This window comes from Oncorhynchus mykiss, chromosome 20 (assembly GCF_057628025.1).
Source record: "Oncorhynchus mykiss isolate SJ-2025 chromosome 20, ASM5762802v1, whole genome shotgun sequence".
NCBI lineage: Eukaryota > Metazoa > Chordata > Actinopteri > Salmoniformes > Salmonidae > Oncorhynchus > Oncorhynchus mykiss.
This window is the reverse complement of record NC_143041.1, coordinates 19,606,657-19,737,446: the sequence shown is the minus strand read 5'-3', so window position 1 is coordinate 19,737,446 and position 130,790 is coordinate 19,606,657. Positions and strand designations below refer to the sequence as shown.

General features: G+C 43.6%; 2 protein-coding genes, 1 long non-coding RNA gene and 1 pseudogene across 9 annotated transcripts; 3 read left to right on the top strand and 1 right to left on the bottom strand.

Annotated features, from left to right (window-relative positions):
• The first annotated feature begins 76,388 nt into the window (after nucleotides 1-76,388).
• Nucleotides 76,389-80,606, top strand: LOC110499043 (uncharacterized; annotated as a pseudogene).
• A 2,622-nt stretch (nucleotides 80,607-83,228) lies between these two features.
• Nucleotides 83,229-95,679, bottom strand: LOC110499042 (uncharacterized). Its single transcript, XM_021575873.3, has 3 exons — nucleotides 95,385-95,679; nucleotides 95,232-95,284; nucleotides 83,229-90,884 (listed from the first exon to the last, which is right to left on the bottom strand). The coding sequence occupies exon 3, from the start codon at nucleotides 90,787-90,789 to the stop codon at nucleotides 84,001-84,003; it is 6,789 nt and encodes a 2,262-aa protein (XP_021431548.3). The 5' UTR covers nucleotides 90,790-90,884; nucleotides 95,232-95,284; nucleotides 95,385-95,679; the 3' UTR covers nucleotides 83,229-84,000.
• A 14,539-nt stretch (nucleotides 95,680-110,218) lies between these two features.
• On the top strand, nucleotides 110,219-115,833 carry LOC149974426 (uncharacterized). Its single transcript, XR_016489236.1, has 5 exons — nucleotides 110,219-110,512; nucleotides 112,538-112,591; nucleotides 113,151-113,261; nucleotides 113,377-113,404; nucleotides 113,543-115,833. It is a non-coding gene; the product is annotated as an uncharacterized LOC149974426 (long non-coding RNA).
• Nucleotides 115,834-117,774: 1,941 nt separating this feature from the next.
• vstm4b (V-set and transmembrane domain containing 4b) lies at nucleotides 117,775-130,257 on the top strand. 7 transcript variants are annotated; one of them, XM_090212503.1, is made up of 9 exons: nucleotides 117,775-118,380; nucleotides 119,395-119,799; nucleotides 125,292-125,345; nucleotides 125,543-125,647; nucleotides 125,800-125,833; nucleotides 125,945-126,066; nucleotides 126,783-126,847; nucleotides 127,088-127,209; nucleotides 129,996-130,257. In XM_090212503.1, the coding sequence occupies exons 1-9, from the start codon at nucleotides 118,329-118,331 to the stop codon at nucleotides 130,138-130,140; spliced, it is 1,104 nt and encodes a 367-aa protein (XP_090068629.1). In that variant the 5' UTR covers nucleotides 117,775-118,328; the 3' UTR covers nucleotides 130,141-130,257. The 7 variants fall into 7 exon arrangements, with proteins under 7 accessions (XP_090068629.1, XP_090068627.1, XP_036811778.2 ...); XM_090212501.1 differs by lacking the exon at nucleotides 129,996-130,257 and adding an exon at nucleotides 128,586-128,671 and having other exon boundaries at nucleotides 127,088-127,203; XM_090212499.1 differs by lacking the exon at nucleotides 129,996-130,257 and adding an exon at nucleotides 128,586-128,671 and having other exon boundaries at nucleotides 118,203-118,380; nucleotides 119,398-119,799; nucleotides 125,752-125,833; nucleotides 127,088-127,203.
• Nucleotides 130,258-130,790: the final 533 nt, after the last annotated feature.

Genomic DNA, 130,790 nt, shown 5'->3' with positions numbered 1-130,790 from the left:
TGGATATCGCATTCAACCTATAATTTCTAATTTATTGAAGATTCAAATAAATTAAAACATACCATTTTTTATTTGAATATTCAATTAAATTTACATTGAATTTCAAAACGGAATGCAACATTCATTCAATTTAGTTTTAAATCAAGTTCAATTTATGAATTCAATGATCACATTTTTGCATTCAAATTCAACATCCTAATGCCAATTTAAAATGATGGAATTGAAATCATTTCTGATGGCACTGAAATCTCTCCGTAGAAAATATGTGTTTCTCTGTTTTGTATTTCTCTTTATCTGCTTTTATACAAACTGACTGACCAATGGGTAAAAATCACACAGCAATAAGTGAATGCACCAAACCCCCGTCTGCATATCTGGGTAGCCCCCAGTAACCAGGTCCCCGACCACACACACACACGCACGCACGCACACACACACACACACACACACACTACCCCCACTGACCTCCGGGTTCACCTGCAGAAAAACAGGCCTGGCTTTCCTCTTTCACACCTTAAACATTGACAACAGCCAATAATAAGGATCTAATTGCCAACCTGTGTTGGTGTAGGCCAATTTGCACTCGCATTAATTGAAATAGTTCCCATCAACAGTTGGTATAGAAGTTTATGATGTCACTCAGTTGCTACCGGATACCGGTCCAATTAGTTAAAATAATGTTTTTGCTATTTTGTTTTTTTGTTAACCCTCCTGTTGTGTTAGCTTCATGTTAATTAATTCTGTGTTCCCTGTCCAACATGACCGCCCCATTATAGCTGATTATAAATCCATATTAATCCATATTATCACCTAATGTTGTGTTAGATCTTTTTATCAACTTAAGTTCTGGTGAACATTACAAGTTTGGATTTCTATTTGCTATGTACAGGCCTCATTGACCTGAGCTCATACAACTCATTTTTTAGTAAAAGAAAAGCATAATGTATGGATCATTTTGACTTAAACAAATACTCAGACGAGACATATTGTGCAATTTATCAAAGACTACTTAACTGTCAGTTTCCTGGCCTCTCTCCTCCTCACCAGTGTCATGATCAAAGATATGATCAAGAGACTCACATACAGTATATTGTTTGGTCAATTTGCTGCCACAGAATGAGTTGTGAGCAAGATCTCAAATAAGCTTTATATACCAGAGTTGCGAAAAAAGCTCTATATATTATTGAAACAATGTTGCGATTGTTTGTGAGAATGCCAACAGGTGGGGTTCCCGTGGGGGAAAGGTTCTATTGGGGAAAGGTTCCCGTGGGGGATGCCATGGAAGCCAAGAAGGGGAGTGAGGTGTGTGTGTGCTTCAACACACATGCATGTGGGGGTCTGGAAGAGGAAGTGTGTCCATCTGATGAATGGGCATGTGCCTGAACTCAATTTGATACACTGATTGTAGTCTCACCCGTTCATTTCTAATGACTGGTCATTTTTGACCGGGAACACCACAGGTGTACAAAAGTTAAAGAAAAGACCCAAAATTGTATGAAAATCCTCTAAATGTATTTTGTGTGTTCAGATTCCTTGTGTGGACAAAGTCATGGAACCTTATGACAATCAGATTAAATGAACCTCATTTTTCAGAGAGAAAACTTGTAAATCGGTCCAATTCGACCGGAACACAACAGGAGGGTTAAGGCCCCAAATGTGGAATTTTTTGCCCTTCTATTTGGTTACTCTTGTTTCCGAGTTCCAAGTTCTTAGAGCAGTGGTGTCAAACTCATTTCGCCCCGGGGGTCGCATTCGGTCTTCAATGAGGTCCGGAGTGCCGCACTGAAAATGGGTTATATTACCTCTGCATCAAAATGTGCAAAACATTTGACTCTTTTCATGGTTTTGGGAAATATCTATGGTCCCTGACTTAAAGCTGGACAAAGTCAAGAAACATATGAATGTCTATTATTATTTCTATACAGTATACGATTTGGTGTTAGTCATCTTAATGTACAGTACATTGAATTTGTCGTCGAGTGTAGCAACGTACCACACTCCCTTCTCAACACCTAGGGTATGTTATGCCCTATTGCTGTATGCGGAACCAGTCAAAAGTTTGGACAAGTTTTTCATGATTTGTACTATTTTCTACATTGTAGAATAATAGTGAAGACATCACAACTATGAAATAACACACATGGAATCATGTAGTAACCAACAAAAATGTTAAACAAATCTAAATATTTTTCAAAGTAGTGAAACTTTTCCTTGATGACAGCTTTGCACACTCTTGGAATTCTCTCAACCAGCTTCATGAGGTAGTCACCTGGAATACATTTCAATGAACAGGTGTGCCTTGTTAAAAGTTATTTTGTGGAATTTCTTTCCTTCTGAATGCGTTTGAGCCAATCAGTTGTGTTGTGAGGTAGAGGTGGTATACTTTGCAAAAGATCAAGTCCATATTATGGCAAGAACAGCTCATATAAGCAAAGAGAAATGACAATATATCATTACTTTAAGACATGAAGGTCACTCATTGCGGAACATTTCAAGAACTTTGAAAGTTTCTTCAAGTGCACTCGCAAAAACCATTAAGCGCTATAATTAAACTGGCTCTCATGAGGACCACCACAGGAAAGGAAGACCCAAGTTACCTCTGCTGCAGAGGATAAGTTCATTAGAGTTACCAGCCTCAGAAATTGCAGCCCAAATAAATGCTTCACAGAGTTCAAGAAAGAGACAACATCAACTATTCAGAGGAGACTGTGTGAATCAGGCCTTCGTGGTTGAATTGCTTCAAAGAAACCACTACCAAAGGACCTCTATAATAAGACAAGACTTGCTTGGGCCAAGAAACATGAGCAATGGACATTAGACCGGCATTTTATTTAGAAATCAAGGAAAACTTAACCAGCATGGCTACCACAGCATTCTGCAGCGATACGCCATCCCATCTGGTTTCCACTTAGTGGGACTATAATTTTTTTTCAACAGGACAATGACCTAACACACCTCCAGGCTGTGTAAGGGCTATTTGACCAAGAAGGAGATTGATGGAGTGTTGCATCAGATGACCTGGCCTCCACAATCATCCCACATCAACCCAAATGAGATGGTTAGGGATGAGTTGGACCGTAGAGTGAAGGAAAGGCAGCCAACAAGTGCTCACCATGTGGGAACTCCTTCAAGACTGTTAGAAAAGCATTCCTCATTAATCTGGTTGAGAGAATGCCAAGAATGTGTAAGGCTGTCATCAAGGAAAAGTTAGGCTACTTTGAAGAATCTAAAATATATTTTGATTTGTTTAACACTTTTTTGGTTACTACATGATTCCATATGTGTTTGTTTCATAGTTTTGATGTCTTCACTATTATTCCACAATTTAGAAAATTTTATTTTTTTAATCAGGAAGTAAAAATACAGAAAAACCCTTGAATGAGTTGGTGTGTCTTAGATGGCTGCGCCACTCTGTGCCACCTGAGGAGATGTATGTGACCCCACTTGAGTCTACACTCATCTGAAGTTACACCATTCCCCTCCACAGTGGCCTCCAGGTTAAAACAGCCAACAGTCAACCATAATGCAATATGGAGAGTATAGTAAAGTGCCTAGGACCACTCACACACGTATTGTTTTAATGTGGACCTCAGGTTCACTGGCAGTTCATGGCCTGCTATCCACAGATCAAGTGTTAAATAAAGTGTTACAATCTCGCACTGGACCGACCGAGAGCTCTTTAATGGCTAGCCCTAGGGGAGGCCAATAAAATTGTGCTCCATTTTGCGCAATCATCAACTGTTTTAATCATGCATATTAGTCCTCCAATAACTTAAATGTCATCTAATCCACTAAAAACTCTGCGAAAGAAAGAACATTTCTCAAACATAATGTTCCCCCTGTGGGTTTAGGAGGGCGCCTGGACAAATTCAAACTTTACATGGCCCTTTACACACATACAAGAACAATATGAAGACCTACGGGGAGCTAGGAAAAGTGACAAATGACTAGCTTTGTAACTGAACAATTATTACAAACCATCAAATCACTAATCCTTAACAGATTTGTCTGGAGAAGTGTGCATGTGTGCATCCAGTCATGGAAGTGTCAATACTCTGGTTAAACCTTTCTTTGCAAGCTCTTTCTCCTCCCTCATTGGATTTGGACAACTCTTGTGCCTGTATGCTGGGTTGGACAATCTACCAGACGTCCTCCATCTCCTATCAATCCCTGCCATCACCATTCCAGGCCCAGAGCCCTCCAGCACGTACAGAGCAGGTCCGGTCAACCGAAGGAGAAATCCATGAAGACGCTCTCTCCGGGAACACACAGCCACACGTCCCTTACCAAACATTCCAGCTTCCTCCATCTTCCCGGGAACGGCACTCTCCATCTCGCCCCTGTGTTTTCCTACGGAAATAATAAAAAAAATGGACAGAGGCGTTCCAACAAAAGCCCTGGTCCAACCCCTGAGGAAATCTCTGAGATATTTCCCCCCTGACTGGGACTGGGGCTCTGGGCTTTGTTTTATGTGCTTGTAAGGCCTCAGCATTAGAGGAAGCGTTTGCCAGGGATATATATCTCGCTGTGCTGTGAGCTCAGGCCCTATGATGAACAGTCTGGGCAGCCATTGTTCAAACAAACACTGTTATTTTTCTGTTTCCTTTAGTGTTCTCTCGCTCTCACAACCCTGATCTGCGGTTGATTGGAAGAGTCCTCCCACTGTCACTTCCTGTTCTCCAAGGCAGAGGCGACCACACAGTCCACGGTATGCTGCTACGCCCAGGCCGGCAGACTCTCCACACAGACGGACGGGGCCTGATGAGCTCATACTCCTAGAGACTGGAGAACTTGAACATCTCCTTATAAACAGATAACTGTGCTCCTGGGGCCAGTGGTCCAGACTCCTACTGCATGCAATGCTGCATGGCCAGCTCTTATTATGATGTAGCTGGTTGGAACCAATTGGAACTATTGGCACCTTCACCTTTCTGCTGTTTTACCCGATATAAATAGAACCCCCATTCCCCATGCATTCTGTGCACAACTGTGTAGCCTATACTGTAAATGTACAGCCAAGCGTAGTCATGATGTGATCGCAACACAAGCTGGACCCCATCAATACCACATTAACTTATTCTGTGGTCCCACGTTAACACACAAGCTCAATGTTCATCGCAATTGACCCATTAGGCCCTAGTGTTTTTACAAACCTTTGAATCCCAGCCAACTCGACTCTGCTGGGACCTTTGCTTGCAGGGTAGTCACGGTTACTGACAACCAGCAGTCTTAATTAAAAGCCTGGGCGTTAAAGTAAAGTCATGACCCTCCAGAGCTCCTCCAGAGCTAGCGATAAACACGCATGAGCAGCAATCCTCGCTACAATCCCCGCTACACCGCTCTGCCCACTGGGAAGCCCACGTCTTTTACTGGCCAGACCCAGGAAGTCTGATTACAGCTAATAAAGCCTGCAGAGCAGTCATATCTCCTGGCCTGAGGCCTCTATGAGGCAGGGTGGAGGGAATGGAGGGAATATAGAAGGTATAGAGGGGTGAAGCCTGACCCCCACCCCACCGCAGAGAAATGATGGAAGATTTATAGAAGCATTGAGTGTGAATCACAGGGAGGTCTTAAATATCAGTTATGCATACACACACGCAGACAGACACAGATGACTTTGACTTTGTTGTCATTTATCCTCTCCAATCACATTGTCCCTTTCGTTAAGATCCTCTCATTCTCGACCTTTCCTCCGCTCTCTCTCTCTCTCTCTCTCTCTGCCGCTCATCTCTCCCTTCTCTCCTGTAGTCAGAGTGAGTGAAGTAATAACCGGCCTGGCCGTGCCCTGCCGAGCCCCGAGCCCAGCATTGTCCTGAGACAGGAAATGAAAGTGAAATACGGAGGCAGGCCTCTCTCTCACACTTCTCCCCGGTCATAAAGCAGCACTAACCCCACTGTCATCTTTACAGCCCTACACGTTCTTTAAGGAGAGTTTTCAACGTCGTCACATAAATCACTGCTCAAATGTTTTCAGGATTTCCCCTAGCAACGGGGAGGGAGAGAAGAAAGAAGGGAATATTAGAGATATGTGAAAGGTTGTGCGTAAGACAACGAGAAAGGGTTAAATGTGAGTTTGACCCGACCTGTGAGTGAGTATAACACCCAGGCCAGCTTGCTGCAAAGTCCTGGATGGCGTAATAGTGTGTGAGGTTTACTTTCAGTGAAGAGACAAGGAATCAGGTGAGAGGTGAGTAGGTTCAACTGCTTGTTTTCATGCAGAGGATTGACTATCCAGAGAGGCAGAAAGGGAGGTAGCGAAACATTTACAGGACATAATATGCAATGCCAAAACGTATGTGTTTACAGCCCTATAGGCCGAACTCCTACAGTATCGAACTATCCTTCTGCTAAGAAATTACAAGTTGCTGTATGGTGGTATTGTTATTGTGATAGAAGTTTTACTGACGGACTCTTTATAGACAGAAATGGGTCAACCCATTTGTGGGTCATTGATGCAATTGACCTCAATTGATCACTTCCCTGATTTCATGTCAGAATAAAACTCCCAACAATGTTACCTCATATCCAACATCCGACACATCCGAGGTGCCTCCTGCTTTGTCTCAGGCTTGGCTGGGTTGTTTTACTGGCTCCTCTTGTGTTTCAGAGTCCTGCACGTGTGAACGTACGGAGAGAGTGGAGAGGATTAAAAAAATAAGCATCATTCTGATCCAGCATTGTCTCGTCGCTCCAACATCATAGAGAGATCTTGTTACAGTTCAACATTGCATCATATGGAAGCATTGATGGGTTTATGTGGAGTTGAGTTAGGTCATCCACATCCAACATGACAGAAGAGATACTTTTATTATTGACGTGATCTGTAGCATGAGTATGAAATTGCAGCTGTGGTTGGTAAATGTACATCCGCTTGACGTTTGTGATGAAGGTATACAGAAAGTCACGTACTGGCTAGCCATAGGGGGGCAAAATAGATCAATTGTATGCCACAACACCAGTCTAATAAAGTAAGTGAACGGTAACAGAACTGTCAGTTGTGTACTTAATCGTGTTTACCTGGTGGAGTTTGGCTGTTGCCATGACAATCGCAAATAGGAGCTAGCTAACGACGTCCGCGGTCCACTTCCTGATTAGAAAATAACCTCATCGGTGCTCCAATCAAGAATCACAGAGAGAGAAATCTATATTTTTAGACTGGCAGTCACTCAAAGTCATCATGGCCAGACAGTACCCATATGAATCCCCCAGTGATTAGGGCAGTCATTGAGTTAGTCTGCTAGTCTACAGCATGGGCGTAGGTCATGGACAGCCCAATGACAAACAACCAATGAGACTGTCTTTATGATACTATCTAAGTATCCGTGTTGCCTTCCTAGTCAGCTCTATGATGCTCTCTCTTTTTTGTCTTTTTGTTTGCACTCAACAAGTTGTTTAGTAAGGCCTCAAGTGAACTTTATTTTTGTGAGAAAAAACTATTGAGAGGATTGCTAGGGACAGGATTTCCGGCACAATCTTACACAATTATCTTACACAATGGGAAAATGAAATATTGACATGAGAAAAAAACGTCAAGTCCTTGTGAATTATGATATAGTAAGTAACGATGCATGCCTTGGATGAGGTCCCAACTCATTTGGGGGCGATTCATATAATTTCCTCTTGTATCTTGGGCATTCACAACCATTAGTGATGGTGTAAAATGTTCTGAAATGTTCTGAACAATGGAGGCTCCTCAGAGGAGGAACGGGAGGACCATCCTTCTCAGGGAATTTCATGAAAATAAAAACAGTGAAACATTAATAAAGTTATATTTTTTTTGATAAAACTATACTAAATATATTCACCTCACCAAATAATTGATTAAAACACACTGTTTTGCAATGAAGGTCTACAGTAACCTCAACAGCTCTCTGTAGGGTAGCACCATGGTGTAGCTGGAGGACAGCTAGTGTCCGTCCTCCTCTGAATACATTGACTTCAATACAAAACCTAGGAGGCTCTTTATTCTCACCCCCTTCCATAGACTTAGACAGTAATTATGACAACTTTTGGAAGACGTCCTCCAACCTATCAGTGCTCTTGCAGCAAGGATCAGATAATGAATCTAGTACTGAAAGCATAAGCATAAAAAATTAAAAAATTAAAAATAAGCTACAGCTAGCTAGCAAGGAAGTGCATTAATTGTGGGGAGTCGTTGACTCAAAGAGAGAGAAAGACGAAAGTTGAACAGTTTGGAACAAATTAATTTTTTCTAAAATGAAGAAGAAGTGAGAGAGAGAGAAAGAGAGTGAGAGAGTGATAGAATATATATATTTTAATTTACTTAGCTGGTGAATGCAGTTATTTAGCCTACTCAAACAGCTGGCTCAAACAGAAAGGGTTGCCATGTTACCTAGTTTTTCTATGGCTATCCAATACTGGAACTCTTCCAAGTCAAGCTTTTGGTGTAATTGCTAAACTGTGCGTAACCAGTACTGCATGATTGTAGCGGGTTTACTAACGTGTTAGTTCTAGTAGCTATTTTCTTAACTTGACATTAGATAATATGGTGACAACTATGTAGGCTGTGTGTAGCGATTAGCGTTTATAATATGAAGGTTCGGCTTCGAAAGTTTTTTTTGCCTGGTCACAGACAGCTGATGTGTTGTGCACTGAAGTCCACAAGTGAAGCGAAAAGGTGAGAGGAGGAGAGCATGAAGATGCGAGCAGGAATTATATAACAATCTGGCTACTATGAAAGGGTGTATTCTTTCCCCCGATTCTGTTGAAAGCATTTCTTAACCAGAAGCAAACAGAATGAAACTGGGATAAACCTACCTGCATTTGTCCAATAGAAATTCTCATTTGCAACTGTTGGACTAATGATTACACCCTAGATCAGGTAAATAGAGGCAAGATTGTGCAAGGCAGTATTGAATGTGTCAATGTCTGTCACCTTGATTACTCAAATTTCACTCGACCTGTGCATCTACATTGTACATTTTCATTCATAGGCTACATTGTAGCAACCTCATGATGGGTATAGGGAAAATTTTAGTTTCATGTAGTAGCCTAAACCTACATTTAGCTGGGTGAACGGAATATGAATGACAGTCATCCAACATGCGGTAATAGAAATAAGGCCATGGTCCTAAAAGTTTTCAGCGTGGAATTTCAACATGGAAAATTGGGTAATATGTAGTTGAGACCTTGATCAATGAGATGACATCCTATGTTCACCCACTCAAAATTACAGCAAAAATATAGTTTCGTTTCCAATGTGTTACCATTATGCTTTCAACCATCTAAGCACAACAACATTCGAATGGAAAAACAACGTCTGAATTTTGGTTTTGTCACCCAAATGTCTGCCACTGCGCTTTCAACCATTTAAAAGCACAGCAATGTTGAAGTGGGAATACAATGTCAGATATTTTGTTTATTTTTTAGAACAGATGAATGCATTATCACTGTGCTTCATCTACACTGAACAAAAATATAAACGCAACATGTACAGTCGCATATCAAGAAGCCGATTAAACAGCATGATCATAACACAGGTGCACCTTGTGCTGGGAACAAGAAAAGGCAAATAATGTGCATATTTTTGTCACACAACACAATGCCACAGATGTCTCAAGTTTTGAGGGAGAGTGCAATTGGCATGCATACTGCAGGAATGTCCACCAGAGCAGTTGCCAGAGAATGTAATGTTAATTTCTGTACCATATGCCACCTCCAACGTCATTTTAGAGAATTTGGCAGTACGTCCAACCGGCCTCAGAACCGAAAACTGTGTAAGCACTCCAGCTCAGGACCTCCATATCCGGCTTCTTCACTTCCGGGATCGTCTGAGACCAGCCACCCGGACAAGTGATGAAACTGTGGATTTGCAAAAATCTAAGAATTTCTACACAAACTGTCAGAAACCATCTCAGGGAAGCTCATCTGCGTGCTCATCGTCCTCGCCAGGGTCTTGATCTGACTGCAGTTCGGCGTCGTAACTGACTTCAGTGGGCAAATGCTCACCATCGATGGCCACTGGCAAGCAGGAGACGTGTGCTCTTCATGGATTAATCCCGGTTTCAACAGTGCTGGGCAGATGGCAGACAGCGTGTATGGCGTCGTGTGGTTGAGCGGTTTGCTGATGTCAACGTTGTGAACAGAGTGCCCCACGGTGGTGCTGGAGTTATGGTATTGGGTAGGCATAAGCTACGGACAACAAACACAATTGCATTTTATCGATGTCAATTGTAATGCATAGATATAACGTGATGAGATCCTGAGGCCCGTTGTTGTGCCGTTAATCTACCTCCATCACCTCATATTTCAGCATGATAATGCACAGCCCCGTGTCACATTGATGTGTAGACAATTCCTGGAAGCTGAAAAGGTCCCAGTTTTTCCATGGCTTCTATACTCCCCAGACCTGTCACCCATTGAGCGTGTTTGGGATGCTCCGGATGGACATGTAATACAGCGTGTTCCAAGTTCCCTCCAATATCCAGCAACTTAAAAGTACACCGTTAAAAGTACATGGTGCAAGTTATCAATTCCATTCTGCACAGATTATTACAGCAATTGTGAAGATCTCCATAGACCTGCGATGACCTGTGCATGCAATCTTGAACATGCACACTCTATTTGATGACATCAAAATAAATGTATAGTTACAGTTAAAGTACCTTAATATGTGGCCTTGGATTTTGTTTTGGGTTGAATGTTACATTCATTTGTAATATAGCCTTAATTTAAAGGTCATTTAACTGTATTTCAAAAGTGATATTGAATTGCGTTTGGTTGACAACGCAACCACTGTTGGAGCTAGGAACACAAGGATTTCACTACACCCGCAATAACATCTGCTAAATAGGTCTATGCTACCGATAAAAATTTGATTTGATTGAAAATGTACACTATCTTCTGATTGCATAGTTCCATCTGTGCCACTGACATAGTCTTTCATTTCAGTTTGTCTACAAATGAATAACTGATATGTTGGATTCACATCTCTATCTCAACCAAAGAGCTAAATAAAAGAATGGGACTAAATCAAACTTTAAATGCCCGTTTTTTTGCTGGAGACGTGAGACGTGAATCCAGCATATAAATGATACATTTGTAGACAAACTGGAACAGTCCTTGGATAGCTGTTCAGAATTCACAGATAAATTGGTCCACATGGAAAACTAATTGCCTAGAAAATATAAATGACTTGGTAACAGGAAATACATTTATTTTCATGACAGAATTGAAAAACAATTTTGGACTGACCAATGCAAATCTTTTCAAATACATGTAAACTTAAAAATTGTATATCATGAAATTTTGATTTGAAATCTTTTGGATATCAGAGAAACCTTAAGGGAATGTTATTTGAGTCAGAAAAGGATGTTCATATGATAGGTAAAATATACAAATCTTGCAGAATCTCTTAGAATTTTTTTTTTTTACCGAGAATTGAATAGAACTGATGTTGGCACTAGATGGAGGCAATATGCTTAATCCAGTATAAACTAATGTATATCATTTATTATAGAAGAGACAAAATTCACAAATTCTCAGCACAACGGCAGAGTCATGTCTTAAGTGTAAAACTAACCAACAATGATTCAATAATCCATGATTTCTGGGAATGCTTTAAAGTCCACAAGTTATGGGCGGAGCTAGAGAGTTGGCTGTCAGTAGTATTACAATGTAAATTACTTTTAATCCATCTGTCTGCATATTTCAAAACATGGCATATGGGGGTGTACTGAGTTTTCCAATGGGCTGGACGATTCTCGGAACTCAATCTATCCCATGTTAATCGAATGGTTTATTATTGAAATAGCAAGGCCAACCGAGAAAAATGAATTGGTACAATGTAAAGCCAAACAATAATTCAGGCACTAGGGATGAAGGTGTGAGCATGTGGGTCTGGGAAGATGAGATGTCGTTTCCATTTGTGCATGTCTGCAAGTTGTTCTTCGTATGTGTATGCTTGTATCTGGTGTGAAAAAATGAAAAAATATTATTTAAAAATTATTACTTCGATTATCTCTCACGAAAGCACATTGGTAATAGTCAGTGACAAATATCATAGCTTAGCAGGGTTGTACTTGGTTTATAACCCTGAATGGGAGACCAAAATGTTCTCCAGTAGGAAGTGCTGCCCCGTCAGTTTATTTTTCTGATTTTGGATATAGCATTGAAGATCTGACATTGTTTTAAAGATACAAATTCAGCATATTTTATACAACATTTGCCTGTTGACATTTGGTTACCATGATGATATAATCCTGTGCTTGATATTTCACCCTCATAACAACATTTTACACACTTAATCTAAATCTAATGCATTTTCCACATAAAACTCCATGTCACAATACATTGACTAATTACGTTGAAACAACTTTGATTCAGCCAGTTTGTTTCCAGTGAGATTTTTCTCCATCTCTTCAAGTAAGTGTCTCGTATTCTCTTTCTCTCCTTTATTTCTCCCTCCCTTCTTAAACAGGCTCCGTGAGTGTTGCTGTTGGCCCACTCTGACAGACACATCCCCTCAGACTCATCTTCCTGGAAAATCCACCACTCCATCACACTATGTTTGGACAAGGCAAATCAGATCTCCTGCTGCTGTCTGTTTTTAAAGCTGTAAGACGTGTGTGTGTGTGTGTGTGTCACCAGAATGAGCCATCCCTTGATTTTACTCTTGTCCGGAGGTATGTCCGGAAGGATGTTGACACTATTATTTTTGTGATATGTGTCTGAAACAAAAAAGAGGCTTTCAGGACTTATTTACTCAGACTTGCTCTGAGGATGTCTGCACCTTTTTGTGGCACCTTTTTTTAACCAAAAAAGGCAGTTTTGCCGAGTTGCTGGTAGGAGAGATTGGGGTAAGTTGAGCCACCCTAGGACACCAAACGCAAAATGAATCATTTGACCAAGTATTTAGGAAGAGGTCATCATTTAATTTAGTCTGTGAACGAATAAACCACATGGAAAAATTGGTAAGAAAAAACAGATTTTCACCAAGTCAAATTAATTTATTGTGTTATAGGTTTCATGATGCTTCAAATCAAATCAAAGTTTATTTGTCACGTGCGCCGAATACAACAGGTATGGACTTTATTGTGAAATGCTTACTTAAAGGCTCTAGCCAATAGTGCAAAAAAAAGTATTAGGTGAACAATAGGTAGGTAAAGAAATAAAACAACAGTAAAAAGACTAAGGCTATATACAGTAGCGAGGCTATAGAAGTAGAGGCTACATACAGGCACCGGTTAGTCAGACTGATTGAGGTAGTATGTACATGTAGATATGGTTAAAGTGACTATGCATATATGATGAACAGAGAGCAGCAGTAGCGTAAAAGAGGGGTTGGCGGGTGGTGGGTGGGACACAATGCAGATAGCCTGGTTAACCAATGTGCGGGAACACTGGTTGGTCGGCCCAATTGAGGTAGTATGTACATGAATGTATAGTTAAAGTGACAATGCATATATGATAAACAGAGAGTAGCAGCAGCGTAAAAAGAGGGGTTGGGGGGGGGGGCCTTGCAAATAGTCTGGGTAGCAATTTGATTACCTGTTCAGGAGTCTTATGGCTTGGGGGTAAAAACTGTTGAGAACACTTTTTGTCCTAGACTTGGCACTCCGGTACCGCTTGCCATGCGGTTGTTAACACATGTTTCCCATGCCAATAAAGCCCTTGAATTGAATTGAATTGAGAACAGTCTATGACTGGGGTGGCTGGGGTCTTTGACCATTTTTAGGGCCTTCCTCTGACACCGCCTGGTATAGAGGTCCTGGATGGCATGCAGCCTATTCCTGAGGGGGAATAGGCTTTGTCGTGCCCTCTTCATTACTGTCTTGGTGGGTTTGGACCATTATAGTTTGTTGTTGATGTGGATACCAAGGAACTTGAAGCTCTCAACCTGCTCCACTACAGCCCCGTCGATGAGAATGGGGACGTGCTTGGGTCCTCCTGTTCCTGTAGTCCACAATCATCTCCTTAGTCTTGGTTACGTTGATGGATAGGTTGTTATTCTGGCACCACCCGGCCGGCCAGGTCTCTGACCTCCTCCCTATAGGCTGTCTCGTCGTTGTCGGTGATCAGGCTGTTGTCTCATCTGTAAACTTAATGATGGTGTTGGAGTCGTGCCTGGCCATGCAGTCGTGGTTGAACAGGGAGTACAGGAGGGGACTGAGCCCACACCCCTGGGGAGCTCCAGTGTTGAGGATCAGCGTGTCAGATGTGTTCCTACCTACCCTCACCACCTGGGGGCGGCCAGTCAGGAAGTCCAGGATCCAGTTGCATAGGGAGGTGTTTAGTCCCAGGATCCTTAGCTTAGTGATGAGCTTTGAGGGTACTATGTTGTTGAACGCTGAGCTGTAGTCAATGAATAGCATTCTCACATAAGTGTTCCTTTTGTCCAGGTGAGAAAGGGCAGTGTGGAGTGCAATAGAGATTGCATCATCTGTGGATCTGTTTGGGCGGTATGCAAATTGGAGTGGGTCTAGGGTTTCTGGGATAATGGGGTTGATGTGAGCAATTACCAACCTTTCAAAGTACTTCATGGCATCGGAAATGAGTGCTACGGGTCTGTAGTCATTTAGGCAGGTTGCCTTTGTGTTCTTGGGCACAGGGACTATGGTGGTCTGCTTGAAACATGTTGGTATTACAGACTCAATCAGGAACATGTTGAAAATGTCAGTGAAGACACCTGCCAGTTGGTCAACACATGCCCGGAGCACACGTCCTGGTAATCCGTCTGGCCCCGCAGCCTTGTGTGTGTTGACCTGTCTAAAGGTCTTACTCATGTCGGCTACGGAGAGCGTAATCACACAGTCGTCTGGAACAGCTGATGCTCTCATGCATGCCTCTGTTGCTTGCCTCGAAGTGAGCATAGAAGTGATTTAGCTTGTCTGGTAGGCTTGTGTCACTGGGCAGCTCGCGGCTGTGCTTCCCTTTGTAGTCTGTAATAGTTTGCAAGCCCTGCCCCATAAGACGAGCGTCAGAGCCGGTGTAGTATGATTAAATCTTAGCCCTGTACTGACACTTTGCCTGTTTGATGGTTCATTGCAGGGCATAGCAGGATTTCTTGTAAGCTTCCGGGTTAGAGTCCCGCACCTTGAAAGCGGCAGCTCTACCCTTTAGCTCAGTACGAATGTTGTCTGTAATCCATGGCTTGTATCTAAACCAAAGTAGATATTTTTAAGAATGTTTTTTTTTAGATCACTTGGGGTCTCTATACACTACAATATGAGATCCTAAACCTAGCATGAAAGTGCATCCTTGTAGCTGTTTGGGCTAATATAGTCATAATGTTTGCCTTTGGGTAAGTTGAGCCAATGGCCACCATACCACATACAAATGATGATTACTTTCAGTCAGTTTTATGCATAATATGCATAGTATTTTTGTAATCTGTCATGCATATTACCTTTGCTGCCATAACAGGCTCCACTCTTCTGGGAAGGCTTTCCACTATACGGAACATTGCTGGAGGGATTTGCTTCCATTCAGCCACAAGAGCATTAGTGAGGTCGGGCACTGATGTTGGGGCGATCAGGCCTGGCTCGCAGTCGGCATTCCAATTCATCCCAAAGGTGTTCGATGGGGTTCAGGTCAGAGCTCTGTGCAGGCAAGTCAAGTTCTTCCACACCGATCTCGACAAACCATTCCTGTATGGACCTCACTTTGTGCACGCGGGTATTGTCACGCTGAAACAGGAAAGGGCCTTCCCCAAACTGTTCCCACAACGTTGGAAGTTTTGTGGGGGGGAGCAGGACTGGCAAAAAAGTTTAAAGACTTATCTAAAAAGTGGAAATCCGAAGAGATGGGAGCAAGAGTGAGCTGGTATTCACTCCCTACAGCCTATTTTGCAAATCTATGTGTATGTAGTAAGCACTTCATTGACGATGACTACGTAAGAGATATACAATCGGAATTTATGGAAACAAAACACAGAAGAAAACTCAAGGACACAACTGCAGCTTCTGTGTTCCGATGGACAGGATCTGGTGCCGTGCCAAAAACGAGGTGATTTTGAGAAAATAAGGCGTCAAAGCGAGCCTGCAGAGGTATGTAGTCTAATCATTGCAGTTCGAGTTGTAGCCTAGGCATTATACAGGTTAGCATATGTTGAGGAGATAATAAACAGTAACTGTGTCACCTTACATTGTAAGAGACAGTCATTGTGTCATTTTACATTTCAGAATAAAAATTAAAGGTGTTGTTGTGTTTTAATTACTTAGGGTCTTCTCACATTTTTCCATTATCATAATCTCCCATGTCTGATGTGATGACTAGCCATGGTTTATTTACATGACAAAATGTCATGCTTTTAACAACTGTATAGCCAAACGTGAAATATGTATGGCTACCTGGGATAGGCCTATTTGGTTGCATGTAATCGGGTCTATTGTGTATTCACAACCCCCAACTCCCCCTGTTGATAGTGGTCTAACAATATAATTACTTTTAAGCCCATGGCCATAAAATAGCTAATCGCATGCTGTTCTGCACATTTTGCAATTAGGCCGAGAGAACTTTGCATTTTTAAGCAAATTTCCTTCTATTCTACAAATTTGACCATGAGGGTGAGAGAAAATGTTTCAGTTTAACAGCAAATTTACTGTAATTCTAAACATTTTTACATGGGTTATGACATGATCATATCTGATCTGGGGGCGAATCTTATTAATTTACTAGAGGGGCTATATCATAAACCCTAAATATTCCAGAATGGGGTAAAAAATAGCAGCCGTATTGGTCAGGGAGAAATCTTAATCAGTCTAATTGGAATGAATGGCAGTAGAGGCATGATCCTGATTTAACTTATGCAGTAAAATAAAACAAAGGCATGTGATATCAAAAATTATGTAATGGAATGATTGTCAATCTAAAATATTGTAAAAAAAATACAGCCCAATTGAGATGGTTTGGGAATAATTGGACCGCAGAGTGAAGGAAAAGCAGGCAACAAGTGCTCAGCATATGTGGGAACTCCTTCAAGACTTTTGGAATAGCATTCCTCATGTAGCTGGTTGAGAGAATGCCAAGAGTGTGCAAAGCTGTCATTAAGGCAAATGGTGGCTACTTTGAAGCATCTCAAATATAAAATACATTTTGATTTGTTTAACACTATTTTGGTTACTACATGATTCCACATGTGTTATTTCATAGTTTTGATGTCTTTACTATTATTCTATAATGTGGGTAATAGTAAAAATAAAGAAAAACCCTTGAACAAGTAGGTGTGTCCAAACTTTTGACTGGTACTGCATATGTAACAATATACCTGTAAAAAACGAAATGTAAAACAAATGTGCTTTTGTCCCCCGGAGAGGGGGGTTGGTGGATGGGCTTTTTACTGGTACTGTCTATGCATATTCGTCTTCGTTTCAGCACCAACTGGTAAATTTGAAAATACTCTGATATTGTAGACTATTTATGCACATTTAGGGTTAGGAAAGTATGTATTAATTAAAAATACAGTGGTTTGATTCATCCTGAAAGTTGCCATTTACAAGTTCAATGCATGACATTTTGGAAGGTGGAAAAAAGTGTACAATAATCCTACAAATCTACCCAAATCCTCACCAATCATGGAATTGCATGAAAACGGTCCTGTCATCGTGAACTGTGTGCCAGGCTCCAGGTTTAAACTGCTACGTGGGGTCTGACTTCCATAATGATTCAAGTAGGCTACATGTTCCAAATGATTGATTCAAATAGGCTACATGTTCCAAATGATTGATTCAAATAGGCTACATGTTCCAAATGATTGATTCAAATAGGCTACATGTTCCAAAATGATTGATTCAAATAGGCTACATGTTCCAAATGATTGATTCAAATAGGCTACATGTTCCAAATTATTGATTCAAATAGGCTACATGTTCCAAATGATTGATTCAAATAGGCAACATGTTCCAAATGATTGATTCAAATAGGCTACATGTTCCAAAATGATTGATTCAAATAGGCTACATGTTCCAAATGATTGATTCAAATAGGCTACATGTTCCAAATGATTGATTCAAATAGGCTACATGTTCCAAAATGATTGATTCAAATAGGCTACATGTTCCAAATGATTGATTCAAATAGGCTACATGTTCCAAATTATTGATTCAAATAGGCTACATGTTCCAAATGATTGATTCAAATAGGCTACATGTTCCAAATTATTGATTCAAATAGGCTACATGTTCCAAATTATTGATTCAAATAGGCTACATGTTCCAAATGATTGCACAACATTAACCTAATATGATCCACAATTTGAATGTATTTATCATCATTGTTAACAACTCAGGAACAACTACACGGACGTGACAGTGTAAAGTGACAGTTATTAATGTATGTGGGTATTACTGACTCTGGCTCCTGATAGTGGCTAATATTTAACATGATACAAAATGATAAGGGCCTACAATTAAAGTTCTGAATAACAGCACGGCAATTTATAGTCTACTTCACTGTGAAAAGGGGGCTGCAATACATGTTGATAAGATTTACAGTTTGTTTCCATGTGACTGGTTTCACATTAGTCTCCAGTGGTCATGTCACGCCCTGGTCATAGAAAGGCTTTTATTCTCTATTTTGGTTAGGCCAGGGTGTGATTAGGGTGGGCATTCTATGTTCTTTTTTTCTATGTTTTTGTATTTCTTTTGTTTTTGGCCGGGTATGGTTCTCAATCAGGGACAGCTGTCTATCATTGTCTCTGATTGGGAACCATACTTAGGTAGCTCTTTCCCACATGGGTTTTGTGGGTAGTTGTTTTCTGTATTGTTTGTATCCTCACAGAACTGTTCGTTTTCCTCTGTTGTTTTTTTTTTGTTCTAGTGTTTTGATTTTAATCAAATATCATGAACACGTCTCACGCTGCGCCTTGGTCCCAGTCATTCACAGGAAGAGGATCGTTACACGTCATAAGAAAAAAATCATTTAAAACAATTGCTATGTGTATTTACAATCCCCTTCCCCAAAGGGATTACTCATTTCCCTAGCTCTTATCAATAGCTAATATCACTTTCTAATATTACAGTGTACGGAGATGATATGGACAAAAATAAATATGCTTTTCCCACTGTGGAATATGCTTTTTCCATGTGGTGCAATTGTTAGGGAATTGAGACGAGGTCAGAATATGGCTCATCTGTAGACACACCTCCGCCACACTTTAATTTCTTAACTCTCCACCTCAAACGAATAGCAGGTGAATCGCATGCTATTCTCATGCTTAAATTCAAGGTCAGGATTCGCATAGAGAGAAAAGGGCATAAAACAAAATTAGGTCAATTCCGTTGATGCTCTCTTTTGTCATGTACTGTCATGTTGTCTTGTCTCTGTCCTTTCCCTTCACCCTGTCTCCCTCTGCTGGTCGTGTTAGGTTACCTTTTCTCCCCCGCTTTCCCCCAGCTGTCCCTTGTCTCCTCTAACTACCCATTCACCCCGTTCCCCACCTGTTCCCTTTTTCCCTCTGATTAGGTCCCTATATCTCTCTCTGTTTCTGCTCCTGTCCTTGTCGGATTCTTGTTTGTTTGTGTCATTCATGCCTGAACCAGACTGCCGTCATGTTTGCTGTAACCTTGTCCTGTCCTGTCGGAATCTGCCGGTCCATCTGAGCCTACCTATGTTTGGTAATTAAAGAAGCTCTGTTTAAGTTGATTCGCTTTTGGGTCCTCATTCACGCACCGTAACAGAAGAATCCGACCAAGAATGGACCCAGCGACTTCGGATCCTCTCCACTCAGCCGTCGAGATCCAGGGAGCGATGCTAGGCAGACACAAGCAGGAATTGTCTGCTGCTCGACATGCCGTTGAGACCCTGGCCACCCAAGTCTCCAACCTCACAGAACAGGTTCACCATCTCCGCCTCGATCCACCGGCCACTTCCAGGGCTTTCGAATCTCCGGAGCCCAGAATCAATAACCCGCCGTGTTACTCTGGGGAGCCCACTGAATGCCGCTCGTTCCTCACCCAGTGTGATATTGTGTTTTCTCTCCAGCCCAACACTTACTCCAGGAGCACTGCTCGTGTCGCCTACGTCATATCTCTCCTTATTGGACGGGCTCGTGAGTGGGGCACGGCAATCTGGGAGGCAAGGGCTGAGTGTACTAACCAGTATCAAGACTTTAAGGAGGAGATGATACGGGTTTTTGATCGATCTGTTTTTGGGGAGGAGGCTTCCAGGGCCCTGTCTTCCCTATGTCAAGGCAATCGATCCATAACAGACTACTCTATTGAGTTTCGCACTCTTGCTGTCTCCAGTGGCTGGAACGAGCCGGCCTTGCTCGCTCGTCTTCTGGAGGGTTTCCGCGCAGAGGTAAAGGATGAGATTCTCTCCCGGGAGGTTCCTTCCAGCGTGGATTCCTTGATTGAACTCGCTATTCGCATTGAGCGACGGGTTGATCTTCGTCACCGAGCTCGTGGAAAGGAGCTCGCGCTCTCCGTCGCCTCCCTCTCCGCATCACTACCATCTTCCTCTGCCGGCTCGGGTGCTGAGCCCATGCAGCTGGGAGGTATCCGCATCTCGACTAAGGAGAGGGAACGGAGAATCACCAACCGCCTCTGTCTCTATTGCGGTTCCGCTGGTCATTTTGTCACTTCATGTCCAGTAAAAGGCCAGAGCTCGTCAGTAAGCGGAGGGCTACTGGTGAGCGCTACTACTCCTGTCTCTCCTTCAAGATCCTGCACTACCTTGTCGGTCCATCTACGCTGGACCAGTTCGTCAGCTTCCTGCAGTGCCTTAATAGACTCTGGGGCGGAGGGCTGTTTTATGGACGAGACCTGGGCTCGGGAACATGACATTCCTCTCAGACAGTTAAAGGAGCCCACGGCCTTGTTCGCCCTGGATGGTAGTCCTCTCCCCAGGATTCAGCGTGAGACGCTACCTTTAACCCTCACTGTTTCTGGTAATCATAGTGAAACCATTTCTTTTTTAATTTTTCGTTCACCTTTTACACCTGTTGTTTTGGGCCATCCCTGGCTAGTTTGTCATAATCCTTCCATTAATTGGTTTAGTAATTCTATCCTCTCCTGGAACGTCTCTTGTCATGTGAAATGTTTAATGTCTGCTATCCCTCCTGTTTCCTCTGTCTCTTCTTCACAGGAGGAGCCTGGTGATTTGACAGGGGTGCCGGAGGAATATCACGATCTGCGCACGGTGTTCAGTCGGTCCAGGGCCACCTCTCTTCCTCCACACCGGTCGTATGATTGTAGTATTAATCTCCTTCCGGGAACCACCCCCCCCCCGGGGTAGACTATACTCTCTGTCGGCTCCCGAACGTAAGGCTCTCGAAGATTATTTGTCTGTAGCTCTTGACGCCGGTACCATAGTCCCCTCCTCCTCTCCCGCCGGAGCGGGGTTTTTTTTTGTCAAGAAGAAGGACGGGTCTCTGCGCCCCTGCATAGATTATCGAGGGCTGAATGACATAACAGTGAAGAATCGTTATCCGCTTCCTCTTATGTCTTCAGCCTTCGAGATCCTGCAGGGAGCCAGGTTTTTCACTAAGTTGGACCTTCGTAACGCTTACCATCTCGTGCGCATCAGGGAGGGGGACGAGTGGAAGACGGCGTTTAACACTCCGTTAGGGCACTTTGAATACCGGGTTCTTCCTTTCGGCCTCGCTAACGCTCCAGCTGTCTTTCAGGCATTAGTCAATGATGTCCTGAGAGACATGCTGAACATCTTTGTTTTCGTTTACCTTGACGATATCCTGATTTTTTCACCGTCACTCCAGATTCATGTTCAGCACGTTCGACGTGTCCTCCAGCGCCTTTTAGAGAATTGTCTTTTTGTGAAGGCTGAGAAGTGCACTTTTCATGCCTCCTCCGTCACATTTCTCGGTTCTGTTATTTCCGCTGAAGGCATTAAGATGGATCCCGCTAAGGTCCAAGCTGTCATTGATTGGCCCGTCCCTAAGTCACGCGTCGAGCTGCAGCGCTTTCTCGGCTTCGCGAACTTCTATCGTCGTTTCATCCGTAATTTCGGTCAGGTGGCAGCTCCTCTCACAGCCCTTACTTCTGTCAAGACGTGCTTTAAGTGGTCCGTTTCCGCCCAGGGAGCTTTTGATCTCCTCAAGAATCGTTTTACATCCGCTCCTATCCTTGTTACACCTGACGTCTCTAGACAGTTCGTTGTCGAGGTTGACGCGTCAGAGGTGGGAGTGGGAGCCATCCTTTCTCAGCGCTCCCTCTCTGACGACAAGGTCCACCCATGCGCGTATTTTTCTCATCGCCTGTCGCCGTCGGAACGTAACTATGATGTGGGTAACCGCGAACTGCTCGCCATCCGGTTAGCCCTAGGCGAATGGCGACAGTGGTTGGAGGGGGCGACCGTTCCTTTTGTCGTTTGGACTGACCATAGGAACCTTGAGTACATCCGTTCTGCCAAACGACTTAATGCGCGTCAGGCGCGTTGGGCGCTGTTTTTCGCTCGTTTCGAGTTCGTGATTTCTTATCGTCCGGGCTCTAAGAACACCAAGCCTGATGCTTTGTCTCGTCTCTTCAGTTCTTCAGTAGCCTCCACTGACCCCGAGGGGATTCTCCCTGAGGGGCGTGTTGTCGGGTTGACTGTCTGGGGAATTGAGAGGCAGGTAAAGCAAGCACTCACTCAAACTCCGTCGCCGCGCGCTTGTCCTAGGAACCTTCTTTTCGTTCCCGTTCCTACTCGTCTGGCCGTTCTTCAGTGGGCTCACTCTGCCAAGTTAGCCGGCCACCCTGGCGTTCGGGGTACGCTTGCTTCCATTCGCCAGCGTTTCTGGTGGCCCACCCGGGAGCATGACACGCGTCGTTTCGTGGCTGCTTGTTCGGTCTGCGCGCAGACTAAGTCCGGTAACTCTCCTCCTGCCGGCCGTCTCAGGCCGCTTCCTATTCCCTCTCGACCGTGGTCTCACATCGCCTTAGATTTTGTCACCGGACTGCCTTCGTCAGCGGGGAAGACTGTCATTCTTACGGTTGTCGATAGGTTCTCTAAGGCGGCTCATTTCATTCCCCTTGCTAAGCTTCCTTCTGCTAAAGAGACGGCACAAATCATCATCGAGAATGTTTTCAGAATTCATGGCCTTCCGTCAGACGTCGTTTCGGACAGAGGTCCGCAATTCACGTCTCAATTTTGGAGGGAGTTTTGCCGTTTGATTGGGGCTTCCGTCAGTCTCTCTTCCGGCTTTCACCCCCAGTCTAACGGTCAAGCAGAACGGGCCAATCAGACTATTGGTCGCATCTTACGCAGTCTTTCTTTTCGCAACCCTGCGTCTTGGTCAGAACAGCTCCCCTGGGCAGAATACGCCCACAACTCGCTTCCTTCGTCTGCGACCGGGCTATCTCCTTTTCAGAGTAGCCTCGGGTACCAGCCTCCGTTGTTCTCATCTCAGTTCGCCGAGTCCAGCGTCCCCTCCGCTCAGGCTTTTGTCCAACGTTGCGAGCGCACCTGGAAGAGGGTCAGGTCTGCACTTTGCCGTTATAGGGCGCAGACTGTGAGAGCTGCTAATAAGCGTAGAACGAAGAGCCCTAGATATTGTCGCGGTCAGAGAGTTTGGCTCTCCACTCAGAACCTTCCCCTTAAGACGGCTTCTCGCAAGTTGACCCCGCGGTTCATTGGTCCATTCCGTATCTCTCAGGTCATTAATCCTGTCGCAGTGCGACTTCTTCTTCCGCGATATCTTCGTCGCGTCCACCCGGTCTTCCATGTCTCCTGTGTTAAGCCCGTTCTTCGCGCCCCCGCTCGTCTTCCCCCCCCCCCCATCCTTGTCGAGGGCGCACCTATCTACAGGGTCCGTAAAATCTTGGACATGCGTCCTCGGGGCCGTGGTCATCAGTACCTAGTTGACTGGGAGGGGTACGGTCCTGAGGAGAGGAGTTGGGTTCCCTCTCGGGACGTGCTGGACCGTGCGCTGATTGATGATTTCCTCCGTTGCCGCCAGGTTTCCTCCTCGAGTGCGCCAGGAGGCGCTCGGTGAGTGGGGGGGTACTGTCATGTACTGTCATGTTGTCTTGTCTCTGTCCTTTCCCTTCACCCTGTCTCCCTCTGCTGGTCGTGTTAGGTTACCTTTTCTCCCCCGCTTTCCCCCAGCTGTCCCTTGTCTCCTCTAACTACCCATTCACCCCGTTCCCCACCTGTTCCCTTTTTCCCTCTGATTAGGTCCCTATATCTCTCTCTGTTTCTGCTCCTGTCCTTGTCGGATTCTTGTTTGTTTGTGTCATTCATGCCTGAACCAGACTGCCGTCATGTTTGCTGTAACCTTGTCCTGTCCTGTCGGAATCTGCCGGTCCATCTGAGCCTACCTATGTTTGGTAATTAAAGAAGCTCTGTTTAAGTTGATTCGCTTTTGGGTCCTCATTCACGCACCGTAACATCTTTACTCTGGTCGGAATTCCACCCTTATGGACTTGGCTCTAGTGATAGCTACATTGTGCTCTTGGCATCTGAATATATTTCTCTAACATTTAGACCTAAAAAATATGTTAGGAGATGGTTGAGGGGGAGTTACCATTGCTCTAAATCAGATATACGAGTGTTTTCATGACATATGTTATTTACAATGGCAACAGAAGCCGTGCTGTTACTGCCTCAAACATCTTATTTCTCGATCTACATGTCTGCCTCTGACTGGGATCGGGACTGGGGTATGCATGGCTGAAACAGGGCTGACCCAAAACAGGCGAAAATTGCACCAAAGCCACCGAGTCTGCCTCGCACCCCAGCTCATGCCCCACTCATTCCACCTACCCCTCCATTCACTCCTCTGTTCACTACCCTTCCTACTGCCACTGAAGCAGCCTGCACTGCACATGTGCATGATAAGGATCATCTAGGGCCGTGACCAACCCCTTGTCTGCTTATGTAAATCCTTAATGTGGCCCATTTAGACAAACTAATTGAGGTAAATTCACAAAGCCATTTTGTATTTATGTGCTATTAGCATAATTCCTTTATAAAAAGGCAAAAAAAAGAAAGTAATGAAATTACTATTTGAATCGAGGTACGATTTAACCAGAGTCATGACGATGTGGTTTAGGTACAGTATTAAGTTTTAGAGTGTTTGATCGTCCTACAGTAGAAGGTTCTTCATTTGAACCAGTTTGCTACAGCAGGAAAATAATGTGAATTATTGTGTGGATTATAATTATTGGGCATTTTTGCAGGGGGTTATACATTTTTCGTATAGGAAAATCAAGTCTGAAATTACAAAGTTCTCCTGCAACAGGGTGATCAAATTAAGATCCTGCATCTGCATAGAACCCGGTCTCAGCCTGCTCGGTCAAACTGGGACAGGCTATCCCAGGTGAGACACATTCCTAGGTGCATGTCATCTCCAGGTGTCAGGTGCACATCAAGGACCACCTTTCTCATTTTTGCTCTTCTTAGATTGACTGGCCCAGAAACAAGTCCAAGTTCTTCTGATGATGCTCGTTTGTGAAGGTGAGGGAAAGCTCCCACTCGCTCAGTCAGTTCCCAGAGAAAGATCCAATATCTCTGGAAAGTCCCCTGTATACCTGACTGACAAGCCCTGTGTTTTTGATCCCTCCGGGGAAAAGTGAATTCCAAGGAGTTGATCCTGTAATTAGTGCAGATAGAGCAGGAAGTTTATTCAGGTGAGGCGGTGCTCTCCAAATTGGGCCTACTTACAAGCAGGGGAGAGTCTGGTTACTATTGGGAGGGCAGGTAAAGTAGTGTAGGTCTGGGCAGAGCATCAGCAGCCAAACACCCTGGGATTGAGAGAGTCAGCGTGTCTGTGAAATCATGACCTCGCAACATTAATTGCGCTGCTTATTTCTTCTCCTGTTTGATCCACAAAACGTTGAAGCTCATGCTTTTTCCTCATGCTGTCACTACATTAAAAAAAAATGCCCCTTAGGGCCACTGTAATGACATCACCTAAATGCGGGATTTGTTTTTCTCCTGCTCCTCCGCACTTCTTTCGGTACATATTCTTGTTCTGTACATGGATGCAATGAGAACTGAGCTGTGAAGTAAATTGCTAGGAACAACCATGTGCTTTTAAACTACTTTTGTAATGCTCTATGTTTTCGCAATAGCTACCAGCTGGCGGCTAATAATAACACCACCCCATAACACCCAAGGTCGTCACTGCAGCATCGAAATGGGCCAAGACGCCGAATACCACTCAGCCCACCAGCCGCCACCTCACAGTCACCACAAACACCCATGAACTCTGATGGACACACACACACACACACACACACTGACACACTCATGTAACTTGTAACCGTTCAAACTTCATTCAACAAACATCTACTTCTCCCCTACTTCTGCAGGAATCAGTTTTTATTTATTTTAAAGTTTGGTTTTAGAGGGTGTAAAGCTAAGCAAAGCCCATCTGCCTTTACCCTTCGCACTGTGAGTAAATCGGTCTCTCCTGGCCTGTGTGTCTGTTGGGTAGAGGAGACTTGAGGCAAGGCAGCTTTATCTTAGTAATTGCCCGTATGTCCTCTCTCCCAACCCCCATACACACCCTCTTCATCACACACACATAGATACCTCACTCACAGACACACATATCTCTGAAAGTCATCATTCCCACCTACCACCCTCACCGCAAACACACACACTCTCTCTCTCTCGCTCTCTCTCATCTACAGAGAGTCTGAGTCTAGGCTGCCGCCGTGGACCAGAGCCAGACTAGGTGAAGAGTCAGCCAATCATCCGTCAGCTCCAGACAACACACACACACACACACACACACACACACACACACACACACACACACACACACACACACACACACACACACATGGCAGGTAAGTAGGCTGAGAGAGGACTTTCTCAGTGAGGAGGGAGAAAGTCCAGATTATTATCAAATCTCCACACCTACCGGGCAGAAACATGGTGTACTTTGGCTGGGCTCTTCTCGTGGCCAACAAAAACAACTGTATGACTAACTACAGGGTCTATACAGCCATAGACGGAGGACAAAATAGAGAGCAAGGGAGAAATAATCTGATAGAAAACGGAGCATTAAAAGAGAGACGGCATTCACTCTACCACATCATCAGACAATACAACCTCTGTCTTTACAGCTGTACGGTAGCGGTTGTGTTGTCCCGGTGCATTCTGTTTTGTTGTGTTGTTTTGTGTCTCCTAGCGATTGCTATGCTGTTTAGCCAGGCCGTGGACACCTGTGCTGCTGAGCGCACCTGTGTGGGGCATGGGGAGGAAGGTCCAGGCAATGGGCTGTCAGACAGTTGAGAGGGGGAGGATTACAGGAGGAGGTGATGACATGGCCAGAAGCTAATTTAAAGGGTCCAGGAAGAGCAGGGTTGTCAGAGAAGCAGCTGATGTCAGAGAGCTAGGCCGATAGGCCGACGTGATACTGCAGCTGCAAGGGTCAGGGCATACACAGACACACAGGCTTACACACACACACACACACACACACGCACGCACGCACGCACGCACACACACGCACACGCACACACACACGGGTCATGCACACACACACAGGTCCTAATCTACCAGTGCTTCTAACCGGGCTCAGAGCAGACCAAGACAGAGAGAGGGAGGGACAGATGGAGATAAATCCTAAGGAGAGCAAGAAGGGCACCTTCACCCCCCCCCCCCCCCCCACACACACACACACAAAAAAAAAAACACCTGGAAAGCTCTGGGAGCAGTGGAGATGTCAGTCACCTGGCCTTATTAGTATTTAGTATTTTTAGCAGCCACCTGGCCTTATGAAGGGTAAATCATGCTGACAAGACATAACTCTATAACAGTTATTCATTCTCTCTGGGGTTCTCCCTTCACTGGGTCACCTACCTAGTACACGGGGAGAAAACACACAGCAAGGTGCTAGGTAGTACTATAAGCACATCACTCTCTTTTGACGTAACAGAGCTTTGAATCCATCACATGTTGGGATAATCTACCCACTCAGGAACTTGCATGAGGCTTTTCTACTGAGAGAGTGGGAGAAACGATGGGATGTGTGAGCATAGTGTGACCATGGTCTTTACCCTCGAATGGTGGGCCATGTTGTAGAGTGTCTGAGTAGATGTTATAGCAGGTGTATAAAGCATGCAAAATGCCATTACTGCAAAACACCAATATCCATACTGCATTTTGATTGTTGCCAGGGTATTTAACTGTGTTTGTTGTAGGTAGACTGAAGATCTTAGGCCTTTAAATGTTGACTAAACATAATACCAGGCATAACCACAGTAACGTTGGAGCTTGTTAGGAGAGGACCATAATAATTGTACTATTGTTGGTGCCACTGTCCTACCCGCCAAGGTCCTTGCAGAGTGTTATATAGCATGGTCACTGGTCAACGCATTTCTGTTTTTGCATTTTTAACATCACCATGGTTTCCTGTTGGGCCCAGTTAAAGTATTATTTATGGGATAGAGTCTGCCTGAGCTATCTAGTTCTGCTTTCTTCTATTTCTCAGTCTACCCACTCATTGGGACCCTCTAGACCCAGACGCCCAATGAGAAGAGGAGAATACTCAACCCTGGCGATTATTTAGTCTGAACTCTATAAACATGCATAATCTCTGTGTATATCTAGCATTTGTGTCTTTCGGACCAAGTGCTTTTAGTATTTAGACTAGATTTTGTTCTGAGCTCCAAGTCTGCCCACCCTACTCTTCCCACCCATACAAACTCTGCCTCCCTGTTCTTCTAAAAGCCAAATCACCATGCAACTCACTGATTGGCTTCCTCCAAAACAGTTTAATCGTGTTTTCTCTGCTGATTCGGAGGAATTACGCAGTATCCCTGTTTATTTAAAGGCTTCGTATCAATGCTCAGCAACCCACTTACTGACCTCACTCTCCCTCAGGGACCCTGGTGACATCATCATCCAGCGCCAACACGTCCTGATAACCCTTAACCCTGTGTCACTGTCAATTACATGCAGGCTGGACCCAGATGTTGTGTGTGTGTGTCAGAGGGTGGAGACGCCAACCGTTTAGACTGATAATCAGGAGACAAAAAATAGGTGGGTTGATATCGTAAACAGGAAATTCGTTTCGAGATACACCTACAAGCCTGCTTTTACTTACACAGCATTCAACTCGCTTAGCAAAGAACCATCCAGCTTTCACATAATATGCTGACCCTTTCAGTTTCCACAAAGTAATTTACACCTGTTTTTCTGGGACAGCAAGGTTTGCGCTTTGTGGGCCTGGAACAGTTCACAACCTCCCTAAAATGCTCTCGCAATGATAGATGAAATATCATGTATCCTCGAGGTCAAAATGTTGTTTTCTCATTCAGACAATTTTGGTAGATTTTATGGCTGCACTATCATTTATATGCTCGTATATTTTCATACATTCATTCACAATATTTCTATCCAGATGTCTATTTTTCATATCTCAAAGAATCCTGTTTTTGTAGGCTTTATTGTGCATTAGGAAGTAACTAATTGCAGCAAAATATCTAAAATTTCTTAGGTCATAATGATACCTAAATGCCATTTGTCAATCCTATTTTGCTAATATATACAGTGCCTTGCGAAAGTATTCGGCCCCCTTGAACTTTGCGACCTTTTGCCACATTTCAGGCTTCAAACATAAAGATATAAAACTGTATTTTTTTGTGAAGAATCAACAACAAGTGGGACACAATCATGAAGTGGAACGACATTTATTGGATATTTCAAACTTTTTTAACAAATCAAAAACGGAAAAATTGGGTGTGCAAAATTATTCAGCCCCTTTACTTTCAGTGCAGTAAACTCTCTCCAGAAGTTCAGTGAGGATCTCTGAATGATCCAATATTGACCTAAATGACTAATGATGATAAATACAATCCACCCGTGTGTAATCAAGTCTCCGTATAAATGCACCTGAACTGTGATAGTCTCAGAGGTCCGTTAAAAGCGCAGAGAGCATCATGAAGAACAAGGAACACACCAGGCAGGTCCGAGATACTGTTGTGAAGAAGTTTAAAGCCAGATTTGGATACAAAAATATTTCCCAAGCTTTAAACATCCCAAGGAGCACTGTGCAAGCGATAATATTGAAATGGAAGGAGTATCAGACCACTGCAAATCTACCAAGACCTGGCCGTCCCTCTAAACTTTCAGCTCATACAAGGAGAAGACTGATCAGAGATGCAGCCAAGAGGCCCATGATCACTCTGGATGAACTGCAGAGATCTACAGCTGAGGTGGGAGACTCTGTCCATAGGACAACAATCAGTCGTATATTGCACAAATCTGGCCTTTATGGAAGAGTGGCAAGAAGAAAGCCATTTCTTAAAGATATCCATAAAAAGTGTTGTTTAAAGTTTGCCACAAGCCACCTGGGAGACACACCAAACATGTGGAAGAAGGTGCTCTGGTCAGATGAAACCAAAATTGAACTTTTTGGCAACAATGCAAAACGTTATGTTCGGCGTAAAAGCAACACAGCTGAACACACCATCCCCACTGTCAAACATGGTGGTGGCAGCATCATGGTTTGGGCCTGCTTTTCTTCAGCAGGGACAGGGAAGATGGTTAAAATTGATGGGAAGATGGATGGAGCCAAATACAGGACCATTCTGGAAGAAAACCTGATGGAGTCTGCAAAAGACCTGAGACTGGGACGGAGATTTGTCTTCCAACAAGACAATGATCCAAAACATAAAGCAAAATCTACAATGGAATGGTTCAAAAATAAACATATCCAGGTGTTAGAATGGCCAAGTCAAAGTCCAGACCTGAATCCAATCGAGAATCTGTGGGAAGAACTGAAAACTGCTGTTCACAAATGCTCTCCATCCAACATCACTCGAGCTGTTTTGCAAGGAGGAATGGGAAAAATTGTCAGTCTCTCGATGTGTAAAACTGATAGAGACATACCCCAAGCGACTTACAGCTGTAATCGCAGCAAAAGGTGGCGCTACAAAGTATTAACTTAAAGGGGCTGAATAATTTTGCACGCCCAATTTTTCAGTTTTTGATTTGTTAAAAAAAGTTTGAAATATCCAATAAATGTCGTTCCACTTCATGATTGTGTCCCACTTGTTGTTGATTCTTCACAAAAAAATACAGTTTTATATCTTTATGTTTGAAGCCTGAAATGTGGCAAAAGGTCGCAAAGTTCAAGGGGGCCGAATACTTTCGCAAGGCACTGTATATATACATATATATATTGTCACGCCCTGGTCTTAGTATTTTGTGTTTTCTTTATTATTTTGGTTAGGCCAGGGTGTGACATGGGTTTATTATGTGGTGTGTTTTGTCTTGGGGCTTTTCGTAGGTTTTGGGATTGTGGCTTAGTGGGGTTTTCTAGCATAGCCTATGGCTGTCTGAATTGGTTCTCAATCAGAGGCAGGTGTTTATCGTTGTCTCTGATTGGGAACCATATTTAGGCAGCCATATTCTTTGAGTGTTTTCGTGGGTGATTGTTCCTGTCTCTGTGTTTGTTTGCACCAGAGAGGCTGTATAGGTTTTCGCGTTACGTTTGTTGTTTTTGTATTGTTTGTTTTTTTCATCATCATTAAACATGTATCAAGAATATCACGCTGCATTTTGGTCTGACTCTCTTTCACCCGAACCGTAACATATATGTATATGGGTACAGTACCAGTCAAAAGTTTGAACACACCTACTCAAGCCAGGGTTTTTCTTTATTTTACCTATTTTCTACATTGTAGAATAATAGCGAAGACATCGAAACTATGAAACAAGACATATGGAATCATTTAGTAACCCCAAAAATTGTTAAACATACTTCTTCAAAGTATACACCTTTTGCCTTGATGACAACTTTGCACACTCTTGGCATTCTCTCAACCAGCTTCACAAGGTTGTCACCTGGAATGCATTTCAATTAACAGGCGTGCCTTGTTAAAAGTTAATTTGTGGAATTTAATGCGTTTGAGACAATCAGTTGTGTTGTGACAAGGTAGTGGTGGTATACAGAAGATAGCCCTATTTGGTGAAAGACCAAGTCCATATTATGGCAAGAACAGCTCAAATAAGCAAAGAGAAACGATAGTACATCATTACTTTAAGACATGAAGGTCAGTCAATCCAGAAAAGTTTCTTCAAGTGAAGTCGCAAAAAACATCAAGCGCTATGATGAAACTGACTCTCATGAGGACCGCCACAGAAAAGGAAGACCCAGAGTTACCTCTGCTGCAGAGGACAAGTTGATCATAGTTACCAGCCTCAGAAATTGCAGTCCAAATAACTGCTTCACAGAGTTCAAGTAACAGGCACATCTCAACATCAACTGTACAGAGGAGACTGCGTGAATCAGGCTTCATGGTCGAATTCCTGCAAAGAAACCACTACTAAAGGACACCAATAATAAGAAGAGATTTGCTTGGGCTAAGTAACACACAAGCAATGGACATTACACTGGTGGAAATCTGTCCTTTGGTCTGATGAGTCCAAATCTGAGATTTTTGGTTCCAACCACTTTGTCTTCGTGAGACACAGAGTAGGTGAACAGATGATCTCCACATGTGTGGTTCCCACTGTGAAGCATGAAGGAGGAGGTGTGATGGTATGGGGGTGTTTGCTGGTGACACTCTCAGTGATTTATTTAGAAATCAAGGCACACTTAACCAGCATGGCTACCAGAGCATTCTGCAGCGATATGCCATCCCATCTGGTTGCGCTTAGTGGGACTATCATTTGTTTTTCAACAGGACAATAACCCAACACACCTCCAGGCTGTGTAAGGACTATTTGACCAAGAAGGAGAGTGATGGAGTGCTGCATCAGATGACCTGGAATCCACAATTACCCCACCTTAACCCAGTTAAGCAGCCAACAAGTGCTCGACATATGTGGGAACTCCTTCAAGTCTGTTGGACAAGCATTCCAAGTGAAGCTGGTTGAGAGAATGCCAAGAGTGTGCAAAGTTGTTATCAAGGCAAATAGTGGATACTTTGAAGAATCTAAAATCTAAAATATATTTTGATTTGTTTAACACTCTTTTGCTTACAACATGATTCGATATGTGTTGTTTTATAGTTTTGATGTCTTCAATAGTATTCGACAATGTAAAAAATAGTAAAAACAAAGAAAAATCCTTGAATGAGTAGGTGTGTCCAAACTTTTGACTTGTACTGTATATACCTTACAGTTCATTCATAAAGTATTCAGACCCCTTGACTTTTTTCCACATTTTGTTATGTTACAGCCTTATTCTAAAGTTGATTAGGTGATTTGGTCCTGCCGTACATACCTACATGTACGCTACGGTCACAAGACACAGGCCTCCTAACTGTCCCTAGAATTTCTAAGCAAACAGCTAGAGGCAGGGCTTTCTTCTGTTGAGCTCCATTTTTATGGAATGGTCTGCCTACCCATGTGAGAGACGCAGACTCGGTCTCAACTTTTAAGTCTTTATTGAAGAGTCATCTCTTCAGTAGGTCCTATGATTGAGTGTAGTCTGGCCCAGGAGTGTGAAGGTGAATGGAAAGGCACTAGAGCAACGAACCGCCCTTGCTGTCTCTGCCTGGCCGGTTCCCCTCTCTCCACTGGGATACTCTGCCTCTAACGCTATTACAGGGGCTGAGTCACTGGCTTACTGGTGCTCTTCCATGCCGTCCCTGGGAGGGGTGCATCACTTGAGTGGGCTGAATCACTGACGTGGTCTTCCTGTCTGGGTTGCCCCCCCCCCCCCCCCCCTTGGGTTGTGCCATGGCGGAGATCTTTGTTGGCTATCCTTGGACTTATCTCAGGATGGTAAGTTGGTGGTTGAAGATATCCCTCTAGTGGTGTGGGGGCTGTGCTTTGGCAAAGTGGGTGAGGTTATATCCTGCCTGTTTGGCCCTGTCCGAGGGTACCGTCGGATGGGGCCACAGTGTCTCCTGACCCCTCCTGTCTCAACCTCAAGTATTTATGCTGCAGTAGTTTATGTGTCGGGGGGCTAGGGTCAGTCTGTTATATCTGGAGTATTTCTCCTGTCTTATCCGGTGTCCTGTGTGAATTTAAGTATGCTGTCTCTAATTCTTTCTTTCTTTCTCTCTCTCGGAGGACCTGAGCCCTAGGACCTGAGCCCTCGGGACTACCTGGCCTGATGACTCCTTGCTGTCCCCAGTCCACCTGGCCATGCTGCTGCTCCAGTTTCAACTGTTCTGCCTGCGGCTATGGAACCCTGACCTGTTCACCGGATGTGCTACCTGTCCCAGACTTGCTGTTTTCAACTCTCTAGAGACAGCAGAAGCGGTAGAGATACTCTGAATGATCGGCTATGAAAAGCCAACTGACATTTACTCCTGAGGTGCTGACCTGTTGCACCCTCGACAACCACTGTGATAATTATTATTTGACCCTGCTGGTCATCTATGAACATTTTAACATCTTGGCCATGTTCTGTAATAATCTCCACCCGGCACAGCCAGAAGAGGATTGGCCACCCCTCATAGCATGGTTCCTTTCTAGGTTTCTTCCTAGGTTCTGGCCTTTCTAGGAAGTGTTTCCTAGCCACCATGCTTCTACACCTGCATTGCTTGCTGTTTGGGGTTTTTGGCTGGGTTTCTGTACAGCACTTTGAGATATCAGCTTATGTAAGAAGGGCTTTATAAATTTGATTTGATTAAATAATTTTAAAAATCCTCAATCTACACCAATACCCCATAATGATGAGGTGAAAACAGGTTTTAGAAATGTTTGCAAATTTATAACAAATAAAAAACGTAAATACCTTATTTACATAAGTATTCATACCCTTTGCTATGAGACTCGAAATTGATCTCAGGTGCATCCTGTTTCCATGTATCATTCTTGACATGTTTCTACAACTTCATTGGAGTCCACATGTGGTAAATTAAATTGATTTGACATGATTTGGAAAGGCACAAAACTATCTATATAAGATCCCACAGTTGACAGTGCATATCAGAGCAAAAACCAGGCTATGAGGTTGAAGGTATTGTCAGTAGAGCTCTTAGACATGATTGTGTCGAAGCACAGTTCTGAGGAAGCAGGATTGAAGGTCCCCAAGAACACAGTGGCCTCCATCATTCTTAAATAGAAGAGGTTTGGAACCACCAAGTCTCTTCTTAGAACGGACCGCCCGGCCAAACTGATCAATCGTGGGTGAAGGGCCTTGGTCAGGGAGAACCCGATGGTCATTCTGACAGAGCTCCAGAGTTCCTCTGTGGACATGTGAGAACCTTCCAGAAGGACAACCATCTCTGCAGAACTCCACAAATCACGCCTTTATGGTTGAGTGGCCAGACGGACGCCACTCCTCAGTAAAAAGCACATGACAGCCCTCTTGGAGTTTGCCAAAAGGCACCTAACGACTCTCAGACTATGAGATTCAAGATTCTCTGGTCTGATGAAACCAAGATGTAATTATTTTGCCTGAATGCTAAGCGTCACGTCTGTAGGAAACCTGGCACCATACTCACGGTGAAGCATGGGGGTGGCAGTTTCATGCTGTGGGGAGATTTTTCAGTGGCAGGGCGGGGAGACTAGTTAGGATCGAGGAAAAGATGAACGGAGCAAAGTACAAAGAGATTCTTGATAGGATCTCCAGAGAAAAATGGGAGAAACTCCCCAAATACAGGTGTGCCAAGCTTGTAGTGTCATTTCTTTGTGTTTATTTATTTAACCCTTATTTAACTAGGCAAGTCAGTTAACCTTGTTCAGAACAAATCCAAAACAAAGGTCATGTGGTTTGGTAAAAAGAATGCCCCTCTTCCCACAGGTGTTATTGCTACCTCTGAGGGTTTAGAGCTTTGGTACTTTGGCTAGATGGTACACTGTCCTTCTCTCAGCACATATCAAAGCTGCAGGCTAAAGTTAAATCTAGACTTGGTTTCCTCTATCATAATCGCTCCTCTTTCACCACAGCTGTCAAACTATCCCTGATTCAGAAGACCATCCTACCCATGCTAAATTACGGAGACATAATTTATACATCGGCAGGTAAGCGTTCTCTCTCAATTCTCCTTAGAGGACACATCACTGCACTCTATACTCCTCTGTAAACTGGTCATCTCTGTATACCTGTCGCAAGACACACTGGTTGATGCGTATTTATAAAAACCCTCTTAGGCCTCACTCCCCACTATCTGAGATAGGTTGCAGTGACACAGCCATTACCTGAGCGGAAACCAGATTGCATACCCGAGAGAATACTATAGACATCAAGAAAGCCAGTCAGTTGATCATTGACAAGTTTTCCTAACACTTTTGATAAACAGGGCAAAATAGAAATAGGCCTATAACAGTTAGGATGAGTTTGATCTCCCCCTTTTAAAAAAGGATGAACTGTGGCTGCCTTCCAAGCAATGGAAACCTCCCCAGAAAGGAGAGACCGGTTAAAAAAGTTGGAGATAGGCTTGGTGATGATAGGGGCAGCAACTTTAATAAAGAAGAAAGGGTCTAAACCATCTGACCCAGATGTTTTTTTGGGGTCAAGTTTAAGGAGCTCCTTTAGCACCTCAGACTCAGTGACTGCCTGCAGGGAGAAACTTTGCAGCGGGGAAGGAGAAAAAGAGGGAGAAGCATCGGAGATAGTCACATTAGAAGGGGTGGGAGACGAGGAAATGTTGGACGAGCAAGGAAGCATGGCTGAGTCAAATAGGAATCCTGACTTAATGAAGTGGTGATTAAAGAGCTCAGCCATGTGCTTCTTGTCAGTATCAACCACATCATCAACATTAAGGGACATGGGCAGCTGTGAGGAGGAGGGTTTATTCTCCAGGTCTTTGACCGTTTTCCAGAACTTATTGGGGTTAGACCCACAGAGAGAGAACTGCTCCTTAAAGTAACTAACTTTGGCCTTCCGATAGCCTGAGTGCACTTATTTCTCATTTGCCTGAACGATAACCAGTCAGCCTGAGTATGTGTGTGCCGAGCCTTTTGCCAAATGCGATTCTTGAGGTGGAGTAACTCTGCAAGATTACGGTCGAACCAGGGGCTGAACCTTTTTTTAATGTATTTTCTTTATTGGGGGGTGTGTTTGTTAACATACCACTGAAAATATCAAAAAAGAAGGTCCAGGTGTCTTTAAACAGCTTGCTCAGTAAAGTTTTTTTGCAAGGGTCTATGACAAATCAGGACAGGTCGTTTCACTGAGCAGCCATTACGAACACAGGCTTTATAACAGCGATCACTAAGGTCATTACAGAAAACACCAGACTGATACCTATCAGGATTATTTGTGAGGGTAACATCGAGGACAATAGCCTTTTCTGGGTGTTTGGAGTCTTACCTTGTGGGATTGGTGATAATCTGAGAAAGATTTAGGGAGTCCCATTGCTTTAGGACTTGGTCAGGTGGTTTAAGCACGTCCAAGTTTAGGTCACCTAGCAGGACAAATTCAGACTTAGTGTAAGGGGCCAGGAGAGAGCTTAGGGCAGGTAGGGTACAGGCCGGTGCTGATGGAGGACGATAGTACCCAGCAACAGTCAATAAAGAGCTATTTGAAAGTTTAATGCTTAAAACCAGCAAATCAAATTGTTTGGGGACAGACTTGATGGAGACAACCAAGCACTGAAGGTGGTCCTTCGTAAAGATTGCCACTCCACCACCTTTGGAAGATCTGTCTTGCCGAAAAAGGTTATAACCAGAAAGGTTAACATCAGTATTCAGAACACTCTTTCTTAATCACGTCTCAGTAATGACCAACACATCTGGATTGAAGCTGTGAACCCAAACTTTCAATTGATCCATTTTAGGTAATAATTGATCCCTTTTAGGCCTCTAGTGTTAACGTGCAGAAAACCCAGGCGTTTACCGAGAGCAGAAATCAGTGAAGCAGATATCAGAGCACAAGTCAGAATTGGGGCTAGCAACAGTAGATGGGTCAGGGTGTACATGCACATTTCCAGATATCGTCAACAGTAATTACAATCAAGGCACGGCATAGCACAGGGAGAGCAGAAATCATGCAGTGCTGATTTATGAATTTATGAATGTGCTTCAGATGGCAACAGGATCATATTGTACAGCAATTTCATCAGGTAACATGAATAGAAAGCATGATACCGCCGTCTTAGCATGCTCTGCTCTACATTTTGGGAGTTGAGACATGAAAAGTTTATCGTTATAAAGATGAAGTTCTCCTCCATTACAGTATAATAATGTCTCAATGTGTTTCGGTGTCCATATGACCGAAGATGTTAGACCAAACCTTGGATGCAAATAGAGAGTTGAAACTGCTTGTTGTCGGGGATGAAGTGGCAGAAGGAGGGGCTTGGTAAGTGGCTGGGGGAGGGGCTTGGTGTCTGTGTGCGAGAGGGAAGGTACACAGTGCACATAGCACAGAAGGAGCGAAGGAGACGAGACCAAAAAGACAAAACACTCATAAAAAACGAAAACAATTCAATAATACTTGACTTTTGCAATACAGGCATTTGGAACATATGCGCATTTGGAACATATGCGCTAAAACATGAATTTGAATTAATTCAATATATTTTGCCCAGCCCTAGTTTCCCTCGTGCCTCTTTGGGGTGATGACAATTCAGTTGTGTCAAGGAGGGCGAATATGGCTCACTGGTTTGAGTCTGTTGTCTCTCTGTTTGACATGCACTGAAGTACAGACCTCAACCCCAGAGTCCAGACACCTTGCCGAGGGTGTGACTGCAGCTGCAGACTCCTCTCCTGCTCCTTCACAAAAGGTGGATGGTCTGTTTGGGGATTTGAAAACCCAAAGTGCACAGAGTGGATGAGAAAGGACTATGTTGATGGAAAGTGACACACATCATGGGAGATGTGCTCCTGTGGGATATCCAAAACAACTCTGCATTCTGGTAGTCCAGGTTTGAGCCAAAGTATGGAGAAAGTCATCCTTACAATGCAATCTTCAGGCATGTCAGTGTGATTCTGTGATAACCACTGTGCTTTCTAATAAACTATGTGCGACAAAAGCGCAACTTGTGTGTTTCTTTTGAAACACTTCTCAGCTCGACAAAGCACAACGTGTGTATACCCAAGAAAACTCAGGGCTGTAATCACTGCCAAAGGTGCTTCAACAAAGTACTGAGTAAAGGGTCTGAATACTCATATCGCTGCCAAAGGTGCTTCAACAAAGTACTGAGTAAAGGGTCTGAATACTCATATCGCTGCCAAAGGTGCTTCAACAAAGTACTGAGTAAAGGGTCTGAATACTCATATCGCTGCCAAAGGTGCTTCAACAAAGTACTGAGTAAAGGGTCTGAATACTCATGTAAATGTGATATTTCAGTTTTAAAAATGTCATACATTTGTTAAAAAACTCTTAAAAGCTGTTTTTGCTTTGTAATTATGGGGTAGTATGGGTAGAATGATGAGGTAAAAAAAAACAATTGAATCAATTTTAGAATAAGGCTGTAAAGTAACAAAATGTGGAAATGGCGAGAGGTCTGAATACTTTCCCGAATGCACTGTGTATTGTAACAATTGTCTCAACTAATGTTTTGAATACTACTATGCAGGTGTGGGCAATTGCAATTATCAGGTGACATCTTTAAAAATATATTTAAAAAAATACATTTTGGATTACATTTTACATTTCCCAATGTTCTTCAACTTGGGATTTCATTTTGTCGTCATTGTCATACATGGCAGAGCACCCAGCTAATAAGGCAAGATAGCGCACCTGTTACCCACTCCAGCAAGGCTTACTACTTCTCTTGAAAGCTAAAATGTTTCAAAATCAGTTGAATGTGTGGGTGCATATGGCAGCAGTGCCCATTCTCTTCAGCAAACTTCACCAAACTTGGCATGTGCTTCAAAACATGCTTCCTACACACGGTCTTGCTCACGCGTGTGGTTACTCTCTCTTGTGGGCAGAGCAGTCTGCTAATCTTTTGATGATTCATTTTCCAGCCCAGCTGTCCATCGCACGAACGTGCGTGCACATTTGTCATAAAATGCATAGATCTATACCTGGATTAGTAGAGCAGCCATAGCTTATTACGATAAACGATGACCCTCACTGAACGAGTGCGGTAGAGTAAATGTCGATAAATATCTGAATAGTTGTGTTGACGCATAAAGAGGAGTAGCAGAGAGATAAAAGGCTGCGCAGGGGATAGGGAAGGGCTGGAGTACGGGAGGAAAAATAAACTACATGCTGAAGGCTGCTGAAGGTAAACATGAACAGAGAAATTGTCCTTGAAATACATTGTGGGCTAATAACGTGTGTTTTTGCGCATGTCTGTGAGTACGTACGCATGCATGCACGTGTCTTTGCGCGCGCGTGTGTTTGCGGTTGGAGTATAATTAGCCAGGAGGCAGTCTGTCTGTAATTAGGAGTAAAACACCTTCACTCACACTCAGAGAGCAGCAGAGAGGGGTGGAGCACATATGTTGTCAATACGTTTTAATTACTTGTTCTAATTCTCCCTTTCCTGTGCTGGACGTGCTAAGACACACTTCCCTCCCGAAGATTTATTGCTGTGGAGTGGAGGTGGTCCTTAAGTGAAGCTATAGTCCCCCCATCAGGCTAGTTATGGAAATGCGCAAATCTCCAATTCTCCTCCATTAGAGGAAATGGCTGTGAGAAGTTGGTAAGTAACACTCGTCCTTAACAACTGAATGTAACCAACAAAGCTAGAAAGAAACTCTTTCTCATCTGTCTAATCTGACTTATTCTACTTTAGAAAATATCCCCCAATTGGTTAGAAAATGTTACATCATCAATACTTGAACAGGCAAACAGAGCAATAATCCCAGAGATCGATTCTAGGTGATAATAATGGAATGAACCGGAAAACCCATTACCTTGGTGAATTTCACAACACCCTCATAGTCTGAAACCCTTTGACCCTCTCGGGTGGCTGTGTTCTGTACATGGAACTCTATGTGAGTTTATTATGTGCTCTGTCTCTATTAAGCCCTATTCGTTTTACTGGGACAGAGGGGCATCATTAGGCCTAATGTCATCCCCTGCTTCCCTCTCCGAGTCCACAGGTCAGCGTGTAAGACGAGAGGGGAGCCTGTAAAAAAAAAGGGGGGTCGACGTGCATTTTAAGAAAAGCCAAAGGACGGCTTTATGTGATCTGTGATCTGGGACAGCTTATTCTCCCTCTCTTTCATGAAGGTAGCCAAGACAAGAGCCGGCAGACTTGGGTCCTTGAGAATTTACAATGGCCACCGGGCCAAGTAAAAAAAGATGAGGGCTGGGAAGTTAGAGGTAAGATTGGTTGGGAGTCAGAAATATCAAAAGAGGAGGGAGGGAGAGAGATGGAGGGAGGGAGAGAGATGGAGGGAGAGAGATGGAGGGAGGGAGGGAGAGAGAGAGATGGAGGGAGGGAGGGAGGGAGGGAGAGAGATGGAGGGAGGGAGGGAGGGAGAGAGATGGAGGGAGGGAGGGAGGGAGGGAGGGAGAGAGATGGAGGGAGGGAGGGAGGGAGGGAGAGAGATGGAGGGAGGGAGGGAGGGAGAGAGATGGAGGGAGATGGAGGGAGAGAGAGAGGGGCCGAGATGGAGAAAGCGAGAGCGATGGGGGCGAGAGAGAGAGAGATGAGGCGCTGGCCGAAACACAGGATTTATATTTAAATCACATCCTCCAGCGTTAACCTGGTGTCTGGGCAGCTGTAGGTTCTCACAGCGTAAAGTATACTGCTCCGGCAGGGCCTATAACCAGCCTTCCTTCTGGCAGATGCACATCATAACGGCAGACGATCACGAAGAGGAGAGGAGGGAGACTTTTCCATAGGCTGCAAGCTGTAGTAGAGAAGACTGGCAGAGGTCAAAAGATGGTGGAGGTGGTCAGGAAATCCTCTATCTTTACACAGATGTACATCACAGTTAGATAGACACTCGTGGCTGGCTTTCCGTAGTGTGTTAGGTGTCATACAAACAAACCTGTTAAATTTACAGTATGTATTAATTTTTCAGGGGATAGATTTTTACAAGAAAAATAAAGACAGTTTGCTGAGATGGGTTTATAATCGAGCTGAATGGGCATTCAGCTGGAGGACACACACACACACACACTATGTACACTATCCTCCTCAGTATGAACTGTGCTCTTCCATATTGGGTTACCCACTACTAATAGTCCATTTGATTGGTAAGCCCCATGCTCCAGGCATACAATATGGTCTTGTCTCATTACGGACAAATTGCTGCAGGGTGCTGTCTTGGGCCGGTCTATGGGGTGCTGCTGGACTCTAATACCAGAGTAATGATGGCTGCGGCCACCAGATTCCCCACTAATTGAGGTGAAGCTGGATTTTTGTGAGCTGGAATGTGGGTGAGTCGGAGTATTGCTACCAAACGAACGTGCACATTGGCTTCTGTTCCAAGGTGAAACGCAGGTCACCTCACAGCACCAGTAAGTCCTTGAGCTCCTTATTGCTGCCATAATTTCATGCAACACCTAAAACACCAGTATTACAGTTTCATTGAATATTCCAGTTGAAGTATGACTTTTTACTGAAATACTACTTTCCAATCAGCATTCAGAAAATAACCGAAGGAATTCCTTTGACCAATGGAATCCATGCAGTCATCTCCTCGCATACAGTATATTGATATGGAACAGGCACTCAAATACACACACACGCAAGCGCACACACAATAGACAGAATTCATCTCACTTCAGTAAACCTCCCTGTCTTTGCCCCTACTGTATGAGTTAGAGGATGTTCCTCCAGCTCAGCCAGTGTCTCTCACAGCAGCAGTGTTGCTTTACTGTACTGTGTTGCCCCGACGAAGCAAGGGTCTGAACAAACCTCAGCCTCGCTGTGACAAATTGAGAAATGATTGCCTCAATGTGATTGTTTTAATAGTTTGGCTGCGATTGGAATAACAGACGGGGAAGAACGCCGTGTTTTAGTAACAGCAGGCAGGGGTGGTGCGTTTCTGTAACAACAGATTTTAAGATGTTTAACGAAGGCGGTACTCTTGAGCTTCCATCCAACTAGTTTTTTTTTGTCTTCCTACTTTTTTATTTGCCAGACTAAGAATGTTATTGTTAGAATGATATGAAGCAAGTAGAAAGTTTATAATGACTATATCAGTAATTGTCGAAAGATTTTAATCTTTTAATAAAACTCAAATGTGTTTGACTGTGCTGTTTCCTTAAGATGGGGAGGAGGTGGGGTTGGGTTATTTTACTCAGGCAGCTATTAGCCGGGTAGACAGTGTCTGTAATATCTTTATTTTATCTCTGAAGAGCTGAACAAAGAAAAAACAATGGTGGAATGTCCAGCCAGCTCTCATTTGCCAAGGAAAACTGAAGCAGATGTCCGAGAAAGGAGGAATTTCACTTGCTCTGCCAGTGCTCTTGGGAATTTCACCAAGTGAAGTAGACGGGTGGATCGGAGTAGAGAGAAAACCCACGCTCAGGACCCTGACCACGTGATGAACGCTCAGTCCACAGATGACAGTATGTCCTAGACGATGCCTTCATCTGATTAGCCCGTTTTTTCTTCGATGCTGTTTTTCAGAAGACAAGCTCTGGAGTAGTCTGGTTAAAACAAACTGAATGTTGCACTCAACAAGTGGAACAATGATGAGCAGAGATTTCAGTCTGGTTTAATAACCAGGCTAGTTCTGGTTATGGAGGTGGTAACATATGGAGGTGGTAACATGGAGGAATGATGGAGGTGGTAACATATGAATTTTCGATGATGTGATGCTAGGCAGTGTGGTGTTGATAGTTTGTGTAGTCTGTTGGTGCTCATCTCGCAATCGGAGCCTCACCCCGTTGCAGACTAAAAAAAGACATTCTTCCAAGATTCGTATAATGCCTCACAAAACAACATCTAAAGTACTGGTATACTGACCCACAGTACTAAATTCACAGGCTCACGTAATACATTCAAATCCTTTCAACTGAGTCTCTACAAGCCACATATGTGATGATAGTGTGTTTAGAGAGAATGTATTGAAAAGATGAATGTATGAAAAATATATCTTGAAACAAAATTATAACACACAACTCTGACCAAATAGTGTTGCAGCTCTGCCACAATTTTCGAAGCTCTCTCCCTCTTTCCCACCCGTGTGATGTAAATGAAACACTATGAAAAATAGCCTAAAACTGCCAACTTAAACAGCTTTCACAGACTTGTGATACTAATGATAAGTGTGTTGGGTTTTGAATAACATTGGTAATGTCTGTGATCTGCTCGTGAAAGTCTTACCGTACACAAACAGTCAAACTAAATACTCTCTCGCAAGATTGGCAGAGAAGGCTGTGAAACATGGCGCCCACCTAAAAAAGAGACCTATATCACCCAATGGCATGATCTGTCGCTGGTCATTGCCAAACCCTCAAAAGGTTAGGATTGGAGGAAAGAGCTCCAATCAAGCATATCTGACCTCAGTGTCCCATGCTGCTATTGAAAACATTCTGTCACTTTCCTATTGGGTTGGGCAACTTGACTACTCTTGAGACAGTGCTGCCAATATGGAAGTGAGGTCACAGGGGGATAATACTGCTACTCCCAACGAAAGCTAACTTCTGGGCCTTGGTTTAGAGTGAGAGATGAGTGAGACGAAAGAGGAGAAATGGGGAGCAGGGGGGGGGGGGGGGGGGGGGAGGAGTCACCGCCCACCTCTTGCTCCAAACCTTCCATCCCTACCAGGAGCTCTCGAGGGCCCATTAAACTCATCCTAAAAGCAACAGCCTCGGTCCCAGATCCCCTGCTGTTCAATGGATTCTCCAATCACTCTAAATCACTCTGTAAACAAAGAGGCGGACAAGGAAAGCACAAAACCATGACCAGAAATTCGAAAAGGTCAACTCAGCGCCGGGGGCCTCATTTTTCTTATTCATTTCTGGATGCATTTTCCTCATCAACTGGCAACATCTCACTGGGCACACACTGTTTGAATCAACATTGTTTCAACAAACGCAATTTGTCAACGTATTGTGATGTGGGATCTACAAGGAAAATACATTGGATTTGCAAAAAGTCAACTGTTGTTTTGAAGGTAACATTTCTTTACGACATGATTATGTCATCATTGTTTACCAATTTTCAACACGGACAAACACGCCTTGTATACAATATGTTGAATTCGTTGCCTTTGAAACTATATCAGATCTTTACATTTATATCCACTATCAGAAGAAAAACAAGCTGAGCAGCAGCTCCTACTGGAGAGTTGATCTATCCATATGGTCTCCCATTTTAACTAAGGCCAGCCCTGCTTAACTTCAATATTTACCACGGAGTATTACCAATGTGCTATTATGAGAAGGGCTATTAAGACACATCTTAATAGCTAAATAGATTCACTGCTATCAAAATCATTCTGAAGGGTATGTTTAACAGAGCAAATTAAATGTAACAATACTTTATAAGTCATGTATTACCAATGAGGCGGCAGGTTAGCCTAGTGGTTAGAGTGTTGGACTAGTAACTGAAAGGTTGCAAGTTCAAATCCCTGAGCTGACAAGGTACAAATCTGTTGTTCTGCCCCTGAACAAGGCAGTTAACCCACTGGCCGTCATTGACAATAAGAAAAATATATAACATTTGCTATATAACAAAATAGACAACACATAGGCCTGGAGTTTCAAGCTTTGGTTGATTTAAAATGGTGTCTTCAAAAATCTAAGTCTAAAGAATCTAAAGAATAGGATCAAATCCAGTTTGATTTTGTTCTAACCTTTTACTGCAGTGGCTAAATCAGGGTCGCACAGAGTTCTTGGTAGTCTTAAACAAATCTACTCTGAAACAAAAGTACAGACCTCACACACATGGTTATGGGTTTACAAAAAAAGAAGACACCTGTACCATGTCAGATATAGAGTTGAAATGTATTTTGCATCACATTATTACACTTTTTATACATCACAGAAGACTGAAGTATAACAAAACCCTCTGACATACTGTAGAAACACCAGATTTTCGGCATTTAAAAAATCGTATTTATTCATGAAATCCCATGAGGCAACTAGGTAATTTGACTGCAGGAAAGGGCTACCTTATATTTTTAGTTGCGACAGAGATGTGAATCCAACATTTCAATTATTCATTTGTAGACAAAATGGATATTGAATTGTTTTTGGTTGTCACGGCAACCGAATATCAACATTTGAAGGAGCACTATCTGCTTGGATAGTGCCAGACTTAGTCTGGCTTTAATTCCAGTTTGTTTACAAATTAATAATTGATATGTTGGATTCACGTCTCCATCTCAATCCAAATTCTAAGTTAAAGAATACGACTAAATTAAATTCAAACTTTAAATGCACTTTAAATAAAGTTTGATTTGATTTAGTCCTATTCTTTAAATGATGATATTTGGTTGCCTTTCATCATTCCAAGATGAAGCAGTAGCAATTGGACGTGTGTTTTGTCTTGTAAATATAGTTTTCCTCGTTTTGTTTTGTATATATTTCGTATACATTTTAATCTCACTTTCCATTTACAGACTGAATATACTCTCCTGCAACCCCTCTCACCCAATGTGGTACGGATCTGCTATTTTTATACTTTAGAACCGGAACCCCCATCAGCAGCTAGCCAGCTAACTAGCTAGTAGTCAGTTAGCCACTGCTAGCGGTCTTCACCTTTAACTCGGCCACCAGCCAGCTTCAGCTCGGTCAATACCTGCCAGTCTGCACAGCACAATATCAACCCAGAGCATATCGGACTGCTTTTTCTCTGGATTCCTATTGCAAAATCTGAACTTTTAAAACGGATCCGAGTGGCTACTCCTAGCAAAAGTCTCTGTCCTGAAGCAAGCACCAGTTAGCTTTGAGCTAACCTCGAGCTAGGACCATCTCCCGGCATGCCAAAGAGGTCCACCAGCTAATTCTTGGGCTACAATACCTATTTTTGTTGACTTTTGCACACTCATTTGTTGACTTCTGTAATCGTAAAAGCCTTGGTTTCATGCATGTTAACATCAGAAGCCTCATCCCTAAGTTTGTTTTATTCACTGCTTTAGCACACTCGGCCAACCCTGATGTCATAGCTGTGTCTAAATCCTGGCTTAGGAAGGCCACCAAAAATCCTGAAATTTCCATCCCCAACTACAATATTTTCTGACCAGATAGAACTGCCAAAGGGGGCAGAGTTGCAATCTACTGCAAAGATAGCCTGCAGAGTTCTGTCATACTATCCAGGTCTGTGCCTAAAAAAATGTAGCTTCTAAAATATCTTAAAATCCACCTTTCCAGATACAAGTCTCTCACCATTGCCACTCGTTATAAATCCCCCTCAGCCCCCAGCTGTGCCCTGGACACCATATGTGAATTGATCGCCCCCCCACCTATCTTCAGAGTTCATACTGTTAGGTGACCTAAACTGGGATATGCTTAACACCCCGGCCGTCCTACAATCTAAGCTAGATGCCCTCAAATCTTACACAAATTATCAAGGAACCTACCAGGTACAACACTAAATCTGTAACCATGGGTATCCCGTTAAATACACCTCTGCCGTCTTCAACCAGGATCACAGCGATCACTGCCTCATTGCCTGCGTCCGTAATGGGTCCGTGGTCAAACGACCACACCTCATCACTGTCAAACGCTCCCTGAAACACTTCAGCGAGCAGGCCTTTCTAATCATCCTGGCACGTGTATCCTAGAATGATATTGACCTCAACCCTGCTCTTTAAAAGTGCTTTCCTCACCATCTTAAATAAGTATGCACCATTCAAAAAATGTAGAACAGCACAAAAACATCCTGTGGTGTTCTGCTTTAGCATCGAATAGCCCCCACAACATGCAACTTTTCGGGGAAGTCAGGAACCAATATACACAGTCAGTTAGGAAAGCTAAGGCTAGCTTTTTCAAACAGAAATTTGCATCCTGAAGCACTGATTTAAACATGTTTTGAGACACTGTAAAGTCCATGGATAATAAGAGGACCTCCTCCCAGCTGCCCACTGCACTGAGGCTAGGAAACACTGTCACTGCCGATAAATCTACGATAATTTCAAGAAGCATTTTTCTACGGCTGGCCATGCTTTCCATCTGGCTTCCCCTATGGCCAACAGCTCTGCATCTCCTGCAGCAACTTGCTGGCTTCCCCACCCACTTCTTCTTCACCCAAATCCAGACAGCTGATGTTCTGAAATATGGATCCCTACAAATCAGCTGGGCTAGACAATCTGGACCTTCTCTTTCTAAAATGTTCCGTCGAAATTGTTGCAACCCCTATTACTAGCCTGTTCAACCTCTCTTTCGTAGAGTCTGAGATCCCTAAAGATTGGAAAGCTACTGCGGTCATCCCTCTCTTCAAAGGGGGAGACACTCTAGACCCAAACTGTTACAGACCTATATCCATCCTGCCCTGTCTTTCTAAAATCTTAGAAATCCAAGTGAACAAACTGGTCACCGACCATTTCGAATCCCACCATGCCTTCTCCACTATGCAATCTGGTTTCTGAGCTGGTCATGGGTGCACCTCAGCCACGCTCAAGGTCCTAAATTATATCATAACCGCCATCGATAAAAGACAGTACTGTGCAGCCGTCTTCATCGACCTGGCCAAGGCTTTCGACTGTCAATCACCGCAATCTTATTGGCAGACTCAACAGCCTTGGTTTCTCAAATGACTGCCTCTCCTGGTTCACCAACTACTTCTCAGATAGAGTTCAGTGTGTCAAATCGGAGGGCCTGTTGTCCGGACCTCTGGCAGTCTCTGTGGGGGTGCCACAGGGTTCAATTCTCGGCCCGACTCTTTTCTCTGTATATATCAATGATGTCGCTCTTGCTGCTGGGGATTCTCTGATCCACCTCTACTTACACGACACTATTCTGTATACATCTGGCTCTTCGTGTTAACAAACCTCCAAACGAGCTTCAATGCCGTACAACACTCCTTCCGTGGCCTCCAACTGCTTTTAAATGCTAGTAAAACTAAATGCATGCTGTTCAACTGATTGCACACACTGTACATAGATTTTTCTATTGTGTTATTGACTGTACGTTTGTTTATATGTTTTTGGCGCACTGCTTTGCTTTATCTTGGCCAGGTCGCAGTTGTAAATGAGAACATGTTCTCAACTGGCCTACCTGGTTAAAAAAAGGTGAAATAATAATATATATATATATATATATATTTTTAAACAGTAAATAGCCTAAAGTTATGGCTGTATTTCAAACTACTGTAACAGTATTATTCAACCTCAACATGAGTAACACATCCATGGCCACATTTTGAGGTTACTGTAACTAAATGTCTTCTTATGTTCAAGAGCATGCAAAGGTCACATGTCTGCTATAATAATCTGTGCAGAATCTTGAACAGCATTGATCACTTGCACTATGTAATTTTAAAGTGAACTCAACTGCAATCCAGGTCATTTGGTTCTGTCACGATCGTTTAGAGATGGATTAGACCAAGGTGCAGCGTGGTAGGCATACATCTATTTTTTTATTTAAATGACACCAAAAAACAACAAAATACAAAATGAACGTAACGCTACATGCAGTGCAGAAAGCAACTACACACAAACAAGATCCCACAAACTAAGGTGAGAAAAAAGGCTGCCTAAGTATGATCCCCAATCAGAGACAACGATAGACAGCTGCCTCTGATTGGGAACCATACCCGGCCAACAAAGAAATAGAAAAACTAGAATGCTCACCCAAATCACACCCCACCCTAACCAAATAGAGAAATAAAAAGGCTCTCTAAGGTCAGGGCATGACAGGTTCTGCTTTTAGATGAAGCACAATGATAACACATTAATTTGTTGTATACATTCAAAATATTTGACATTATATTCACATTTGAACTTTATTGTGCTTTTAGTTCATTGATGTGCAACTGGCAGCCCGCGCCCCCCTTTTGAAGGACCCCAAAAATAAAATAATAATAATAAATTTATTGTTGGGGATGTTACGAGTTAGAATAGTAGGCTACACAAGGGGCAATTTTGATTGATTTTGTTAGTCTCACTCAGATATATTAAAAACTGCATTTCTCTGCATATCTCTTCACCCTAAGGCAAAATTTGTATGGATGTAGGTACGCAGATCCGCGAGCAACTGTGGCCCCTCGTGGTGAATTCTGTTTTTTTTGTGGCCCCCACCTCATCAAAGTTCCCCATTCCTGTTTGAAATGGTTGAAAGCGCTGTAGTAACACATTTACATGACAACTAAAGCAGAAATCTGACATCGTTTTTCATTGGAATTTGGTTGCGCTTTCAGATGGTTGAAAACAGTGATAACAGATTGGGAATACAAAAAAACGTATGTCAGTCTGTGAGTGGGTGGATAAAGGTTGAAATCTCACCGATCGTTGTCTCAACCAAATTCTACCCACATTTCCACGTTTAAATGACTTGGTGTGCCCAGTGGGATTCTCCTCTGATCCTTGGTTGTTTGCATGTATCATCATGGAATCCTTTTACCTCTATCTATTAGTTCTAAGTTGTAATACTGTACCCGTATCGGAGAAGGCTGGTGGGAGGAGCTTTAGGAGGGTGGGCTCATTGTAATGGCTGGATTGGAAAAAATGGAAATGACTCAAACATGTGGTTTCCACATGTTTGATAACATTCCATGTATTCCTTTCCAGCCAATACAATGAGCCCGTCCTCCTATAGCTTCTCCCACCAGCATCCACTGACCCGTGTGGCCAGGTCTGGATGGCATGCTAATGCAGTAGCTAGATGTCATTTGACAGGTATGGACAGCTGGGTTCTTTATAATCTTTGGAGAAGGATCAAATGTCCAGGGGGCCTAGTGTCACTCTCCCTTCAACTCCCAGAAGACCAGTGATGATGACAGCTTGCTGAATTCAGATGTTTCTGCTTCCAAATCTCCAGTGTACATCACGGAAGTACACATCTCTTGGCAGAGCTCACTATGTAGAAATAACTCATGTCGGATCTGTTGGCTATCATATTGGCTATCAGCTTGGAGTTGAGCCCTTGGATGAAGCTCGTCTGGCATCATGGCCATTCTTTTCGGGGGAAATGCGATCAATATGCATCATTTCTTCTGTCTTTGGTGACGCATCAAAAAACGATATGGGTTCAGAAACTGTTTCTCCCTAAATCTCCCCATGTTGTTTTGAAGAACATTACGCTCTGTGGCGAACATCTATGTACGTTTTTCCACTGTAGGCTACTGTTCATATAGAGAACATAGTGCCATTCTTATCCATAAACATGTCACCGCCTCTCACCGTGCTACCGCCATCCCTCCGCTATTCTATGAACGCATGCATAACCACATACCCTAAATACTGCCATAAACACAAGTGAAGTGGACGCTAAAATAACACGCCAGGCGTCTTCTCGCCACGACCGTGCCCGGTGTCAAGCCCCGGACTCCTCTGTTTGTCTTGGATGGTCTACAGGAGCCGCAAAACAAATGGATGACCCCTCTGAACTTACAGAACTTTAAGTCCAATAAGACTTCATCGGACTGCACAGAGGAAGGAAGGAAAGAAGGAGGGAGGGAACTCCTACAACAGGCAATGAGGTGGCCACTGTCATGCCTTACTAACCTTTACAGTTGGGTTTATAGGACTGGTGGAGACAGTGGGAGGGGGACCTGACAGCTAGGCCTCTGGACAGGTATCCCAGGAGCCTTTGCTCTGACTCTGACTGGATGATATTGTTGAGTCAGTTGTTGGTTGGTGGCCACGGAGGACTGCAATGAGAGTTGAAGCATCGTTCGGAACAAGCGTGAAATCCAATCCGCGGGAGCTTGTAGAAGTTTAGGATGTGCTACAGTAAAACTATTCCCCCCCTCACCTCGGTATCGGTTCTCTCTTGTGGCTCTTTACCGACTGCAGGCAAAAACGTTTGCAAGTTCACATGTTTTGGTCTCTATGGAGACACTAACATCTAGAACGTTTACAAGATATTCAGTAGTGTTTTATCAACAAACCTGACCTATAAAGTCTATAATTTACTGTCATTTTGCAGTCCGTTCCAAATATCCCCTCATAACACTACTCTTGGTGGTGTTTCGGTCTCGCCTCCATCCATCTCTCAGTTTTGCAGCTCCCACCCGTGAGTTGTTTTTCTTGTGGGGGTGATCTATCCTTCTATCCCTGTGAGGTCATGCTTTGGATCGGGTAGTTCTGTGGGGGTGTGAATGGGAGGAGCCTGGAATCCACCACAGAAGCCCAGCCTGGTCACTGATTGGTGGTAAAGTACTTTTCCATACCCACTAGTGGTCGTGAGGAGGGTTCTAAAATGCCCTTGGTAGTTCAGTGTGACAATATGTTTGCTATTAAAGAACTAAAAAAATAGTCTCAGTGGATAAAGAGCGATGTATTGTATGGATGCTGAATTAAATCAGATGTATGTCATATCCCACATACACATTCTCTCTTAGGACAGCTCCAGAGTATGAGCCAGTCAGAGACGGAGCTTAGACAATGGTGAAATAATGTCGAGACCCTCTCATACACTGACCTTCCTGTGTACAAAGACACACTGTTGTCCCTGCTGTACTTTTTTTTAAAGGGGTTGCATAAGGGTTTTTGGCTGTCCCCATAGAATAACCATTGTAGGTTGTAGGTGGAACCCTTTTGGGTTTCATGTTGAACCCTCTGTGGAAAGGGTTCTACATAGAATCCAAAAAGGGTTCTACCTGGAACCTACAATGGTTATTCTCCTATTGGGACAGCCGAAGATTCCTTTTTAAGTTCTAGGTAGCACTTTGCTTTCTAAGAGTGTAGAGGAGGGGTTCTTAAACTTTTTCAGCCTGGGACCCAAATAAAAAAATGCTGGGACCAAAGCTTACAAAAACATGCAACTATACGTACATATCGGTACATTTCATTGCCCTTATGCCCATTAACAAATGCAACATAGACAAATAACAATTAAATGAAATACCCATATAAATAGCTATACATGTTTGTTTTTTCCCCCATTTCAAACACTCTTACATATGTGTCTAGGTTGGAACTGTTGCTGTTAAAATACAATAAATAATTTTTATTCTGAACTGGAATAAACTGATTGATCACATCACACAGATGTAGACCAGAAAACACACACACACACACACACAGTCCTAATGATAGGTGTGTGACTGGTTGAAGTTTTCAGCAAGCAGGTCTATTCTGGGCTCAGTTGTTGACAGTTGAGAACCCTGACTTGCGCAGGTATGTGGTGCCAAACTGGATCAGAGTCAGTTTCTCAGCCTCAAAAGGCATCTTGCGTCAATCAGTGTATTCCAGTTCAGAATAAAAAATAAACTATTGCTTGCATTTCAACAGCAACAGTTTCTGTACTGTTACTAGGGTTGCTAGCTAGCTATTGGCTGTGTTCAAGGGGATTGTTTGAAAGAGAAACAAACATATTTTTATTATTTATTTATTTAGCCTTTATTTAACTAGGCAGGTCAGTTAATAAGAACAAATTCTTATTTACAATGACGCCCTAACCCTGCCAAACCCGGACGACACTGGGCCAATTGTGCCCCGCCCTATGGGACTCCCAATCACAGCTGGATGTGACACAGCAACATCCACTACTATGAGAGATGGCACTCCCTCATTTCTGCTTAACATCACCTGTTATAAAATGACAACAATGCCTTGCTAGTGGACTTAACTGTCGAAGCACTGTTTCCTGAAGCTTTCTGCCCTGTTCTGAAAGAACTCTCTGGGTTTACCATCATGCTGTGGATGTTTGGTCAGGACGTGTCGTTTTCATTTGTTCGTTTTGAGAGACCCATTACTAAGCACGTCCCTGCACAAAACACATTGTGGGCACTCCTCGTTATTTCTCAAAGTTAGTATTAAACCAAGAGAGAGAAACTCATCTCTGTATTTGTGTTTCATGACAATTGAACTCAGTCAGAACTTGTGGCTAGCTTGAGTCCATTCGATGACAGCGGTGAGTGATGACAAGTGGGAATGACAAGCCAGTGGCTGACAGTGCATCGTCTACTGCTGAACAACAGCACTGCAGCGTGTGGGTCACGTAGTAATCTTCATGAAAACGAAAAGAAAAAAAGATCTGGTAAACCTTGAAGCACTCTGAGATCTACCACACACTCGCGCCGCTGCCAAACTGAGCAGAGACACCGTTGCTAAGCAGAGAGCGCACTGAACAGAGAGTGCAGTTGCACTTGGCCAAAATCAATTACAGTAATTCATGAAATAATGATAAATGTACTCTGACACCATTAACAGGTCTGCGACCCACTTTGGGTCACAACCCATTCTTTAAGAAAGGCTGGTGTAGAGAAGTGGAAGTGTCATGGGTCTCATTATTGACAGACCTATAGAAACTCCGAATGGACTTGAACTCGACCATCATCTCTAGTGAGATGGCTCCTTGACTCCTTGCATTTCCTCATACCCATTACAAACAGCAAAATACAGCCACCTTGTACAGTAGATATCAACTTCAAACTGGATTTGATGGGACTAACCACAAGAATAGAGCATTGGGGAGCTTCATACAAAGTATGAGCTAGTACGTACCATCATAAACATATGGAATGGTTTAATTATTTGATTGTATCACTTCGCAAAGGACTGCATCATTTTATGGAAGCCCGCACGGCTCGAAGCGATGATGAACTGTCAACAGACCATTTGCAAGTTTCTCTGATTACACAATTGGCCCGCTCCACCAGAGAGAGACTCTTGTTTGATATTTTATGACTATGGTAGGGGCTTTTGGCCACGGGCCCCCTTTTAGTGAGTCTATGAAGAATAGCGTGTCACTGTCCATTCTGAGCGGTTTTATGTTCAGTTTGTCTTGGCCCGAGAGCGCATATCACTCCAATGACATTCTACAGATATTTCCAGATTTTATTTGTGCCACGTTCATCTGTCTCTCTCTTTTTCTGTCCTCTTCTGGCCGCATTCATATCTTCTCACACGGACTTTAAGACTCCTATCCTCGCTTTCTCTCCCTCCCGTCCTGTGACAATGCTCTGCTCTGGCACCTACAGCAATTCAGACCGCTCCTTTGCTACCACATTCCACAGATTTGTGACTTCCAAGAATCTGTTCCTCAAATCCTCCATTGCTTCGCCATCCACCTCTCCCTCCATCGCTGAGAGACTGATAGGGATGGAGGGCTGGAGCAAGTCCTTGTCAAGTCTGGGAGTGTGTCAAACCGTTCCTCACGGTCTGCTTATCCTTACCCCCACTCCTCCCCTCCCCTGTACCCACTTGTAGGTAACCTGCTTGTCAAACATCTCTTTCCAGAATCATGGGTTTACATGGAGTGTCCCGGGTCCTTTCAGTATCACGAGCCGGTCACACTCCCATCCTTTGAAGTGTCGCTGTCGTCTCTTTTGGTAATAGTGTAATAGTGATGGCGTTAGGCTACCATAGGTTGTGTAAGCAGCGGGGTTATTGTTGCTGGTAGCATTATCCATGTGTGTGCTGTCTCTGTCTCTGTGACAGACCCAAGTGCAGCTCAGGCCTGTTTGAGTCAGCATTAAGTGATGCTTTGTTATTTTTCTTGATTTCTGAGTTTGGTACAACATGGCGGAAGATTTTATTCCCCACTGAAGGCCTAGGTCCAAAAGCCACGGTTCGCCACTGGTACCCACGGTCGGTCGGAGCAGTCCAACGAGCCCGTCGGGGCCCGCCGAGGCATGCTAAAGTCATCAGGAGACATGATGTCATTCAGGAGTCAGACCACAACTCTCCCCCCCCTCTCTCCACCCATTCAAAAGGGAAATGAGATACTTATGTTTTTGTTGTTTATTCTTCGTTGAACCTCAGTTTAAAGACCCAAGGAAAAGTGAAAAGAGAAATCTATTCATTTCGATTCATTTTAGATTCCTTTTCAATGTAAAGTGCATGAAATGAGATTTACATCACTCTGTCAGTTGTCAAGTATTCCAGTTTTCGGGACATTTCTCTCTGTACTTTGATTCAGTCTTGGATTATTTCGCTGAAGTGTATCCAATGTTTCAATGTGTCATCTTGAACCATGGAGCCGTTCAGCAATGTTTAAGAGAAGGCTGCACAACGCAAGACAAAGACTTATTTCCTCAGAAAATGAAAGTCTTGGTGAAAACAAAATGATTCATCCCGTTTTGAAATGGTTGCAAAGGCTCACCATGTACTGATCTGTGCATATACATTTTTTTGCTGAGGATATTGAATTTACAGGGAAAGAAACATTCTGCCAGACCTTCCTAAGACACCCATTACACACACACACACACACTGATCTTTGCTCTGTGACCTGACTGACCCAGTGATAGCAGAGTTAGAAGAATATGAGATAGAAGGAGAGGGTGGATGAGGTGCTGGTGGTGGTGGTGGTGGTGGTGGTATACTCACTATGAGGGACAATGTGTTTATTTGCAGAGTCTGATTTACAGGAGTGTTGACAGGTACAGATGGACTTCACGCCTAGTCCCACTACCCTATATCTATCAGCGGCCCTCCCATCATCCATCCTCCCTCCCCACGCCTGTTTATTAGGCCAGCTGGGGGTGTTGGACCGGGACCCCCCCGAACACACACAAAGCAACAGACTAAGGAACTGCGGGAAAAATCCGCTAAAACACTGTCATGGTTTGGTGTTGATAGCTCTATATCCCTTGTTCTCCTTGGAGTGAAACAGAGCAGACAAACCTACACATGGAAGAAGGGAGGGAAAGATAAACAAACCAATGGATTTTTCTCTTTCCTTCTCTCTTTTGCTCTGTCAAACACACTCTTAGATGGCCATTAGACGAGTTTTGATAATACTACAAGTGTTAGGGCTTTACTGACATTGGCATATCTGTCCTGGCAAATGTTCTCATGTGGGAGAAACAGACAGGGAGGACATAAATACAACTGATAAAGAAAGGAGGGAAGACAAACTGAAAGATAAAATGCAAGCCTGTTTCGTGGTTAAAGCCTATTTGTATAACCTCTATGAGAAACAGACTTACCAGATGTAGGATCTTAATTTGATGACTCTTTTGTTGCTGAGAATTCAGGAGATGTAGTGTATTTTAGTTTTTTTTTTAAAAGGCTTCTTATAATTTCCACTGACATTTCAGACTTAATATGACTTAACAAAAAATGTATCAACCCCTATAATTTTTTTTTTTTAAATTATAATACACATAATAATTCACATTTCTTGTTACTGTAGGATTATTTTTCTGCTGTAGCAAACTGACTCAAATGAAGATCCTACATCTGTAGTTTCAGATGATATACAGGTAACTATTGTTTTTATCTTAAATTCTCAAGTACCAGTACAGGTAAATAAATGTAATAGCCACATGATTATCTAGCTCAGTGAGAAAAGGGTGGTCGTGTAGATGGTGGTGGACATGAGCTTGTAACCCAGAGTACATGTATCACTGTCACTTGCTGTACTGTAAGTCATTAGTCCTATCGAGGAGTGATTCCTTAGCATGGTGCATGGCTAGAACCCCTCCCTTTGACCTCTCTGTGGTCTCTCCCCTTACAGGCTCATTGTGAGCTATAAGCTGTGGTAATGTTGTGTTGAGATCAGAATTGTGGGGTTTTCTATTGCTTTTGGCACAACGCTAGCCCTCTATTTCATTGTAAGAAATCAAGCAAAACCTTCCTCATCTGACAAATTACAACTACTGTTTGTTTTCAGGCCAAGTAATCACAGGTATCAGGCTAAACGGCCTCCTCCAAAACGGCCCTGGGGAAAGGCAGGCTACTTCACGGAGAATTTACTCGATATTAGCTTTCACAAAACATTGTGGTGCTCTCAAAGAGGGTTACTATGTAAGCAAATAAACAGGATCATTTTATTATTTTTTTTTAAGGTGGAGTGAAGATAGTCGTGATCCAGCCAGCATCCGTTTTGGCAGCAAGCACGGGTATGTTCTCGGGGGAACTCCGAGAGAGTTCTAGTAAAGCATAATGGCAATGAACCTAGCTGTTATCGGCTTGCGCTTAAACAGGTTCTGCAGTATCAAACTCAAGATGATCTTTTCAATTAGGCCAGCGCTGGTCAGCACACCGTTTACAGTGCCTTCAGAAAGTATTCACTCACACTCATTTACTTTTTCCACATTTTGTTTTTACAGCCTGAATTGAACATGTATTACATTAAGATTTTCTGAAACTGGCCTACACACCATACCCCAAAATGTTGAAGTAGAATTCTGTTTTTACAAATTAATTACACATTAAAATCTGAAATGTCTTGAGTCAAAACATATTCAACCCCTTTGTTGTGGGTTTCCAGGGCTCCCCGCTCTGTGCTCTGTGCTCATGGGTCAGAGCGACCCAGCCAGCCACTACACAGGTCCAGACATGCTCCGCTGTTGTGCTCGAGATTAGCCAAGTGTTATTGTTGTGCTCTGTTATGCTTGCATAAATACATTCGGGAGTAAAGATTTGCTTAACAAATCACATAATAAGTTGCATGGACTCACTGTGTCCAATAATAGTATTTAACATGATTTTTGAAAGACTACCTCATCTCTGTACTCCACACATACAATTATCTGTAAGGTCCCTCAGTCGAGCAGTGAATTTCAAACAGTTTGAATCACAAAGGACCAGGGAGGTTGTCCACTGCCTCGCAAAGAAAAATATAAATAAAAAGCAGACATTGAATTTCCCTTTGAGCATGGTGAAGTTATTAATTACAATTTGTATGGTGAATCAATACACCCAGTCACTACAAAGTTGCAGACATCGTTCCCAACTTAGTTGCCAGAAAGGAAGGAAACCACTTAGGAATTTCACAATGAGGCCAATGGTGACTTAAAAAAAAGTTACAGTTTAATGGCTGCGGATAGGAGAAAACTGAGGATGGATCAACAACATTGGACTTACTCCACAATATTAACCTAAATGACAGAGTGAAAAGAAGGCACTAAAGTAATACTGGAAAAAAAATTGGCAAAGCAATTAACTTTTGTCCTGAATAGAAAGTGTTCTGTTTGGGGCAAATCCAATGCAACACATTATACAGAGCACCACTGTCCATATTTTCAAGCATAGTGGTGGCTGCATCATGTTATGGGTATGCTTGTAATCGTTAAGGACTGGAGTTTTTCAGGGTAAAAAAATAAACAGAATGGAGCTAAGCATAGGCAAAATCCTAGATAAAAACCTGGTTCAGTCTGCTTTCCACCAGACAGGGAGGTGAATTCCCCTTTCAGCAGGACAATATGTAAGCACATGGCAAAATCTACACCGGAGTTGCTCACCAAGAAGACAGTGAATGTGTCCGAGTTACAGTTTTGACTTGAACCTATTTAAAAATGTATGGTAAGACCAGGAAATGGTTGTCTAGCAATGATCAACAATCAATTTGACAAATCTTGAAGAATTTTGAAAAGAATAATTTGGCAAATGTTGCACAATCCAGGTGTGGAAAGCTCTTAGAGACTTACCCAGAAAGACTCACAGCTGTAATCGCTGCCAAAGATGCTTCTACAAACTATTGACTCAGGGGTGTGAATAGTTATGTAAATGAGAGAGTTCTGCATTTCATTTAAAAAAAAAAACATTTCTCAAAACAAGTTTTCACTTTGTCATTATGGGGTATTGTGTGTAGAAGGGTGAGGAAAAAATCAATTGAATCCATTTTGAATTCAGGCTGTAGCACAACAAAATGTGGAAGTCGACGGGAATGAATACTCTCAGAAGGCACTGTATATAAACACTTTATAAATCCTCTGTATGAGGTAGTTGGTAGTGCTAGCCCAGGGACATTCAGGGCCAGTTTCTCTAGCCTGGAGAAACTGTCTCTCTCTCCTCTCTTCTCTCTCTCTCTCCTCTCTCCTCTCTCCTCTCTCTCTCCTCTCTCCTCTCTCTCTCTCTCTGCATGGGCTTATTTAGAAATAGGGGCCTTCTCAGATGTTTCATGGACTTTATAACAAACCACAATCCGCCAGAGCGAAAAGAGAAAAAAAGCTTGGATCATGATCTTTTGATTTGCCTTTTGGAATTATTGCCTTTGTCTGCAGTAAGAAAAATATACATGTTTCATTTGGGGGGGAAATCAGAGACAGAGCCGAGGGGAGGCTGCCAGCAGCGAGAGGAGAGGCGGGGCTACGGAGAATCACGTCTCCGCTTGGCAGGAAATTACAAATCCACCCTTCAGACAACCGTGTCCTACCTGTGTACCTAACTGGGCCCCTCCAAATGGCCCGGCTGCCAGGCAGCATAACTGTAACCACCCCAAACACAACCCCTCTCTGTGTGTGCCACAGGTTACTGGGGAAAAGGCTGGCCCAAGTCCCTCAGCAGGTCTCATCTGTATTTCTCGCTCTTTCTATGTCTGCATCTCTCTCTCTCTCTCTCTCTCTCTCTCTCTCTCTCTCTCTCTCTCTCTCTCTCTCTCTCTGAAAAGAGTGCATCATTTATTCCTGGGAATCGCATTGTGTTGCAAAGTCATCATATGTCTATGAGCAATTTGATTAAATCCCTATGTAACATCGCTCAGAGTTCTGCAAGAGGCACAAACTACAACCTTACAAGATGTTTTACCACCTTCTTGGCATATTCAATTAAAAACCTTCTTCTAACACGGAACCCGAACCGGCTGCGTGCGTCATCTTGCGATCACGACACGCAGGTGAAAATATCAAAACAAACTCTGAACCAATTACATTAATTTAGGGACAGGTCGAAAATAATTAAACATTTATGGCAATTTAGCTAGCTATCTTGTACTTGCTAGCTAATTTTTCCTATTTAGCTAGCTAATTTTCCCTATTTAGCTAGCTTGCTGTTGCTCGCTAATTTGTCCTGGGACATAAACATTGAGTTGTTATTTTACCTGAAATGCACAAGGTCTTCTACTCCAAAAATGTATCCACACATAAAACGGTCAACTGAATCGTTTCTAGTCATCTCTCCTCCTTCCAGGCTTTTTCTCCTTTGAACTCATATGGTGATTGGCATCTAAACTTTCATAGTATTACCACGACGACCAACAACACAGTTTGTCTTTCAATCACCCACGTGGGTATAACCAATGACGAGATGGCACGTGGGTATCTGCTTCTATAAACCAATGAGGAGATGGGAGAGGCAGGACTTGCAGCGCAATCTGCATCGCAAATAGAATTGTCTTCTATTTTAGCGTTTAGTGTGGGTGCAATAAATTAATAATATAGATTTCTACATTTATGTTGCAACGTGAGCGGTGTGGCCGGGGTGTTAGATTCATGGTTACTGAGAAATAAAATTCAAACATTTATCACATGCAAACACACGCTCATGCTCACACACACATACAATGTATGCATTTCATCGCTCAATTCATAATAAACACACTCACACAAAGAATCAGGCCATGGATGTACAGCGATTGACTATCTGTCTCCTCACTCCTCATCCCATCTGAAGGTGGGACATTTTGATGAGGATCCAAGTGAACAGAACACATGGCGTGTAAACTGCTGTCCAAATGACTGGGGCCCCATTAGGAAATCAGCACTACATCAGTGGGAGGAGAGGCTGGGAAGAGATGAGAAATTGAGGTTTATGGTGTACTGTATGTCTTCCATATGCAGGGGCGATTACCACTTGCTACAGGCTGTGAGCGATGAGCCCAGCTGGGGGACACTGAGGGGGATGGTCCAGCGTGGCCATTGGTCAACAGCTGCTGATGTCATTATTGGGGGGGGTCCAATGTCTCTCTCCTATAGCTTGGCCCCTGACTGACGAGGTTATACATGACATTATGTCTTAGGTTATATATTATATCAAGGTTATATATACAGTGCCTTCTGAAACTATTCACACCCTTGATTTTTTTCCACATTTTGTTGTTTTACCGCCTGAATTTAAAATGGATTATTTTGAGAATTGTTGGTCATTGGCCTACACACAATACTCTGTAATGTCAAAGTGGAATAATGTTTTACAAATGTTTTAAATAATTAATTACAAAGTAAAAGCTGAAATGTTTTGAGTCAATAAGTAATCAACCTCTTTGTTATGATAAGCCTAAATAAGTTCAGGAGTAAAATTTCACTCCCCCTCCCTGGCGCTCAAAGATGCCAGGTATCCCAGCATTATGCACTCCTGCCACCACCATTTCACACACCTGCCTTCCCTCCACGCATCAGTAATTATTGGACTCACCTGGACTCAATCACCTCTGTCATTTACCTGTGTGCTGATGCTGTTCCTGTTTTGTTACCCGTCTGTTCCTGAATAAATGTTGACTCTCCGTACCTGCTTCTCATCTCCAGCGTCAGTCCCTACAGAATGCTGAAGCCATCATACGAAGCATTGGGGAGTGCTGGTGTTCCGGTTGGTGGTGACGTCGGATCCGGAGGCCGCCACCGATGGAACTGGGGGTGCCTAAGCCAGCTCGTCAGGCTGTCACGCCCTAGCTGGCTCGAGAGGTTCTTGCCCCGATTGGCTCGGAAGGCGCCCATCCCACGTCAGACCTCAGCCGGATTGTCAGGTTTTTACGCCTGTACCTGCTTCACATCCCTGTACCTGCTTCACATCCCCGTACCTGCTTCACATCTCCAGCATCGGTCTCTACACAACAAGTCACAAAATAAGATGTGTGTACTCACTGTGTGCAATAATAGCAATAACATACAATTATCTGTAAGATCCCTCATTCGAGCAGGGAATTTCAAACACCAATGCCTCAGAAAGAAGGGCAGCTTTTGGTGGATGGGTGTAAAATTTAAAAAAAGCAGACATTGAATATCCCTTTGAGCATGGTGAAGTTATTAATTACACTTTGGATGGTGCATCATTACACCCAGTCACTACAAAGATACAGGCGTCCTTCTTAACTCAGTTGCCAGAGAGGAAGGAAACCACTCAGGGATTTCACCATGAGGCCAATGGTGACTTTAAAATAGTTACAGAGTTTAATGGCTATGATAGCAGAAAACTGAGAATGGATCAACAACATTGCAGTTACTCCACAATACTAACCTAATAGACAGAGTAAAAAGAAGGAGGCCTGTACAGAATACAAATATTCCAAAACATGCATCCTATTTGCAACAATGGACTAAATTAATTCTGCAAAAAATGTGGTAAAGCAATGCAAATGTTGTCCTTAATACAAAGTGTTATGTTAGGGCAAATCCAATACAACACATTATTGAGTACCATTCTCTATATATATCTACATTTGGTGGGTGTGTAATTGTTATGGGTATGCTTGTAATTGTTAAGGACTGGGGAGTTTTTCAGAATAAAAAAGAAACAGAATGTAACTAAACAGTGCCCAAATCCTAGAGGAAAAGCTGGTTCAGTTTGCTTGCCACCAGACACTGTGAGATGATTTAACTGGAAAGTGTTACGGTCGTTTAGAGATGGATACCAAGGCACAGCGTGGTAAGCGTAGATCTTTCTTTTATTGATGACACCATCAAAAAAAAAGATCAACTAACTTAAAGTTCTGTAGTGCTGGAAAGCAACAGTCCAAAAACAAGATCCCACAAACTCAGGTCCCCCCCCCCCCCCCCCCCCCCCCCCCCCGAAGGTGCGGACTCCGGCCGCAAACCTGAACCTATAGGGGAGGGTCCGGGTGGGCATTTCATCTCGGTGGAGGCTCCCGCTCCGCTTGAGGCTCCCCCCACTTCGGTGGCGCCTCTTGTGCGTGGATCGTCGCCTGAGGCTCCGGCCTGGGAACCGTCACTGGAGGCTCCTGACTGGGAGCCATCGCTGGAGGCTCTTGACTGGGGACCGTCGCTGTAGACTGGACTGTGGTTCCTCACTGCAGGCTTCGGGCCATGGATCATCACTGCAGGCTCCGGGCCATGGATCATCACTGCAGGCTCCAGGCCATGGATTATCACTGCAGGCTCCAGGCCATGGATCATCACTGCAGGCTCCGGGCCATGGATCATCACTGCAGGCTCCAGGCCATGGATTATCACTGGAGGCTTCGGGCCATGGATCATCACTGGAGGCTTCGGGCCATGGATCATCACTGGAGGCTTCGAGCCCTGGATCATCACTGGAGGCTTCGAGCCCTGGATCATCACTGGAGGCTTCGGCCATGGATCACCACTGGAGGCTTCGGGCCATGGATCACCACTGGAGGCTTCGGGCCATGGATCATCACTGGAGGCTTCGGGCCATGGATCATCGCTGGAGGCTTCGGGCATCACTACACACCCAGGTTTGATCCCAGGCTGTGTCACAACCCAGGCTGTGTCACAGACCGGCAGTCCCAGCATCGTCCGGGTTAGGGGAGGGTTGTCTGGCGGGGCTTTACTTGGCTCATCGTGCTCTAGCGACTCCTTGTGGCGGGCTGGACACCTACAGGCTGACTCTGGTCGTCAGTTGAACAGTGTTTCCTCCGACACATTTTTGCGGCTGGATTCTGGGTTAAGTGGGTGGGTGTTAAGGAGTGCGGTTTTCGCCTCTCCTGAGCCAGTTGGGGAGTTGCAGCGATGAGACAAGATCTTAACATTACTCTGATGTCCAAAAGTTCTCAGGCTGTGATATAAAACTTTTAAGCATATCCAAATTATTTTCACTCTCTGATTCACCTCCTGCTCTCTCGGTTTTTCCCAGGTCTTTATCACTCCAAGCTCCAAGCTGTTCTTGTATATTGATGTTCTGAATTATGTCATGTTTTACGATTTGTGTGGACCCCATGAAGAGTAGCTCCTGCTTTAGCAACAGCTATTGGGGATCCTAATCAAATTAAACAAAATATACAACAGATGTAGCTGCATTTGTTAACACGTGTAAGAAAGAAAAAGAAAAGACAAATAACGACAAATTAACGGTGAGATTCGGCAAGGTTCCAACTTCTCAACAAAGGGCTCTCTTCGCACCATTTGAACAAAACGTCATTCAAACCTCTGACCAGTTCATGTAAACAACCATTTAAAGTCTCACAAAAGGAGTAAGAGATTTCTTTCAGATAGCTTGTATAGTTGAGGGATCTTTGATCAATGCATCGGGTGCCAGCTGAAGCACACACACACACACACACACACACAAACACAGACAAGTAAGTACTGTGCGCCCAAGCCTATAGTACATAAAAACAAGCAAACAAAACCAGTTAACTACTACACGTGTCTTGGAGGCCTAAAGCCAATGGAGCCACTGGACACACAAAGAATAATGAGGCTCCTTTAGTATATTTGCCCAAGTTCTCCTTAATCCACATCACCGCAGTGCTGCAGACCTAGAGCCACAGTTGCTCTGTGGATGTTGGCACACCAGTCGCCTGTACCCTGACCACCCCACTGCTCCACCCCACGACTCTCCACGTTCACCCCGCCACCCTTCTTCCCCTGCTAAACCCTCTGTTCCAGCACTGGCACCAGTCTGAACCCACTGGCACACAGGCCTATACACACACATACTTTTTCTCAGTCCTCCAGTCAGTGTGCTGGGCATCGGCTGCTGTTGGCTGGCTAGAGTAATTACCAATGTAATTAGAAACAGGAAAATGTAATAACTCCCCTGTTCTGCTGATATTGAAAACATAATAACAGAGCAGAAAATAATAACACTGCACATTTCAGCGATTGGGAAAATATATAAACCACAACAATTTCCCATATGAAGTAGCGTCTAGCCCTTCTAAAATGTTAAAAAGGTGAAGCGGCTACGCCGAAGTTTGAGAAATGAGAACACATAGGAGAACAAAAAGGAAAGCGCAGTCTCTCTCTCTCACACACACACAGCAGGAAAGCGTAATTAAAAAAATCAAAGATTTATCAGTAAACTAGGCGACAAGTTCGGTGCATTCGTTCAGGGGTTCACATCCCTTGGTTCTCATTTCTCACAGAGCACCGGTCAAATACACCTTCCTTGAACAGACTCATCCTGTATTTAGTACCGACGCTAACTAACCCACTTATTGGTTTTCTGCTTAAACAATGACAAATAAAGTGAGATTTCTAAATGGACAATCTGATCATTTTCATTGTGAATAGCCACATGAGGAACCTTCCCTGACATGCAAAGGCCTGGATCAAGATCCAGAGGAGGATCCATACTGAGATATCAGATTATATCTGATATGACGTTTCTGTGTTTATGCAGGAGCTGGGATAGACGAGGGTCTGGAAGCTGTAAGGGGGACCAATCACATGCACACACACGTGCACACACTCATGCCCCTTCAACTTCCCTCCCTCCTTCTCGCCCCAGGTTTAAAATGCCTGTGACGGTCCAAGGGAGTGAGCTCACTAGTCAGTGACCTCTCACTAGCTTCTTTGTCCAATAAGCACAAAAGAGTAATAATATTTTGGTGAGGTAGAGGATGTAAGTTAATGAGGAACATCCAGGACAAAATAAAACACACAAGTTCTAATTTTCTCTCTATTTTCTCTCTCTCTTACAAACTCTTTAGTATTTCTCTCTCACTCTGATCCCCTCTCTTACTGGCTGGCTTCCTTGTTCTAAAACGCCTAATTCTGCATTTATTTCAGTCATGCCAAGGTCAAATGTAACATATGTCCAGACTGACTTTCTTTCTTTTCTCCCAATAATATAACTCATCATATCTATTGAAGCTGATTAGGATTTCCTGTGATATTAATGCTAAGGCTGCAGTGAGTATTACACTAATGCCCCTGTTGGAAGTCTGTCCATGGAGGATAAGGCACTGGGGCTTACATCTCTCCTTTGTCTGAGATGGCTGTCTCGGTCTAGGCATTAGATTAGTATCTATCCACCTGTAACAGAACCAAGCTTAATACTGAACGAGGTAGTGTGGCAGAATAGGATACACAGCCAGACACGTGTTATGACTAACAAGAATCATCCTTACCGCCCAGCATGGGACAGTGTCAGTGGCGACCCGCCATTAAAGGCAGGTGGGGACAGTTCACCACCTGTTTTGCATGTTATTTTGGCATTAATACATGTTAGTTTATTGAAAGATAAAAATGTTTTTTAAAAATCATGGTCTCTTTTTTTGCTTTCTTGAGTAAGGCAGCTCCAAGATGCAGGTGTTTCAGCCTAGCTCAGTGCTTTCTGTGGTGGTGGGGCATCCAGCGGAAAATACAGAGCGTAGGGGTTGGTAATGTTCTCTAGTTGTGCCGTGGTTGGCTCAGTGTTCTGTCACTCATGGGGACACTACGTCACCGCAAACTCTATGGGGAGAATTCGAAAATTGAAGCCCCTTGGGTGCTGCCATAGATTTACATTAGAAGTGTCCATCCAAGAAGGCTCAAAGTCATTGGCCACAGATAAAATGACATCAAATCAAGTTATATCTACCATAGCTTTGATTGGACTGCTCATGTCAACATCATACTTTTAAAAATCTTAGCTAGCAAGCTAGACAAGCATTCATCATCATGAATCATGTTGACAATCTACTAGCAAATCTATTTCAATCCTTGTCATATGAAGAGAAATGATAGATAAAACATATCGGTGCTGATCGGCCATTGAACATAAACATTACACAACAAGATGGAAATCACAAATTCAACAATGAGTGGTTTGGAAGGAATCATTGGCTAACTGCAAGTGTTGCAAAGCAATCAGTAGCCTACTATTCAGTGGAGGGGCTGTGTGGTCCAAGTCTGGTTTTACAGTTTTTTTCTGAAACAGGGATCCTTGAAGCACTTTCTCTGAAACCATTAACACTTGCAGCCATTGCATTTACCAAGTGTGCCAAACTGAATGCACGTGCTCTGCTTTACGCTCAGTTTGTAATTTTATGACACACATTTTGTAAGTGAACTCGTTATCTAAAAGTGTTTTCACATGTGTCAGTGTGGAAAGGCAATTGGTGAAATTGTGTAGCAATGTAGAGACCAATGTTTACAGTTTGCTAGAAGTGTGTTATTAAATTGCAAACTGAGTGTAGAGCAGTGAGTTGTGTTTACAGTTTTGTCAAATCAGAGCTTGAGCACTAAATAGGCCACAGGTAAACGATTTTGACAACAATGAAGGCCAATACTGGACAGAGAGTAAGAGGGGTGAGAACTAGAGTAAGGCGAGGAGGACAAGGATGATGAGGTTAAGAAGTAAGAGGAGCAGCAGGAGGAGGAGAATGAAGAGGTGAAGTAAGACGGGGTTGAAGGAGAGGACGGGAAAGAGGAAGAGGAAGGGGAGTCAGGAACACAATAACTGATGAAATCAGAGTGACTGTGGTTGACCATGTCGTCAACCATGGGATGAGCATGAGGGAGGCTGGGCAATGGGTTCAACCAAATCTGAGCCGCTATACTATTGCAGGTATCTTCCGGATATTTAGAAATGAGAACCGATAAGTAACTATAAGTGCTGCAGTCTTACTGGTACAATAACATGTACTCTACTTTTATAATGAGAAGGATCTATCACTAAAACCATTCAAATGTTTTTGCAGAACTGCAAGAAAACCAGTATCTGGTGGAAGAGGTTGACTGTTCACCCCAGAGCAGGAGACCCACATTGTAAATATGATCATTGCAAATAACTGCATCAGACTCAGAGAACTGCAGGACCACATAATGGTAGATAACACCATATTCCAAAACGTCAACTGAGTGAGTCTTTGCACTGCCTCGTCTACTGAAACACAATATAATTAGGACGAAGCAGCTGAACAGAGTCCCTTTCGAAAAATAAACTCAGTCCGTGTAAAACAACTGAGATATGAATATGTGCAGGTAAGCTATACTATCGTATCATTGGTACTGGATCTGGAAGTGTATGGTGCTACATCAAATTGACTGATCCCTGTCTTTTCCTACTGTGCTACATTGTTTCGTCTTGTCTCTTTCAGAGAGTCATGGAGCTAGAAGCAGATGCAGTGCATCATGAGCTAATATATGTGGACTAGGGAGGTTTCAACCTTGCAAAAACAAGGGGCCGCTGCAGTAATATCATCGGACACCGTGCCATCATCAACGTCCCGGGACAACGTGGTGGCAACATAACAATGTGTGCGGCTATTAGTCAAAACGGCGTCCTTCACCATCATGCAATCCTAGGCCCACAACACTGCACACATTATCACATTTCTGGACACCCTCCATAACAGACTAATGATAACGTACCTGGGCTGCTCTGGCCCCTGGTCATCAGGAATTAGTCTGTTATGGAGGGTGTCCAGATGACCAGGGGCCAGAGCAGCCCAGGTACGTTATCATTTGGGACAATGTTAATTTTCACTGGGCTGCTGTGGTCCGCAATTGGTTCACAGGTCACCCACATTTCATCTCACTCAATCTCACCCCATACTCTCCGTTCTTGAATCCTATTGAAGAATTCTTCTCTGCATGGTGTTGGAAGGTGTATGATCGCCAGCCCCAGCAACGCATACCCCTTACCCCATCTACAGGCAATGGAGGAGGCTTGTGGAGACATGGATCAGGGGTCATGCCAGGCCTGGATACGGCACTCGAGGCGATACTTCCCACCCTGCCTAGCTCAAGACAACATCACATGTGATGTGGGTGAAGTCTTATGGCCAGACCCACAAAGAAGGTGAGATGTAGCCTAATATTTTTAGGTTCTTTTTTTTCTAGCACAAATATTTTGGTTTTCTTCAACTGCGCTCTTGTTGTTTGAGGAGTGTTAGAACATTTTGTGAGAAAAAAAAAAAACTTTTCCCCCTTATTTGTATTGATAGTGTGTTATGTTCGGAATACACATCCATACTTTACACATTTACACGTTTACTACATGTATGACAACACTTTACTGCAAACTGCCATGCCCTGCACACAGAAAAAGCAGAAGCCACAAGTGTTTTTCATTTATACTATCAGTGGGTGCTTCATGTGCTTATTCAAATTATGGTTTGTGTGTACTGTATTGATGCAAAAACAAAAAAAATTAAGAGTTTGAAGAGTTTTCCAATAATTGTTTGCTTTTGCAAGAGATGTATAATGTTTTGCTGGTTTGGTGTAAGGTATTTTGGTTAGTGTGTAGAGTTCTGCAAAACATAGTGCCTAAGCAATCAGAAAAACATGTAATTATAACCTCTTAAGGATCTGCCCCTTTTTTTTCACCAAAAATGACATACCCAAATCTAACTGCCTGTAACTCAGGACCTGAAGCATAAATATGCATATTCTTGATACCATTTGAAAGGAAACACTTGAAAATGTGAAATGTAAAATGTGAAATGTGAAATGAATGTAGGGGAATAACACATTAGATCTGGTAAAAGATAATACAATGAAAAAATCATGCATTTTTTTGTAATTTTTTTTGTACCATCATCTTTGAAATGCAAGAGAAAGGCCATAATATATTATTCCAGCCCAGGCACAATTTAGATTTTGGCCACTAGATGGCAGCAGTGTACGTGCAACGTTTTAGACTGATCCAATGAACCATTGCATTTCTGTTCAAAATGTTGTATCAAGACTGCCCAAATGTGCCTAATTGGTTTATTAATAACTTTTCAAGTTCAAGTGCACTCTCCTCAAACAATAGCATGGTATTATTTCTGTAATAGCTACAGTTAGTGCAGTTAGATTAACAAGAATTGAACCTTTCTGCCAATATCAGATATGTCTTTTTCCTGAGAAATGTTCTTGTTACTTACAACCTCATGCTAATCACATTAGCCTATGTTAACTCAACCATCTCGCAGGAGACCCACCAATCCTGTAGAGGTTTGGTCTCTTTTCCAAGCTTAAAATGATAAACATTCAACTCCATTGGCCAGAAAAGGTTGAATACATTGGCCATGCTGTGAATCCAGCGTAACTTCTGCTGTGCTCAAAACAACTGGAAACTCGGAACTGGGAAACCTCAGACTTCAGTGAGTTCAAGACAACTGGGAACTCTGGAAAAAACAAGCTCAGACTGGGAAAATACATTTTAAACGATCATCCACCTCGGAATTCCAAGTCGGGAACTTGGGCCTCTTTCTAGAGCTCCAACCTGAAGATCACTGACATCATGATTCGGCCTTGTTATTTCCGTGTTCCCAGTTGTCTAGAAAGCAATATAAATCCAGAGAATGACAGACTCTGATGACAAAGTTTGATGACAAAATTTGCACACAAGGACTGCAGCACAACCTTCCTGTTCAAGTAAGCACAGCACAACAAGGTGAGTCCAAAAATATCTTGTATGCTGCTGCATACCGTGCCTTTGGAAACTATTCAGATCCCTTGAATTTGTCCACATTTTGTTTGGTTACAGCCTTATTATAAAATTGATTGAATCGTTTTTCCCTCATCAATCTACACACATAAAAACAGGTTTTCTGAAATGTTTGTTAATTTATAAAATAATATAAACAGAGTATTCAAACCCTTTACTCAGTACTTTGTTGAAGCACCTTTTGCAGCGATTACAGCCTTGAGTCTTCTTGGGTTCTCTGCAGATCCTCTCAAGCTCTGTCAGGTTGGATGGGGAGCATTGCTGCTCAGCTATTTTCAGGTCTCTCCAGATGTTCGATCGGCTTCAAGTCCGGGATCTGGCTGGGCTACTAAAGGACATTCAGAGACTTGTCTCGAAGCCGCTCCTGCGTTGTATTGGCTGTGTGCTAAGGGTCGTTGTCCTGTTGGAAGGCGAACCAGCGCCCCAGTCTGAGGTCCTGAGCGCTCTGAAGCAGGTTTTCATCAAGACTCTCTCTGTACTTTGCTCCGTTCATCTTTCCCTTGATCCTGACTAGTCTCCCAGTCCCTGCCGCTCAAAAACAACCCACAGCATGATGCTGCCACCACCATACTTCACTGTAGGTTTCCTTCAGACGTGATGCTTGGCATTCAGGCCAAATAGTTTAATCATGGTTTCATCAGACCAGAGAATCTTGTTTCTTAGGTCTTTAGGTGCCTTTTGACAAACTCCAAGCATGCTGTCATGTGACTTTTACTGAGTGGCTTCCGTCTGGCCACTCTACCATAAAGGCCTGATTGGTGGAGTGCTACAGAGATGGTTATCCTTCTGGAAGGTTCTCCCATCTCCACAGAAGAACTCTAGAGCTCTGTCAGTGTGACCATCGGGTTCTTGGTCACCTCCCTGACCAAGGCCCTTCTCCCCTGAGTGCTCAGTTTGGCTAGGTATCCAGCTCTAGAAAGAGTCCTGGTGGTTCCAAAACATATTATGTTTAAGAATGATGAAGGCCACTGTGTTCAACCGTGGCACCTTATTTAGACAGGTGTGTGTGCCTTTCCAAATCATGTCCAATCAATTGAATTTACCACAAGTGGACTCCAATCAATTTGTAGAAATATCTCAAGGATGATCAATGGAAACAGGATGCACCTGAACTCAATTTCGAATCTCATGGCAAAGGGTCTGAATACTTATGTAAATAAGGTATTTCTATTTAAAAACCTGTTTTCACTTTGTCATATTGGGTATCCTGTGTAGATTGATGATTTAATTTAATCCATTTTAGAATACGTCTGTAATGTAACAAAATGTGGAAATATTGAAGGGCTCTCAATACTTTGCACTGTAAAATGCACTGTAAAATATGTAATATGCCAGGGGTATATGTATACTGCAGCTAAGAAAGTAACACTAAGTGTATGTTGTGTACTAAACTGTTAGTGGCCCATGTGCCTCACCCTAATCATTTGGTCCCTTTCCCTCTAATAACTTAACTAATAACTAATAACCTACTGTTTTGACTTGGTGGTGCACATGTAGTCTATAGCCTGTTTTAGAGAAATGTAATCATTGAATATTGTAAGAGCTTTCATTGCCTGCTTACATGCCCCTTTATTTATCCTACGGTTCTGACTTGGTGTACAGGGACAACACTGTCAGAACGGCCCATGTTCTGAATTCTGTTGCTGTACATTTCAAACGTGCTTAACAAATAGTTATATTGACTACGCCCATCTTAGCTCGCTCATTAATTTAATCGAAATTTCCTCTTACACACTTATTGTTCCCTTATGCAATAGTTTGTACATCTCAATTGTCAGTAGAAACCACATTTGTTTAAGCAAGTCAGCCATATCAGCTATGTTTTTTAAAAGGCAGTAAATGAGGCTGAATGAACTGTGTCGCTGCCAGACAAGGCTCTGCTGATAGCCAGGTGTAGCAGTGGTAAGGAGTCACTGAAAATAGTTCTGCTGTTGGGAGCTTTATGTAGGTCTTAAAACTTGAACATCCGCTGAATTGCAGAGCGCCAAATTCAAATTAAATTACCAAAAATATTACATTTTCATGAAATCACAAGTACAATATAGCAAAACACAGCTTAGCTTGTTGTTAATCCACCTGGCGTGTCATATTTCATAAAGCTTTTCGGCGAAAGCATACCAAGCGTTTATGTAAGGACATCTCTCTCAGCAGACAAAACATTACAAACAGCTAGCAGCCACGTAGACTGGCCACGAAAGTCAGAAAAGCAATCAAATTAATCGCTTACCTTTGATGATCTTCGGATGTTTGCACTCACGAGACTCACAGTTACACAATAAATGTTCATTTTGTTCCATAAAGATTATTTTTATATCCAAAATACCTCCATTTGGTTGGTGCGTTATGTTCAGAAATCCACAGGCTCAAGCGGTCACGACCAGGCAGACGAAAATTCCAAATACTATCCGTAAAGTTCACAGAAACATGTCAAAAGTTTTTTATAATCAATCCTCAGGTTGTTTTTACAATATGTAATCGATGATATTTCAACCGGACTGTAGCTTCTTCAATAGGAGAGAGAGAGAAAATGTCTGCTCAAAGCTGTTGCGCATGCAAAATGCTGCTGGCACCCAGCCATCCAATGACGAGATGTGATCTTTCTCGCTCATTTTTTTAAAATAAATACCTGAAACTATGTCTAAAGACTGTTCACAACATGTGGAAGCCATAGGAAAAGGAATCTGGTTGATATCCCTTTAAATGGAGCGAAGGCAGGCAATGGAACAGAGAGCTTTCAGGAAAAACAGCACTTCCGGGTGGATTTTCCTCAGGTTTTCGCCTGCAATATCAGTTCTGTTATACTCACAGACAATATTTTGACAGTTTTGGAAACTTTAGAGTGTTTTCATCCTAATCTGACAATTATATGCATATTCTAGATTCTGGGACCTGAGAAATAGGCAGTTTCATTTGGGTACGTTATTCATCCAAACATCAAAATACTGCCCCCTACACTCAACAGGTTAATAGTTTGTGGGCGCTGTTTGTTACCGTTGTAGTGCAATTAATGTATTATTTAGTGTTGTTTTGTACTGTGTACTGGCTTTGCTGGCATGCATGTAAAAAAAAATCAGGGGGAGTTTGCCCCACTAAGATTTACATGCATATGGGGGGGGGGGGGGCTGTTCCTGTGCCAGGTACAAGGTGTTGAAAGGTGGGTCAGACACAGAGATACCAGTGGGTCCACTCTAACCCACTGATGCAGATGGTCTGTCGAAAGCAGAGGAACTATTCAGTGCAGGGAGGTGGAGACGAGACAGCCACAACATTTTTAGAAGACTCTCTGACAGTCCACATTTGTCCCCTTCGATTAGTATAGGTGGGCAAGGGTTAACAGGGTTATAGGGGTTACTCCAGGGCTCTTCTGAAATGGAGATACTAGGTGCATACTGTCGCACTCTTAACCCACCATTCCACAGTCTCCCCTCTTTTCCATTTCCAGGCTGTTTAGACATAATAAATACTCCTAATCTCTATCTCATTAAAGTGTCAGTGGCTGGTCCCAGTCTTAAATATAGCCGTATTAGGTGGCAAGGCTGATCCCCATGGCTGTCCCAGAGTCTGCTGCTAAAGACAGACAGGAGAGAGGAGAGAGTAACTCTGTCTCGGTAGCCCTGTAAAAAAACGACAACCCCTCTCCACTTCTGTCTGCTTTCAGACACACCGTGTTCCTGCCTTTCCCTCCTCAATATAATCAAGATTAATGGGGACTAGACATTTTTTGGGATTAGGGATGATGTCTGGGGTAAGACAGAGATATGCTTTCCCACTCAGTGAAACGAGGTTACCGAATGCCAGAAAGCCCCCACAGTACACCAAAATACAGCAGCACCCCTGCTAGCGCTGATATTTGGGGAATGCAGAGGGGGTTTTGGAGGCATCTCAAGTAGCCTATCATGTTACCATAACAGGGCAATTACATGTGCTTGACTTTGATTAGTCAGAGGTGTGGGGATGAGGTGTAGTACTGAATGTAAATAAATCATAAATCATAGACAATAGAGATGTTTACCTGGGGCTTGGCCACTTTCTGAAATTCAAATGAACTGATTTGGGTGATTGGAGGTGAGAATGCAAGTTGAAGTCTAGTCACTCCACCCCCGTTATGCATTGATCATTGTCGTTTTCCCAAATGCCAGACATTATTTACAGCCCTGTTTCATTTTAAGCTTGCTAACATTGCCAGTTTATTTTGTTGAGCAAACATTTGTTTCTTTTACTATTCTATGTCATTTGAATCTGCCTTTTTGATTATCCGAGTGGATGCGGTGTTTAAAGGCTCAATAACATTCCCAAACACTTAACAGGGAGAGGTTTCCTTTATCTCATGTCATCTCATTACATACTGTATCTGCTGGACCTGTAGGCCTACTCCACCGTGTCTGGAGCGCACGCGGATGCGTGCCAGTATTTGTGGCCAAAACGGGTGCGCGCCCCACTCTGTTTTGTTTGAAATTAAGCCTATGTGAAACTAATTTGTGTGATAAGAGTACTCTAAATGTATGATGAAAATGTGTTTACCCAATGTATGGTCTAGACAATTTATTATGATAATTGTGTATTATGGGATTGTGCTAGTTTGTATATTTTTAAATATGTAATTAGATTGTGGGGCACATTGGTATAATGGCTGGGTCCAAATATATACAGTGGGGCAAAAAACTATTTAGTCAGCCACCAATTGTGCAAGTTCTCCCACTTAAAAAGATGAGAGAGGCCTGTAATTTTCATCATAGGCACACTTCAACTATGACAGACAATATGAGAAAAAAAATCCAGAAAATCACATTGTAGGATTTTTTATGAATTTATTTGCAAATTATGGTGGCAAATAAGTATTCGGTCACCTACAAACAAGCAAGATTTCTGGCTCTCACAGACCTGTAACTTCTTCTTTAAGATTCTCCCCTGTCCTCCACTCGTTACCTGTATTAATGGCACCTGTTTGAACTTGTTATCAGTATAAAAGACACCTGTCCACAACCTCAAACAGTCCCATTCTAAACTCCACTATGGCCAAGACCAAAGAGCTGTCAAAGGACACCAGAAACAAAATTGTAGACCTGCACCAGGCTGGGAAGACTGAATCTGCAATAGGTAAGCAGCTTGGTTTGAAGAAATCAACTGTGGGAGCAATTATTAGGAAATGGAAGACATACAAGACCACTGCTAATCTCCCTCGATCTGGGGCTGAACTACGTTTCTATCCAAGCGTTGATTGACATGGTAATGGCTCTATAGCATTGGAAAAAACGGACCCCTCCGACCCTGTACGTTACATCGTGACGTGCCATGGCATAACGTACAGCACGCATAAAGCAACTAATTCTGTCTTACAGCCTCTCTCCACCAGGTGGAGCACTTCTCTCACCGTTTAAAAACAAGAAATGGACAGGGACAGGGTAAGGGGGGGATACCTAGTCATTTTTTGCATCATCACTGCAAGCTATCATGACTCTCAAAAGCCGCTGTTTACTTCTGAAGATCACTTTAGCACCGCCCTAAAAATCGGATTAAAATTCGACACAAACCTTCAAATAGGTATGTAATGACACATTATATAAACTCTTTATAGTGTTTCATTTACATTTTAAAGGTGATAAGTTGGACAGATCGAGTGAAAAAAGACGTTTCCCCATACAATAACTCTCCTTCTCACTATCACTAGGTTTTGCTTCCCCATCCGCCATTTTTAAAAAGACCCGATGGAGCTTATTGCCTTCAAGAATCATGCAGAGATGGGCATCATGAAGGGTCTCATCATTGATTTTGTTGGAAAGGGGAGAAATTGTGTTTTACAATGGTATTGACATTACAGTTGATCTGGAAGTATTACGTTTTTTGGGTGCTAAAATAAGGTCAATTGTACGGACCAGCACCATGTACAAAAGTGAGTTAGTTCACATTACCCTTTTTACACAGTCACAAATACAGTATGTCTATACTCATAGGAAACACCTTCATAAACATATAAATGACATTTATATGATAAGAGGGAGACTAATCAAAGGAAAGTTGCTCAACTTGACAAACAAAAGGGGAAAACTGTGACTAAGAGCAATGAGGAAAAGGGTCTGTAGCTTCTGTAACCTAATGGGCTTCTCTCGCCGCATTGAACCCCGTTTGACCTCTAGACCCCTGTCCTGCACTTACTTTTAGGTCACAGAGAATGGAGTCACTAAGAACACAAAACACCATGCCGTGAAGGTATGTTTCCACTTTAGCAACGATTGTATTTTCTACTCACATATCTAATAGAACAACATCAGCACTCACATTAGTTTTACAATTATTTCCATGTGTTTTTGGTTGGCCTACAGAAGTGTTTAACATAGAGGGGACAGGGGAGGTCATTAACACATGGGTAGTGCTCTCAGATGTAGCCTCTAGCACCCTGCCCCAGTGCCCCTATTTTGGGGGGTTAGACCTTGCAGCCCTGTGGGAGACTCCTGACTGTTACAGGCCCACACCCTCACCTTGGACCTTGCCATAGGCAGGTCTGTAACTGTTGTACAATTTTCAATCTCATCTCTCCTACAAGCAGGCTATCCAAATGTGCTAAAATATGCTAATTTCCAATAATAAAGTGTTATGTTATTAACATGAATGATCATGAATTGACAGATCGGTTAATGAGGGAAATGTGCAATATTTTTACTAAGTTATTGCCCACTCCGTGACAAGGATCCCCTAATATGATTACGTCAGAGGCTCATGCAAAGTAACAAGCACCAATTTATGCTTTGGCCAATGGCGCCATCTACTGCATACATGAGACTACTGGCAATTCAACCAAGAACCAAGGCAGAGATAAGGTCGCTATTATACGATCCGATGCTAAATAACGTGCTATGAGATGCCATCCACGTCATATGGCTTCTCTTCAAGTTGATCAGTAATAGGCACATGGTCAATTAAAACCTTTCAGGTGTTCCACAAACTCAAGTTTATTGGCCACATAGGAGGGTTCCATGTACCATGCGCTGTCGATTACACACGTGCAGGGTCCCCTGTGCAACTGTCCACTTTCACTGCTGTTTATTAAACGTTTTTATGCCCGTGTTGTGGGTGTCTGGCAAATATGCTTTTCGGCATTACGATCTATATGCATAATGGAAAATATGCATACGGTGAAATGTTTGATACATCCAATTCAATAAATTCGCATAGACATCATCTGCCCATGGACGGTCACGGTGCGGGCCCAAGTGCGTAATAAGGCCCGTGACTGATAATAATTGCCTCCAAATGAGGGGATCATCATTTTGTAGCAGATGACTTTGAATTGATTAAATACATTATAACTGGAAGCCCCATTGATGGGTGAGATGATTTTAAGAATTTGTTTTCTTCATCACCCTTGATTGAAGACAATCCACGAATAATTTAAAATGCGTATACACAGATCATTGGATTTGGTGACACCTCCATTCATTAGTGCGTCATCCTGTGAGTCAATCAACAGACAATACCCAAACGGAGAGTCCGGCGTAGGGACAAGTAAAACCTCCGTTTTCATTTGCGTCATAGGTTTGTGTACTCTCGTTCATTTGAGGGCCAACTGGCCTCATACAGATAACTGAAAACACACTACAGAAATCAGCGAGAACATACTGAGAAAAAAAGCTGTCTTCTAAATTCATGATGCGAGGACTTCATTTCGTCTTTTTGCTAATCGCAGCGTGGATAATCTAAACCATAGAATATCTTAAAATTAAGGTATAATGTGAGAGATCAACCGGCCTAGTTATTTACTTATCACGTCGTGTCTTATCAAGTTTAGTTTTAAATTTCCATTCGATTTCATAACAATTTAATAATGTATCTTTTGTGAAAAGGGAAAGCGGTTGGGTCGGACGAATAGGTCAAATTACCCTCTTATTTGGGCCAACCTGCAATCTGTTGGTCAAATTATTGTCTGTTTGAGGGGGTGCTGCTTCAGTATTTAAATCCGTTATACATTCATTCATAGAGCTCCAATCGTACATCACACTCAGGACAGTGCCTACCAACAGCGGTGATAGCTTAATCACTGACCCATAACCATTCGGGCTCAGTAGGCTATCGCTTGAATGATATTACAAGCTTTATGAGTCTGTCTCGTCCTCATATTACAGCGTAGAACCGTGGCCATGTTTAACTATATCATTAGACGAAGAATCAAGCGAAACTGTTGGGAAAGACAACCGTTTGGATATAATAAAGTCGGCTAATAAGATAGGACGAATTGATAAATCCTTCGGATTTGCCTCAGAGTTCTACAATGCCTCATAAAAAGACACCCCGGATCATGCTGGACTTGTTCAACGCAGTGGAACAGTGGAATGCCGGGAACCAGGAAAAATTAGAGGGCAATGTGGTGCGGAGCTTCGAGGACAGAGGTGCGTCATCAACAAAAGCATACTTACGCACGGCTGATGTTACTTTTGTGCCCAAGCATGTTTGAAAATAAAGAAGAAAAAAATACTTAAATTATCTTAAAGGCGAAAACTTGCAGACTTGTTATTTTAACACAATTCATTATATTTTTATGCATGTTGGTGGAAGGTGTCATTTCTTAAATGTATTCTCATTTGGTAGAGATTAGAGAATGATATATGTATAATTTCACTGGTTCAGGCAAAAACAACGACTTTTCCTTGGGAAGTCATATGGACCCCATTTCTACAAGGTTAGTTGGAAATATAGACTTTTAACCGTGTTGAAAAAACTCGATATAATTAGTGTACTGTTTAGCCGAATGCATGTTTTGCGCACAGGTAGACCTCTATGAGGTGTTAGACAGCAGAGCGAAACTTTGGAGATGGAATCTAATCACGTCAAGACTGTTACCCTTATACACTCAGGGTTGGAAAGTATTCAACGTCACACAAACGGTAAGAATATCGCGTCACGTTTTATCTCAGCAAATCATATTTAAGCTCGACTTTTTCAATATTTTAATCGCATATTTTGTTTCCCCAATGACGGGTGTCCAAGTGGATTTGCAGGATTCGCAACAGCGAGGAGAATAATGGAATTCAGGTTGGTATTACACTGCCATCGGGTAAGTGGATTGAGTCAGTCCTGCCGTCTTCTGAGAGACGGGGAGAATCACCCGAGGAGAATGCCTACCTACAGTAGTTATATTCTCAGGCGATGGAAGATGCTCGACCACTAATCGATCACTAAATCAAGGTAAACTAGCTGGTCAGAATTACATTTTTTATATAAATTCAGACACAGAACAACTGTGGGTTACATAATTATTGACACCCTTGATAAAGATGAGCAACATAATACAAATACTGAGCTATATTGTATGCACCCCCCCCCCCCCCCCCCCCCAAAAGGGGGGAAATTATATTCTTATATACTAATACAATTCCTCAAAGAAAAAATAGGTCAAAGTATTGACACCCCTGTTTCCAATACTCAAGCACCCTCCTTTTGTGAGGATAACAACCCTGATCTTATTTCTAAAATGTTTTATGAGATTGGAGAACACATTGGGAGGGAAATTCCCCCATGCAGATCATTTCCAGATCCTTGATATCCTTAGTCTGCGGGTATGGACGGCCCTTTTTTTATTCAAACCACCGGTTTCCAATGGGGTTCAAGTCCGGAGACTGAGATGGCCATTGTAACGTTTATTTTGTGGTCAATTAACCGTTTATTTGTGTAATTTGATTAATGCTTGGGGTTATTGTGTTGCTGGAAGATCCACTTGCGGACAAGTGTCAGCCTCCTGGCAGAGGCAACCAGGTTTTTGGCTAAAATGTCCTGGTACTTGGTGAAGAGTGGGTGGCAGGTAACCTAGTCATTAAAGCGTTGGGTGGCTAGTTTGAATACCCGAAGTGACAAGGTGAAAAATCTGTCGATGTGCCCTTGAGCAAGGCACTTAACCATACTTTGCTCCAGGGTCACCGTACTACTGTGGCTGACCTTGGAAAACAACACATTTCACTGCATCTATCTAGTGTATGTGACAATAGAGCTTTTTTTTTTGTTGCTATGGAGTATTGAATACAGGAGTGTCAATCATTTTGACCACTATCTTTTTGCAATTTTTAAAATTATTTGTTAAGGTCTTAAATCTCTTTCTCTGAGCAATTGTTTTAGTAGAAAATACTATTTCATGTGTTTTTTAGCATAAAATATAGCTCAGTATTTGTATTATTTATTTATTTCATTATGGACCCCACTATGTGCAAGGCCTACAGACCTTCAACCTCACATCTATATCTATATATATATATATATATATATATATATATATATATATATATATATATAAAATAAAGATTAATAGTCATTATCCCTCCTCGTCCTTAGACGTAGCCTGCTCGGTGTAGCTCATCCAGCTCTCCGTCTGGTAGTACATCTGAGTCGGCGCTTAGTTACAGGGCAGCCGCAGCAATACATAGAATGGTCAGCTGGGCGGGGTGCCGGTTCCACGTACACCAGGGGTCTCAATCACCTCCAGGATCTCTGGAGTGAGCTTCATGTCGTGGACATTTGGAGCTGCGCCAGTTGACAGTGGCCACACCGGAGTCCAGCAGTTCCTTAATTGTCTTCTGGATCTCTTTAGTAAGGCCCTTTGCAAGGGTCTCTGAAGATGCACTGGGTCCACTGCAGGTGGCAGTGTGACCTCGAAGCTCCAATCCTCAGGTCCGGTTCTCTTCTCCAAGTTGATGCAGTGGGTGTCCATGTCTGATGGATTTATGAAGACAATCTGCAATGGCGGACTTTTATAGGTTTTGGAGTCATTTGCACCATAATGGAATGACTTTTTGACCACGTTAACTTTTGTAGCTGTCTTTCATTTTGTTCATTACATGTTTTATAATCTGGTGTGCGGGATGATTAAAGTAATAATGTGCCTATGACTATTTGCAGGTCTGAATGAAACAAACAGGGATAATTACATTTTGAAAATAAATGTTTCTCTGATTCTTTGCTATGAATTGGACTTCGTTCATCATAGAACGTTTAGCCCAGACATTTCTACAACCATATTGCTCGGCTGTCAATTATCAAATTATATTCTGAGAAATGTGGAAGTTTGCTGTTGTAACCGTCAAAGATGATTAAAATACTGATATATTTATTTCTCATTTACATTTTACATTTTGACATTTCAGCCAGGCCACAACACCTGACAGTCCGAAGGTAGCACCAAGTTATCGCCGCAGCCGCCCCATGTCATGCCAGCGGATCCCCCTCTTTGTGGACTTCGAGGTAATCGGCTGGGCTGGCTGGATCGTTTCTCCACGGGGTTACAATGCTTACTACTGCAAGAGCTCCTGTCCGTTTCCACTCGGAAAGAGTTTCCGTGCCACGAATCACGCGACTGTGCAGTCTGTCATGCACGCTCCAAAGCTCTCCAATGAGGAGGAAAACGTGGTTCTGAAACAGTATGACGATATGGTTTCGTTTTGAACAGCTTTCAGAAATCTTGGTTGAATTGAAAATATTAACAGTATGTCCAGTGATTCATGTATAAATGTATGTTTTTGTAAGAAATACAAGTTGGTTGTTGCAATTGAACATGTTTGTATTGATATTTGATAAGGCTTTGAGGCCGTACAATGGCAGTAAGCCTAATGGAAGTCCCCGTGTCACCGACCAAGGTGCTGAAATTAAGCGTCCGGTTGGTTTATAATTGCCCTGAAAGATAAACCTTTTACAATTAGAGGTTATTGCTATATTACGAATGATGGTCTTCTTTTCAAGCACATGCATTATCTACATATTTTTGTGTCATGGTTGTCATAATGAGGGGGCGACCCAATGGGCTCACATTTTTGTTTCTGCCTTAGCACTACCGATGTAGGATTTTCATTTGATCACCCTGTCGCAGAATAACTTTCCTTTAAAATTTATAGATTTTAGAGGTTGACAAATGTATGAACCCCTGCAAAAATGTCCATTGTAATCCACATAATAATTCACATTTCCTGTTGCTGCAGGATTATTTTTCCCGCTGTTGCAAACTGGCTCAAATTAAGATGCTATATTTTTGTACACCCTTGATTCAAATCACAACAACTTGATGATGCGTTAATAATTTGAATCAGCTGTGTAGTGCTAGCCAAAAACACACATGTAAAACAGGATTAAGAAACACTGTTATGGGATGGATATGTAACTATATGAAAGATCATATGAAAGACTGATGTCCTAGTAACTATATCGTGTAGGCCTACAAATGTGGTTTCATCTTGTTGTTTGTTTGCTACTTCATTCACTAGGTTTGCGATTTCCATCTTCAATGTAATGAACAATACACACTAGATGGCGCCAGAGGGCTGAGTTTTACATTTAAAAAGCCAATCTTGCATTCACAGTAAAATATCTCTCACCATAAATTGAGATGAACCAAACAAAATGGAAAAGCATTTACAATGCGGTGTAATAAGTGCAGTGTAGGCCTGATCATCAAGTCTTGCTACCTATGAAAAGGTAAGCCATTTTAAAATGGATAAAAATCACTTTTTGAAATGTAAACTATATATATTTTTACAACATCAAGATTATGAAATTACAACAAAGGATAACCCTAGTTCTTCAGAAGTTTTTTTTTTTATTGGAATGATTTACAAAAACAAAATGCAGCCCTGCTTTATCTAGTCATTAAATCCAAAATACTGCCAAACATATTTCCAAGTATCTCCAAGTATTTCCAATCATGTTACAATGATCAATTATTGCCACTTACAATACATGTAAATACCATACATTTTATGATATAAGTATGAAACAGAATATGCGACTTTCAATATTCAGTTGCATGAAATATTAAAACTCGTGCATGCAAAACACAGTGCATACATTAGAGTGAAAATAACGAAATTGATATTGGTATTGACTACTGAAACGTAGATCAAATCATAATGTGTCCTTTTTGTTTAAATAAAAATGAAAAAATCTGTCAAAATTGTGTTATTTGTGAGGGCAAACAGCTTTGTGGAAAAAAAAAGTCTCAAAAAGCAAAACTTGACATCAATAAAACATTACAACAATGTCATGAAAAGAGGTGAAACACCACTTCAATTATATTCATAGAAATCCTCTCAAGATTTACAACCAAACTTCCTGTCTACGTGTGAAAATACTTATGTACATAGAACATCCATGTCTTTTTCTTTATGCTGTCATTTTCCATCAAAAAACATTTATGAATCATATCTTAATCATACATAAATCCCTGTGGTCAGACACTCCCAAATGCCATTTATATATTAACTCTACAGTAGCTCGTATTAACCACAAATGCAAATTAACACTCCACTTCAACACTGTTAAACTTTTCTCGCGAAGTTGATAAAAGCCCTATCAGTTCACACAGTCATAAAGGTCCTCAGTGCCTAAGAACTCCCCTAGCATGTGGTCTTGTGAGCCATACACTGGCTCTAGGTAGGGATGGCCTTCGCCGTTGTGTTTATATCGCTGCGTTTCCCGCATCCGTTCAAAGTCTTCCTGGTCCAGCTGTGAGGGGTGTACAGTGGACTTCTGTGATGGGATGGATGAGACAGGCACAGGGACAAAGGAACCTTGGTAGAGCACCATTGGTGCGTTCATCACCTCCATGGTGGGGCCTTCTGGAGGTTGAATAGGTAGCTGCACGTAATTCCCAGTTTCTGGATCAAAGAAGGTCTTCGTCTTGACCTGGACGGGCATGTCGACTACGAAGTACTGCCCAGAGTCTGGGTCCTGCAATAACTTCCGTTGGGTCATTGGGAAGGAGGCATAACGGTGCTCGATGCTGGATTGACGGGAGAACTGGCTGGTGTAACTTGACTGGCGGGATAGATTAGGGTGAGGTGATGTCAAGTCTATAACGTCACTGGCATAGGAATCAACACTGTGGTTTCTGTGTTCTAGTTTTTCTCTGTTGGATCTCTCGCGGGCTCGGCCCCTCTGAGACAGCTCATCCCTAATGGACTTCTCAATACGCTGACTCCTCGGCTCCGGTCTTTCCCTAGGAGATGTCTCACTGCTACGAATTCTCTCTTCTGCTTTATTACCAATGTGTCTGTCCATGCTCTGAGCTCTAAGGCGCTGTTGTCTCCCAGTCATGGATCTCTCACCGTTTGGACTTTTATGCTCACTGACAGCTCTGTCACTGCTACGGAATCTCTGTTCTGGCTTGTCGCGGCTGTGTTTCTCACTCCTATGGCACTCTGATTTGCCACAACATTGTTTGTCACGGTTACGGCTTTGACGCTCAGATCCTACATGTCTCTGATTGTCACTGCTGCATTCTTGACGCGTCGATTCCCCATGCCTGTGTTCCTCACTACCACGACTGCTGGGCTCTGTTCTTTCTTGCCAGGACTTCTCACTGCTATGGCTCTGATGTTCGGGTACACCATCGTGGTGCTTCTCACTGTTACGGCCCTGGCTCTCTGATTCATTGTGCCTGTGCTTTTCACGACTATGGCCTTGATGCTCTGATTCACCACGGCTGTGCTTCTCACTGCTACGGCTGCTGTGTTCTGTCCTCTCCTGATGTTGCTTCCCTCTAGTATGATGTTTCTCACTACTATCACTACTACTACTTTTCTGCTCCGATGATTTATCCCTCTTGTTTTTGTCACTTCTACTACTACAGCTCTTAGTACTGCTCTTTTGCGGTTGACTTTCCTTCTCTTCCTTTTGGATCCTCCTGGTGGTCAGCTTCATGGCTTTGAAGAGGGCCTTCTCGGACTTGGGAGGAACCACGGGGGGTCTGCCGGGGCCTTGGGTGTCGTTGGCGCGGCAGACAGAACCAGACCTCTCGCTGGGCACCTTGTAAACTTCTGGGGTGTCATCAGCTGTATCCATTGTGCTTGTTTCTGATGATGGGCTTAGGCTTGAATGTTTGTTATATTCCTGTGTGACTGTGAGGAAAGACCCGTATTGTTGGCCTCTTTGGCTGTTTTCGGGGGTCAGTTTTGAGGGAGACAGTGGGGTGAGTGGTGAGTGGTGAGATGCAGTCTCTCTTGGTTTGAGGTGTTTGTCTGTTGTGATGGTAGCAGCATGGAGTTCAGGGATTTCAAGATGGTCTTCCTCGCCCCTCTCAGAGCCACTTAAGCTCTCCCTGGGTGACCACGGCGCACGTTGGCCTTTCCGATTGTGCTCGGGGGTTAGTTTTGAGGGAGACAGCAGTGAGTGTGAAGAGTGGGGAGATGCCGTCTCTTTGAGTTTGAAGTGTTTGTCTGGTGTGGTGACGGCATTATCGGGTGACTGCATTTCAATGGATGTTTTTGGATGATCAAGATGCTCTTCCTCGCTTTTCTCAGAGCCACTCAAGCTCTCCCTGGGTGACCAGGGTGCACGCTGCGATGGGTCATGGTTTGTCTTGTCCAGAACCGGTTTCACTGTCTTGGTTACAGGCGAGACATGATCATTTAATATGTTGTCTTTCACTTTGAATAGAGTCGGTTTCCCCAGAACGGGCGAAGAGACGTTGGGCTGAGATGTTGGCATTTGATTGTTTGTGTTGTCCATCGGGCTCTGGAACCATCCTCTTTTGTCCATCTCTCTGGCTCTCGGCCCATTTTCCTCCTTCAGGGATGTTTCTCTGTCTCGCCTGGGACGGACTACTGGCTTGTCTTCAACGTCCTCATTTTCATGATCACTTACAGAGTAATACTCCACTTCTGTCCTCCTCTCCAAATCCCCTCTCACACGTTCTGGACCATCCTTTACTCCTTCCTCAACCTCCTCAAATTTTGCAGTCAAATTCTCCAAAGAATGATAGATGTTTGAGTCAGTTTCAAGGTTTCTTTGCAATGTATTTTCGACAAAGAAATATGATGACTTCGGGGACATACTGGTTTGATTCTGTTGACCTGGATTTATACTACTGCCATTTGACAACGGGGACACTAATGTTTCTCTAATATCTTGGTCAAGTACTTCATCAACATGTACAATATCTTCACAAACCCTAACTGATTTGTCAGACTCATCAGTTGCTTGAATCTTTTTCATGCTATCTTTTTTCATAATTGATTCATCCTCAGTACTGGTGTTTACTTGGTTTGAAGGTTTTGAATGATCCTTGTCTGGTTTTAAAGGGGCCTTCCTTCTCACACACAGTTGTTCCTGTTGTTCAATATTGTGTTGTATTTTCTCTGCTTTGAGTTTCTTCCGAGGAAGTGTGTTAGTTTTCCTTTCATTTAATAGAGCCTTCATTTCTTTTTCCTTCTCTTCACTGGGGGAAAAACAGGTATTTGCCTCATGTGGATATTTTGAGTACTCTCCTGGCAGACCAACGTGGTGTTTATTTTGTACAAAACGCTTCTCTTGCTCAGCTGTCTTCTCCGTTTCAAGTGCATCTGTTTGTTGATCAGCCTTTATCTTTGCATCGAGGGCCTCCTTACTTGAGACCTTGCCCCTTGCGTGTGTGTTCTCTTTTCGTAGAATGTTATCATTTTTATACTCCCTAATTGAAAAGTCCTTGTTCTTTGTGCCCTCCTCAATTATGTCCATTACATTTGCACATTCTTTCTCCTTCTCTGAGCTGTCCTCTTTTTTAATGCTCCCTTTCTTGCTCCTCGGTGGTACCTTTGGTTTGATAACTGGTGCGTCTGGTTGACTCTCCTCTGTGACGACCTCATCGTTTCTAGAGGTGTCGTCTCTTGTTTCAACTGATAGTTGTTTAGCTACGGTTCTATCACTCTCCTCTGCTGGGTATTTGCTGGATCTAATATTGTGTTTTTGTTTGTCACTGACATTATTGATTGTGTTTCCTTGCACTTGCTCCTCCCTGATATATCTTGTTGCCAGTTTATTTTGTTCAGTGTAGATTGTGGCACCAAATCTGTGATTTTCGCCAAGTTTTGTCTCGGTCTGGGAAATAATTCCTTGTATCTGATGATGATCCTTCAGATCCCCTAGCCTCCCTCTGACCTCGTTTTGTTTCCCCTCTGTTGCTTTCCTGATATAATCCTGTCTAGCTGGTCTACTCTTTTGGACTCTAACATTATAACTATCATCAGGGTTCTCATCAGGGACTCTATTGTTTTCACATTCTTTATTACTAAATACTTGATTTTTACGTTTCTCTGCTCTATCCGATATGATTTCCTCGAGTGCCATTTTAGCCTTGTCGTAATTGTCATTGATCAAAGATTTGTTTACAACCACGTTGTTGTCTATCGTTGAGAATACATCACGCCTAGCTTGCTCCTTCTCTTTATTTGCAAATGCCTCTTTTTTAGCTAACGTGTTTCCTCGCATAGAAAGAATACCCCTTTTGATGTTCCTAAGCTCCCTTGAAATTAAATCGTTTTTCGCTTTTGCCTCCCCATCTATCATTGGCTTGGGCTTCAAATTCTCACCGTCCTTGCTATGGCGTCCACCCAATCTGGCCTTCTCCAGCTCTTTAAGTGCATGTAAGTCGCTTATTATATTTTCACCATCTTTCATTTCTTTGTGCACTGACCTCTCTGCATCCTGTACTTCCTTATCCATGTCTTTCTTGTTATTCACCTCCGTTTTAGGTTCTAAATCTTCCTCCTCCTGCTCTTCCTCACCATTCTCCATCAGTGCATATCTTTGGCTTTTAATATAGTTGTTCTGTCTCGCTGAAAATATATGCTTAAACCTTCCTTGCTCTTTAACAGGCTCCTTCTCTTTTTCTACCACCATACGTTCTTTCTCTTTTTCTGAACTTTCTATTAATCCGTTGGCGAGGATGTTATCCATTGGATTAATGTCACCTGTTGCCTGTGGCTCTATCTGTCTGTAGCTTGGCCTTGGCACTGAAAATGAATAAAACAAATGTCTATCCACTACAATTCCCTTTTCATCTTTCACTTGAGGGTCCTCTGTTTTGACAATGTTGGTCTTATTGGTTAACGCTTCAACAGCTTCTGCTCTATTGGGAGAGAATAGTTTGTTTCGGGTGGTAAATATTGCTTCCATACCGGCTCTCATAACCTCTTCAACACTGTCTTTGACATTTAACTCTATCATGTCCTTTGTTGACCTATTGGTGTTGTATGTTCTATTTGAGGGCAGCATTTCGTTTTGAGCTGTTATCAATGTGTCCCTAGTTGCTGTGATGGCTTCTCTTGTACTTGCAGTCTGTTCATCATTATGTTTTTCCTTGAATTCCACTGTGTCTTTTGTTGGCTGTTTCGCATTGTCTGTTCTATTTGGGGATAACACTTTGTTTTGTGCTGTAGGTAATGCTTCCCTATTCGTACTTGTATGTACAGGCTGGCCACCGACACCTTTCTCCTTTTGCTCCGACATCTCTTTCACTGGCTTTTCTGATATATTCAGAGAAATCCCATCCTTTTGTGTAGTAGGATCGTCTTTTGTGTTGTCCGACATATTCGGAGAAAGCCCTTTGTTTGGTGTGGTAATGGACAAAGTAGCCTTATTCATTGACGGTGAGAAGTGTTTCATCTCTGGCTCTACAAGACTATTGTACAAGTTCAGAGTTGGGTACATTTGTTTCTTAGTCCGAGGGCTCTTGTTCACCTTTGGGTGTGAAAAGGGAGACCCGGGGCTCCTGCTAGCCGCAGCCTCTCTTTTGGTTTGCAATAATTTGGATATCAAGTAATCGTCTGATATATCAGAATCTAGATATTTCCTAAGACCAGCATTGCTAGATTCCGAAACATCAGGGCTACAGATAGGCAGTCCATCTAATAGAATGGCAGGTGTACTGAAGCCAGAGGCTAGAATGGCAGGTGTACTGAAGCCAGAAGCTGTAACGTCAGTAGGAGCTTGTGCATATTTGAGTAGTCTCTGTTCCAGCAGCTTTGGAGACAGAGTACGCCGATCCGCCTGTTCGGTTTTGAACTTTGGCGGGCTGTACCTGCTCTTGACCCTCTTCCTGTTATCCTTGAGGTTGAACAACAAACTGGACGCGATGGATTTGTAGCTCTCTCGTTTGATGACCTCTGGGGTCGACCTTGATTTGACTGGCGACACATGCTCTAAGTCTAGGCGGGTGAGATCAAGGAGAGAGGGCGAGAGCACCGCTGACAGGATCTCTGAGGTGTCTGTGGCCTGTCTGGATGGTATTATGGGTGTCATCAGCTGAGAAATGCTGAATGGAGTAGAGGTCAAAGAGCACGGCTCCTCCACTTCTTTCACCTTTATCGACTTTACTTTCTTTTTATAAGGTATGTTACTCTCCTCCACCAGTTTGGGGGTTTCAGTGGGAGTGCAAAGTAGTCCTGATTGGTTGACAGGCACAGCACTCTTGACTCTCACTCTGTTTCTTCTCCAGGGGGTGCTGGTTTCACCCTGGGAAGAGGTGTCTGATGCACACCTCTTCTCAGGGGCAGAGGGTTTTGGCAGAACCTTGGGTGGATGACGAGGAGGAGGAGGGGGTTCAACTGGTTTCTGGCACTGCTGCTCCATCTCCTCTGCACGCAAAGTCTCTATTCTATGTGCCTCAGTCAGCTCTTTGTATAAAGGGGAGTCATACCACTTAGGGAGGTTGTTCACCACATGGGGAATGGAGGTGATGTCTTCCTGGCCGAACGGAGAGTGGTTAAAATCCCTCCACGATTGGAATGGGCTGAACTCGCTGTGGAGGAAACAGTTTTTGATGTGCAGTTTCCGCAGCTTGAAGTTGGATATGCAGTTTTTTGTCTTAGAGAACTTTGCACCCTTGCCTGATTTCTTGGCTATGAGGTTGTTATAATCTGAGGAGAATTCCGATAGTTCCCTTTCGATGCTGAGGAGGGCCGACTTATCCCAAGAGTCTCCGTTAGTGTCCTTAAAATCCCAGTTTTTAATCAGCATGCCCTCACATTTCTCCTCCGTAGCACTGAATGCCTTGAGGAGAGTCAAACTGGACATGCTCTTCTGCTGCTTCCAGGGTTGAGTGCCAATGGTACCATTGATTTGGTGCTTTTTACCAGTGTCTTTAGTCCTTTTCAGGGGCTCCTCCACTAGGGGCTTGTGACAGCTGAAAGGGTATCCGTATGAGAACTCATCGTTGTAGGCGGCCTCGTCTCCGATGCACAGGCTCCGGAAGGCGCGGTCGGTGAGCGTGCTGACCTCTCGGTCCGTCTCGTCCATGAAGATCTCAGTGAAGCCGTTGGGGAAGCGGTGGTGGAGCATGGTGCTCCGGTGGCTCACGTGTTGACACTTCTCCACGCAGGTCATGGTGAAGGCTGATGGTTGACGCCAATCACACCTCTGCAGTAGGTTGTAGATGGTGGAGTCTATATGGTCCCAAGTTTGGTCAGCTCGCCATCTGCCTGGGAAAGAGATACAGTGTCACAATCAAAGAGGAAACCCTGGACCTTCATAACGTCATTGCTTTACGCAGATTGTATAGAGAAGAGTTTACATTTCATCAGCCTAATCATTTGAATACATTACTAGCTAGACATTGTGGTATTTATTTTATGCAATTCTTCCTAACGGCTAGTGTTTGGGGTGTTTGGGGTGTACAAAGACTGTGTCCATTTTGATAGCACTTTAAATGGTTTGTCATACCACATATTTCGCTCTGACCTTTGTGTATATGACATGTGTGAACTCAACTATCTCGTAGCTATGTACACCCCAAACACACACCATACCGCAGGCTATTTTAAGGAAAGGAATATGTTTTTAGGCCCTTTACTAAACATCAGGCATGACAATGGCTATGAACAGCATGAGAATAAATACTGGGATTTTATAGGAGCTAATGCCCATTCTGCCCTGTACTGCCCTGTATCTGACTACCTTCGCCTCTCCCGAGTCCGTACGGGAGTTGCAGCGAAGGGTCAAGACTGTAACTACCAATTGGATACCACGAAATTGGGGAGAAAAGGAATAAAAAAATATATAATATAATTCAAAAACTAAAATACCCCCAAAAAACTGGGACACTCCTTAAAACTAGCTACAGCTGATTGAGATAAATATAAACACAAACAGAGTGAGGGTACTGAATGTATAGAATTAGCCTTAGAGTTGTATTCAATAAAACACCATGAGTAAAACTTGATTCAAAAGCACAGAAGAGACATGATTCAGATTCATGTCCAAGTTCAAAAATCATGCCAAGTTCAATAACAGTTATCCAGCCATTTATAGGCCTCTCTCTGCAGACGGTCATTACATCTACATGCTAGTCTTTATATATATATATATATATATATATATATATATATATATATATATATATATATATATATATATATATGTGTGTATATATATATATATATATATATATATATATATGTGTGTATATATACGTGTTATTATCGGAGAAGGCCATCAATTTGTAGTCACTGTTGTTGTTGTTTGCACCATTCCTATAAATCAGCATTGGTTTGTATACAACCATGTGGGTAGCATGTTGCTTTCGCATTAGTACGTTACATGTGGTGACCTTTACAATGGACATACAGTACTTTACTTATTATATATTTTCATATTGTGATTGATGGTCAAGCATATATAAGGAAATCACACACCACAATGGTCTTTAAACATTTTAAATGGAGACTAAGTCTACATCAGGCACAGACAATGCCCTTAAATCAAGACATCATTCACAGTACACTTTGCAGCAGCTGTTTAGCTTAGTTTAGCTATCTGGGTGTGTGCCTAGAATAGCTCATTAACGCATTTCGATATTCTGACCTGGGAGCTTAACAATTGGCATATTGGTCAACTTCACTGTTAATACAAAACTGGGGGGCCTCCTGAGTGGCGCACTGGTCTAAAGAGAACCTGGTGCCACTAGAGGTCCTGGTTCGACTCCAGGCTCTGTCGAAGTCGGCCGCGACCGGGAGACCCATGGGGTGGCGCACAATTGTCCCAGTGTCATCCGGGTTAGGGGAGGGTTTGGCCGGCCGGGATGTCCTTGTCCCATAGCGCTATAAAGACTTTGGTGGCGGGCCGGGCGCATGCACGATGACATGGTCGCCAGGTGTACGGTGTTTCCTCCGACACATTGGTGCGGCTGGCTTCCAGGTTAAGCAGGAATCAAGAATCAGTGCGGCTTGGCTGGGTCGTGTTTCGGAGGACTCGCGGCTCTCGACCTTTGCCTCTCCCGAGTCCGTACGGGAGTTGCAGTAATGGGAAAAGACTGTAACTACCAATTGGATACCACGAAATTGGGGAGAAAAGGGAGAAAAAATAGATAATATAATTAAAAAACTAAAAGACCCCAAAAAACTGGGACACTCCTTAAAACTAGCTACAGCTGATTGAGATAAATATACACACAAACAGAGTGAGGGTACTGAATGTATAGAATTAGCCTTAGAGTTGTATTCAATAAAACACCCTGAGTAAAACGTCATTCAAAAGCACAGAAGAGACATGATTCAGATTCATGTCCAAGTTCAAAGATCATGCCAAGATCAATAACGGTTATCCAGCCATTTATAGGCCTCTCTCTGCGGACAGTCATTACAACTTAACGAAGGTCACACACATGCATTTTCAGTCCTTTGCCCTCAATATAAAACAATATACTGTATTAAGTCATTGTGACCACTATTCATGAGTTAAGGTGAAAGAATGCATCCACTTTTCAGAAGAATTTGGCTGGCAGGAAGCTATTTTCCAGTGCTTATAATTTGAAACCAGTTAGAGAGACGGTGATTTCCCAGCATCTGGTTGGTTTATTAATAGCAGAGAAGGAACTACAGCACAGAGGCTATCTATCACACCCCAAGGTAAATATTCAGCAATACACAGTCAATGTACAGGAATATGCATTATGCGTACAGTAATAAGCAGTAAATGTAACATTACTGCCAGCAACATAACAAACATTGTCTTAAAAGTTCCGACTCATAGCTCTCATAAAATATCTGGACTTTCATTAAAAAAAAACTTTAGTTGTTTTATTAAATTGATATATCTATTTGGATCACTGACTGTGTGATCCAAATATAAAAATATATACACACACTGTTTTTTTGTCTATTAAACATTGATCAGAAATACAGTGTAGACATTGTTAAAGTTGCAAATGACTATTGTTGCTGGAAACAGCAGATTTTTTATGCAATATCTACATAGGTGTACAGAGGCCCATTATCAGCAATCATCACTCCTGTGTTCCAATGGCATGTTGTGTTAGCTAATCCAAGTTTATCATTTTAAAAGGCTAATTGGTCGTTAGAAAACCCTTTTGCAATTATGTTAGCACAGCTGAAAACTGTTGTGCTGATTAGAGATGTAATAAAACTGGCCTTCTTTAGACTTGTTGAGTATCTGGAGCGTCAGCATTTGTGGGTTCAATTACAGGCTCAAAATGGCCAGAAACAAAGACCTTTCTTCTGAAACTCGTCAGTTTATTCTTGTTCTGAGAAATTAAGGATATTCCATGCGAGATATTGCCAAGAAACTGAAGATCTCGTACAACGCTGTGTACTACTCCCTTCACAGAACAGCGCAAACTGTCTCTAACCAGAATAGAAAAAGAAGTGGGAGGCCCCGGTGCACAACTGGGCAAGAGGAAAAGTACATTAGAGTGTCTAGTTTGAGAAACAGACATCTCACAAGTCCATAAGTCCAAGTCCATTCCATAACAAATCTGCCGTTTCCAGCTACAGTAGTCATTTACAACATAAACAATGTCTATACTGTATTTCTGATCAATTTGATGTAATTTTAATGGACAAGAATTTTTGAAAGGTAGTGTATTTTTATATATATACACACACACACACAATACCAGTTAAAAGTTTGGACACACCTACTCATTACAGTGTTTTTCTTTATTTTTTACTATTTTGTACATTGTAGAATAATAGTGAAGACATCACAACTATGAAATAACACATAAGGACTTATGGACACTTAACCAGCATGGCTACCACAGCATTCTGCTGCGAAATGCCATCCCATCTGATTTGGGCTTAGTGGGACTATGATTTGCTTTTCAACAGGACAATGACTCAACACAACTCTAGGCTGTGAAAGGGCTATTTGACCAAGAAGGAGAGTGATTGAGTGCTGCATCAGATGACCTAGCCTCCACAATCACCCAACCTCAACCCAATTGAGATGGTTTGGGATGGGTTGGACCGCAGAGTGAAGGGAAATCAGCCAACGTGCTCAGCATATTTGGGAACTCCTTCAAGACTGCTGGAAATGCATTCCAGGTGAAGCTGGTTGAGAGAATGCCAAGAGTGTACAAAGCTGTTATCAAGGCAAACGGTGCCTTCTTTTGAAGAATCTAAAATCTAAAATATATTTTGATTTGTTTAACATTTTTTGGTTACTACATGATTCCATATGTGTTATTTCATAGTTGTGACGTCTTCACTATTATTCTACAATATAGAAAATATAAAAAATAAAGAAAAACCCTTGAATGAGTAGGTGTGTCCAAACGTTTTACTGGTACGAAATATGCATATGATATCATAAAAATAAAAAGTATTGAATATTGACAGCAAAGGATGACATTATTTTTGTCATGTACCTGTGACATATGTGATGTTTAGGTATTACTGTAGAAGGTCCACATTGTGAGCTCTTCACCCCAAACATAAAAAAAGGATCCTGACGGTGTGATCCAAATATCCCCTCACATGTCCATGCATTGGACAGTTATTACCACATATGAAGATAAAATGCTGGTTTACCTTTTGATTGTGTATTCCATGTTTGGGGTAGAGAGATGAATCCACGGCCCCTGCTAAAAAAAAAACATAGGCATTGAGTAACAACAACTTTACAAGCAGGAAAAAAGTTTTGTTGTAATAAAGAAATAGCCAAAGAGAAGTCCTTGAACTTACTCAAGCCCTGAGATCCATGTGGTAAATGCAGTGGGGCAAAGGACACTCAAATTTGAGCACAGAAATGTGTCTGTACCGAAATAGACGCAGAAACCGGTGTGGCCAAACTGACCAGTAACACAGGAAGCAGCTAGCTACCCCACATATTGGAGTAACCATGTTGGTGTCGAGTGGCAGCAGGCCCATGAAATGGAAACGCTCATTGGCTAATTTTAGTAACTAGGAGCATGGGCCCATAGCAGCCTGCTAGCTTTGCCTTTAAACATCTTCAAATACTAACAGTGGCTATTCATGTGAGGGGTTGAGTGGTGGAGACAGTCTATAGCTCCTGGTGAACTCATGGGGTTGAGGCTTAGTGCCTGGCTATCTTTTGGCCTGTGACTCACTTGTCTCTCCCATGGTCTCTCCATGCAAAACAAGGTATCAAAAATAGCTAATTGCATCACCAACACAAGTGTCACACTCATTAAAGCGTAGAATGAGAGGCAAATGGCATCTGATTACAATGATGGGTTAGTACTGGTTTTCCAACACACACTGTGCATGATTTGTTTACTGTCTGGGATCAGCTGTGTGGTCTGCCTTTGTCACTGAAGCTGCTGTATAAGCTGAAATCCTGCAGACAGATTTAGATTATAATACTCCAATGAAGATTATTGCGTTTTGTTTCTGTCATTAAGACATTTTTCGAGGTACTATTTACCATATTCTCTTTCGTTGAATTCGCTCCTTACTGTACCAATGTGCTCTATTTAAGCAGGTCTATTTTTGTCACATTGTATTTCATACAGTAAAGGCCTGTCTCTCGTTATGTCACACCTTCCATATCTCAACTAATCAGTCAAATGTCAGGTCAACACCTGTTACTGGCAGCAAGCAAGGTCCAGTGTGATTATAGGGTCTGGAAAAAGAGGCTTCAATCCCTTTGCTGACTTGACAGATACAGAGTAAAGGGTTGTTGCAGAAGTATCGAGACAGGGAAGTATTGTATCTTTGAAAAAGCAGTATGTAAAGGAAAATTGGAGACATGTTTGACTTTGACATTTCTGTTTGCAAGCTAGTGACACAGACTTTTATCTAAATGTTAGACAATAAAATGTGCATTTTAGTTTAACCTAAATGGTTTGAAAGAATATACTGGAAGTCCTTACATTGTTTTGGAGAGATTATTTTACTTCGCCATCAGCACTCATGGAAGGATTTAAAAGTAGAGTGCAATCCGAGTGCATTTCCCAATTACTATCTGTAGCCAGCCACTCAACTCACCCAGAATAAGGTCACATGGTGTCAGCAGGGGGGTCTCTCCACCTAGCAACCCAGCTTCCAACCCAGATCCAAACGGTCTCTTGTGTCAGTTCCTCCCGTCGCCCTTCTCCCTGCAGCCAGCCAACGCTATAATAGGAAATTGGAGTGGCGGGCCGCTTTCCCCTGGAGTGTGGCAGTTAGTCAGGCAGGGAATCATGCAGGGAGGCAGGGCCCATAGCCTATCTGATGGACATCCACACATGGGCCTGTGCTGGGCAGCAGTGGGGGGCTGGCTGGCTGAGTGGCTATTAGTCACAGCCATTGGGGACCATGTAGGCAGGCACATGACTAACTGACAGATTGTCATGGCAGCCCAGTAAATTCTGGCTTTTCTGTGTGGCAGTATGTGGACGAGGTGAAGAGGCTGGTGGAATGACCCTCATTCCTGTCCGCTGATGCTGCTAGCACACCTGGGGTTAGCTAGCCTGTTAGCCTGTTCCTCTCGGATACATCAAGTCGGCACTCATACAGTTGGCCCATGGCTCCCTGGTTCATATACAGTGTTCTGAATCATTACACAGCCCACACATTTAGACCCAACACCTCTGAGGTGAAATACATAGCACCTTTTGTTGTAAGAGTGTATCTAGAACCTAAAATGGTTATTTGGCTGTCCCCATGGTAGAACCCTTTGAAGAACCCTTTTTGGTTCCAGGTAGAACCATTTTTGTTCCATGTAGAACCCTACATGGAACCCAAAAGAGTTCTGCCTGGAACCAAAAAGTGTTCTCCTATGGGAACAGCCGAAGAACCCTTTTGGAACCGTTGCTTATAAGAGTGTATGACAAGCTGGGAATCAGGCCACCATTACTGTATAATGCAAGTTGGATCTGGCCAGTGAAAGTATGAGGATATAACACATTTTTCTTACCTTTATAGAGACACTTTATATCAAAATAGATATGTTTGAATAGGGCAAACAAAACAAACATCTGAATTTCAAACTAACTGCACTATCCATATCACGTTTCAAGGTAACACCCAGATGCAGATAACGTCGAAATTAACAAAAGTTTATTAATCCAACAGGGGCAGGCAAAATACAGGTCAAGGGCAGGGGTCAGTAATCCAGATAAGTGGGGCAAAGGTACAGGACTCAGGGTCAGGCCAGGCAGAAAAGGTAAAAACTAAAAAACAAGAACAATCGAGAGACGGGCAGAAGGAAAAACTCTGGTAGGATTTACAAAACAAAACGAACTGGCAACAGACAAACAGAGAACACAGGTATAAATACACAGGGGATAATGGGGAAGATGGGCGACACCTGGAGGAGGCGGAGACAAAAACAGGAGACAAAGGGCTGTGGGTTTAACTCTGGACACATGAAAGGTGGGGTGTATACAAAGGGTACGGGGCAACAGAAGACAAACAGCAGAGGGGCTAATCATTTTAGAGATGGGAAACGGGCCGAGAAACGATGGGGAGAGTTTGCGGGATTCCACACGGAGGGGCAGATCACAGGTGGATAGCCGTACCTTCTGCTGAGACGATACCGAGGAACCGGGGTCCGATGGTGATCCGCTTGTCGTCAATACCTGGAGGGGGTCTTGAGGAGGGCCGGCCGGGCTCTCCTCCAGGCACGACGACAGTAGGGGACAAACATCTGGGCAGAAGGAATGCAGACCTCTTCTTCCTGCTCAGGGAAGAGTGTGGGTTGATAACCCAGGGAACACTCAAATCGCGATAGACCAGTGGCAGAGCAGGGAAGTGTGTTGCAGGGAAGAGTGTATTCCACCCACACAAGCTGCTGGCTCCAGGTGTGGGTGGTCAACCAGTCAACCACAGTCAGCATGGTAGTGTTGCTCTCAGACAGGGGGAGATCCATGACGAAATCCAGGGATGTGTGGGACCAGGGACGGTGAGGGACAGGCAGTGGTTGCAGAAGAACAGTCGGAGCTTGCCGAAGAATCTTGTTCTGAGCACAGACCATGCAGGCTGCGACAAACGAGGCAGCATCTGGAACCATAGTATGTCACCAAAAGCGTTGTCACGGAAAGGGCAGTGTCTGACGGGAGTCCGGGTGGCAGGCAAGCCTGGAGGAATGGTCCCACTCCACAGGACAGTGGAGCGGACAGAGTCAGGCACAAACATCCGGTTATCTGCTCCCCCCCCCCCCCCCCCCCCCCCCCAAGGTTCGACTGGGAACGCTGCACCTTCCGGACCTGTTTCCCTATACCCCAGCTGAGTGCCGTCACCATACACGAGGTGGGAAGGATGGTCTCGGGCTTCGGGGTAGTGTTGATAATGGGATATGTAGGAGGGTGAGCCGGTCAAGGATCGATTCAGACAAGGTGGTAAATTGTATGACAAGCGACAGTTTAATTATGAGTAAAGATATCTGGTACAACGTATACGGGCCCATTTCATTCAGCTCATAAGGAACCAGCAGAAAAGAAGCAGCGATAACAGAGTGCATGTATGTTATATACAGTACAGAAAGTAGGTTGAGTCTAGAAGTTCTGGTCTTCTAGTTGGTCCGGGTTGGGGTGTTGCCTTCTTGGATTGGTCCTGTTGGGCCGTCCGTCATCCCTCTGAGTCTTGTCGTGCCGTTCTTTGTCACACAATGTTCAGCTAAGAAGGATATTATGTGTGTGTGCTTGTCTGCTCCTGTTTCTCAAGGTTGGGAGTGTACATGCAGCTGGTGTTTGTCATGAGATACTGTTATCAGTGCTCAGCAGTAAGCCAGCTCTGTTCCTTTGTATGTGCATAGTCTAAATGAAAATAGGTTGAGTTATATGTGTTATGGCAGCTACATTATATTAATAAGGTTATTACATTGCTAGGCATACTTTAAGCTAGAAATTCTTATAATTCTTACAGTGGTAACCGTGTGGCTATAGAGGCGAGACAGGGCATCCGGCTTGACGTTCTTGGACCCCGGCCGGTGAAAGAGGAAAAAGTTCAACAGGAAAAACAGCAGGGCCCATCTCGCTTGCCTGGAGTTGAGGCGCATGGTGGTGTGGAGAAACTCCAGGTTTTTGTTCCACCCCTTCCAGCCATTCCTCCAACGCCATCTTCACAGCGAGAAGCTCTCGATTTTCCACATCGTAGTTCCTCTCCGTGGCATTGAGGCGGTGGGAGAAGAAGGCGCAGGGATGCAGCTTAAGGTCCAGGGCAGAATGTTGGGACAGGACAGCCCCCACTCCAACATCCGAAGCATTCGGCCTCCACGTCGAACTGACGGGAAGGGTCGGAGGGAACCAAGATGGGAGGAGTGGTGAAGTGGTGTTTGAGGTCCCGGAATAACCCAGACAGCAGGCAGAGACCCACGTGAACGGAACCTTGGTAGAGGTGAGTGCAGACAGGGGGGAAGCGAGGCACAGGGTCTTGTCCTTTTTCTCAACAAAGAAGAACCATGCGCTGACTTCAGACAATGGGCATGGCAGAGCGGACTCCAGCCCTTGATGGCACCTGTAGACCAATTGATGAGGGGATTGTGTCGCTCGAGCCAGGAGAATCCACGGGAATCTGAGGACACTTGATGAGCAGAAATTGAAAAGTCTCGCTGTGATTCCCTGACACCCGTAGGTTGATGGGGGTGGAGTGACCCAGCCTATAGAGCGCCTGTTCAGCGCTCTACCATCCATGGGAATGGAGAGGGGCTGAGTGGGGATGTTCAGCTCGGAAGCCAGGGTAGCGTCCAAAAAGCTCTCATCGGCCCCAGAGAGATTTAGACTGGTTTCCCCACAGCAGAATGGCATGAAAAGGGGTGCAATCAAGGGAAGCAGAAAAGTTTTCCATATGGCCCACCAGAGTGCTCCTACCGGTGAGCCTGGTCTTTTTAAAGGACAAGAGGACACAAAATGACCAAGAGTCAGCAATAGAGAGTCCGCAATACAACTCTTCTTGTTGATCCTGTATTGCCGTTCCACTGGCGACAACCCAGCTCTGCCTAGTTGCATAGGCTCAGGGAGAGGTAACTCGGCCGTCTTCGGAGACTCTCGGGGAAGATCGGGAAGCATCGGGTTCTCTCGGCAACGGGACTGTCTTGGACTTCCGGGATGACTCGGAGGCCAGGTGGAATCCCTGGACGTGCGAGCAAAATCGAATTTCCTCCCCCTCTGTCGTTCCCGTAATTGCCCATCGATGAGGATGGGAAATGCGATGAGGGAATCAAGATCCGTAGGTAACTCCCGAGCAGCAAGCTCGTCCTTGACCTCCTCTGAGATGCCTTGCAGGAACATATCGAACAGCGCTTCCTGGTTCCAAGCACTCTCCGCTGCCAACGTGCCGAAATCTACCGCATAGTCCGCCACCCTGCGGGAGTTCTGCCGAAGCTGGATTAGCTTCGGGACAGCTTCTCTCCCGGAGAACGGGGCATCAGAAACCTTCTTCACCTCCCCCACGAACCCTTCCAGACTAACGCATATGGCTGGCTGTTGTTCCCATACAGCAGTCGCCCAGGTGAGAGCCCTCCCGGACATCAGAGTGATGAGGTAGGCTATCTTGGAGCAATCTATAGGAAAGGAGGAGGGCTGAAGCTCGAAGACGAGGGCACACTGAGCTATAAACGCCGGACAGGTGCTCGGATCACCATTGAAGCGTTTGGGGGAGGTAAGCGGGGCTCCCTAGAAGGTGGAGTGACCGATGAGATGGCGCTGCTAGCAGCTGAGTTACTGAGGGGCTGTGGGGTTACCACCATGGTAGGCTGCCTCCCAGACAATCCGCGGAATTGTTCCAGCAAATGTCCAACGCCCGGTCATGGTGTTCAGCCAACATGTGGACCCCCACCATGAGGCCACAAAGCAGAAAAGGTAAAAGCCGGGAAAACTAGAAAACAGGAACAATCGAGAGACAGGAACAGAGTGAAAAACGCTGGTAGGCTTAACGAAACAAAACTAACTGGCAACAGACAAACAGAGAACACAGGTATAAATACACAGGGGATAATGGGGGAAATGAGTGACACCTGGGAGGGGTGGAGACAATCACAATGACAGGTGAAACAGATCAGGGTGTGACAATTCATAGAAACCATGATACCTTATTCATTTATTTGTTTCATGAATCAAGGTACTAAAATGCATGCTCAACTCAAACTAATTTATTATACGGTCTCACAAGAGTGTGTAGAGCAGTGGAGACAGTGCTCCAGTGAGACAGGGCTCCAGTGTGATACTGTGGCATGTGTCTCGGTCTCGACTCACACCGGAGACCATCATAATTCCTGGAAGATGCAACAGATACTGTACATACACTATGCCATTGACACAAAGTCATAGTTTGAGGAAGCCCCATTGACCTCCATGGTTTAGGAGGGCCATGGCCTATAAAGTGGCATGTGGACATGGGAGCCAGGATTCACATGGGTAAAATAACATTTAATAGGTATTGACGTAGCCTGTTGCAGTGTCTGCTATCTCAGTGTAATTCATGGATTTATATGAGCAAAATAAAGCCCACATTTTGTATGCTGAAAATTGTGCTCTGTAAGACTCCATCATAGGCTGGGAAACATGATTGTAAACATTACATAATGACTTCTTATGGAATTACTCCCTAGAGCTGTGGTTCCAAATCCTGGTCCTGGGGACCCAAAGAGGTGCACATTTTTGTTTTTGCCCTAGCACTGCACACCTGATCATTTGAATTAGCTGTGTAGTGCTGGGACAAAACCAAAAATGTGCACACGTTGTTCCCTAGGACCAGGATTGAGAACCAGTGCCCTAGAGCGTATGTTTATTCAATGCACGGCACGCCTCTCTGTTTGTTCATTAATCATGGCTTCCAAAATCCCCCCTTGTACCCGCTAACAACCTACAAAGACCGAGATCATGTGTTAACGTTGTCTTCTCTCCTTATTTCCCACACCTCTCCAGTGTTGAGGTTGGTGTGCGTTGCTGGCTGGCTGGCTGGCAGGGGGAGTGGGGGTACACTGAGCCCGTGCCAAGGCATGCTAGGCAGCTGGGTGCACAAAGCGACCACTGCCATTGTACATGTCTGCGGCTCTACAAAATGTACACAGCAGTTCCAAAATAATCATCAGGAGCCTGGTGATATGGGCTAGGCCGAGTGCTTTTAATGAAGCTGTAGATTGTGTTTTTACATGCCAAAGCTGGGGGAGTTTGAACATGGCTGCCAGCTATTAAACCCAACCATAATCTGAGCACTGAGAAGGGCCAAGCTCTCTTTGGAGCACCCTGAAGGGCCCTTGTAATGAACCTGGCACCCCGGCCTCTCCAGTGCCAGACTTCCAAGTCTCACGGAGAAGGGAAGGGAAGGGAAGGGGAGGGTTAAGAGGGAGCCTGGGTAAGGCTGTTATGTTATTGGGTTACTATTGTTGGGTTTTGAGAATATGAAATATACTTATTAATGTCACTGATAGAGTGCTAAGGTTCAGAGGGTCTACACCAGAAGTTAATGGTTATAGGAGGAAGGTATATAGTGTGTGCAACTAAGATTGGTATATGTTGAGTGCAGGGAAGCGATTACATATGGTAGTGATGGAGGGGGGTTGAGGTCAGGTCAGGTCGCCTTAAGGGAGAAATAGAAATGTATGGCCCGTATCACTAGTGTCCTGCCTAGCAGTAAAGAACGATGTTTGTACAGATGGGTACAGTGCCTTGCAAAAGTATTCATCCTCCTTGGCGTTTTTCCTATTTTGTTGCATTACAACCTGTAATTTAAATAGATTTTTATTTGGACTTCATGTAATGAATATACACAAAATAGTCCAAATTGGTGAAGTGAAATGAAAAAAAATACTTGTTTCAAACAATTCTAATAAATAAAAAATGGAAAAGTGGTGCGTGCATATGTATTCTCCCCCTTTGCTAGACCCTAAATAAGATCTGGTGCAACCAATTACCTTCAGAAGTCACATAATTAGTTAAATAAAGTCTACCTGTGTGCAATCTAAGATTCACATGATCTGTCACATGATCTCAGTACATATACACTTGTTCTGACTGGGTTTGCCACACCACTAAGCAAGGGGCACCACCAAGCTAGAGGAACCATGAATACCAAGGAGCTCTCCAAACAGGTCAAGGACAAGGTTGTGGAGGAGTACAGATCAGGGTTAGGTTATAAAAAAATATCAGAAACTTTGAACATCCCACGGAGCACCGTTAAATCCATTATTAAAAAATGGAAAGAAGGGGCCTCCCGGGTGGCGCAGTGGTTAAGGGCGCTGTACTGCAGCGCCAGCCGGGCACAGTGCGCGCTAACCAAGGTTGCCAGGTGCACGGTGTTTCCTCCGACACACGCGGCTGGCTTCCGGGTTGGATGCGCACTGGTTGGGTTGTGTATCGGAGGACGCATGACTTTCAACCTTCGTCTCTCCCGAGCCCGTACGGGAGTTGTAGCGATGAGACAAGATAGTAGCTACTAAACAATTGGATACCACGAAATTGGGGAGAAAAAGGGGTAAAATTCAAAAAGAAAAAAAATATATATATCAAAAATATATATAAAAAAAAACATGTAAAGAATATGGCACCACAACAAAACTCCAATTGAGAATCTGTGGTATAACTTAAAGATTGCTGTACACCAGCGGACGTGAGCTTACAACTCACTTGCAGGGCATTATTCTCTGAACTGTACGTTGTGGCAATTGTCCTTTTCCTTCACCATAAGTGCTCAAAAGGCTTTTGGCATAGAGCATGCAAAACAACTGGCAAGTCCCATGACGGGGCAAGCTGTTAATCGATATATTTAAATATTATTAGAGGGAGGAACAGGTACAGCTTTGACATGACTAACTCATTTCACAACCAAGCTAGCTGTATCCAAAAAGTGACTAGTCTTTAGCAAGCTAGCCACCACCCTAGCTAGCTTCTGTGGTTTAACTTCGAAAATTAACGTTTTTTACTAACTACACAAGCTATCTTTTATAATCTGTCTTTTCTGAAATGGTATCCGGCCATAACACAGATTGCCACCGTCAAGGATAACCCACTAATCGCTAGCTACCTGACTAGTCTACCACACTAGATTTTCTGACAGCTAAAAACATAGCATCCCAGCTATGGCGACAAAAGCATCTCCCACAGTGTCTGACAGTGAGAAGCTGAACACCCTGGATGCTGCAGTAGACCCAAAAGGCCTTTTAGGTCCCACCGTTGAGATGATGCCAAAACAGTGTGGGGAGAAGAAGAGGGAGGGTGAAGCCCTCCAGCTCTTCGCCCAGGCTGCAGCAGGTCGACCCCTCTCAACATTTAAAATGCCCAGGCCCCCAGGCTGCGAGCCCAATGCAGCAGAGAACCTCAGACCCTAAAGGCTCCTGGTCTAAGAAGCCTCCCTTCCCACCCATGGTCCCAAGGAGCCATTTGGCCCCTAACCCCACCCAAGGGGTAAGGAGGAAGAAACTGTTGGCCTAGCAGTGTCCCCATTGCCAGAGAGGCGAGAACGGCCTCCTCCGAGTGCCGTTCTATCTCTTCCGCCAATCCTGTTCCAGGATGCAGGTTCCCAGGCACCTCAGTGTTCTTTTCTGCGTACTGAACCCAAGTCAGTGGTCACAGAGTACAGCCCAAAGAGGAGAAGAGACAATGTCAGTTCACATTAAAAATGATACCACAAGCAAAACCAGGCTACAGGCCAAAGGTGTAGTCAGACATGTTGTTTCTCACAAAATCAAAACAAACAGGGTACCTACCTCCCTATATCTCCACCAGAGGAAGCTACCACTCCTTCTGGTGGTGATAGGCCACATAAGTACTCTTCCGGTGCGGGCCAGCCGCGCATGCGCAGTACATTGTGGATTGTAGTACGAATGTTGACACACACTGCTCTGTTAGGCACCAAGGGGATTGGTTCGTATCCGTCGACCTGAGGAACGCTTACTTTCACATCTCAATATACCCTCCTAACAGGAAATTTCTCAGATTCACTTTTCAAGGCGTTATTTCCCTTTCGGCCTCTCGCTGTCAATCAGGTTTTTACGAAGTGTACCGAGGCAGCCATAGCCCCAGTAATAGACAATTGGCTGCTGCGCGCTCAATTGAGACAGGATGTCTTAGAACAGTCAGCTGCTCTTGGAACACCTGACATTTCTAGGTTTCAGAATGAACACAGTAAAGAGCGTTCTGATTCCCAAGAAGACAATCTCTTTCCTAGGTCTAACCTTAGATTCAGGATCATTCAAAGCTCGCCTCTCAGTAGAACGAATTTAAGAACATTGCAGAATTGGCTAGCACTGTTTTCACAGAGGGAACCTGGTCTCTTTAAAAACATGCCTACGGCTGCTAGGTTTGATGGCACCGGCTTTAGTAGTCATTTCATTAGGACGCTTGAACATGAGGGAGGGTTCCAACACTGGGTCTCTTCTCTAGCTCTGAGCCCAATACGTCACAGACATCATTGTGTACAAATCTCCATAGATTGCATGGTAGCACTTCACTCACAGGGTGTCCAGATGGGCACTGTTTTAGCTAGAAAAGTAGTCACAACGGACGCATCTCTGTGGGAACCCCATCTCCGTTCTACTCACATGAACAGCCGTGAAAGGCTTGCAGTGTCCCTAGCATTAAAGTTGTTTCTCGTCATGTTCTAGTCAGCTTAGACAATACCACTGTTGTGGCTCACATAAACAGATAAGGCGGACTGCGATCCCCTCACTTACACACACTGGCACACAGACTGATTGTGTAGAGCAGTGTTTATCCCCAGTCACTGAGAGCTAGTCATGTACCGGGAGTGCTGAATATGGGGTTAGATTTACTCTTCAGGGGAAACCCTCTATATGGGTAGTGGAAGCTCCACCCAGAGGTACCCAATCAGGTTTGAATGCACGTCGGCATTCCAGCAGTGGATCTTTATGCATCGATGGAGAATTAACTGTGTCCACTGTTTATTTCCCTGAGGGATTGGGATGCAACAATGGGAGTGGGCGTGTTGGCGTACTATTGGCCACGAGTCGTCCTTTATGCATCCCCACAACTGGCCCTGATGTCCCCCACCCTAGCCAGGGTGCAGGAGAAGGGTCTCTCTCATAGTAATAGCGCCGCATTGGCCAGAGAAACACTTCTACTACTATGCAGTCAACCGTGGACCCTCCCTCTGGGTCCTAACCTACTGTGCCACCCACCCGGAACGGTTGGCACTCTAGGCTTGGCCCGTGAATGGTTCAATTTGTACACTGCGGGGATTCCCCAAAATGTCATTTAGAATATTCAGAGTGCTAGAGCCTCATCCACCAGGTCAATTTATGATTGTAAATCATGTGTGTTTGAGGAATGGTGCACTAAGTCACAGGCAGTGTAATTCCGGTGCTCTGTCCCGATAATCCTGTTGTTTCTACAGGAAATATTAGACAAAGGAAAGGCCTTTTCTACTATTAAGGTGTATCTGGCAGCTATTTCGGCTTGTCATGTGGGTTTTGGGAGCACGACAGCACGGCAAACACCCCCTTGTCGCCTGTTTTATGAAGGTGTACGTCTTTTGCGTCCGGTGTCCAAACAGCTTGCCCCGTCATGGCCCTTACCAGTTGTTTTGGATACTCTATGCCAAAAGCCTTTTGAGCCCTTGGATCAGGTGGATCTTAAGATGCTTTCATTTAAGACAGCGCTATTACTTGCAATGGCCTCCGCCAAGTGTGTAAGTGGCATTCACTCACTCTCACTGCACTCGTCATGTGCACAGTTGGGGTATCATTGCGGCCTAACCCTGCCATTATCCCTAAGGTTATTAAGCCATCTTTGATGTGAGTTCCCCTTGAGCTGATAGCTTTTCATCCCCCACCATTTTTCTCTCCGGGAACATCAACAGTCGCATATGTTTGTGTCCAATACGTACTCTGCATATCTAAATGGACAAGACTAAAGGGTTTAGATAATGTTTTCAATTGTTCGCCTGGGAAAAACCTTACACTGGTAAAGGTCTCACTGAACAATGCCTCTTCTCCTGGAAAGTGGGGGCTATCACTTTGCCCTAAACAAGTAAGGGTCTTCAGTCTCCTGCTGGCCTACAGGTTCATTCCACTAGAGGAATGGCTACGTCCTGGGCTTTATTTAAGGGCATAATCTATCCAAGATATTTGGTCAGCAGCGAGTTGGGCTTCTCACTGCAACGACCTCAGATCTTCTGAGGGGCAGCGCCCATTTGTGTGATAAATCGCACGGGGCAGTCAGTTGTCAGGATAAGCTTGCCTGGCAAAAAAAGGAGTCAGTATATCCCATAAGAGAAATACGTAACATCGTAACCCCGGTTCTCTGAAAGTATGAGTTAGTTATTTCACCACACCACCCTCCTTGCATTGAGCGAGGAAGAGGATGTGTTTGTTTTTTTATGACTCCCAGATGCTGCGTCTGACCTTTTATAGGGTAATAGGGATGTTTGATGAGCTGTGCGCTCTTGCTGCGCAACAGGTGGCATTCCGGCTCAAAATAGACTCTTTAGGCCTATGCATGTGATAGATAAATTAGTGATGAACTAACCTACTAACAGCCTAATTTGTGTTTATGACAGACCATATCAGCTACAGTGGGTATCAACAGTATTCACCTACTTTGGACGTATCACATTGTGTTGCGTTACAACGTGGGATTAAAATACATTTAATTGTGATTTTTCTTGTCGTTGATCTACACAAAATTCTCCATAATGTCAAAGTGAAACGAAAATAATACAAATGTTTACAAATGAAATTAAATAACAAAACTATAGAGGTTGGCAAAGTATTCACCCCCGCTGCTTAGGCAAGCCTAAATTTGTTCAGGAGTAAAATGTGGTTTAACAAATCACATAATAAGTTACATGGACTCACTCCATGTGACATCATTTTTGTATTTTTTAATGACTACGCCTTCCTCTGTCCCCCAGACCTACAAAACCTAACATCTGCAGTCCAAGGCACTGCATCTCAGTGCTAGAGGCCTCACTACAGACCCTGGTTCTATTCCAGGCTGTATCACAACCGGCCGTGATTGGGAGTCCCATAGGGCGTCACACAATTGGCCCAGTGTCACCGGGGTAGGCCGTCATTGTAAATAAGAATTTGTTCTTAACTGACTTACCTGTTTAAATAAAGTTGAAATAAATCAAATAAATACAAAGACCAGAGAGGTTTGGAAAGCCTCATAACGAAGGGCAGTGATTGGTAGATGGGTATCAATAACAAAACAGACATTAAATATGTCTACGCGTGGTCAAGTTAAAAATCATGCTGTGAATAATGTATTAAACCACCCAGACACATCAAAGATACAGTCCATCCTTCTGAACTGAGCTATAGGACAGGAAGGAAACGTTGACCTCACAATAATGACCTAAATGACAGAGTACAAAAATAATACAAATATACAGAAACATGAATCCTGTATGCAACAAGGCACTAAAGTAATACTGCAACAACAAAAAAAACACTTGTAAGGAATATTTTGTTTTGGCCCAAATGCAAAGCCTGACATACTGTTTGGGGCAAATCCAACACAACACATCACTGAGTAATTGCCTCCTTATTTTCAAGCATGGTGGTGGCGCCATCACGGTATGGGTGTGCTTGATGTTGGCAAAGACTGGGGAGGTTTTCAGGATTTAAAAAAAAAAAACGGGAAGGAGCTCAGCACAGGCAAAATCCTAGAGGAACGTCTGTCTATTCCACGTCGTTTCAACGTAATCACATTGAAAGGACGTGGCGAATGTTACAGTTTTGACTAACATCTGCTTAAAAATCTATGGCAAGACTTGACTCAGCTCACATCCTGACCAACACTAAAACAAAGAAAACACAAAAGAACTATGGTCAGAACGTGACAAGAGCGAACAAAATGTGATCAAACACATGGGACACCATGTGTTTGATGTATTTGATACCATTCCACTCATTGTGCTGCAGCCATTTCCAAGAGCCCGTCTTCCCTAATTAAGGTGCCACCAACCTCCTGTGTACCACACCAGTATGAACCAACGTTATTTCACAACAGATGTCAAGGTGTAACTTGATGATCCGTTGGCCAACATGAATCTATGACCCTGCATTGACTGCTTTGTTACATAACAAGCAGCTGGGAGCTCTGTCAAGGTCTTGCATCACACATTACATGCTAGCCAAGAATTACAAACAAGATCATCTCCTGTATTTTCATAATCATATGCAGCATCATATTTCAAAACAAACTTGCCATGATCAAGCATAAATTAAGTGAACCTCTGGGTCAAGCCTCATGCTTAGGCTACTGAAACTAATTGGGTTTCAGAGATGCACTGGCAGGTTCTTAGGTTAGTAGATCTCTGATAACAGTTCATTGACTCAAATGAATGCGTTAGGCTTGACCCAGAAATCCACTTCCCAGTTTTAATCACGTAACTGGTTGATGTGGAAAACTAGAGGGTGAGGGTTGATTTGAGCTTGTTTTGGAGACCCAGAAGGGAGCTGTTCTCCATGCTCCCGTCCTGCAGGTACCAGTGCATCAAGGCTCAGACAAACAGACTCCGAAACAGCTTCTATCCCCTGGCCATAAGACTGCTAACAACTACACAGGGTAAGAATTTTACCCTACTGTTTTAAACCTGTTGTATCCAGTGCTCGTGGCGAATAAACTTTGAAACTTGAAACCCCACCTTGCCTTGTTTGGAAAGAGAAAGACAAACAGAAACAGACTGCCACATCCTGACATTCAAACACCGGCTTACACTCAAATACTTAGTCCAAGTGATTATAATTGGTTGCGAAAAGATGTGCTGAGCTGCAGGCGTATTATCTCATCTCATCATCAACCACGTTCTGAGCCAGATACAGGAAATGCTTATTTTTCAGTGTGACAGCGCCTTCCAAGCAGCTATCAGAATGAACAAGAGAAAATGGTAAAGAAAGACAATTGAGACGAAGATGCTTCCTAACGGTCGATGTTTGTCTGTCATCACACTTGTTTTTACAATTGGTGAGTCCTGTATATGACTCCTTTATATTTAAATACTGTAAGATTGTATTTTGAATCACTGAAAAAACATATTCTAAAATTAAGAAAAAAATGATATGATTCAAAAACTGGAAAACCGTATTTGCATAATTTATTAATAGCAAATAACTTTAATATGGGTGTCTTTAATATTTTTAGAGTAAATTAGCCTAAATGATCAAGGTTGGAGAGTGCTTTTAAAACAGCCTGGTTGTTGTTCTGTTTGATTTGCAACAGACACTTCTTGCATTGACTTGTCTTTTGAGCAGAGAGAATCAACTAACCACCACTCTCAGATTGATAGCAAATATCTTTATAATGCGATTTCCTTCCATAATTCATGAGCCGTGCATTGCCTGATCAAGCTCCGAGAGTGTTTTTAAACAAGGCTTTGTTGCCTTGTGGTAATGGTCGATCTACGACAGGCACTTTCCATGCGCGTGAAGTACCACTACTCTCAGCTACAGTGAGCATGTTATGTCAGAGGTCTTGGTCCTCTCATGGCTGCCAATAGAACGTGACCAAGGAGAGTCTGCTGTGTGCAATATTGACTATCCAGTCTCCCAGTGCTAGTGGTGTGACCGTGACAGCGTTAGGTCTGTGTGTCTGGTGTTGGGTGATGGGGTATTGTCATGTGCCCCATGTTGCCACATTATTGTTCACTCTATCTGGCAATCACAAGCTGTCAACAGATTCAGCCTCAACAAGGCTCTAAATTAGACATGTGAGCTCTGTTTATACATTTCCCTTCACTGGAACTAAGGGGCCTAGTCCGAACCATGAAAAACAGCCCCAGGCCATTATTCCTCCTCCACCGAACTTTACAATTGGCACTATGCAGTCGGGCAGGTAGCGTGCTCCTGGAATCCGCCAAACCCAGTTTCGTCCATCAGACTGCTAGGTGGTGAAGCGTGATTAATCACTCCAGAGAACGCAATTCCACTGTTCCAGAGTCCAATGGTAGAGAGCTTTACACCACTCCAGCCGATGCTTGGCATTTCGCAGGGTGATCTTAGGCTTGTGAGCAGCTGCTCGGCCACGGAAACCCATTTCATGAAGCTCCCGACGTACAGTTATTGTGCTGATGTTGCTTCCAGAGGCAGTTTGGAACTCAATAGTGAGTGTTGCAACCGAGGAAACACGATTTTTACGTTCTATGCACTTCAGCACTCGGTGGTCCCTTTCTGTGAGCTTGTGTAGCCTACCACTCCACGGCTGAGCCGTTGTTGCTCCTAGATGTTTCCACTTCATAATAACAGCACTTACAGCTGACCGGGGCAGCTCTAGAAGAGCATAATTTTTTACGAACTGACTTGTTGGAAAGGTGGCATCCTATGACATCCCTGAGCTCTTCAGTAAGGCCATTCTAATGCCAATGTTTGTCTATGGAGATTGCATGGCTGTGTTCTTGATGTTATACACATGCCAGCAACGGGTGTGGATGAAAGCCAAATCCACTCATTTGAAGGTGTGTCCACATACTTTTCTATATATAGTGTGTGTTGAGAGATCTTGAAGCAGTTAGCGGTTGATTAGATATATTCATTATTTTTGTGTTAAGAATTTGATCAAATATTGGAGTTAAATATAACAGTTGAACTTTTAAGTGCCACCACTACTTAATTGCAATTTAGCAGATACTCTTATCCAGAGTAATTAGTGTTAAGTGCCTTGCTCAAGGGCACGTCAACACATTTTTCACTTAGTTGGCTTGGGGATTCGAACCGGCGACATGTTGGTTACTGGACCAACACTTCTAACCTTCTAAGCTACCTACTACTACAGACATCATCGTGTTCAAGCTACAAAGACGCATGCAGTGCAAGCGTTTCTCTGCTCTGTTTCATCTCGGGCGCGAATTCACTGGTCTAATCTGTCTTGTCGACACGAGCGTCCTATTTTCAAAGATCAGTTTCATACTTGCAGGAAGTTGTGGTGACCGTCTAAGACAGATATTAGAGAAGTGCATTAACTTGTTCTATAACAAAGATGATCCCTGTGTTTCAGAGTGCATGTTGACACATGTGAGAGGAAATGACCTGGAAAGCAATGATGAACCAGGTAAAAAAAGGAAGTCGTTATGAAATATGTTGCTACCTCAAAGTCCTCATAGCTATAACGCTATTGAGTCCTTTGACTTTCACTAGACTGTCAGTTGAGAAAATGTACTTAAGCTCCTTCTGTAAGTGACTGATGCAGCTCGAACACGGACATGTCAACCAAGCCACACACTTATTACAATCCAAGGCCTTGCAATTCCATTCCAAGCTTAACTAATGCAACTGCAATATTTCAAGTCAACACAGATCCAGACAGAGACTGCCAACTGGGCACACACTGGTTCAATCAGCGCTGTTTCCACGTAATTTCAACACAATGACATTAAACCACGTGGAATAGACGTTGAATTGACATCTGTGCCCAGTGGGTGGGGACATGACTGGACCTATTTTTCATCAGCCTGAGGAACGAGTAAACACATTGCAACAGATTGCATCAAACAATTCTCACGTGTGAACTGGCCTATTGAGCAAAAACAGGGAACTGGATATGTACTGTCTATTGCTGCTTTCACAACAGGCTGTCTGTCGGTGGCTTATTCTTTGTGTTTGGTTCTTAGATGCTACGTATGCTTTGATTGGAGCAGGAATTGGGCTCTTCTTTGCCATATGCTTTATTGGCAGCAAGCTCTACATTATAAAAAAACACATGCTTGATATCCAAGCTTCAGGTAAGTGCACAAGCATAGTAGCATACCTGTATACTTTTCCACGTTTCTACAATGAATATGAATTCATGATATTTGTGAAACTGAAAAGTACTCTTTTTTTTCCTATCTTTTTTAGAGGAATCCATAAAAAACCCATCTCATCAGTAAGTAGACTACTTGGAAATAAGTAGTCCTTCGGTGTTGTCGTAACAACAACAAAAAATCGGACATGATTGTGGTATCGATATACAAGAAATTTGTACTAAACTTACAATGTATGGTTTTGTTCCCTTTGCTAATAGAACTGCTTTTGTGGACATGAAGGACTTAAGAAGAGTAAGCGATGGATGAAGTGACAAGGATACCAAAGAATTCTGAAGATAAATGGAAATGTTTTGGGCATGGAAATGTAAATAACAATTGCATGATGTGTGAGTTGGAAGTGTCTATAAACATGTGAAAGTGGAGTCTAGACATTAGTGTTTGGTCTGCCTGTGGTCAAGGATAGCTATACAGTATACTGTAGTCCAGGCCTGGGCAAAGGCCCGTGGAATCATGCTTAGATCACATAAAGAATTTGCGAGGGTAAAAATAAAAAAACGTAGTTGTTATTCAAATTAAAAGTCCAATGAATACTCGCCTTTGTATAATGATTTAACTCCCACCGCTTGAGGGACATTTATTTTGAAGGCATGTAATAAATAACATCTGCATGAGGACAGACAGTGACTGACAGGCTCACACACACACGTCACAGTTACAAATAGTAGCTAGCTAGAAATTTGCTCAAAAATGTGTTTTTCAAAATGTCAAAGAAAAGGAAAGTAGACCATGAGCGTAGGGTGTTCCAGCAAGAGTGGACATCGAAATATTTCTTTATTGACGTATCAGGGAACGCTGTGTGCTTAGTGTGCAAAGACAGCACTTCCAGACGACGCAGGCAGAGAAATATAGGGATATGTCTTCTGAGCAGAAGGCAAGTGCATCGAAAGAGTTGCTTTCCCAGTTGCAAAAGCAGCAAGGACTTTTCACAAAACTGCATTCAGCAAACGACGGAATTGCGAGAGCTAGCTATGTACTGTCCCACAAAATTGCTAAACATAGCAAGCCATTCGCCCCGGGGGCGAGTTCATTAAATCATTTCTAATTGACTCTGCAGCAATACTTTGCCCAGACAAGAAAGAGCTGTTTGAAAATGTTTCCCTGTCAAGACGAACATTGACCCAGTGTGTTGAAATACAAGGTCAAGGATTTCACCTATTTCCCCGTGGCCCTGGATGAGAGCAGTGATGCACGTGTTGATATTCTCCCGAGGTTTAACCCCATACTTTGAAATTACAGAGGAGCCTGCTTCAGTGCAACCACGGGGAAAGATTTATTGGCGGAGGCTAATAAGTGTGTGGCAAAGCTGGGACTGAGTTTTTGAAAAGTTCTCCAGCGTGACCACTGATGGGTGCCCAAACCTGACAGGAAAAAAACATTGGCCTTTTGAAAAGGATACAAGATCAAGTAGCTGAGCTGAACCCAGATCAGAAAATTATTTTCCTGCATTGCATTATTCATCAGGAGGTGTTCTGGAAATGTGTTTTGAAAATGAGCCAAGTTGTGGATATTGTTACTAAAGTGGGAATGAGAGCAACATCTTTAAACCACAGGCAGTTTGTCTCACTGAGAAGGGTGTGGAACCTGAAGTCGGGGGATTGCTGTGTTTTTGCAAATGAAAGGAGGAACATATGTGGATTTCCCTCAACTGCAAGATAAAGAATGGTTGACTGATTTTGTCTTCACCGTGGACATCAGGGCCCTCATGAATTAATTGAATTCCAAACTACAAGGGAAGGGCCTTTTTGCACATCAGATGTATAGCCTTGTCAAAGCCTTCAAGGGAAAATTACTCTTCCTGACCTGCCGAGTAGATGCCAACAGTCTCACCCACCTTCCCGAAACGACTAGTCTGTTTCCTATCAGATGACCAGCGGGAGAAGTTCGCTGCTGCTGCGTGCTTTGAACTGTGAGTTTTCGTCGTTTTGAGGATTTCAAAGTGTTGGAAAATGACATGCCGTTGGTTTCCTCTTCTTTCACTTTCAATGTGGATAACGCTCCCACTGACCTGCAACCTGAGCTTATCGATCTTCAGCCTGATGCAGTGATTGGAGAACTATTCAAAACAATGTCACCGACGAGGTTCTATGCATCTCTCGATGAACACAACTTTCCAAAGAGTAGGAGTCAAGCTCAGAAGATGTTTGTACTGTTTTGGGTCAACCTATGTATGTGAACAGACATTTTCAGTGATGAAATATAACAAGTCAAGGCACAGATCATCTCTTACTGACGCTCACCTCTCAGCAATCCTGCACATAGCGATGTCAGAAACTATACCTGACTTCACTGCTCTAGTCAATGCCCAACAGAGACTTCACTCCTCACACTGATTGAGTAGTTTAAATGTAATGTTGAGCTCTCTCTCTCTCTTTCTTGTGTTCTTGTGCATACCCGTTAACACGAGTTCTGTCCGTGGTGCTGAATACACAGTGTACTTTTTCCCTCATGTGGTTCATTGCATGTTTAATAATGAAAATACCTACCAAAAGGAGAACATAGATGTGGTTTATTTCTGTGCATGTCAAAAAAGTCAAATAAGTATCAAAGCTGGATGTGATTTACAGTAGATATATATATATACATGATGTATATTCCTGTAATATGATTCTGGCCCACGATGGCAAAAATATATTCTAACGTGGCCCTCCATGGAAAATAATTGCCCAGGCCTGCTCTAGTCAATATTCAGGGCATAAGAAGAAATTCCCTTGACCACGCCCACAAATTGGGAAAACCAAACCATCTTCCCCATTGACCCCCATTGAAATAGAGCCAACTACTTTGTAGATTTTTTGTTATATACAGATATTAAAAACTATGCCGAAAATCTGCTGTGTCATACAATGTACATCAAACCAGGTAAAAAAAAATCCCGATCTACGGTTTGCAATGCTCCCAAGTAGGGAAATAAAGCCTAGCTTCAGGCTATTACTAGGCGTAAGGAGGGTGGGAAATTGTGGGACCCGGTGTCCAAGTACACGTCTATGCAGAAAACATTTAATCCCAGATAAGACGTTTTACTTGTTTATTATAGTCTGTATGTTATTTCACTCACTACTTGTAGCTGTATAGTCCATTTGAGGTGTTGTTGGTCTTGGCGAGCTAGTTAGCACTCACTCGGTAGTTAGCGCCGTCATGGAAAACGACTGATATCGAAAAGATCTGTTCCCCAGCCACTGCCTACAATTATATAAGGCCTGGATATATCAGGTAAGAGTAGATGTTGGGGTATATGAGACTTCTGGCCACTTGGTGGGGTCATTAGTCCAGATCGTTTCTGGCAGGTTGAAGGGGCATTAGGGAAGCCCTACTCTAGTATGAACACTCGGGAGCAGGCAATGTTGAAAAGTCTTCTTCATGTATGTTGTACTTTTCTTACATTTTGTTTTGGAATTGACTAAAACAAACAGACAATAAGTACCATTACGTTTGAAAAAGGTCAAGTTTTTGCTGTGAGCCAATCAGGTAACCAAGCTAGTGTAACGGATGTGAAACGGCTAGCTAGTTAGCGATGGTGCGCGCTAAATAGCGTTTCAATCAGTGACGTCACTTGCTCTGAGACCTTGAAGTAGTGGTTCCCCTTGCTCTGCAAGGGCCGTGGCTTTTGTGGAGCGATGGGTAACGATGCTTCGTGGGTGACTGTTGTTGATGTGTGCAGAGGGTCCCTGGTTTGCGCCCGGGTATGGGCGAGGGGACGGTCTAAAGTTATACTGTTACACTAACCACAGGTTGTTTTCCCCCAAGGTGGGCGGGGCCAATGTCAGCCAACACGTCTGTCAATATATTTCCCACAAGGGGGCAGTATTGATCACTCCATAACAAAGCAGCTTGCCTAAACTCTCACTCCACAACTCACTTCTCTGCGCTCCAAAGCCCCCCATGCATCTCTCGCATCTGAGCGCAAGAAGGATCTTGTTAACATGCCGGTTTACTTTAATTACCCTGCAACCACATCAGTCTCAGACCTAACTGCCTTCCGTTGAACAGACATAGACTTAGATTTATACGAACACTTGAACACTTAATTGCTGAGAGCCTGAAACCACTGTAATAATTATAACCCCCCCCCCCCCTAGTGAAAATAGAGAGAGTGTGTGTGTAACAGAGAATACCACACAAACGTCAGATGCATTTATAAGTATACTTCATAGACGTGCTTTAGCAGTGAATATACAGTAACTGTGTCTTCTGGTGTCTTCTCAGACTTGCAAAGTTTCTGGGGATGCTGCCAAGCTCAGCCTTTTCTATCAAACTCACAACTCAGATGATTGGATGAAGAAATAGCAATCCAAGCATGGATAGAATATGAGTCCAAATATTAGAAACTATTATGATGAATGCATGAATGCAGTCCTGTTTGATCTAAATAAGGGTGAATGTGTGACGAAACTCTTGTGTGTCTATAAAGCCTTTCCCTAAGAGAGGAGTCGACTATGTTCCAAAACAGAGCTGCCCTCACAAAGTCCTGCACAAAGATTCTCTGTGGGCTCCAGTTACACAGACAGAGACAGAGACAGCGCTGATCTATCCTCCTTCATTATCTGTCTCTCTGTGCGTGTGCGTGTGTGTGTGTGTGTGTGTGTGTGTGTGTGTGTGTGTGTGTGTGTGTGTGTGTGTGTGTGTGTGTGTGTGTGTGTGTCAAAACTGGTCAGAGTAGTCTGCTCTGCTGTAGTCCACAGCTGGAAGTGTGATACGTCTGCGTCGAAAGTAAAGCACCCAACACACTCCCTCCTTCCTTCCTTCCTCCTGCACAGGAAATTCCATTTCCCACATTCTGCTAAGCAGAGGAGTAAAGTGGGGTGGCGTAGTGTGAAAGAGGGAGGGGCGAGGGGAGGGATTCCAAGCAGAAACAGAAAAAGTCCTGTTTCATATTACACACAAATGGCGTAAAAAAGAAAAGAAAAGGGAAGAGGGATCCTGAGCTGAGGCTCTGTTCTTTGGGAAACATTGAACTGCCTTTTATGGAGCCTGCTGGTCTGGAAAATGAAGATCTCTTCAGTGGTCATACTTCTCCTTACTAGAGTGTTCATTGCCGGTAAGCAACTTTATATTTCTATTTAGGTGACTGGGCTATAGAGGAAAATTGTGATTTTAGGTCAGTATGTCATGATATGAAATTTGGCAATACTTTGAAATGGTGAGAGAGAGAGAGAGAGAGAGAGAGAGAGAGACGCACTACGGTAACGACATAAAAAAACTGGAAAAACATTTGTTGAAGGGCTCGTCGACTTTTTATTAAATGAGTGAGTGTTCTGAAAAAAACATTCTACATGACATGCGTTTGAATAGAAATAATCAGTGGGCAGTGAAATAATAAGTTGTTATGACAGGACAATTGCAAGTGTAATATAGTCCTTATTTTTGTGCAATGATGAAAAATAACTGTAAACTGAGAAATTGGTGGCTTCCCTTATTTTTGTTGAAAACGAACATTGCAAGGTTTGTAGTTTGCTTTTGACCCATTTATTGTGAGTTTGTGTGACTCTTTCATAAGATGCAGCTTAATACTCTAGCTAAATAAACATATCTAACAAAATATCATTTTCGTCTAGAAATGAAGAGTTCACTTTTTATATCGTGTTTTCATGGCTTTGAGTGTCACAGAAATATGCTTACTGCTAGTGGAAAATTAGGATTATGAAATGACTCTCGGTTGAAAAAAACAGATGTTGCTTTTGTCATGGAATAAATGAGGCCCTAAAGTATGTTCCTTAATATTTCTTCCTCTTAAAATGGACATATACTTGCACTTAAGTCAAGCACCACTTTCACATGACTCCCCCACAGACATAAGGAAGGAAAGAGATACTGTGTATCTTACTGTTGATCAAAATCAGAACAACAGATACGGATTATCTATGAATCTAGGTCAACATTTCTTCTTCCAACTCCTTCAAGGTCTTCACACACCAGCCTAGGCTCTTGATGGCTCTTATACCCTTTGCACACAATGAACCAACCAAAACCCTATGGGGTTCAGCTCAAAAGGGTATTGATGTCACATCTATATCTTTATACATATTCTTTATGCGTGTGCTATATCTTTCAGAAGTGTGCCAGGCCATCAATGCCACCATCACCCCGTTCCCCTTCACGGTGGCCCAGGAGGGCGAGAACATCACCCTGACCTGCCAGGTGTCCCAGAGACGACGCTCCAGCAGCCTGCCCGTGGTTAAATGGACCTTCCGGCCCGAGCATTCTTCCAGCGACGAAGAGCTCCTCATCGCCAAGGTCAACATGAGAAAGGCCAGGTTCTATGGGAACTATACAAAGAGCTTCCCCTGGCCTAAGCTGAAACTGACAGTGGTCAAGCAGGGGAGGATTTTCGACCTGCTCATTATGAACATCTCAGCGGAGGACCGAGGACTCTACATATGCCGGGTGCAGGAGTTCAAGAGGCACCAGAGCCGATGGAAGGCTTCCACGAACTGCACGGCCGCCACCGAGCTCCGAGGTAACTATGGATTTCGGTGTAGCACGGTGTGCAGTAACAGACAACTGACCAAATCTAGGATTCATCAGTCAGGAGAAGGAGGAGATTGTGTCATGTGTAATGAGAGGTCCTGTATTTTTTTTTTTTATTGTGGAAGGGAGTTCAACAGTTTTGAACACGCTTGAGAAGAAGCAGTATTTCATAGCAATAAATTACATGGCAGCTAGTGGTTGCAGGGCTTTGTTATGCTGGAACGAGAAGATGGAGTATATTTTTGTCTCTGAAGACACTGTCTGCCCTTCAGTTCGGCCAGTTCGATGCACATAACATTCTGTGAAAGGATCTAAGCAGCATGCACAGTAGCGAGGCAGATGCAATTTCACTTTCTAAGCAATTACTACAGTGCTTTGAGTAAATTCAGACTGAACCGCTTTTTCCGTTTTCCATGGAATAATTTGTGCCGGCTGTGACATTTGACTGTCTGTTATAGCCAAGTCTGAGCCAGAGCAGACAGACTAGAGCAACACCAGAGGGAAGGGAACACCGGCACCATCACCACCAAACAGATACTGTCTTTGGCTACTGCCAGGAGTTTCCCTCCCCTAAGTATTGTACACACATACAATCGTGGCAGGAAGTGAGTGAATTGGAGAGTGATCGAACAAGAGATAGTTGTAGTATGAGGCTCCCCAACGTCAGAGCGTCTATGTTGTCGAAAGTTGTTGGTCGAATAGACAACTGTGTAGTAGTGAGGGTGTAAGAGAGATAAGAGCACGCCATAACCTCCCTCCACGGCCAGTTTGAAATGTCGCCAATGGTGCTATTGTAACGGTTTTCTTGATGAGAAGGAGAGTCGGACCAAAATGCAGCGTGTAGATTGCGATCCATGTTTTAATGAACAAACGTAAAACACGAATCAATGCAAACACTACAAAATAAAGAACGTGATGAACGTAACGAAAACCTAAAACAGCCTATCTGGTGAAAAACACATAGACAGGAACAATCACCCACAAACACACAGTGAAACCCAGGCTACCTAAATATGGTTCCCAATCAGAGACAATGACTAACACCTGCCTCTGATTGAGAACCATATTAGGCCAGACATAGAAATAGACAAACAAGACATCCAACATAGAATGCCCACCCAGTTCACGTCCTGACCAACACTAAAACAAGGAAAACACACACAAACGATGGTCAGAACGTGACAGTACCCCCCCTCCAAGGTGCGGACTCTGGACGCACAACTTAAACCTATGGGGGAGGGTGTGGGTGGGCATCTGTCCACGGTGGCGGCTCTGGCGCTGGACGTGGACCCCACTCCATAACAGTTTTAGTCCACCTCCTTAGCGTCCCTAGATAGGTTACCCTCCTTAAAGACCGCTCGGGACAGAGGGGCAGCTCGGGACAGAGGTAGCTCGGGACTGATGGGTAGCTCAGCACTGAGAGGAAGCTCAGCACTGAGAGGAAGCTCAGCACTGAGAGGAAGCTCAGCACTGAGAGGAAGCTCAGGCAGGTGGTTGGATCCGGCAGATCCTGGCTGGCTGGCGGTTCTGGAAGAGTCTGGTCGACTGGCGGATCCGGAAGAGTCTGGTCGACTGGCGGATCTGGAAGAGTCTGGTCGACTGGCGGATCTGGAAGAGTCTGGTCGACTGGCGGATCTGGAAGAGTCTGGTCGACTGGCGGATCTGGAAGATTCTGGTCGACTGGCAGATCTGGAAGAGTCTGGTCGACTGGCAGATCTGGAAGAGTCTGGTCGACTGGCAGATCTGGAAGAGTCTGGTCGACTGGCAGATCTGGAAGAGTCTGGTCGACTGGCAGATCTGGAAGAGTCTGGTCGACTGGCAGATCTGGAAGAGTCTGGTCGACTGGCAGATCTGGAAGAGTCTGGTCGACTGGCTGCTCTGGCTGCTCCATGCTGACTGGCTGCTCCATGATGACTGGCAGCTCTGGCTGCTCCATGCTGACTGGCTGCTCCATGCTGACTGGCAGCTCTGGCTGCTCCATGCTGACTGGCTGCTCTGGCTGCTCCATGCTGACTGGCTGCTCCATGCTGACTGGCGGCCCTGGCTGCTCCATGCTGACTGGCGGCCCTGGCTGCTCCATGCTGACTGGCGGCCCTGGCTGCTCCATGCTGACTGGCGGCCCTGGCTGCTCCATGCTGACTGGCGGCCCTGGCTGCTCCATGCTGACTGGCGGCCCTGGCTGCTCCATGCTAACTGGCAGCTCTGGCGGCTCCATGCTAACTGGCAGCTCTGGCGGCTCCTTGCAGACTGGCAGCTTTGGCGGCATCCTGCAGAAAGGCAGCTCTGGCGGCTCCTTGCAGACTGGCAGCTCCTTGCAGACTGGCAGCTCCTTGCAGACTGGCAGCTCCATGCAGACTGGCAGCTCCTTGCAGACTGGCAGCTCCTTGCAGACTGGCAGCTCCTTGCAGACTGGCAGCTCCTTGCAGACTGGCAGCTCCTTGCAGACTGGCAGCTCTATGCAGACTGGCAGTTCTGAACAGGCGGGAGACTCCGGCAGCGCTGTAGAGAAGGAAGGCTCTAACAGCGCTGGACAGGCGAGGCGCACTGTAGGCCTGATGCGTGGTGCTGGCACTGGTGGTACTGGGCCGAGGACACGCACAGGAAGCCTGGTGCGGGGAGCTGCTACCGGAGGGCTGGGGTGTGGAGGTGGTACTGGAAAAACCGGACCGTGCAGGCGCACTGGAGCTCTTGAGCACCGAGCCTGCCCAACCTTACCTGGTTGAATGCTCACGGTCGCCCTGCCAGTGCGGCGAGGTGGAATAGCCCGCACTGGGCTATGCAGGCGAACCGGAGACACCGAGCGCAAGGCTGGTGCCATGTAAGCCGGCCCAAGGAGACGCACTGGGGACCAGCTGCGTAGAGCCGGCTTCATGGCATTAGGCTCGACGCTCAATCTAGCCCGGCAGACACGCGGAGCTGGATTATACCGCACCGGGCTATGCACCCGCACTGGAGACACCGTGCGCACCACTGCATAACACGGTGTCTGTCCGGTCTCTCTAGCCCCCCGGTAAGCACAGGGAGTCTGCCCAGGTCTCCTACCTGGCGTAGCCATACTCCCTGTTAGCCCCCCCCCAAGAAATTTTTGGGACTGCCTCTCGGGCTTCCTTGCCAGCCGTGTTCCCTCATATCGCCGGCTCCTCTCTCCGGCTGCCTCTGCTCTCCTAAGTGCCTCCACCTGTTCCCATGGGAGGCGATCTCTACCAGCCAGTATCTCCTCCCAAGTGTAACAGCCCTTGCCATCTAAAACGTCCTCCCATGTCCATTCCTCTTTACGCTGCTGTTGCTGCCTGTTTACACGCTGCTTGGTCCGTTGGTGGTGGGTGATTCTGTAACGGTTTTCTTGATGAGAAGGAGAGTCGGACCAAAATGCAGCGTGTAGATTGCGATCCATGTTTTAATGAACAAACGTAAAACACGAATCAATGCAAACACTACAAAATAAAGAACGTGATGAACGTAACGAAAACCTAAAACAGCCTATCTGGTGAAAAACACATAGACAGGAACAATCACCCACAAACACACAGTGAAACCCAGGCTACCTAAATATGGTTCCCAATCAGAGACAATGACTAACACCTGCCTCTGATTGAGAACCATATCAGGCCAGACATAGAAATAGACAAACAAGACATCCAACATAGAATGCCCACCCAGTTCACGTCCTGACCAACACTAAAACAAGGAAAACACACACAAACGATGGTCAGAACGTGACAGCTATATCGTATTGGATCCTTTTCTATAGCTCAACCGGTTTGTATATTGTCAAGCAGACAGTCACATGTGTTGGCGAGGCAGGGGGCCCCAGGTTTTAGGTGGGGTAGGTCAGTTTACCCTGAGGTGTACTCAGAGAGGGAGGAAGCTAATACTGCTAAGCTAGCACACTGATTGATTGATTTCACGTTGGCTCAATACCTGCCTCGATTCCTTTGGTCTTACGCCATACATCCTACTCTGCCCAAAATCCAGGAATATGGTAGGCTATGGTATACAACCCAAAAGGTCATAGGGTTTGATGGTTTAGGGAAAACAAACTGAAAACAGCATGAAGTAAGGCCTCTTTCAGGTGTAAACCCCTATAAACCCTGAGATATTTGGACAACGTGTGCGTGGGCTGGGAGATGTTGTGCCTTTTTAAAAATGTATGTGGTGAAACAGATGTGGTTTGTGTTGAAGTGTAGGAGCATCAGGGTCCTCTATTACTCTGGGTCCTCCGTGGTCAGGGTTTAATATGGTCAAGTGTAAAAACAGAGCTCAGAGAATTGAGGCCACCATTACTTTTTCACGGGCCTCACAGTGAGAAAGAGGGTGGTGAACGGAGGGCAAAGAGAAGTGAAGAAAGAGGACGTGAAAGTGAAGGAAGTTTTGAAGGTGTTTGTAATGACGATTGTATGGATTATCACTCCGTACTAGTATTCACTTATTATTATTTTTTTCTCTCTAAATTTCATTAATACCCTGAAGTAGCCCAAAGTGACCCATTGAATTTGTCTATTGATTGCGGAAGACAGTATTTATCCCTTATTAAACAGAATACAAATCTGTCTCAGGGATGCTATTCATTCAATATGTGTTGCTCTGTGCTGTCAAAGTGGGGATACATACAAGAAGACCTTTCAAAAAGAAAGGGGGAGCACATGTGAATGGAATCAATTGAACAGCGAAGTGAATTTGGTTGAATGTTTCCAAATGCCATTCAAAAAGAGCCATAAATGGATGACATTTTTAAAGACACTTCTTTGGCTGCATGCAGTGCTGCAGCTTTATGTTATTCTAGCATGTGCAGCTGGCCTCCTGGCACAGTGCTTAATGTCCTATTCAAGTCACACTGTCTGATTCATGGCAAAGAAGTCTTCTGCGCCACAACACTGTACGCTTCATTTTTGAACAACAACAAAAAATGCATGGCCAACAGTGGCTCTACCTGGAATGATACAGGAACGTGCTGAAAGAGTTTGTGACCTTTATTTACAGCAAGTACTGTACATACTTGGCAAACACAACAAGAGAAAATCCAGAGCCAAGTCTCCTCCTCTCATCTATGTCAGACTAATGTTTCCAAATAGTTGAATGTGGGACATACATATGGTTAGCCCAGTCTAAAGCAAGTGCTGGTGGTTTAGCGTTGAGGTAAATGCTCTAGAGGTAAGCCCTCTGGACAGGCAGACACTCAGCCGGGCTTCAGCCCACTAGCTCTGGCGGCTAGCTAAGCTAAGTATGGCTGCTGTGGGTGGGAGAGGCTAGCCTGGCTGTCGTCAGCTGCTTGCGGTTTGGGGTATTTCAGGATGGCTTGGTGGGTGTTAGCTACCACGAGCCAGTGATTCAAGAAGTGAATCTGGAGGAGAGGACAACATCGATACTGTCATCCTACGCCAACCCGCCTACAATTAGAGGTTTTTAAACTGTGTACACTGTATAATCAGGTGGAACGGTAGCCTCACTGATTACTATGGACGTTCTCTTGTTTCCTTCCAGTACATGTCCTACCAGTGACCAAGGCCCAGGGGAGTCTGTGGAGTCTGTTTGAAGGTAAGAACATGACTCTGGTGATCTGCATTGTTCTTGTACTAAAATAGCACAACCACAAGAAGCATGCCTAAATGGGTGGACATGGATATTTTAAGGGTATGTCAAAACATGTGACTAACAACAGAAACACGGGTCTTCAGGGTAGCACGTCTTCTGACTTGAAGGATGACTCATCTGGTTGGTTTTGTGTGTTCCAGACATGTACCTGTGCGCTGCGCTGATCTGCTCTGTGGGACTGGTGTGCATGTGCATGTTCACCGTGGTGGTGACCTGCCAATATGTCCAGAGGAAGAGGTTAAAAGGTAAGTAAACACACCATGAAATAACTAGTCCTGGCCGCATTGACAGATCATTTAAAGTGAATGGACAAGGCAAGCCAAACTCTTGTTTTTTGACGACACGGCAGGATGTGTTTCCCCATCATGCGCCAACGTTTCGTCTCATTGTCTTACAGACAGCTACCATTTGGTCAAGAGCCCTCAGAACAGGTAGGCTTCTTTACAATCCAAATACAATGTGAGATTTACTGTAGATAGTATGGTAGCCTACACACAGAATCTGATCTGGCCTAATTCTGCTATCAAAATCTCTGTCTGCAGTTCAGGGGAGACGGTGACCAGTCTAGTCAGTGTGTCTCCTGCCCTGCCCAAAAAGCAGAGGAGGTACAGGAGGAAACGTAGCAAAGAGCAGTCCGAGATACCACCAGAGATACCAGCTAAAGGTAAAACGGACAGCCTTTCTGGCACAGGACATCCCATCACATTTGTACCATATTTACACGCAAGGATGTTTTCTTAGGAACGTAGAAGCCTATCTTCATACCATCCCGTTGGGTATGTGGCCTGGGGGAAGGAATGGGGTTAAAGTGACCATCATAGAGGAGTTTACTTAACACTGTGTCTGATTCCTGATATTAGATTCCTGATATTGCTTCTACTTGCTACCATCACGCTGTACCTTTTTTTGAGTCTATATATGGTTCTACACTATACTGTACTGTATGTGCTGGCACAGAGAAACTGGCCAAAGAGCGAAGCAAGATCTCAGTCTGTTTCCAGAAATAGTGCACTGTTTACGGTCAACGTATTATGCAAGACAGCAGATTCTAGGTAGCATTTGTTCCCGATGATAATATTTTGGTTCACCCTTGAGATGAATAGGTTTGGCAGAGTTTAAGGGATTCGTCTGTCTCCCAAGCAGTTCAGGTCATCTCGTAGTAGTCTGAATGCCTATACGTAAAGCATTGTATGTATGTTCAACTCTGCTTTGATGTCTGCTTCCATCACTAATCAATGACAGGAGAGGCTTGTAAACATTGTGGACGGAGACAATTGTGGTTCTGGGTTTTGGTTTGGGGGGGGGGGGGGGGAAACATGTTTCTTGTTACACAGACAATGTGTTCCCTCTCTGCATAATGATCATTTCATTCCTCCACAGCACCCATTGCAGACAAAATCCGAAAACCCAAACTTTTAAAGGCGCAGCCGAGGAAAGTGGTCTTAGTAAGTTTCCTGCTTCTTACGTACAACGTGTTAGGCAACAGGTACATTATTTATGTAGAGGGCTGTCCAGAAAATCTAACATTCCTTCGAGTTGTTTTACTTTAAGTTGTACTTTATTTTATTGGTATGTGTATGTGACTACTATCCCAAGGTAATTTTGTCCAGAATCCTATTGTAATAGACACAATGTGAATAATAGTCTGGTCTTCACACGCTTCCTTTTCTCCTTGTCCCTTGTAGCCGAAGATTGCAGAGGAAAGCCTGACTTATGCAGAGCTGGAGCTGGTCAGGCCTCTGCCGGACAACAAAGCCTCGTGCACAGGCACGGTATATGCCGAGATCCTCTTTAAGGAGAGGCAAGTGTGAGAAACACACCACTAATATCTTTAGGCTGTAGCTCATGCTCATGTTATATTTATGATCAGTATTATTGTTTCATATTGTGTATTTCAGTCAACGGTGGGAAGTCGTTTTTCTTTACAAAGCCCAAATTAGATGAGATACAAATGTGTTTTCTATTTTGAAAATGTTGAATTTTTATTTTACACGAGACATCTTATATTCTTTATTTTTTATATTTTTAATGTTCAACCCAAATGCCTTATCCCCCAAAAACATCTGCATGATGTCTGTCATGTTCCGCTATGTAATTACCGCAGTACTGCAGCTGCAAAGCTTGACATGAAAGGCAACAATTAGCCACCTGCCCTCAGGAGATAAGTTTGTGCTATTACGCCAGCACTTTCAACTGGTGCCAAAGTCAACGGGCTCTTGGGACACACTGTACCCAGAGCTGTGATCAGCTTGTGATGGAGCAATTCAACAGGCTGCAAACTAGAGGCCTTGTTTGTTTTCCCTTGTTATATAGCACCAGTGAACACCTCTCACCTGAAGATTACATAGCACATCGTTAATGAAGGTTGTTTTGTTTGTAGTTTTTATAAGAACTGCGCCAATGACCAAATGCCATATCGGTATCTCTCAACAGCTGAGATTTGTCTTCTGGTTTTAACTTTTCAGTGAATATAAGTGTGTGTAAAAATGCTTAGTGAATTGTTTTCGCTGTTTAATGACCCCTTGGATTGAACCATGGAAAAGCGAGCAAAACACCCGGATTTTCTTTCTCCCCCAGTGAACTTGAAACGCCAGACATCTAGGCACCATAACCATGCCCTCCCCCATCTCTCTCTCCCTATCATACATGCAGATCTATATATCTATAATCCCCAGAGTGGGATTGTGCATTGAGACGATTCCACACGCAGGAGAAACCAAATCCTTCCCACATATATTGACCACAGCGAACTCTATCTAAATCTATCGATACAAATCTACACAATGACTCAAAGTAAACCTCCTGGGGTGAGAGAAACTTTAGAGAACCTTTTTTAAACTGTGAAAAAAAAATGAAAGTCTCCTCCAAACCACATTGGACTTAATGGGAGGCCACTGCATGGACCACAAACTAGAACCATGTGTGAACGCTGAACTCTGCACTTTTCCTCTGCCGTTTGTTTCAAGCAGAGAGTGCTGTCCTCCGCACTCATCAACATTCCGCTCCATTCCATTTGGAGCCCCCATGTTGTTGTTGTTGTTTTGCATTTGAATTGACATATGAGCGTTTGTGCATGTAATGTATCATGTGTGTATCATGTGCTGTATAAACATCGAGCGGATATGTACGGTCAGTGGTTATTAATCACGTGTTTTCCTTGTGCTTTCTTTCAAACCTCCGTAGGATATCACATCAGTGAAAAGTCAATGACAATTCACGACATGCTGTGAGGAAAAACGGAAAATAAACAAGTAGGAGTAGAAGACAAATTAGAGATGTTGTGGTTTGACCATACCTCCATATTTGCTTAATTTGGGAAAATGGGAGGGAGGGAGGGAGGGAGGTAGAGAGAGATATATAGAGAGGGAGATATATATAGAGAGAGATATATATAGAGAGAGAGAGAGAGAATAGGTAGTGACTTTAAACTGTGCCTCCCTGGTCTGCACTCATTTTAAACTACTGAAGTCATCTAAAAAAAGAAAAACAAAACATGATCAGATCTCAAGTCTCCAGACATGATGACGTTTCTGAATTGCAGAGCACAGTAAACCGAGTGTAAACCAGTAGCTCGCAGCCCACCTATGAGTAGATCGCCAAACAATTCTGAAAGTACATGCAATTTGACAAGTATCAGACCCCGCAAGCTCCCAGCTACTATCTAATCAACGCAACATTGACATTATGCCACCCATGGTTAGCCACTATTGGCTCAAAAAGCCAAACCTAACACAATATCTGCCAATTCATTTACAGTAATACTGCCCCTATCTGTCTTTTCTATCACTCTGTGTGTAGCCAGTTGATGTCATATTCATCTTGTGGGTTGACAGAAATACTTTCCCCAACACCTTCTCATTTAAATGTTAATGGCTTACCTGGCAGAAGTATATCATGAGTATCTATTTTTTGTTATTTGTTAAGTTAACTTTGCCATGAAATGAGCAGCAGCAGCAGTACAGAACCATCGCTACACCGGTACATTAGATGGCACATTCCTCACTTGCTAGATGCACAATTAAAAGGTCAGATGCGCAACTAAAGGGAAAGTACTTTAGTCTAGTTCTCTTCCAGACCAAAATGGCCTTCTGATGTGACGTCATCTTTTACTGCAGTGTGCTAAATCTGGGTCAACACAGAGTGTATCTTGGTAGTCTTAAACAAACCTGCTTTGAAACAGAAGTATACACCTCACACACATGGTTATGGTCTTACAAACAGAAGACACCTGTACCATGTCAGATAAAGAGTTGAAATGTATTCAATTATGAGTTTGCATCCCAATATTACACTTCATATACATCACAGAAGACAGAAATATAAAAACACTGGATGTTTCAGGCAGGTTTTTTAAAATCATGTTAATTGATTATGAAATTATGACAAATATTAATAACATTCCACCCATGAGGCCACTAGAAGGCGATTTAGTCATTTGGTACCCATTGACATGGACTCAGAACTTCCAGTTTCTGTCACGCCCTGATCTGCTTCACCTGTCCTTGTGCTTCTCCACCCCCCTCCAGGTGTCGCCCATCTTCCCCATTATCCCCTGTGTGTTTATACCTCTGTTCTCTGTTAATCTGTTGCCAGTTTGTCTTGTTTGTCAGGTCAACTTTTCCCCAGTCTCTCTTTTCTCGCCTTCATGGTTTTGACCCTTGCCTGTCCTGACTCTGAGCCTGCCTGCCGTCCTGCGCCTTTGCCCCTACTCTGGAATATCGACCTCTGCCTGACCTGACCCGGGGCCTGCCTGCAGTCCTGTACCTTGGCCCCACTACTCTGGATTATCGACCCCTGCCTGACTTGACTTGTCGTTTGCCTGCCCCAGTTGTTGCAATAAACATTGTCACTTCAACACAGTCTGCACTTGGGTCTTATCTGAAACCTGATCCTTTCATTGTTTCTCTATGAACAATTGTAATTTTGAGAGTGAAAAATGGAATAAAAATCTGAAACCAGGAAAAATATAACGGAGAAAATATAATTTGGGAAAATATAAAACAGAAAACACAGTGCACTATTTTCTCTTGCACACTAAGGACACTAGTTGTAGGGGAGAAGAGAAGAAGAATATGCCTATTTGAAAGTTAGAAAAAAAATGAGTAGCTCGCAACATTTAAAAACATTTTTTTTTAAGTAGTTCTCATGCTAGAAAATGTTGGAGACCCCTGGTGTAGACGTTATCTACGTAGTCTGTGTGGTTAGAGAAATTGGTACCGGCGAATGTCAAAGTCTGATGTCTGACGTCTGATAATAGAGCCGAATGGGATAGTTGCCATTTTACAGGCTCGTAACCAATTGTGCTATTCTGTGTGTTTTTCTTTTCTTTTTTTTGTTGTTTGTAACTTTTTTTGTACATAATGTTTCTGCCACAGTCTCTGATGACCG

Coding starts and splice junctions, on each gene's coding strand:
- LOC110499042 (XM_021575873.3), bottom strand. CDS start 90,789: ATGACCTGCGTGGAGAAGTGTCAACACGTGAGCCACCGGAGCACCATG.
- vstm4b (XM_090212503.1), top strand. CDS start 118,329: ATGAAGATCTCTTCAGTGGTCATACTTCTCCTTACTAGAGTGTTCATT. Junction 125,648..125,799: donor CCAGAGGAAGAGGTTAAAAG/GTAAGTAAACAC, acceptor ATTGTCTTACAG/ACAGCTACCATTTGGTCAAG. Junction 127,210..129,995: donor CTCTTTAAGGAGAGGCAAGT/GTGAGAAACACA, acceptor ATCTGTTGCCAG/TTTGTCTTGTTTGTCAGGTC.